Source organism: Ambystoma mexicanum, chromosome 2p (genome assembly GCF_040938575.1).
Source record: "Ambystoma mexicanum isolate Mex_15411 chromosome 2p, UKY_AmexF1_1, whole genome shotgun sequence".
Classification (NCBI taxonomy): domain Eukaryota; kingdom Metazoa; phylum Chordata; class Amphibia; order Caudata; family Ambystomatidae; genus Ambystoma; species Ambystoma mexicanum.
This window is the reverse complement of record NC_090923.1, coordinates 705,145,341-705,289,519: the sequence shown is the minus strand read 5'-3', so window position 1 is coordinate 705,289,519 and position 144,179 is coordinate 705,145,341.

Sequence of the window (144,179 nt, the reverse complement as noted above, 5' to 3'; positions counted from 1 at the left end):
CCTCCCGGACAGAACGACCTGAAAGAGGAAGATAGAGGCAACATTAAAGAAAGCAGTAGAGGCATTTACAAATTACGAACTGCTCAAAAGGCTTACCTGGCTGGTCGCGTCTCTGCTGGCACCACTCCGGACATTCCACTCATGCTGAAGAACACCGTGACCCACAAGGAAGGAAAACACAGGTTAGCAAAGGCAAGACTTCGCAGCGCTGCGCATAGCGCTTACTCACCGCATCAGAGCGCTCTTAATGCGCCATCATTTACCAGCGGGGCTCAACCAAGCCAGTTCGCCGTGCTGAAGCTCCGCATACCTAAGGGAGAAAAAAGAGACATTTTAAACAAAGAAAGGCATGCAGGATAGCAACAAAACTAAAGAACAGCAATAAGAACTACCTGAACAATATAAAACGGGCCGGCGTCAGTGAAGTAACTGGACCGCACTCGCCCATGAAAGATAACGCGCCTCTGCAAAGAAGGCAGGACGGAGAGCACGCCTAATTCTGCCACAAGGCAGAACCTTCCCCACAGACCACATCAGGGCAAAGCTGAGAGGCATACCAGCGAGTAACCCGGCTGGGTGGCATCCCTGTGGATACCAGGTGAGCGTAACACCCCCCTCCGGTATCTATGGCAGTTCGCACATGTGACCGTGCCCTCCCAAGGGGGCTGGCAGGGTGGGAACGTCCAAGATGCCAAAAACCATGTATACTTCAAAGGCATCTTCCACACCGCGGCCATTGTACACATGGCCTCCCTAGACCCCATGTCTCCTGGCTCCCCTGAAGCAGACCACGCCCCTGCAATCCACATAAATGTGTCTCCATTCAGCAGTGTTCCTGGACATTTCTGCACACCTCTTGCCCCTCCACCCCCCCTCCAGTATCAATGGCAGGTTGCACCTGTGGCCGTACCCTCCCAAGGCGGCTGGCAGGGTGGGAATGGCCAAGGTGCCAAACACCATGTACACTTCAAAGGCATTGTACACGCAGGGGCCATTGTCCACATGGCCTAGGCAGACCAAGTGTTTCCAGGCAGGCTCCCCTGAAGCAGACAATGCCAGAAACATGTCACTCATTTGCATACACACAGACTTTTCGAATTCATTATAAACCCCTTGATATTTATCCTGAGAACATCTGTGAGCACTGCCAGTCAACTCGTGATCGTGATACCTGTGAACATCTGTGAGCACTGGAAGTCAACTCTTGATCGCGCTACCTGTTTTCCTGCTACTAACTACCCTTGCTTGCTGAATCTAATTGTTTGTTAATAAAGGTAAGGGCAGGTCACCTAATCATTTCTTTCTGATCTCAAAATGTCTATTTGTTTCGAACAAATGTACCCAGTAGTGTAATGTTCATTCATCGCAATGACTTTACCATTGTTTACTGTTTAAAGTGTTGTGATCTGGATATATAGCACATTTCATCAGTGTCAATTGTGATAGAATTGCATCTTTCTCAGACCATGTCTATAAGCATGTTTCCTTTTGGTGCATGAAAGTACATTCAATGGACGTGGAACACGTTACGATTTCCGTCACATCAATCAATTCTGTATGAATGTTATCCTGGTGTATATTCAACTACGCTACACAGGGTTTTGGTTCTTTGACCAAAACAAACATTGCATAGAAAACTTTGAAATAATTCCATCAATCTCACACATTCAGTAGAATTTTATTGTAATTATGTGTACTTTTTTGTATACAGATTTTTCAAGAATGACTGCTTGTATGGTTTTCGGTTGTAGTTCTAAGAGCCATGACAAAAGTAAGGGCACAATAATGCATACATTCCCGAGAGATATTGATTTAATAAGAGAATAGATCCGACATTGTGGATTTGTGGTGGACGAGCTTGAAAGGAGAGCTTAGGATGTCTAGGGATACTTGAGGGCCAATTGATTCTGCATCTGCAGCTTGCAGTTTGTCCCGGATATGTACGGTCAATCGCAGTACACAAAAAAGCATCGACTCACAACGTTGTGTAAATTGCTTCCAAATGCAATTCCAACTCTATTCATGCACATGCTGCCTTGGGTGAGTCCCGGATGATGAATTAGCTGTGGGCGGTGGGGCTCTGAACGGATTGGTGCTTTCGGTGTAAATGTGTCATCCTAAAGTTTACATATTTACCAGATTGTATTACTTTTAAACTATACCACATTTTACTACACATCTGTCCCTGGTTTATGGAGCATCATAGAAAGTAAGTATTACCATAGAAAACAATGCCAGCATGCCCTTCAAAAGAAGCATAATCTTTTGGTAATCGGTTGCTTGACATGTCAATTTTTTAGGAGAGCGTAGACCCTTGCATGGGATGACACCACCAACATTTCCAGTATACCAATGGTGAGCCCTACAGACTTGCAGAAGTACATATTATTGAGAGTTGGATCTTTCCACATAACTAATGTAAATCTAATTTTCCCTTTTACCACTTTGTGACAATGAACTGAAAATGAAGGAGCAAGATTCTGCATCGATTTCTTTTCCGGAGTCAACAACAACTTTGAGCGCCTACCAGGTAATTCTATTTCATTTTTCAGTTACAAGAATTTCTTATGTTAAATAATATGAAATTGTTTATGTATCATGTCAGTTTTTTACAATATGTATCATTTATGGGTTTCTCTTTATATGTAGTATTGTCTGCATGCTATTGTATGTGTCCCATTTCGCTGTTTTCATCCATACTAAAACAAGTACTCTGTTACAGGGGGATGCTGGTACTTCGACTACAATTACATCATCCTTTGGAGATGGTCCAGAGTATGAGGCATGCGTACTGACAATCCCCTTGTATGAAAGAAAGTAAATCCTACATAGCATACTATTAGACAGTGACATTCATATAAACGAGTAGTGTTTCAAACTTTTATCATTACAGTTCTAACGTTACAATTTCTACCCTAATGCAGAATACATTGCAAAATGTTTGTGGACAAAATTACAATCAGTATGTTTTGCACGTTGATCTCTGATCGAGTACATTTGAATCAATCTGGTGAAATTCAAAATGTATATTTTGACTAAATGACATACATTGTTTACGAGGGTATATATGTAAGCAATGTGTGCGATGAAAGATCTTAATTTAAAATATGTTTACAAGATCGGGAATTAGAAGAGGAGGCACATGGATCAGGGGTGGTGGACCAGCTTGCTGGTGCGGTCGTTACAGAGAAGACCACGGTTTCACAGAAAATCAGGAAAACAACGGTAACTAAAAATCAATTTTGTTTACTAAAAGTGTTTTGGGCTGGTGTTGTCTTCATAACATGTTTTTTTTTAAATCTAAAGTGCTATCTACTTTATGTTAGATTTACATTGAACATGTTTTTAAAACCCATTTCCTAGAGACCCAGAAGGAAAGGAAGTATAAAGACACAGACAACAAATGAAACCAAAGATGCTGCTTGCCAAACAGATTTCACCATGGATCAACTACTATTTGAGGTGCAGCATGGTCCAGTCAATAAGCAGACTCAAAATGCTTATGCCCAATGGCCAGAAAATGAATTGAATGTGACCTGCGAATCAAGCAAAGTGTTTTTGGACCATTGCTACAATGTGAGAACTAGACAAGATGAAGATGAAATGGAATATAATGAAGGTGCTTTTAAATTGCTCCTTGACCACTTGACACAATCTACACCCGTAAAAAATGGTCCAACCAATAAACAATCAACGTTGATGGTTTCTCCAATTTGTGTGCAAATAACACAAGCTGAACTAACAGAGACTGAAGCCTCAATGCAATTGACCGAGGAGCTTGCCAAAGATCTCGACTACAGTTTTTTTACTTCAGGCGATTTCTCCACCACAGTTGAGTCACAAACCACAATCATGCAGGACAATTGGCTAATAAAGGAGCATAAATACATTTTATTCGACAGCTGCCTCAAAGAGATTATACTGATGCTGAAAAGTGTCCATCCAGTGAAGGGGAAAATGTGCGGGGAGCCATTGGTGATTGTGACTCGTCTATTACAAGACACTAACTTGTAAATACAAGCCACCTGTGCCCACCTCCATGATACATATTTATGGTCCGCTCAACCAATGCCGGGCAAAGTGCCACCTGGAAATCTACTGTGTTCAGGATTTACTCTTCAGTGGTTCGACTTTTAGTAAGTTGTCCAGTTTCTGTCAATTTGTGGGATTTCAGTTCCTTGCTAAAACGCAGTATTATAAATATCAAAGATAATTCTTATTCCCTGCTATTAGTCAATCCTGGAAAATTGAACAAATGACAAGTGAAAGGACATTCTCTGGCAAACGGTTCAGGCTAGCTGGCAATGGACAGTGTGACAGCCCTGGATTTTCAACAAAGTACTGCACATACCACTTTCAGGACATGAAAACTAAAGAAATTGTGAGTTCGGAAGTTGTGCAGGTGTCCCAAAGTAAATCCTCTGTGACCATAGAGAAACTTGATTTCATAAAATCCCTTGAACATCTTCAATTGATGGGAATGCAAACAGACCTCATAGCCACTGTAAGACATGTTTCAATAGCCAAGGTCATTCGAGAGCAGTTTCCAAACATTCGCCATCAATTTGATGTATGGCACGTTGCCAAATCAATCAATAAAAAAATCACAGCTGCTGGTAAAAAAAAGGGTTTTGAAAATATTTTACAGTGGTCCCAGTCTTTCAGCAACCATCTTTGGTGGAGCTCCAAAACCTGTGATGGGTCTACTGGAACAATGGCTCTCATTGATGCACCACTGTTCCAACGACCACACATTGACAGACAACCAACATTTTCACCAATGTGCACATGGACCTTTATCGGAGGATCAGGAATGCAAGAAGAAGTGGTTGGTTCCATCTTCACCTCCACACAAAGCTCTCTAGAAGATCGTGTTTGACAAAACTCTTTCAAGAGACCTGAAGGGGCTCACAGAGTTATGTCACAACAGAGATTTGGAGGTGTTCCACAATATGTGCCTAAAGTACAGGCCCAAGAGGTTGCATTTCGGCATTGACGGTATGCAACATCGTACATTACTAGCCGTATTAGCGCATAACGAGAATTTAGGCAGAGAACAATCGAGAACTGCAGGAAACTTTGGAATGCTTTGTTACACAATGGCCTTTTCCAAACGAAGCAAAAAATGGGTTGCCAAGCCGATATACCAGGAAATGGAATTCAATTTTGGGAAAGATCTCACTTTGACTGTGTTGGCCATGCATACTCATGGAATCAATCCTGATTTTGTTCCTAGTGCACATACATTGCCACAAAACATTCCAAGCGAGCCCTGCCCACCAAGAGCGGACCTCGTGGAACATTTGACTTCCCGGTTTTAAATGATTAGCAGCAGTGTGTATGTTCCACAATGTTTGTACATTGTACATGACCAATGGAAATCTATTTAAATTGAATTTCAAAGCTATTAAAAGTACTAACAAGTACTAAGCGTCCGAATTGTCTTTTCAAATGTATCCTCTTTGTCAATTTATTTTGCAAGAAGTGCCGGTTGGCGCTTGCCATACAGTGTAACTCTGTGTTTTCCCCTTCCTGCTTTCGGCCAGCTCTTGTGGGTCCTTCACTGATCAGGGTGCGGGAGGGTCCGAAGGATATCCGCATGAATGCAACTGCAGGGTCTGCTGTTGCCTTAGCATGCAAGTGTCCAAATGGACAGAATAAATATGAGTCCCACTAGGGAATGAGACATAAGCTAAATAACAAACTTGGCATGCAAGAACTAGTGACTATAAGCAAAACACTGCATGAAAAGGGGCTGTTGGTGAGAAATAGGTGCATTCTGACCTTTATTTTTATGGGGGAATGTGTTAGATGTTGTTCCTTTTGGGTGCATTAACAGAAGGGAAGATCTTTGATTTGCGGCCTTTGGAGTCTAACGATTTCAAACACAGTTTTGATAGGTGTTAGTATTACCAGAATGAATAACCACTCGAGATTAGGTATATTGTAGGTTAATTGGAGGTGGTGCGCGGGTAGGGTCTGGTGACCAGATGCGTCAATAGGGAATAGGGGGAATGGGTTCAGCGGACCATGGCCTGGCAGGGAGGGGGTGCAGATGGCATGAGTCGGTCAACAGAGATGGATGGGGCACTAACATTGGAGCCTTGGTCTCACATTCATGGATGAGCACATTTTATCAGGGCTCGATCCTGGCTACTTGCAAAAATGAATAGCTGCATTTCCGTGAGAACAGGAGACGTGCTGATCTGACAGAGGACAAAGATGGTGGGGGCTGGCTGTCCGCAGTGCTGGAAGAGGGAGAGTGAACATTTTCACAAGATGGGCAGAGGGCTTAGAAAATAGTTGGCGTTTGGAAGGACCCAAACAGAGTTCAAAGTATACACATTAGCACAGTGTTAATACACTTATATGAAACATGAGTGATGCAAATAGGTACAGGAGGGGTGGAGATGTCTCCTTCCTTAGCTTCAATGTCATTTGCGCTGTACGGGAAAGGTGCAGGGGGCGGCATATACCGCCTCTCCCACAACATTGGTTAGTGCACGGAAAGTTCAGTGGAGATGGAGGGTCACTCAGATTTATGACTTGTCTCACGTTATCCGCAGAGCACATTCCTCCACGAAAACAGGACGCACGCAGATGTGACAATGGGGAAGACTCTAACTGGAACTGTTGCCCTAAAATAACTAAATCAGTATCAATATAGAGGAGCAAAAAGTATTCACGATAGCGCTGCATTGGTGGATGTCAGCAAACAATGTTTTTATTTTTTCATCATATTTTGAATGCCACGTTGGACAGCAGGGCTAATAGCTCCCATGGAGTGAAGGTCACTCACTGCGTTTGATGTTGCTTGTGGGCTGTTCAGACCGAGGCTTCCTGTACGGTATGTTTTTGATTTGTGACTTTCATTCACCAAAACGAAACTTAGCATACGCTCTCCTAAGAAGGCTCAATTGTTGTTCGTCCTTGGAAGAAAGGGAGGATTTGCTATGGATTGAGGGACGGGAGGTGTGTAATATCCGGAAACATGATAAGGTTCACCCTTTTAAAAGTAGACAAAGGAAATGTAATTTCATTACATGAAAACCGTTGAACTGAGCAGACACTTTGCGTTAAGCCAAGAGAATCGAAATACCAAATATAATATAAGTGTTAATGAAGTTGGGGCATATTGGTTGGGGCATATTGTGACAACAAGTAAACACAACCTGTATGTATTTGTCTTTGTCCAGGGCATATGAGCAGTCCAGCAATGTAATGCATAGAGTCCACGTATGACATAGCTCTCAACCATTCATTGCCCTTGGGTGGGTGAAAACACCCAATTTTGTATTTGGCGGCTGAACGCACATTGGTTCCTATCGCGTGTAGGGAACTTGGCAGGTGAGAGAGCTGCCAAACTGACGGGTGACACCCACCAAAAGCGTGTGAGTTGAGAGGTATGCGTATGGGTTCCCCCAGGTTCCACCAACGCCACGTTTGTTGCTAATATTCCTTTATAATGCAGTTTATGTTTCTGGTTTGTGTTCATTATTAGGTTTCACCCGGTGCTGAATTAAAGGGAACATGGATACATTTGAATAAAGAACGGCTACTGAAATATATTTCCGTTATGTTTTCTACTCAGTTACATCCTCCCTTTCTGCGAATGTCATCGTTTCCAGATACCCAGTGACGGGTTCTTCAACAGGCAGTGACAGCTAAACCTAAATGGCTGGATCGCAATGACTCTTTTGTGGGACAATCGCCCGGGACCGATATGCCCTTTGGCGGTACCAGCAACTAGGAGCAACCTGACATCGTTTACGGTGGTCTAACAAGAAGCTGATGCAGAAGCATTGCAATTCAAGCGTGTTCAATGCACTTCTTCTACCTAAAGGAACACCGTGTGCCTCATGATAAAGATGTGATGTTTGAACAGAACGAAATTAAGAATTTGGTTGAAATGGAAATTGGCGGATGTTCTCAGAGTGTTTAATGTGAAATAAAAGTACATTATAAATTGCAGTATTGGTGTTTCCTTTCAAAATAGTGTTTTCTGTTCCGATTTGGGACGTGCAGTGCTGTGAGAGGATGTGTGTGTTGATATTCCGGGTTCTGCGTCAACTAACGTAAAGACGTAGGTGATGACTGGGCGCCTTTGGCTATGCTACACCGTAATATCATGAAAATAGGTGGAGAATATCGCTAGGAATAGTGATGTCAGCTTCAGGGGCGGGGGATATGATTTAGTGCCGCGAGAGCAGTTCACCTTAGGGCGATGCAGCAACGGAAAAGATGAGCACAAGATGGCTGAGCCCCGCTGCCTGATTTTGCATGTGTAAAAGTGAGGAAAACAAAGGTAAAATGCATAGGAACGACTTGCCCGATCGATCGGGACAATAACATTTCTGAGCGCACTATACCTTTAAAGACTGCCAAGTAAGGGCACAATAAACATGTATATGTATTAAGCAATAAGCTTTAGACATATCTGAACATCCCAGTTACACTTTAAGTTGTTTTATGGTGTATATTTATTGACATTTTCTTTTTGATCATTATTGAAAAAGTCTGGAAATTAATTGGTTTTGTTGTCATATTCAAGTATATTTTACTTAATTTTATCAGCCCCACACACTCACAAATGTGGTACAATGTCATTCCCCTTCTACACAGGAGGCCATTTTAAAAGAAAGGCTAATTGCATACACAGGATAGCCAACGTTACCACATATGTCCTGTTTGGAAACATTTGCAAGGCGATATCTAAAAGTGAAAAGTAAAACAAGGCAGTAGAGGCATTGCTGGGGGGGCTATAGGGGCTATAGCCCTGGGTCTTTTGGTTGTAGCCCCAGATGGAAGGTCAGGGGCTACAACAAAAAGGCTACCTAGCCCCGAGTCCCGACAGTCCCAACATTAGTGTAGCCCCGGATCTTTTTCCGACCTAGCAACACCCCTGCAAGGCAGAATCACCTTTACGTTTCACTTTTACGCACTATATTGAAAACAATTCAACACAGGCAGTAAATTATGCTTAGTAGGCAGCGTTACATGAAAATCTGACACAGGCATACAACCAGGTGCACTTCTAAGATGGAAGAGGAAAGCAAAGCAGAGATGCAAACCCCAGTTTGTGCCCCTCCAATGCCTTGGAAGGGGCACAACAATGAGCTGGAGCACACAATTAAAGCAAAAAAGCATCATGCCTTGATTTTATGCATTCATTTTGCACCTCTTTCAGTGGAAAATAACCCTCAAAGTGTTTTTAATTTAGAGCTGTCTTTCCCATTTTTGTGCAATTTTGTCCACACACATCGGCCTGGGGAAATATGTGTGGTGGAGAAGAGAGCACCAATCAGTTGAGTGTCCAGACCTCTCACCCTAGGGCCACAAAGTGGCAACCCTCCTATGTGTGCTAGTGTAAGCAGCGATAGTGTAAAAGTATATTTCACATAATACCGTCTAGAAACGAACATTGGCCTGAGCAAATTTGCATTGCATTGAAAATCGCATTTGAATGAACCTGAATAAGGCTGACTAGACTGCCATTTTAAAGTCATCCACCATTTTGATTAACTGCTGCTTTCTGTCTCATGTTAAACTTTGTGTTTTTGGTTCCAGCAGAGAAAAATGAACTTTGTACTGTGTCAACGTAGATAAACATGTTGAGGCTGCTGAAAGTGGATTGTTTGTCCTGCCCTAAGAAACCTTGGAGCTAAACTAGAGTTGAACGGTAATTTAGATATTGTCTGAATCAATAGCGTCATCCTTGTTCAAACAGTGGAACAGAATGTTGAATAGCTGAAACTGTGTGCCTTTGCAGAAATCTGTGTGTACGTTCCTTGAAACTGGATTAACTTTAAGCTTGAAAACAAATGTTAGCATTGTATCGTATGTGCATAAAAACATGTGTAGTGTTTGAGGAAAACATTGAACAATGTATAGTTATTGAATCTGTATTAGTTATGTGAACTTGCTACGTACCCTAAAATGAATGAATAACACAAAGAGGGGCTGGACAATGTAACCGGGATTGTGGCAAAAAGTATAAAAACCTGTGTCTTTGTAATGTCCAGCACTCTCTCCCCTCACGATGTCTGCTGGTACACACTGCGAGGCGTTGGGAGCCAGATAGCTATCTGACCAATAAACTGTACATGTACTTTTGAACTTGTGACTGGCGTATTTCATTTTTGGTGGTATTAAGCCTTGATATTTCTTTTGATCTTTCAGATGGCACCCGAATAGGGACCCTCAAGATTGATGTCACATCGCTAGACGAAGAAGAGGCTACCGGACTACGATCAGAGATTCACGGGGCCCCTGCAAAGTAATACGGGATTCCTCTGCAGTACTGCATGGCCCGATCCCTGGAGAGATGGATTTAAGTGATAGCACCCCCACTGTACTCCCCACTAATCACCTCTGAAGGGCCCTCTCAGCAATATCACCTTATATTCTTGAAGGATGAGCCCTCCATCCTGCGAAGCACACAGGGGCGCGTTGATGACCAGTTACTTCACTGGCCTGAGGATATTGGAAGAGTTGTAGGTGAATCCTGACTCCAAAGGTCCTGGCGAAGAGCCGTAAGTATATCGTTTTTAAGAGTTCAAAATGTCTGGCGTTCACTCCTGTCCAATTCCTCTTTTATCTTGCAGCTTTGATCCAATAAGAAGATTGACAGCTGAAAGCGCTCCGGTAAAAGTCTGTGTTACCCAACACTGTCCGGTAAATAATGCCAAGGGTTAAACTTGCTGCTTTCTCCTCATCTTGCAGGTGCGGCATAAGAAGATGTGGCGTGCTGATGAATTATACCTCCGGCGGTAAAATCAGGTAAGCATATGGCGGCTAAAGAGATTGTCTCTGTCTGTTCTCTCTGCTCACCTTGTTGTTTCTTGTCCCCTTAGGTGCCGGGATTTGGCGATGTAAAGATGGAGACAGCGCCGGATCGAAGAGATACTGCGTGGAACGGTGAGTGTGGCGCGGTGCTGCTGCTGGCGATGCGATGCTTTTAAAACAAAGTCTTTCCTCTGGTTTGAAGAAGCGATGAATCTGGAATCAGGTAAGAAATCAGGTAATACTCTTGTTCTAACCTTTGCTTCTTTTCTTCTTTCTAGGTGCTCCAGGTTCGAGGCGGGCTTGGCAGAAGGCTGGATGCTGCTGCTGGCATGGTGAACGTTACGGTGCTGGATGCAGAATAACGCGAAGCATGTGCTGCTCTTCGGGCGTGGTTTCAATAGCCTTCAAAGTAGTCCCAGGTAGGTATTCCTCCCCGACCACACCCGAATAACAAAATAGTCCCTAAGGTAAAGTAGTCCCTTCCAGGCCTCATATGGGCTTGGATCTTCTTGCAGCATGGTCTGCATCAGGTAAGTGTGCACTTATGAGCCTGGCCCCTATAGCAGGGGTTGCTGGGTTTTCTCAAGGCAACATGATGCCTGCTCCTAGGGCTGATTGACGTTGTCTGGATGCCCGGGGGTATGCATGACATGCAACTTTGGATTTGCAAATGCAAACAACACCAGTCATCTGATATGCCTGGGAAATTGTATTCCCGTTTCAGGGTATTATTCCACAGAGATAGACAATCTTTGGGACAAGGCCAACCGGCGCCACCCGATATGTTGCCGGCTTATTTCATGTATTGTAAGTACGGCGTAGGAGTTATCGTATTTAATGATATTTTGCACAGACAGACTAGACATGTTTTCGAACTTCACTGGCCAGTTTATGGTAGTTTTGAAATTGCCCGCCTGGAGCATTTAGAATCTGGATTGTTGAGGAAAAAGGCTAGGCCTGCAGCATTTGATGCAGTTAAAGATTGGAAAAAGGAAGCTATGCAGCAACTCAGAAGTAAAGAAAAGCATGCACGTAGACATTTGACAAATGCTGAGAAATCACTTTTGCATGATCAGCATAGACAGTCAGAATCTACTAGGGGTATGGATAGGGCTTTCCAACTTCATGTTCAAAAGATATACCCGTCTCAGGATTTTCATACGTCAGATGAGTTATTTAATAAATTGTTGAATGAAGGAAGAACTGTTTCCACTGCACCACCTCCTTATGTTCCTCCTCCCGTTGTTGTGCCTCCTCCCATTGTAGTTCCTCCTATTCCCGTTGTTGTTCCTCTTCCTGTTTTTGTTCTTCCTCCTGCACATCCACCCTTACCGACAATTGCCATCCCCTTGATTCTGTCTGCACTGCCAGCAGTATTGTCTCTGCTACCCATTGAACAATTGAACAAGATTTGTCTGAACTCTCATTACCAAGTGGTTCTGCTCCACCTGTAGTGGTTGAAGGGGCGGGAGTTGATTCAAGAATAGTGTCTCGTGGTACAGTATCTAAAGCTAGAAAAAGAGAATTATAGATGTGGGCTAAAAAGTACATAGAAGAGGGTGATGAATCGGCTGTTTTAGTTGCGATTTCTGTCCAAGGGGATATTCCTGAATAGACTATTTTGATAGAACGGATGGGAACGCATTTACCTGATATATGGAGTGATTTGACGGACATGAATGTCCCACAGGGTTCGAGGGATTTGAATGTCCTTGCTCGCTCAAGGGACATTGCAGAGAAAGTGCACAAGCATGTAGAGAAGGTTTTTGAGTTTAAGAGGGAGCTAGATCGGTTACAGAAAGGTGAAATGGATGGTAATGGATGGGAAGCTTCATATGTGCAGAAATGATTTCTTTCTCCATTGAAACCAATGAGTGAAGAAACGCGCATTTGCACAAGAGACGCTCTTAGATGGATTTCGGATGTTTCAATTTCTCCCATTGAAGTCCATGACACGTTTAGTCAGTATGCTTTTGCAATGCAAATGAAAGTGATACAGGTGATGGTAGAGTATCTACAAGAATAAGTTATGAAGAGAATGGATTGTTGTCCCACAGATTTGATGCTTATTTATAGGAGAGCATTTTCACCCAATACTGCTTTGACTACTTTGTCACTTGATATAACGCCGTTGTTAACCCTTAACACCTGATTCTGATTTTTACGGCTGCTTCTAGCAGCCGTTAAAATCCATGGCGCTAAACCGCCTTGGTGCTAATTACGCCACCGTAATTTACGGTGGCGTAATTAGCGCCTTCCCCACTCCCATTATGCCCTATGGGGCAAAAATGGGAATGGGGAAGGGTAAAATGGGAAATGGGGATTTACTGCCCCACTCACCTTGGAATGGGGCGGTAAATCCGCCATCCACCATGGTGTAAACATAGTTTACACCATGGTGGTAAAGTTGGCGTACTTACCGCCTGGGTCGTATGCTATTGAAGCATATTATGTCTCACAGATTGTTCATGTCCCATTTTCTAGATAGGAAGTGAATACTATTAGACAAACAATTCCAGATATTAGGAACAATCCAACAGGATTTTATAAAGAAGTTGAATCTGTTTTGCATTCATCAGTTTTTACGCTGGGTGATATAGACTTGTTGTTTCCCGTGATCCTTCCTGTTGATTTATGGAAGCAGATTAGTACTGTAGATGATCAGGCAGGGATGGGTGATACATGGGATCATTTAGTATGAATAGATGGGGAAAGGAATGCTGTTGAGAAACCACCACAAGTGATACTAGTGTTGCCAGAATAGTGACTACATTAAAAACTCTGGTTCCTGAGAAAAGAATCATATGGGATAAACTTACAGCTTGCATTCAATTGAAGTCAAAGGGTGCAACTGAGTATTTATTTATTTTTTTAAATTTGGTTTTATTAGGTTTTACATAGAAGAAAAAGAAACAATTTTCTCGCATTCGAGAGTAAGCAAACAATGGGTTTTCATACATACATATTTGTACATCAAAATATTGTCAGAGACGCAAACAAAGAGGAAGTGAACAACAAAAGAACATTGAAATATTGTACCTGTTGCTACCCTAGCATAGTATCGTACATTCACAGGTCGATCTGTCGACTAATTTTGACAGAGCACAACGAGTTACTTCTCTCTTTCTGGTTTCATCAATTCCCCCCCCCCCCGGGCTGGGTCTATAACTCCTAAATGAGCGTATGTCCGTGCGTATATTCTAATTTTAATGTGTCTACGGGTTCTGTACTTGATATTTTACTCCATTTTATTTGGGATCTCCTTTGTTGGGGGGCGCTCTTCCGTCTTCAGTTCAGTTTCTCTGTATTGCTGGGATTGAAGAGGGTGTCTTTACTCTACCGTGGGGGCGCATAATTCAAACTAAGCTTGGGCGGTGTCTGCCCCATTCACTACCTCAGGTGCGTATTTATCCAGGAAATCTGCCCATAGGGTATCACATTGAGTCGATTTACCATGCAAGGATGCCGTTATTTTCTCGATAGTGCACATATTCATTGCCACATTGACCCATTCTTTTTGGAAGGGGCTCTGGGGGATTTCCATTTTATTGTTAGGAGCGCCCGAGCAGCAAGCAACGGATGCGGGTCCAGGCCCTGTACTTTTCTCCATTCATCCTCATCTTTTTCAAACCCAAAGAGAACTAGGTAAGGGTCTGCAAGTCTCTGGATACCATCTATGGCCCTGATCCATCCAAGGACTTCGTCCCATTAAACCTTAATTCGTGGACATTCCCATCACATGTGCCAATAATCTGCAATTATTCCACATTCACGCCAGCACAAGGGGCTAGTTGTTTGATACATTCTGGATAGCCTGCTTGGATCATTTTGCCACCTGTGTAAGAGCTTAACAGCATGCATTTTATATCAAGGATATCAGGATATCAAGGTTTTGAATGTTCCGCGGCACATCTTATCCTATGTATCCCCATCTATGTCTGCCCTCAGGTCCCTCTCCCATCTTACCCTGAGATGTTCTGTATTTCCTTTTCCCACCTCTATTAATGTCTTGTACATGATGAAAATTAGGCCCTACATGGTTGTTCTGGAATCGAGTAGTTTCTCAAAGGGGGTGAGTTCTCTACTCAATTTCTCCTTCCATTTCTGTTTGGTCAAAACTCTTTTTATCTGTAAATGGTGGAATGTGGAAAATACTCCTATTCCTAGCACTTTTGTTAGCTCCGGCTGTGTTATGAAGGATTCGCTCTGCACCAACTGACCCACCCTCTCCAACCCCGCCTCGTACCAAGTCTGGAATCTCTCAACGTTGGGGATATGATTATTTATGCCCGGGGACCATAAGTGGCTTAGGGGTGATGGACATGTGGTGATCTTTTTCGTCTCTGCGCCTTCTTCCCATATGTCCCAGATAGTTGCCAGTATCGGATGTGCCTTTGATTTAGTCCGTAGTCTCTTTCTTGGGGCCCATAACCACTCTGAGACCGTTGCCGAATGGAAGTAATGGTTATCCATTGCAATCCATTGTGGTTCACTCTGGTTTTGTAAATGGGGGATTAGCACTTGTAACTGGGCTGCCTTATAATATTGCTTGAGGTCCGGGAGGCCTACCCCACCCTTTTCCTTGGGTAGTGTCAAAGTGTTATAAGCTATCCCTGCCTTCTTCCCTTGCCACAGGAATTGTAGGATTGCCCTCTTAACCTCTAGAAAGTAGCTCTCTGGAATGTGAATGGGTAGCATTTGAAAGGGGTATAGGAATCTGGTGAGACAGACCATTTTTATTGCGTTAAGGCACCCCAACCTGGATATTGTTAATTTGTTCCATCTAACGAGGTCCACATTGAAGTTCTCAAGGAGTTTAGGGAAGTTGGCTTTGTATAGGGTTTCTATGCTCTTTGTAATTTGTATCCCTAGATATTTCAACTCATTGTGCTCGATGCATAAGCCAAGAGGGGAATATTTGATTTCATTTTCCTCCACTGACTCTTTCAGAGGGAACAGAATTGATTTAGCTCGGTTAATCTTAAAACCGGAAATGCGCCCATATTCTTCGAAGAGGAACATGGCTCTGGGGACAGACGTGTCCGGGTTGGTCAGATGTAGATGTATGTCGTCAGCATAAAGTGCCACTTTGTACTCTGCCTGTCCTATGTGGATTCCCTCTATCTGTGTGTTGCTTCTCATCTTTTGTGCAAGTGGTTCAAGTGAGAGGGCAAACAGAATAGCTGACAGTGGGCATCCCTGCCTGGTACCTCGCTTTAGTTCGAACCACCTGGAATATTCTCTGTTGATGGATACCGACGCTCTAGGTGTTGTATATACTGCCTGGAGTCCCCTACTAAACCTGGGTCCTATGCCATTCTTGCACAGGAGGTACATTAGAAAGTCCCAGTTGACCCTGTCAAAAGCTTTTTCTGCATCGATGGAGAGCAAGGTTAGGTCTCCCACCATGTTTGCAGAGGCATGTATTAGGTGTAGTGTCTTGCGCATAGTGTCGGCTCCTTGCCGGCCTAGTATGAAGCCTACTTGATCGGGGTGGACAAGATGGGGCATATGTGATTCAATTCTGGCAGCAAGGACTCTTGTGTAGATTTTTGTGTTCATACTTTTAATAAAGATATGGGGCGATACGATCCACATTTTTTGGGGTCCTTTCCCTCCTTCGTGATCACTGTGATAAGGGCCCTAGCAAAGGAGTCAGGTGGTTTGCTTGTTTCCAGGATTTCATTAAATAGCTCGACCAAGAAAGGGGTAAATTGGGCACTAAATGACTTGTAAAAACCAGCCGTATATCCATCCTCTCCTGGGGATTTACCTAGGATCAATCTTTTTATCGCGTTTTGTATTTCTTCCCCCGTTATGGGGGTTTCCAAGCAGGCTGACTCTGCGGAGGTTATTTTGGGCATTGCTATGTTGTTTAAATATGACTCATTGTCGTGCGAGTTCGGGACTGTCTCCGTCCGGGGTGTATAGCGCTTCATAGAAGTCTGCGAATGCTTCAGGGATTGTAGTTTTGCTAACATCCGTGTCGGGCCCCCCGTCCACTATCTCTCGGACTCTGCGTTCTGCTTGTTGTTCCCTCAATCTGGCTGCTAATAATGCATCCGCTTTATCCCCTTTCTCATAGAACCTTTGTTTTAATAGCAGGAATTTGCCGGTGATTTGATCATGCTCTAGAAGGCGGAGCTCCTCTCTTTTCTTCCTTGCCTCATCTATCCTACTCTGGTCTGGGGGGTCCCCCTGTTTCGCTTCTTTATCAAGCCGCTGGATTTTCTCTCTAATTCTGTTTTCAATCAATGTTCTCTCTCTTTTTTTCTGAGCACCCTCTCTGTTTAAGGATACCTCTCCAAGTTGCTTTCCCCACATCCCAAACATCTTGCTTGGAGACCTCACATGTGCTATTAATTCTAAACTATTCGGTAATTTCGGTTTCCAACTCCGTCTGAAAGACAGGGTCTTTCCACAGAGTTTCGTTACACCTCCATTTTCCATTTTTATGCGGTAGATGCTCCCATTGGACATCGATGTTGACCATATCATGGTCAGACCATGTGATTGGGATAATCTCTGAGTGTGTTGAGTGTTTCTCATTGGGGTGCATTTGTCTCCATAAATCAACCATACCATACAGATTCATCATTTCGGCAAAACTAGTGTTTGCCTGTCTGGTAGTGTCTTGTGATGTGGGGTTCGCAGTTTTGCGGTCTAGTGTGGTGTCGGCCCATATATTGAAATCCCCTCCCAAGATGACATGGCCAGAGGATTCTAACATGATTTTGGGGATTCTTTTGGCGAGAAATCTCATCTGGTTCACATTGGGGGCGTAAATTGTGGCAATTGTGATAGGCACGTTTCCAATGGTTCCCGTCACTAGTAAAGCGCGACCCTCCATGTCTGACCAGGTCTTGTCAATATTGAAATCGATTCCTTTGCTAACGAGAATTCCCGCACCCCCTATCTCAATGGGCCTGAGCCCCAGAATTCCATTCCACTTCGTGTTCCCAGTACGGGCCTCTCATCACCTTTCATGTACTTGGTCTCCTGTAAGAGGAGGATGTCAATTTTGGTGCGACGAAATTCTCTATAGACCAGTGATCTCTTGGTCGGTAAGTTAAGACCCTTGACCATGAGCGTTCCCACTCTTATGGAGCCCCTGCTTTGGGATTCAGCGGCGGACATCTTTATATAGTCCGAGATTATGCACATCATTCATTTGTGTCCGCCAACTGTTCTGATTTCAAGTAGCTACGTGACATTTTTGTGCATTCGGTATTCTGCACTAGTCCATTCTTCAGTTTTCCCCTTAGCCTGTTTTCCCCTCCCTGTCGCCCCCCCTCCCTCCATGTGGTGGCATTCGACCGGTTTCAGTTGACGAGACTGTCCCGGCACCAAACCACTAGTGGGGACCGTTACCTCACGGTCCCTGTACAAAAAATAATACAACAAATTACTAATTAAGCCCCATCTTTCCCTCTTTGGTATCATCTTGGAGTTCCAGTTCTAGCATCAGTCATTGAAATCTTACCTCAGACAATGTACATGCTCATCATTATCAAGCGACATATATGTCAAATATTCCATGATTTTTGAAATTCAGTCACCGCCATCTGTTGATACGTTGCCTCTACGATATTTCCTCAAACCTTTCACCCTTTTACGCCTTGGGCATTGGGTATGCCATGCCCTCCCCTTTCTTGCAGTTTCCTGTCGATCTTCTCCATGGTCCTGTGTTCCAAGCAAATCGGATATGCACGTTTTAATGTCTTTTTCTGAGTTCAGTCTGATCCTTGTGCCTTCGTGTTCAAAGGAGAGGGAGAAGGGGTATCCCCATCTGTATCGGGTATCACGTTCTTTCAGCCACTTTGTGAGGGGTCTACACATTTTCCTGAGAGCTAAGGTCAGGGAGGAGAGATCCTGATATATTGTTATTTGTGCTCCCCCTAGGGTGATGGTGCCTCCACTCCTTGCTTTCTCAAGGACTCTGGTCTTATCTTGGTAGCGGTGGAACTGCGCAAGTATTGACCTCGGGCCCCCAGGCGGGCCACCTGCTCAATGGATGCATTCTGTTTTGGGCTCATCAATGTCTTCATCTGTTAGAAGTTTGATGATATTGTGAAGCGTTGTTTTAAGGTCTGCCTCCGTCTCCCCCTCCTTGTCTGGGATTCCGAAAATGCAAAGGTTGTTCCTTCTCTCCCGATTTTCCAAATCGTCCATTTTAAGCTTGATCTCCTCTTCTCTCTCCTCCAGACTCGTTATTCTGTGAGCCAGTTGCGTCTCTAAAGTGTCTATTGAGGCTTGGTTGTTTTCCACTACTTCAACCCAGTCTTCTATTTTATCCAGCCGTTGCGTGAGCTTGTCAATTTTGCCGCCAATACTGGCACTCATATTTTTTATTTCAGTCAGTAGCGCCGCTATGTCCCCTTCAGTGGTGGTAGTTTTGGCACCCGGAGTCGGTGTGGATGCCATCTTGGGGTCGGTGGAATGGGAAGCAGTCGGGTTGTAAGCATAGGTGGCTAGCTTCTGTTTCGCATTCATACTCCTGGTTCAAGAACCGCGATGCCGCTTCTCAAGTTTTGGGTTGAGGTAGCACAACCACGAGGAGAGTATGTGAGGAGGCACACGCCCCAGGTTTGGTGGCCCAACCCTCAGTCCTGGTGAAGTCGTTTGCCTGTGGTCTCGGCTGTTGCCCTCTTGTTGTCCGCCCTGAGATATGTGTCTCTGGGTGAGGAGCGCTGATTACTGGGTCACAGGGAGCGTTCGCACTCTTGGTTTCTCCTAATTTGGTCTCTATCTTTCTTCTGATTTTCCCAAGATCTGAGGGGTGTCGCTCTCTGTGGGTGGATTTAGCGTGGTTCCACGCGTATATGAGTGTATTACGGTCTTTACTTTCGTTCAATGTTCTCTGCGTGCCTCCCCTCTTTTTCCTCCAACAAATACACAGGGTTCACAGAGTGCCTACGGCTTATCTTATGTCTCTTGCCGTATATACCATGCATTTTCGCTTGCAAGGCCTTCGTTATAGTATGCTATCCTTTATGTTGGTTGGGGGTGCTTGTGTGGAATGCGGCCGGAGGGGGTGTCCTCTAGTGGACCTCAGGGTACGCGTTGGCTCCTCACAGAAATCCCCACTTCCGGGTCCGCTCACCCCGCGAGAGAGGGGTCTCTCTCGCTCCGTGCAAGCGGGCGCAGGGCGCGGTCACTCGGCCCTCGCAACCACTCTGGTAGTATTGTTCTCGCCTGGGGTCGAATGCCGATTCTCGCAATGGGCCCGGTTGGATGTGGCTGACTCTCCGCACGGAGCGCCGGGTGTGTTTGAACGGCGCCGCTATGGGATGCGATCTGAGGCTGAGAGTGCTGGGGCCGCGTAGTGTTTCAGTCCGGGTGTGGGTTCAACTCACCACGTAGAGGCGCTGTGCTGTGTTTGATGTTGGTTGCTTATGATCGCCTTTCCAAATCGGTCCTGCTGCTTCCGATCGATGTTCCCTCTCCACAACGTTTCTCAGCTTCCCTCCAGGCCGTTCCTATCTTTGTACAAGTTTCCAGTCGCCTCCGTAGTCTTCTGGAGTTCACGTGCGTTGCACAGTTAAGCCGGCGATCAGGACCTTCAAAGTTTCTCCATGAACACTTGCACGATTTTCACCTGATTTTTTTCATGTCATGGTAGACATCCAATCCCACACCATTCCGTCGAGCGTACTTAAGGGGGGGTCTCAAGTGGGGTCTCAATCCACTTTTCTGGGACCTCGGGACGGAGCTCACACAAAGGAGTTGTTCATCCGTGCGCCCCCTGGTGGCCAACCGCAACTGAGTATTTTAATAGGTTCGAGCAAGTGTTTTCAGATTTTAGTGGTCAAGACTTAAGTACAGATTCAGGATAAAGGTTGTTTGTAGACAAGTTTGTGCATGGATTGTTGCCTGAAATCCAATCACAGATTATGAATTCTGAGAGTGCATGGTAAGCAAAATCACAATCTGAAGTATTACATATGGCTCAGTACTATGAGAATAGGGTTAATAAAGAGAAGGAGAAGGCGGAAAAGAAGAGGGGCGACTTGAAAACTAGAGTATTATTGCAGCAAATAGCTAGAGAAGCTAGAGGTGGGAATACACAGTTTAGAGGCCAGATTACACCACAGGGTAGCACACAACTGGGTCCTGTACACATGAACCAATGTGCATATTGTAGACAGGAAGGTCATTGGTGAGCACAATGCCCGATCCTTCAGCAGAGATCGAATAGCACACATGGTGCCATGGGTAGACGATCCAGAAGCCGTCCTGGCATAGGGCGTCCTGGTAGAAGTCAGTTTGCACAGAATCAACAGGCACCTTCACAAGATAATCAGCAACAAAGTGTTAGCTGTGGGAACATTTTCGATAATCCTTCGACTGTCTATTTTTCTGAGGATCTTACATTTGACAATATAATATTCCGTTACGACAGCCCGAAGCAGAGTTTGGAACCGGTACCTATTCCCATCAGAAAGGGCCCTACATTGAAATGAAGGTGGGGAATAGGGAGCATCTACTTTTGATAGATACAGGAGCACAAAAGTGTGCTATTGGTCATACACGGATTCCAGATATTCGACTGTCAGGGCAGAACAACATTTCTGTAGGGTTCTCTGGTACGCCAGTGGTTAGTCCGGTCTCTCAGCCGGTACCGATTTCACTGGGACCATTGACTGATTCTTGTCCATTTCTTTTGATGAGAAATTGTGGCGAAAATTTGTTGGGATTATATTTTTTAAAGAAATCGGGCCTCATTACACGGAAGGCGGTAAGGGTTAACGGTCACCAGTAATGGTACCGGTGACCGTTAACCCTTTACCGCCTTACTACGAGGTCCCTTTGCGGGTTGGTACTTTAACGCCTGCTTTTTTGCAGGCTTTAAAAACCAACCCGCAAAGGGACCAGGGTGCTAATTACGGTACCGCAATTTGCGGTACCATAATTAGCACCTTCCTCATTCCCATTATGCCCTATGGGGCAAAAATGGGAATGGGGAAGAGCAATGGGGGAAGGGGGAATTACCGCCCCGCCAACCTTGGAATAGGGCGGTAACGCCCCTTTCCTCCAAGGCGGTGCCGGTATTTTACCGGCATGGACGTCCACCGCCTACCGTGTAATGAGGCCCATTGAATGCTTTGATTTACTGTTCTCCGGATGGAGTGCATTTAACGATTTCGCCTCAACAAACTTTAGTTACACAATTTTTGTCTAGGCCTTTACCAACTGAATTGAATAAGGTTCCGACATGTATATGTGCAATTAATGATAAGGACGTTGGCATTTTACAAATTGAACCAGTTAAAATTGTGTTGAAACCACGTGTTAAAATGCTGCATATTCTGCAATATAAGATTTTGGTTGAAGGTGAACAGCCTTTGAAGAGTATTATTTCTGATTTTGTACACATAGGTGTGATTGAGGAAATTGCAGGGAGCGTGTGTAATAGTCTGATTCTACCAGTTTATAAGAAAGGGGATAACGCGATTCCTTTTCATTTCATTAATGACTTGCGCGCCATTAATAAGGTTGTTGCTCCACAGTTTCTGATTGTACCTGATGTTACTACAATATTGACTATGAGTCCAGCCTTGGCTATTTTAGTGTTGTGGATTTGAAAATGCTTTTTTCAGTATTCCTGTACATATTGAAAGCAGATATTTGTTTGCGTTCACTCTAGGGAGACGCTCGTTTACATTCACTCGTGTGCCACAAGGGTACACTGAGAGTCCAATCATCTATATTAGAGAGTTGGAAGAACAGCTTGATATGCTTGAGTAACTTTCTACTTGTACGTTGTTGCAGTACATTGGCGATCTACTTCTAGCTGCTGATTCAGAAGTTACTTGCAAAGAAGGCACTGTTTTGTTGCTTATTCATCTAGCAGACCATGGGCATAATGCTTCATTGAAAAAGTTTCAGTATTGTCAATAGGAGGTTGCCAATTTAGGCTATCTCCTGTCAAAGGAGGGAAGAAGACTGACACCTGAATGGATACAAAGCATCTCTAATATGTCGGTCCCAAATACACAGAAAGATGTCAGAGCTTTAATAGACATGGCTTCATATTGTAGGCAGTGGATCCTGAATTTTTCATTAATAATAAAACCTATGGTGGCATTGACAAAGAAGGGCATTTCTTTGCCTTTATTGTGGAACATGGATTGCCAGAATGCTATTCATCTGCTCAAGGCTGCGTTGTGTTCAGCACCGGTTTCGGGCACACCAAATTACGAAACAGTCTTTGTGTTATATGTGCATGAATGTGATGGATGGGCTCTGGCTATTTTGACACAGGAACATGTGGACAAGAATAGAGTGTGTGGTTATTTTTCCTCCACGTTAGACCCTGTTGCATGCACTTTGCCAATATGTTTGAGAGCTGTAGCTGCTGCCGCTGCATCTGTGAAACAAAGTTAGGGTATGGTTTTAGGTCATTCTTTAACCGTGATGGTACCCCACTCTGTAGACGTTCTATTAAACAGAACGCAAATGCAACATCTCACATCGGCTTGGCTAACAAGGTACAAGCTGAATCTATTAGCTCTGCATATCCAAATTAAGAGATTTTGCTCATTAAATCCGTCTGAACTATTGCCTCTTCCGCAAGAAACAGACTGTAGTGACAAAATGTCACATGATTGCCTCTATACCACAGAACAAGAAACTAGGGCAGAATTGATTTAAGTGATACACCCTTAAAGAATCCACAACGGGAGCTGTTTTGAGATCGCTCCTACTTTAAATTTCCGGATGATACATCCACTGCTGCTTACGCAATCACCACACTAAGCACTATTGTGAAAACCAAACGAATTCCGCATAATTCTGTGCAGGCCGCAGAGATTATTGCGTTAACCAGAGCCTGTGAACTTTCTGAAGGGTTTAGTGTGAATATATACACAGACAGCCAATATGCCTTTGGGGTAGTCCACAACTTTGGATGACTATGAGCTGAGAGAGGTTCTTGACCTCGCATGGAACAAAAGTCCAGCATGGCACTCTAATAGTTTGGCTACTTTCAGCACTTGGGCTTCCTACACAGTTAGCAATAATGAAGTGTGCCGCACACCAGAAAGTGACAGACGAAGTAGGACAAGGAAACTGTTACGCTCACCTGGACCCCACAGGGGTGTCGATCGGACCCGGACAGCTGCGGTCTCCTTCAACGTGATGCGTAATGCAGAGATGACTGTCTGGGCTGCCCGCCTACTCTTGTCTGCTGGACCCGAAGAAGTATTTTCCTTATGTTCGTAAAAGATGAGCTCTCCATCCTGCGTGTCTTGCAGGGGCGCGTAGATACTAGTTACTTCACTGGTTTGAAGGTGTTGGGATAGTTCCGGTAAGTATTGACTCTGAAGTACCTGGCGGGATTGGTAAGTATCAAGTTCAAAGAGTTCAATGTGCATGATGTTCACTCTTGTCCCCTTCCTTCCTTAAATTGCAACTGAGTTCGTGAGAAGAAGGTCTCGTAGCTGCTGCTGGCGTTCAGGTAAGAGTCTGTGTTACCCAACGCTGTCCGGTAACTATTGCATGCGTTAACGTGTTGTTTTTCTCCCTCTTTACAGATGCGGCATATGAAAATGTGGAGAGTTATGGAATAATACCGCCGGTGGTAAGTCTATGGTGGTAAGAGGTTGTATTTTTTGATTCCCTTGGCTCACCTTGTTTTTTCTTGTGTCCCCTAGGTGCCGGATTAGGGCGAAGAAATGATGGAGACAGTGCCAGATCGAAAGATGCTGTGATAACTGGTGAGTATGGCGCCGTGCTGGAGCTGGGGAAGCGACGCGTTCAGGACTGATGTACTTTCCAGGTCCGGAGATGAAATGGTTCCGGAATTAGGTGAAGAATTTGAAATAAGTTTGTTTTCTAACCTTGTCCTTTTCTTCTTCTTTATTCTAGGAGCTCTGGATTCGAGGCGGGCGTGGATGAAGACTGGATGCTGGCTGCAGGCACGCGGGCGTGGCAGAAGACTGAATGCTGGCTGCAAGCACGGTGAGCGTCACGCTGCTGGATGCAGAATAACGCAAAGCATGTGCTGCTGTTCAGTGTGGTTTAAATAGCCTCCAAAGTAGTTCCATGTAAGAAGTTCTCTAGAGCCACGCCCGAGTAAAAAATGGTCCCTGTAACAAAATAGTCCCATCCAGGCCTCATGTAGGCTTGGACTCTTTTGCAGCATGGTCTGCATCAGGTAAGTAAAGTCTATGAGCCTGGCGCCTACGGCGCCAGGACTAATTTCTATGATGAGCCTGGCACCTAAGGCGCCAGGACTGAACCCAGACAGCCCCTAGCCGGGGATGCTGAGGTTTAAACAAATGTCTGGATGCCTGCTCCCAGAGCTGAGGGCCTTGGTCCTGATGCCCGGGGGTAGGCATCATGACAGAAACACCGTTGCTGACAGAATAGCCAAACAGACTGCCACTGATTTTCAATAAAATAAGTATGTGTTAGATCCAACAAAAGGGGCAACTGACAATTTTATGATAGATGAAGGGATTAGCTGTATAAAACAAATTCAGGCTAAAGCTACTCCAGAAGAAATCAAACAATGGGCTGAGGGTCCAGCGGGTCTATTTAAAGAGGGTTGTTGGGTGGATAACAAAAAGCAAAGATGAATATGAAATGACATGATAGGTTATTTATAACACAATTAATACCCAGAGGTTTCTAAGCGCCGACCCGGGGATCGAGCCAGTTTTGCTCTGTGTCGTCTTGTTTCCAAGGCGAGCATGTTGCCCCTGAGCTATCCTCCCAATGATTGGACGCTACCCAATGCCTATGTTACTGCTATGGTGACCATGGCTCATGGTTCAAAACATATATGTGCTAAAATGATTTGCAAACATTTAGATCCTGTTTGGTATAACACTAATATTCAGAAAACTGCTGATCGTTTTGTCCAGAGTTGCATGATATGCTTACAACATAACATTGGGAAAGGAACACTGACACAAAGGGTAGTTTTAGTCCCTCCTCCATGCCCTTTGAGATGATTCATTTTGATTTTATTGATACAACATTGTCAAAACTATAAATATGTTTTAGTCGTCATCTGTGCTTTCAGTAAATGGGTTGAGGCTTTTCCTCTAAAAGATGCCACAGCAATATCAAAGGCAAAGACCATGCTGAAGGAATACTTTCCTAGGTTTGGCTTGCCGAGGGTAATTTGGTCTGAGAATGGTCCACATTTTGTCACTGCTGTCATCTTGCAAGTTTGTGCGGGATTACAGATTGATAAACGGTTCCATTCGGCCAGACACGCTCAGAGTGCTGGTCTTGTGGAACCTCATACGGAATCTTAAAGAACAAACTGGCAAAAGTGTGCGCACATAGTAATTTGAAATGGCCTGACGCTTTGCCAATAGTCTTATTATCAATGTGGACGACCGCTCAATCAAAGATAGGGCTCTCCCCCTATGAGACTGTCATGGGGAGACCAGCCAATATATGGAATGTTCCGAAACCCAGGGAGTTGAAAGAAATCCAGTTGACTCAAAACTTGTATTTGAGTCATCAACAGGTGCGAGCAGCCCTCCCTGTAAAATATGATGGTCCAGGTCATTGACTCTGACCTGGCCAGTGGATCCAACTGAAGAATTTTGAAAGGGGCTCCTGTCTTGCACCTCGTTGGAGGGGACCACATCAAATCCTTTTGGCGACGCAGAACACTGTACGAGTAACTGGGAAGAAGCACTGGATCCACGCGACACATGTAGAGATGATTCCTTTTCTTCTGCCCTACGACAGAGGGGAGGAGAAGGGAATTGGTGATCTTAATGCTCACAACAAGCCTGCTCTAATCGACACTGAGGGTGTCACAGAAATCCTTCCTGAGCCCGTGTGACCTGGGGTGATTGTTGCTTCCTCCTCAAATACTTCTTCACCGTCGATCGATCTTGCTTCAGCTTCCTCATTTTCTTCAGTAGACGACGACGCTTTGTTCACCGACCATTCCGTACCTGGAGTCACAAGGTACAATCTGTGACCATGGAATCAGATTTAGATTTAGAGTTGTTGATATTACATTAATGTAAGTAGGATAGGAAAGTGCAGCTAGGCTGTACCCACAAGAAACCCACAAGAAACCCACAAGAAACCAATGTTGAGCCAGTCCATCGTCATTCCTCTGCTGCATATAATTTAGAGGCAGGGACCTGCAAAGTTACCTTGAATCAACATGGGCCACGTGGTCAGGTGCCACCCAGGGATGAACTAAAAAAGCCTAACAGTGAGGTTTCTTAATGGATGCTGAGAAACTATGCCTATTTACAGGCTTCTCGTACACAAAAAGTTGCTGGTCACTTTTCTGATGATAAATCTGCTCGTCAAGGGTCATGGTCCCCTAGGACAAAATGGACACTGGTCACAATAACATTTTGTTTTATAATTGCAATAACATTTGGATTTTGGTATTTGGAAAATTTCACACCCGCTTGATGTCTTGTTACCTACTGCAAGTATCCCCACTGTGTCTCCACCTTACGTGTATTTGCACACTTGTCATCCTCGAGACCTCCAACACAGAGGGGGCTATTATAATAACATTCTTTTAATGATTATGAATGCAACCCATGCCATTCTAAATAAGAAGAATTGCTGGGTGTGTTTGCATTTGCCACAACATGGGGAAAAGGGACTGGGCTGCTATATGCATCCACTCCCTTTAACTACTGCTTGCTGTGCTTCACTTAGGGCATTATTCTTTGGCCAATGGAACAATAGCATCACTGGAAATTTTGATGGGACTAATCTTAACGAATTTGAAAAGTGAGTTTTAACACCTCTAGGATGTTCTTTGTTTGCAAATAGGAGCAAGCTAAATGTTGCTTCAATTAGGCCTTCTGATAGACTTTCCAGACCTTTTCAATTGTTGATTAGCTTTAAAATGGCTCCTGTAGGTAATAGGGATGCCTTGCCTCCTTCCTATACCATCAACCATAGTCCAAACTCCGTCCCATTTTGCATACAAAGAAAGGGTTCCCAACGAATGGGTACATTTGAGAGAAGTACGAATACTGCCATACTAACCAGTGAGGATAGACCTCTGTATGTAGGAGATCCTGTTTATTTTGTTTGCAGTGATGAGGCATATCCGTGGTTACCCAGAGATTGGGAGGGTACTTGTTATTTGGGTATCTTGGTGCTAGGAGTATATGACACCACCACTGCAGGAGTCTCTAAAAACCGTCCCAGGTTGGAAGAGAATGTTGACACTCCTTCTCAGATTCTGGGATGTTGCAAAATCCTTCGTGCCTTTCTGGGAACAAATAATAAACTCCCAGGTGTTAGAAAAAAACATCTATGAGACCACTGTCATCCTATATAACATGACACTAGAGCAAAAGGCTATTAGGCTATTAGATTAGTATCTCTCCACAATAGGATGGTGCTATACATCATTCTAGCTGAGCATGGTGGGGTATTGAAAATGGTGGGATCTGCGTGTTGGGTCTTTGTACCTGATTCCTCCCCCACCATATTTAAGGCAATTAATTTACATGTCTTAAGTACTGAACTACACGTTCCAGAGGGAAACTGGGATATTAGTACATGGTTCTGAGGCTTGTTGCGATCTTGGGGCTGGAAAATCTTTGCAGTCTTAATGGTAATCCGTACCATTACACTGTTCTGATGTTGTTGCATACAATGTCTGCTTGTCATTTGTTCTGTTATAGGAGGAAGTTGTGCACAGGCAATAGGTACACTAGAACCTAAGACACTTATGCCCGGGAAGATTTCTAATGCCTTAGTACAACAGGATATTACCAAGGAGTTAATGGTGATTAATGTTTTCAAAGAAAGCGATTCAGGATGGTCTGATGATGATACATGGTTTTCGGATAATGTTGATGTTTGAATAAATGCTCTTGGCTTAGGCCAAAGGAGGGTTTGTAAAAGTATATTTCACATAATACCGCCTAGAAACAAACATTGGCCTAAGCACATTCACATCGCATTGAAAATCGCATTTGAATGAACCTAAATAAGGCTGACTATGCCACCCTTTTAAAGGCATCCTTCATTTTGATTAACTCCTGCTTTCTGTCTCATGTTAAACTTTGTGTTTCTGGCTCCAACAGAGAAAAATGAACTTTGTACTGTATCAACGTAGATAAACATGTTGAGGCTGCTGAAAGTGGATTCTTTGTCCTGCACTAAGAAACCTTGGAGCTAAACTAGAGTTGAACTGAACAGTAATTTAGATGTTGTCTGTATCAATAGCGTCATCCTCGTCCAAACAGTGGAACAGAATGTTGAATAGCTGAAACTGTGTGCCTTTGCAGAAATCTGTGTGTACGTTCCTTGAAACTGGATTAACTTTAAGCTTGAAAAAAATGTTACCATTGTATCGTATGTGCAGAAAAACATGGCTAGTGTTTGAGGAAAACATTGAACAATGTATAGTTATTTGAATCTGTATTAGTTATGTGAACTGGCTATGAACCCTAAAATGAATGAATAACACAAAGAGGGGCTGGACAATGTAACCAGGATTGTGGAAAAAAATATAAAAACCTGTGTCTTTGAAATGTGCAGCACTCTCTCCCCTCACGGTGTCTGCTGGTACACACTGTGAGGCATTGGAAGCCAGAAAGCTATCTGACCAATATACTGTACATGTACCTTTGAACTCGTGACTGGCATATTACATTTTTGGTGGTATTAAGTCTCGATATTTCTTTTGATCTTTCAATAGTGTGGCATCACCTTACCGCAATGCTAGGCTCTTGAGGGCCTGCTGCATGCTATCAAGATCGATGTGGTGGTGGTATTCAGCAGAACCTGCATAATTCCTGTCCACATCCCATAGAAGGAACAATTTGGCCACCTAGTATGGTTTAACATGTCAAGTGAATAAGGACTGAGATGGCAATCTTCTGTTTGGCCACCTACTGTGCTCTGAATGATCAAGCCAACTGCTTTATTAAGTGATGAATACTGAACCTACCCGAGGTAGGATGCTAGCACCACCAGGAACAGATCATTTGCTGCAGAAATGTAACGTCCCTGGGGGTCCCTTTAAGTGACCACCATCTTGCAGCTGAAAGCAGGTGCACATTTAGAGGGGGGCTTTTCACCACTATTTTAACCAGTGCCTTTAATAGAAAGGGGTTGTTCATGGCATATGTACAACCCTTGCCAAGTTGAGGGAGTTTCATTTTCTATAACGCTAGTTATTTCTCTGTGCCTATGTTTAAGCACGTGCTGTGTGTGGGCTGGCACGGGGGGTGAAAGCACAATTTGGCTTCGGGTGGGACATCTCTCCAACTCCCTCCACAATAAAAGTGGAAGATTTGGCGGGTGATTCAATTGTAGGATTGCTAAACTCAGTTCACCCGACTAGGCTTCTTGAACATTCCACATTATCTCTCCTAATAAAGAGGTCACAAAGACCTCCCCAATAAAGAAGTCACACATAGAAGAGATCTCCCTAGTGATGAAACAGCAGTAAAGACAAAACACACATGTATGCAAAATTCTCATTAAAAGGGTTAATTATTGTAAAAGTAGACAGAAATCTCTTAATAATTACAGACCCCCTAACCCCGCCCCCTCATGCATAAGGCAACAGATCTCCCTGATAAAAGGGAAAGTAAGCAAAGTGGAAAATAAAAATGGTCCAGGCACCAATTAAAAAAGTGGCCCACATTCACACATTACATCATACATTACAATGTATTACTTTTCAGAACAGACTGTTTCAGTACTATTAAAGGGGTTGTTTTGGTAAAATATATTGCAAATAATGCATTTGAAGGCATAATTGCTTAGTAACATTAATTAAAACGAATGTATTAACTGACGAAACTGGCCCACTCTGCCAAAGGAGTCGCCCATACTAGGATCATCGGATGGCTCGTCCGGCACTGCCCTATAGTCCAGTCCAAGCCTGGAAGTAAGAGGAAGCGCATGCGGGCAGATCGCCTTATAATGAAGCTGCAGAAGCAGACAGCTCTCTCGCACCAAAACCCGGGGAAAGAGAGGCAGACTTGCACTCAGATATGAGAGGAACAGGTATTCCATCTTCCGTTGCCTCGTCTGGCTTCCTGCTCAGGCCCCCATCATTCCTGGCCCTGTCAGATGAATCACCCTGACTGGACCCGGGTGGCTGCCCTGCCCTGCGCACATGCAGAGAGACGTGTGACAGGGCCCTGACTTATGGCTGCGCGGGGATCCTGGAAGTAACTGGAGCAGCACGTCTTGAGAGGCCTTTCCCAGCAGCTTCCGGAGAGATTGAGGTCAGTGATGGGAGGGGTTGGAATCTCCGGGAGCGGAGGGACTCCTTGGGGGAATGGGACAGTGAGGAAGGCGTGCGGCAACAAAGGTGAGCAGCGCCGAGTAGGAATATGCATAAAGTGGATCCCGGCAGAAATGGCCATTGAGGCGTCATTCTCTACCTTCCACTACAGACGCGCAGTGTGGTCAGTGTGCATCCTTTTTTCGGGTCTTGTGCTTCCCTACATTGATTAATGCACACCTGTGATTCTACAGCGCACATTTCTCCCTTCAGTAACACAAATACCTGAAAGTAAGCAATCACTCAAACTCCAATTATATGTCCCCCATCCCCTCTGGCAGGTCATTTCACCAAAATGCCAGGGGTAGCGGAAGTGACATCACATGACCCTTAACATTTGATATGAACCCTCCCCCAAGTGACAGCAAGTGATGGCACACGACCTTTCACCCCTTGACAAAACAGGAATTGGCATCACATAACATTGTTCCTCAGTACACTAAGAAAAATATGGTTATGATATCACTGTGATGTGATATACATTTCATACAAGAATGGATCACCATATGTAGCGTTAATATCAATGTGTATAGGCCCATATTACTACATTTCTGTGAATGTAAGCAGACGTCCAACACAACAACCTGGACTATTGTACATCACTCGGACTAAACAGTACACAGACAGAGCATCTCTCAGAGGCCTAAACCCAAAAGCGCAGACATCCAGTGCCTGCCAAGTGTCTGGCCACAAACTGTACACAGCAACTGACCAACACAAGTCCAAGCAGAAAAACGATGAACTGGAGGGTTGCCCAGAGCTGTTCTAATCGGTTATAAATGATTTGAAACCTTACAGCCATCACCTTTCTGTGTTGCTTATTTGGTAAGTACCACACAGTTTTTGTTGTTAGATGGGAGATAGAAGCAAGGATGTGTTGCCAGTAACAGTTATTACAGGATTTTCTATTTTAAAATGTAAACAGCAGCTCCGAGATATCACCCCTAGAAAAGTCTACTGAGTCCAGAGACCTAGGCTACTCCTCAAACATTACGACCAATGAGGCTGGAAGAGGTCTGGTGACGCTTGTTGTCTCGTGCAAAAGTTTTGTGACCTAGCAGTTCGGGCTGCAAGGCCCCTTTTCAGGTGGGACCAAGCATGGTTTGCATATGGTCTTTCCCCTTCTGTAGTGGCTTGGCAGGCTGAAAAACGGTGGTCTGGAGGGTTGCCCAGAGTTGTGCCAGTGGTTATGATTGATTGGAAACCTTTAGGCAATCACATTTCTGTTTTGCTTACTTGGTAAGTAACCCATAGGGCCTCATTACACGTTATGAGGTCCATGGTGCTATTAGCACCATGGTTGTCGCCGGTACCATACTGGTACCACCATGGAGAAAAGGGGAATTACCACCCCATTCCAAGGTTGGCGGGTCAGTAATTCCCCCTTTCTCCATGGCCCTTCCCCATTCCCATTTTTGCCCCATAGGGCTCAATGGGAATGGGGAAGGAGCTAATTACGGTACCGCAAAATGCGGTACCGTAATTAGCACCAAGGTCACTTTGCGGGTCCCAACTTTAACGGCTGGTCTACAACAGCCGTTAAGGTCGGGTCCCACAAAGGGACCTCGTAGTAAGGCGGTAAGGGTTTACCGGTATCGGTGCCCTTACCGGTTCCGGTGAACCCTTACCGCCTACCGTGTAATGAAGCCCATAGTCTTTTTTGTTAGATGGGAGATAGAGGGGAAGGATGTGTTGCAGCTCACAGTATTGCAGTTTTTTTTTTTTTACTTAAAAATGTAAACCACAGCAGCAGCTCCATGACATCACCTCTGGAAAAGGCTCATTTTATTATTTTATTTGGTCCTTAATATCTTGCGTAATGCCACTCTCCTCCAGCTTCTAATCACTGCCCCTGAGCTATCCCTCCAAATATATATATTTTTTTGCTTGAGCAAGTAACAGATGGTTTATTTCAAAGGCAGAGGAGAACTTCATGTAAATTAATTATCTCAACGTTTTTCTATCTACAGTGTGCCTGTGATGCAGGTCTGGCAGATCTGGGTCAGGTCACACAGTGCACAGGCAGGATTGGTGGCAGAAGCCACTGGGACCCCCTCATCACAGGCGCAGACTCTGCGCCGCAGAGGCTCACTGTATGTTCAAAGCAGACACAGTGAAACACTGATGAGATTTGCGTTCATGGTGTGCTGTCACTGAGTACTGCATCTGCTCTGACCCATTCGCAGCTAGCTAGACCTAGCCCCCATGCTCTTCCTGTTGCTACAGTACTCAGAATGTGCTGCACTGACAGCCCCGCCTCTGAACCCAACCATTCAGGCATTCTTCGCTAATGGACTGCCAACCTGTTAGTAATGGCAGCGTCATGGTTTTTCCAGCATCCCTGTTATTTCCCCAGCTAACAGGATCGAGTTTCCAGGTGAAACAGCTGTGGCACATTTAGCTGCATTTACAACCACCTTTTTCAGGTGCAGCACAGATATCTGCTCTTGGCACTGCCTCTTTGTTCAGGGGCTCAGGGATAGCAAGGAGAGGTCTAGGGGTAACAGAGAGGGAGCCAGGGGTAGCATTTGCTAACCCTGGAAATTCCCTAAATGACATCTGTGTCCACTCTCCCCCTGCTGGGGGCCTGGGTAAATTCCCCAGCTGCCCACCCTCACCCATGTATGAGATGCCCACAAATGATTTGGCTGGGTAAAAGGTGGGTCACAGCTGCTTTATTAGGCAGGAGTTATATCACAGGTGATCCATAACTTTAAAAGAAAATGTACAATACAGTTTTAAAAAAGAAAATCCTTTTCGGAAATAAGACCCTGCCAAATTCAGGAGTGCCTGGGTTGGGTGGACGGGCACGGCATAGGCAGGTTAGCGGCGGGCAGACAAGCTCCTCTGGCTCCACTTATCCACCCACTGGTGCATCGTAATAATGTGGGACATAATGCACTGGCGGTGGGAGGCAGAGCTGGTGGGTGGGTGGTCACCCCGCTTCGCAGGTTTGAGGGGGGGCAGGGATGCCATTGGCCGCTGGGAAATCTGACATTTAAGGGACGGCCGAGGAGGAAGACAGCATCGCCCCTACTTTGTGATTGTGCTGGGCCTCGTCTCAATGGGACTTCGGAATTTCACTTTTGTTTTCCACCACTGGCCGTTCTGCTCCTCCTCTTCGACGGCCCCTCACTGCCTCTGTGGTCTCAGTGTTTGGTTACCCAGACCGGGAACAAAGGAGATCCAAATTGTTTGGACTCTGGGTCCCTACTCAGGGATCCTGATCAGGTGGGTACCGTTTGCAGTTTTTTTGTATCATAGGGAACAGTGTGGGGGCTGAGGGGAAACACAACTAAGGAACTCTTGTGGCTTTGGCGAAGGGAGGCAGAGCACCACATTGGTTGCATATGTGCCCTTTGGCAAACTCTGCATTACCTCAGTGCTCGAGTGTGCCCTGTCTTGAACAAGGAACTTTCTGTTGGTTCCATATGGTACTGTCACCTGGAAAAGTCTCCAGGTGTACAACTTTGTTTTCCTGATGCTTAAAATATTTTCCCCAATTATTATAGCAGGGTATATTTTTATATAATAAACTCCAATCCTAGAATATTTGGGGAAAGTGTTAGATTTGACAGCGAGTGCAATTTTTGGTAAATGCTTCACCCTGGCAGCCATTTTACAGGTGACTTTATCACTGAACATCAATTTTATTTCTAAGTGCAGGAACTTTACTCTATCTCTGTCCCTGACGGACAGGGTTAAATGTGGATCGGGGTACCAAATAGTTGTGGTGTTGCTCCCTGAACTGGGGGTATGATTTTGTTGTTTGTATGACAACAAAGGAAGTAATGGACACGGCCCAATTGGTTACTTTGTTCTCCCTTGTGCATGAGAGGGGCTGTCAACCCTGCTCTCCCTGGATCCCCAGGGCGAGCAAGGTTGACAGCCCCTCCTGGGGAGAGCTAATTGGTGGCAGAGTTCCTAGGGGGCCTCACGCCGGACAGCCAGGATGGACTGGCCCAACTTGGTCTGGCATTACACAAGGGGGCCCAGGGATGGGTGGTCAGGGATACTGGACGCCACTCCCATGTGTGGATCAGTAGGGAAAGTTCTCACCTCAAATGTCTTTGTCAGGCTCTTCATGGGCAATGGAGCAGTAGATTATGTCCATGGCTGGACATAGCGGGTAAGGCAGCACATCCAAGGCAGGGACCATACCATTGCGACACAGTCCAGGAGTGCTGGTCCTGCCAGGTGGGGTGCAGGTACCGAGGGTCAAAAGTAAGTGGAACAGCAAAGGGGCCACTGGCATCTCCTTTAAGCCATACTGTGGTTTCAGTGTCGGGTGACACAAAGGCTGGACTTGCTTCTGTACCCGTCAGGGCAGGTATATTAACATGGCATATAGCTCCAGAAGTAAAGGAAAACATGTAGAAGGACACTTATATTGACCTCTTTTCATTTCTAGAAAATCCTGTGTCAGACAACAATATATAGACTAAAGGGAACAATAAGGACAATAAACCTCCCATTAAGAACTCTATTCCTAATTGCAACTTGGGTTTTTCCGTTTTTTCAGCTGTCATGTTAGGAAGATTCTGCGAGCTACACCCTAATCATTTTCTTATTAAATCTTATTGTGTCTATGTATCGGGAGCACCTGTGCTCATTCTGCGACCTCAGTGGTCACTCCGAGGTACACTGTCACAGACAGGCAAAAGAGAAAGATCAGAAGGGATTTAAGGCAGAAGAGGTCTCAAGGTGTGGGGTAGGCCCGGGACAATAAGTGAGGTTGGGTCATTAATTCCTGGTCCATACTTCATTGCCTCTTTAGGTAGAAAGCAGAGAGGCAGATTGAGATCCCTGTTAGCAGTTTAATCGATAATTAAAGAGATAGCTAAGTGCGTAAGTACTGTTGTAAAGTAATCAGATGTAATAGCGCCATGTCACTCACTATGTTCAGATTATTGATTAATTGACCTCTAGCAACTACTAATGAGTTGCTTCTGTTTCTGTTTGTGTTTTTGTTCACATTGCAGAATACCACGAATCAGCTGAGAGTAAGTTACACGTCTTCTAATATCGGTGGCTGTATAGAAATCCATTTGAACCGACCCCTGATGAATTTCCCTAACTGTTTTTATTTTTATTGACATAGTTGAATTAAACATCAACTTTTCAATTTCTATACAATATTTAAAAATAAATAAAAACATTATCATTTTTACAAAGCTTCGTATTAACATTCTAGCTGCAACACACTCGTATCGGTATTCAAAAATATCACTGGTAGTAAAAATACAAAGAGAACTCAAACAGACAAAAGAAACAGCAAAGTAAATTACTTCCAAAAAGGAAAAATGAGCGATGAATCCATTAAAACAACATTTATGCAGCTTGAGTAATATTCAATTAAAGTAAAAATTGAATAATTGCAATTCTGTTTGTTAATTGAGTGGAACAAAACATGAGTTGCCACAACATTTCTGAATCTAAAACTTTGAGATGTATAAAATGTTTTTTCAGACAAACACTTTATTTGTCAATCAATTTGGAGCACGCAGTTAACAAATGTTTTAAGGATTCAGATTGTCCTGTCACCTTGCAGAATCGATATATATTGTCAGACTATGCGATGATTTTTCGTTTAGCCCACACCTCATTTGTGGTCCACAGGTCTGAAATTAAAATAATCATGCCAATGAAAGGGTGCAGGAAGCTTCACTAGATAGGACACCGGAATTCGGAATTTCTTATGTGTCAGGGTATTGTTTTTAAAGTCTTTTTGAGTATGACATGCCTGTTGAGTGTTGATCCCATCTTGCTGCCAGATCTTTTCTTTGGCTCGAACTGTATTGGATAGTAAAAGTTCAATAGAAATGCCTGCTGAATCCAATATGGTCCTTATTTCATTCTTCCAGGACGATTATGAATTTATGACATGAGGTCTGTACATACTGCGATAGTATGTGTAACAGGGAGTCTGCTTTGGCAAACAATAAGCATTTCCTATATAACGAACACAATTTCCATACATAGGATCCATAGAGAGACAGTAACCCTAATTCATACCGAATTATGGCATTCAGTTGACTTGATGTTAATGAAAGCGCACGCTTCCAGAATCGATCTTCTATCTTGAGCCAGAAGGATACAGCTTTCCAGAAATTATTCTTTGCACCATAAAGTATTATAGGAACTACCTTTTGTTAATAGAAGGTAAGTATCGGAATACTAGAAAACGTGCCATATTTGGCGTTTATGATGCGTGCTTGAGATATGGCTGTTGTTATCTTGGATTTAACTTAATTAATATATGGAAGATCTAAATTGTGATTGTTAATATTAACTCCCAGGTAGCGATACTCATGAATCACTTCAAGTTTCATTCTATTCAGCGAACAATGATTAGAGCTTCGATCTATCTTTGCTTTTTCCACACCATAGGACCTTGGTCTTATCAAGATTGATAGTTAATTGATTTTCTGCCACATATTCGTTTAGAGCGTTTAATAGGTCCTGCAGACATTTAGTTGTCTTGGCCAGGAGAACCACATCGTCAGCATATAAGAGCCATGGAACGGCCTGAGAACCCAGTTTAGGAGAATATGATCTAATATCGACAAATGTATCTTTCACATGCAAAATAAAAAGATTGAACAGGGCCAAAGCAAGAATACAGCCCTGTTTCAGTCCTCTAAATGTGGGTATCGATGAAGACATATAACTGTCTAGTGTTATTCAAATTTGTATAGACATATTAGTGTGCAGGAGTTCTATCAGGGTGCTAATCGATTCAGGACATTTTGCCTTGCGTAATTTTTTATTAACAGATCTTGTGAAACAGAATTGAACGTTGATCTGAAGTCAATGATGGCCATATTCACTTGTTGGTGCATGAGTTGGAAATGGGCCTTTAAGGGTGCTAATTGAGAACAGGTTGACAGCTGTACCCATTCCAGGTATGAAGCCTGTTTGAACTGGATCACAGCAATTATGGTCAATAGCCCAGTTGTTAAAATCACGCAGAATCAGATGGGTAAATATTTTATCTGGGGCATCAAGCAGGCTAATCGGCCTGTAGTTGACTGGAGATTGCTGATTGCTCTTATTAAAAATAGGGACAATTATTGACTGCAGCCAGGAAGATGGTAACACTTTCCAATTGAGCGCCTGCTCGAAGATGGTGGCAAGGATGTTGGCCCACAGCTCAGGATGTTCTTTGAACATAAAGTTATGCAGACCGTCCGGCCCAGGGGCTCCAGAGGAGCTTGATCTATGAATATGATGTATAATGTCCTCTTCAGTGACGTTCGTATATAAAGCTCTCTGCATAGAGGAGATCGGAGGGAGGATGGACATGAGTAAAGCATAAAAGCCAGTAAAGTGTTCTATCCATTGTTGTTTTGTCACTGCATTAATTTGTAAAGGAACCTCAGAGATACAGTTAGCATGGTTAAGAAGCTTCCATATCTGTGCTGAATTCTTAGTAGCAATCATGGTAGCATGTATTCTCTATCTTGTTGGATTAATAAGGCTTGTCTGGCTTTGAGCCAATTTTTGTATTGGCACTTCAATTGTTTAAGAGCAAGAAATCTTGCACCCAGAGATAAATACCAAGTTTCACGCTTTGCTCTATGCAAGGCTGTTTTTTTGGCATGTAATTCTGAGTCATAAACATGCTTGTGCTGGTAAATCCTTTTGTTAGTCATAGAGCTATGTTCTTAAAAATGTGCAGAGCGGCCATGTAGCTACCTCCAAAGGGGAGTCATAGCAGTATTTATGTCACTTGCTGTGTCTTTGATACAGTTGTTTAGTTGTCCCAAAGATTTGGCTGACAACCAAAATCGGTTGCGGCCACCAGAGACTACTAACTGGGTCTCATAACTGCTCTCTACGATTTGGGTTTTCTGCACGTGCCATGACCATGTCAGGGACAGTACTTCATGGTCGCTATGTTGCTATGGTTTTATCACAAAAGTATCTGCTGCAGCAAATAGATTATGATCTAGATAGATATAATCAATGATGGCCTTTTTCTGGCCTCTTCGCCACGTGCTCTGAGGGGGAACATCTCATGGAAGAGTTCCATACACCATCACCAGTTGTCTATCATCAGTGCTTGCCACTGTTGTGTGACAGTACCCTAAGCTGAGTTTTTATCTGTGAAACAATGAAGATTTAAATCTACCGTCAGGGCCATAACAAGATCTAATACCAGGATCAGATCCTTGAGGAACTTGTTTGAATCAGTTCCCTCATGATACCAGTAAATGTTGATGACAGCTACAATTTTGGCTGTCCACTTCAGTTTAACTAATTGAATGTATAGATTTGGGGCTGCCCAAGCTTGTAAAGTAATCCTGGATGATGTTTTGACAGCAATTAGAAGGCCAGAGATAGGTCTGCCTTTTGGAAGTAACTTAGCTGGAACTAGTGATACCATGTGGCCCATCCAGACAGGAGTCTCAGTTAGCCATGTCTCCTGCAAGGCCACTATGTCGTATCCATCTAGATCATTGAAGGCAAGATTTAGAAGGTGCATGAATTCCCGGGTATTTCGGCTAGCGAGGGTTCGTGTACATTTGGTCGCTGTCTGTTGCTGTTATGCATGGGGGGCATAACACAGGTCTTGCTGGCTTAAAAAAGATTCTGATTGTTGTGTCACATTATGATCTGGCATAAAGCGAGTAATTTTTAATGAAGGGTTTGTTTGTATTAGACGTAAAGGAATACCAAGGGTTTTAGAGTCCATAAAACTCTCGGTGAAGGTATCTTGAAATCTTATATTTAATAGTGGCTGATTGGGAATGACAAATGTTGGGTGATGAGGAGCTATATTTAGTATATCTTATGAATTTGAGCATTTAAAGCTTGTTGAATTATTACTTAAAGGTGTTATTGTTTTTTATATTTTCTGATAATGGTATAACACAATGTATGTATTTATACCCTTTATGTCCAGATGCCATTATAGGTGTCATTGCACATGATTGCGAAGTACGTTTTTACCCATATCTTAACATATGAAGTTTAAATAAAATGCATGATATTTATATAAGATTAAGGGCTAATTAAATTATTTTTCCCTTACACTTGATCTGTTTCGTATTTCTCTGCAACATTAGTGAACTTTGGCATCCGGTCCATGTGTTAAGTCTCTTGAGAGGGCTGTTGTGTTGGGATCTCTAACCTGATGGTTTCAAGGAACCGGCGTTCAGCTCTTAAAAGGCCAGACGTTGTAAGAGCAATGGTCAAAAGCAGAGATCAATGGGAGGGGTCAAGCCCCCCTGCAGGAGTTTGTCTGCTCTCTGTTGGGCGTTGTACCAAAGAAAGAAGGGAGTACATTTCGGCTGATACATAATCTGTCTTTTTCAAAAGGGGCCACTGTTAATGACGCCATTGATGAGAGTCTGGGTGCAGATTGGTGTGCTTATTTAGAAATGGCCTTTACCCAAATGCAGCAGCTGGGAAAGGGGGCTCTGTTGGAGAAGGCAGACATTGATTCTGCCTTTCAGCTCCTGTTGGTTGATCTAGACGATTATCACTTGCTATGTTGTCACATGGATGGGCTGTTTTACTGTGACAAGTGCATGCAGTATGTTTTTGTAATCCGCTACAGTGCTGGATGCCAAGGGGGGCATGGGTGCTCCACTACCTGGATGATTTGTTGTTTTTGGTGCAGCCAGGGGAACACCATTGTGAGATAGCACTCCCTGATTTTCAGGGGTTAGCAGGAAGGTTGGGGTACCGTTAGCCACTGAGAAAACAGAAGGGCCTGTGACTTCCTTGACCTTTCTTGGGATTGAAATTGGCTGTGAAATTTAGTGCAGAAGTTTCGTGAGCCAGTTGAGTTTTGCATGCTCGCTTAGAACGTGAGCCTCGGACAGCTTCAGAGGTTGGTAGGACAGTAAAACTTTGCACTGCATATTATCCAATGGGTAGACCATTCTCCAGATCATTGCTGGGGGAATAAGATGTCTGAGAAATAAGCATCATCACAAAAGATTGCCACAAGAAGTCAGGGAGGATTTGAAGATGTGGGTGACATTCATGTCAGAATTTAATGGGTCTAGGATATGTCCCCAAAGGCGAAGTGGACAGAAGGTGTCAGTCTGCAATGGAGCAGAGTGCTGGACTGTTTGTCTTGTGTCCCTCGATTCAGGTTTTGAGCTGCTTTTGTTTATTTTGCTGTGCCGTGCAATCCAGGTGTTGTTGCTTTAAGCCTTGGGCAGGGGACATTGTGTCAGAGCGGAGGAGCTCCACCCCCCTGTGCACCTTTAAAAAATCACAGGACCATGAAGCGGCCACGTAGTGGACGGAAAGTGGCAGTCTGCTGTCCGCAGACAGCAACAGCCACAAGCCACGCACTGAGTCTACCAGAAAGAGGAAGATCTGGGACTGTGAGTACATTTATATTTCTATGTGCAGCTCGTATGTAAACAGTGACTGCTTTTTCTGATTGGCCGACCCAGGAGTGCAGCCGTCTGTGATTCCTGCAAACTATGAGCAGCCGCTCAGAGACTGCGGGGGGAGTCCCTTTTGACCCGAGCGGCCGGAAAAGCTTCTGGTTGTTTAAAGTTCAGGTCCCATTTATCTTGCATGCCGGTTGGTGCCGGGTGTGTTCTAAAGTTTGATCAAACAATCTCCCATAACAAGGAGGAACTGACTCAGCCCCACCTTCAAAGCACTTGATTCGCCTCTCCTAGGCTGAAAGGCAAGATTATGTCGGCGCCCCAGTTGCAGCACAACGAGGATCTGGAGTGGAGTCCAAGTCGGGCTCAACAGGGTTTCCCCTTGGGCCAATATGTTTTTGGAAAAGGAGCAACAACTCTATATAGACCAAGAAGGAGAAGAGGAGGGTCCTCTCAGAGACCGACCCGTCGAAGGGCCCCACTTAGCCTTAGGACTAATGGGGGAGGCACATTTTACGTTGAGTCCCTGCCCTATAGAGATTAGGGTTGAAATTGGTGCCAAAACGACCTCCTCATTGAACATTCTAGAAAATTAGGTGATGGGCAATAAAACAGATCCAGGCACCCCCCCTCACTCAAAAAGGAACAACCTCTTTAAGATGCAGGAAGGTGTCCAGAAGGTAAATCAGGCCACTATGGCCCCTGGAAATTCAGATGTCCAATTATCGGTATTTACAACTCAGGCTGCCGAGAACCAACTATGGATGTCTACAGGCTTCGGAAAGCTAACCAGACGGTCAATAAAACAAAACTTGCCCAACACTGTTTGAAGACTTATTGGAAGCCTAGAGGTCTGGTTACAGAAAATCTTCTATCTAAGCAGCGATTCTTCTACCGGAAGGTGGATGAACCTGCTCTGAGATGTGAACAAACCCCTGAGGGGCAGGATGTTCAAATTAAAGAGGCCACCCGCCCCAATATACATCTTAATAAGGGTGCACTGGTGATAGGTCCAGCTTTGATTGACTCTCCTTTCTACAGGGACCCTTCTGCCCCTGTGGACCATGATCCCTTTAAGGGAAAACTTGTAGCTGGTAGTTTGGCTTTTCTTAATAATCAAAAAAGAATAATTGAAGATCTGGAACCAGGATATCCTTACACGTTAGACAGAAGAAAAGCTAAAACAACCATGGACAGGGGGCAACAGTCTGACCCGGTAGCAGGGTTGCTGAGATCCCCACAAAGGGCCCTAACATCCATTGACATGAAAGGTGGAATTCAAAGTGAGGCCCAAATGAAGAAAAAAAAAGTTTGCTGAGGATTTCCCCTCTGATGAAGATCTTCTGCTTAAGATGGCGGCTGCACAAGTCGAAAATCAGACCCCGTCTAGGCCTTCAATAGGTGCTGGCCAAATAGCGGCCCTTACATTAACTCTGGCACCATTTGTGAAACTCCATAAAACTTTGAGCGATCAAATATGAGACCAAACAACGATGATGGCCATGGTCCCCTCAAAGCTCCTCTTTGTACAAGGATTCGTAACAGGAATTCAAGGTAATCTACATAAAAACAAAGAGGACTTTACTAACATCCTTCGGAGTACTATTGAACCAATCATCAAATATAAAACAAAAGGCGTTCCGATTGGGCGCAATCACAACAATGGGCAAAAGTAAAGGGGCTAATACATTATCATCTTTCAGCCCGCTAATGGCAGAGAATACATCTGGGGACCTAGATGCCACAGAGAGGATAAGGACCCCAAATTCAAAACAGGGGCAGGAAAGACCTCCCTATGGCATGGCAGTGATGAGCAAGGAAAACATTCCTGATGCCCAGTCGGTTTCCATCGAAAGCCCGAAAACCACTGAAGGTGCCCAAAGAAAAAGTATTCAAGCAATAACAGCCTAGAAGGCCTGAGAACAGGCCGACTAGTGCTCCAAAGAAAAAGTTTGAGATCTTCGCTAAATTGACAGAGAGGAGTAGGGAGATTATTAATTAGTCTAATTCATCAAGAAGTAAGAGGGATGCATTAAAAACAAAAATAGCTAAAGAGAGGGGTCAATTGGTCTCTGAGAAACATATTGGCCAAACCCCAAACAAGGTGATCTTGGAGTCAATCAGCCCATAAGAAACTTGATCCTCCCTAGATCCATACATCCTACTCTAAATGTGGAAAAAGAGAAAATGTATGTGCTTCAGAATCCGGGCCAAAAGACTCTAGCCAACATGACTAGGTGCGAGAGCATGGACAATCCAGTTTGGCAAATTGAGGAAGAGCTCGAGTATCAAACCCTGACAGATCTTATCAATCTCTCGACTTATACCATACAGGATGAAGAAGAAGCAGGTCAGATGCTGATGGGGAGGACCTCCCACGTCTCTCCGGTAAACATATATCGCAAGTTGATACTAGTGTCGTGAGCAACATTAACACGGATGTAGACACTGAGGAGGAGCTACCCCTGAAAAAAATTGTCATATGCTCTAAAAAGCCAAAAATAATTCCTGGGAGAAAGGACCCAAGAAGTCTGGTAAGGAGGAGAGATCGACATTTTGTAGAAGAGCGGGACTCGGAGGAGCTCCTTTCAACGAACCATCAGAGGAAGGTGAAGTGCTGTGATAGGAATGAAAGCAATGCAGCTTTAAAAACACTAGAGCAAAGAACATCACAGTGCCAGAAAAGTGAGATAGAGATTGCAGTTTTGAATATTTAAAGAAGCTAAAAAATCATGATCAAGATAGAAGGCCTCCCCCAAAATATAAGTCAAACATAAGGGATCTTGCAATAGCAAAAGAAATCAAGCGAGTGCTAAAGAGACATTCAGGCTATTACTAGAAAGAATTCTGGTTATCAAGGATGATCTGATCCTAAATAGAGCAAACATATTACACCTTATTCACAGCCAGCCAGCTTTAAACCCAATTCACTCTAGTGATTTGTACCTGATTGAATTTCTGGAGGAAGATCGCCTGGACAAACTAGTGGGTCTATTTGTCTTCTTATAAGTTGAAAGCTTTACTCCTCAAGGAGAGTGGGAGTCTTTTAACCTTGGGCTTTGCCTTATCCGATTATGACACAAAAGTGACTTCTCCACCAAGAGGAGCAAACGGACGGCCCAATAATGATTGGGTTAGCGCTCGACAGTCAAAAGCTCTACAGGAGCTAGACCAAGGGCAACAATAGCAAAGGAACCACAAAAGTTCACCAACTATCATGGAAGCTTCACCAGCGAACAACAGAACAATATACACAGTCGTTGACTCCATCCGTACACGCAAAAAGAACAGATACCATGAAGTTGTGTACAGGAAAGAAATGGAAGACGAAAGCTGGGACTGGTTGGCTGTGGCATTGGCTGCTGGTAGCCTGCGAGCATAGCTCTGGCGCACAAAGGCGGAACTAGCGAAGGATCACTATTGAGGTAACACTATTTTACTAAGTTTGCTCACCAACCAACTTTAGGTTCTTACCGTAGTGGGCCCACGTATGGGTGTCTTGCCGAAAGATAGCCTCTGTCGTATCTGTAGGTGTAACGCTCACCTGATTCCCGTAGAGGCGCCGGTCTTGACTGGGCGTATACCGTATCTTCAAAGGTGATGTGTAACACACGGCTGGCTCTTTGGGCTGGACCTCTGTGCACTGTATGTCTGGCTTGAAGGGTAAGATGTCTGCAGATAGAAAATGTGGGATTAATGAACTGGGTTATTGAATGTCTCTCTCTTCTTCCCTTTCTCTTCTCCTGTAGAACCCCAAAGGTTAACGCTCTCACCTTAGGTAAGTGAACGCCGTGCTCTCCATCTGCCTCGAGGCAGGGTGCTGTAACCAGTTTCTTCACTGGATAAGGGGAGCAGGCCTCTTGACTTCAGAGGACTGCTGTCCGTCGTTTACTGCACGAACAGTAAGTTTCGAGTAATTCTAATGTCTTTAAAGTCTTTAGTAATGATGTCTCTTGTTTTGCAGGGTTCCGGCGATGGCGGATGGCGGGCTGAAGTGAGTTGAAGATGGAGCCCGTGTGATGAATAGTAGCGCCTGGAAGCACGTAAGTAAGCGCTTGTTGCCTGCTTCACGATGCGCTCTAACTGTCTTTTTATTTTGCAGGTACAAGTTCGGGGCGGCTGCAGGGTGCCGGAATACCCACTGGGTTAGATGTGGAAAGGAGTAATGGCACGTGAGTATTAAAGTTCCCCAATGTCTTTAAACGCACCTTGTTTTGTCTTTCAGATGCGGGATGCAGCGCCGAAGGCCTCCGGAGCGTGCGAAGAGTTGGTAAGCTTTTGTCTTTCAGATGCCGGAATGCAGTGTGAAGACCTCCGGAGCGCACGAAGAGTAGGTAAGCCTTTGTCTTTCAGATGCCGGAATGCAGCGCGAGGCGTTGGTGACAGCCGATGGACCAGGTAAGTGAAGAGCTGTCACTGAAGACCGTAATGCTAACCTGTTCTTTCTTGTCTTTATAGGTGTTGCTGAAGACTGGATTCAGAATGGTAAGCCTTTTTCCTTAGGCCCAGGATCAGATGCAGAAGACACGATGAGCGTTCTGCTGCTGAGGATGCAGAATAACGCAAAGCAAGATTCATCCATCGGGTGTGGTTTAAATAGCCTCCTGTAGTGCTTAGGTGTCTCCTTCCACAGCCACGCCTAAGAAAAGAGTTCCTGCTTTCCAAAGAGTTCCAGTGTTCTGAATCTAGGGAGTGGCTCCTGCCCCACCCAACAGGAAAAGTAGTTCCAAACAGAAGAGGATCAGAGACTCAACTGGCAGGCAAGTAAGCAGCATGGTCTGCTGCAGGTAAGTCCACCCAAGCAGTATGAGCCCGGCGCTTCCAGCGCTGGGACTGGGCATATTTATGAGCCTGGTGCCACTGGCGCCAGGACTGGGTCCAACAGGTCCCAATTGGGACTGGTTGGCACTCGGAACCTGGGTTATGGATCTGCTTCCAAGGGAGTTGGGAAAACCCTGACCTTTTGGAAGCAGAGATCATGACAGTAGGATAGTGGGCAATTTGGAGACAACCAGACATGTTCTAACAGAATGCCCTAGACTGGGCCCACTGTGTATGAGCATGTTGTGTAGGTAGGTGCACAGTTACAAATCCATTATTGGAGAGTCCTCTTGGGATTATTGTCTTAATTCAGAAACTATTGGAACCAGGTTGGCACTATTCATGGTATGGTCTCATGTCAGAAAAGTATTACCGAAGTAGTCACCTTTTTAGAGCTGAGCTTTGCCTCAGACTAGGGGTGGTAAGCTAAGTGTTTTGGGACTGGCATTGGGGCCTGGGCTGGCCCTTTTGGTATCATGAATTTAGAGAAAGGACATAGGTGATTTCCATCTGTCCCTTGTTTATATAGCGTGTGGATGGCTGGGATATTATGTATCGTTTATTGCCTTTTTACTTTTCTACTGAGTAACTAGAGAATTTTTATTACTGACATAGAGGGCATATGTATCTGGAGGGATTAAGACGACTGTACTTTGTCATTGTCTTGATATAGATAGCACATTTTTAGTATTTTTAGTATTTCAAGTATTATCTGTATTTATCTGTATGATTTTCTTCTTTTAGGTAATGTGTTAATTTTATTAATTTAATGGTGTGAATGTATTTATCAAGTTGGTTGACTGATAGATATGATTTAACTGTGTAAAGTTCAGATTATGGACTAATTCACAATAATATTATTATTATAATTGTAACATCATGAATCTAAGTAGCTGGAACACCAGATGCTTTGTTCACCTATTTGGAGAGGGCACCCTAAACTTTAAGGACTTGATATAGTCTGCCTACAAGAGACGTGGCTCCAAACACCACACCTCATGGAAGGTTATTGCATTCATTTCAATCCGGTGGAGAAAGGTGTAGCTAGAAGACCGATGGCAGGCTTGCTGATAGCCATGAAGAACAAATGGTGCTTTAAAGTGATCTCTGAAAGCAATTCCTACCCATTTATACAGGCGCTAATAATCAGAACAGGCTCTCACCTAAGAAAGCCGGCAAAGACCATTTTGATAGTAAACCTGTATTGGAATTTCACCTCACCGGGTGGAAAGGGCTTTGTAGACCGAGTGCTCACACTCATTGATGACGAAATGGGAAATTGGCCTAACTTGGAAATTATCCTATGTGGCGATTTGAATATCCACTCTTTCAGCGGCAATTCCAATTTGATTGAAGACTATACACAACCTAGCAAGCCCAAAAGTGCAGCGAGGTCTACAATGGAGGAGTGAATTAGCCTTGAGAAGCATCTGTATGGCTAATGGCCACACCAAGGGGGACCAACCGGCAAAGCCAACGTGGAAGAGAAAAGGATATTGGATTACATCTTTGTCTCCAATAATCTACAAGATCAATTGTTTAGTTTGGAGGTGCACGAAACGGCCCAAAGTGACCATAACAGCCTTAAAGTATCATTTACTGCATGGACGATGGATCAACCTACTAAATCAACATCGCAAGTTAAAGTTGGGATGGGTAGAAATAGGCTGAGTATACAGCAAGTCTCCATTCATGATTTGTCAATACCACTGGGAGAAAGTGGGGCCCCAAAGAAAACTTCATACTTTGAAACATATGTTGGCGCCAGATCTACTTCCAATAAACCTGTTTTTTGTCCTCGACATAAATTTGATGCTGAGGTGGCAAAAACAAAGAAGCGTCTGAATAAAGAAGTGAGAGCAAACCGGTGCAGAAAAACCTCAGAGACACTTGAAATTTCGAGGCATTTGTAGCAAAAAGGCCATCGCCTAATCATATCTCAAAAGGACGCAGACATTTTTTTGAGTACAGTGTCCTCCAAAAATGCAGCAGAGATGTGGAGCTTGATGACCTCTCTACATGCACCCCAGGCTTCTTTGCTTTCGAATACTAGACCATCTGAAGCCTTGCGGGAGCATTTTACAGCCTTGTTTTCACGGCCTGAAAAGGGTGATCTATGCATAAGGGAATTAACGACAGGACTTTGGTCCTTTTCGACACTAAAGTGTGACATCTTGAACCTAATCCATAAGGCCAGTAAATCCAGGGCCGCTGGCCCCGATGGCATTACTAACATTGTACAAAAGCAAGATCTGGAGAAATGGGCTGACATTTTGTCTGTTTGGTTCAGCAAAATCAAGAGGACAATGAACATCCCAGATTCGTGGCCCGGCTCTATAATCGCACCAATCTTTAAAAAGGACGGCAGATTACTCCCAACCAACTATAGGCCAATCGCCTTGTTTGATGTGACAGGCACGATTTTTGGATCACTTATCTTAGATGCCCTTAAGAAATTGGAGTAAAGCCTCAAAGCGTTAAGACCAATGGCTAGTGGGGTTTGTTAAGGGCACAGTACTGCACTGAACCTTTTCCTGCTAAACATCTTAAAGGCTACAGCAAAAAAAAAACAATGGGTGCAAACTCCATCTAGCATCAATAGATCTAGCCTAGGCATTCAATACAATCGATAAGCATCTGCTCTGGGAGAAACTAAAATCCTGGGGGTGCCCAGATGCTATAAGAGAAGCCCTGAGGCTGCTCCACGAAGATACATCTCTACGAGTGAGGCTAGAAGGCAGTGGAAATCTGACAGCGCCCATGTATACCTTTAATGGACTTAAACAAGGCTGCCCACTGGCGCCAGCTCCATTTAACCTGTTTATCTCAGATGTAAATAAAGCCCTTGACTCCGTCAGAGGATTTACACCCAGCCTGGTGGGAGTGGAGGTTAGTCGTCTCCTTTATGCCAATTTGATCCTTCTGGAACAAACCCGGGTGAGTCTTCAAAGACAATTGGACGCTCTGCAACATTATGTGGCAATAAATGGCTTAAAAATAAACACGCAGACATCCCGAATCCTCATCTTTGGCCACAAGAAGGGCAAAAAAGGGGGCAAAACAAAAGTCTGGTATATAAATGGGGAACAACTCTTGAAAGTAACATCTTTGACATACCTAGGCATGTGCCTTAACAAGAGCGCTGTTGATGCCCACAGGGAAATTCTACTGCGAAGCAAAGCACAGAATTTGTCAGCCCAGGCAAGGCTCATCAAAGCCTGGTACTGCAAATTCTCTTTGATGCCAATAATTGAGTTTTATCGCTCGACGTTCTCGTCTATTTCAACCAATGGGACTGAGGCCTCTTTCACTCTGCCAGCGGAGGTCTGGCAAAATTAGAGGGCATTTTCTGGAGGAAAGTCTTGAATATACCTAATTGTGTACCAATACACGTAATAAGGGCAGAACTAGGTTTAATCACACTGTACGTTATAAAAGTATGGAAAACATTGTCATTGTTCTGAAAATGTTGCAGGAAGAACACCGAAGGAAAGCAATGACTGGAACCGCGGATCGGCTATTAAAGGCTTGGAGGGAGGCATGTATCAGCATACTTAAGGACCTGAATGAAACAACAGAAAACTTGTTGTGGAATCCAGCTAAAGTTAAAAGGAAACTGTATGATCTAGATTGGATTAAGACATTGGACCATAGGGGACAGTGCAAACTTTTCAGAAACAACTTCACCGATATAAGGGCCAGAGGCACAGTCCCGATCTTCTTGACCAGGTTCCATTGCCAGTATCAGCGGGTTCAGTTCATGTGCTTCCCCATTAACTTGTTTCCAATGAATGACATTCTGGAAGTAAGAAAGAAGAAGGAACAGCACGATTTTAAATGCAGATTGTGTAACTGTAAAAAAGAAACGTTATACCACCTGACATTAATAAGCTGGGTCTGAGACATTTAAGGACAAAATGGCTGGGAAAATTTGTCAAGATATTCTCAAACTTTACGGCCAAGGATTGGTGGGTTAAACTGATGAAAGTTAGTCAAAGGGGTCTTGGATCTGTTGCACTGTTGTTGTATTCGATTTTATCTCTCCTGCGTACTCTTAAGAGTACCCAAACATTGTGTAAGAGGGGGACTGTTCTTGGTTAAATACTGTGGCCACATACTAAAGCAATATTTTTCTTCTCTGGAGGTTTGATGTCTGGTTTCATTTTTCTGTTTTTTCATTGCATTTCCTTTTAGCTTCTTTTTCTCTCTCCGTTGTTATAAGGAAGAATTTTGATTTCTGAATTCTATCTATTTTTGGTTGTTTTCTTTCTTGTTTGCCTGGTTTGCTGTTTCTTTTTTCTCTTCTTTAAATGTTTACTTTTCTGTTCATAAGGAGTTTTTTTTACATTGGTATATGGCTTTTGGTGTTTTGATATTCAGATTTAAACAAAAAGGTTTGTTTTTTAAACCAAATGCTAATAAAAAATCAAATTAAAAAAAACCAAATGGTGAGCTAGGTTTATATACATATGAAGTGGGCAGCTTGGGTTTCTGGGCAATCCTGGGCCTCAAGTGGTATGGGGCAAAGTGGCCTCCGGAGTTGGTGGAGTGTGAAATCTGATTTTTTTGGAACTGTTTCCCATTGTGGTGGTTTTGATGATCTAGGATGGGAATTTGTGAGACAAGAATGCTATGTTTTGGTCTGACAGCATGCCAGTGGTCCAGGCTATCCACAATCAGCATGCAGCATGACCCATGGCACTTACATTTTTAAAGAGACGGATCTTGGTATGCTTGGTGTCCAAAATAAGTTTTCATGCAGGACCAGGTGTTAACAATAATGTGGCTGATGCTTTGTTTCATTTCTAGATGCACAATTTCTGGATATAGCAGCCAACGTTGAAAGATCAGATTAGAAGCTTAGGGCCCAGCACTCTCCCCATTGAACACTGGGTTGTTGGCAGCAAAAATTCAGCGTTTGCGGGGGGCTTTAAAAAGTGTCAAGCTTTCTGTCATGAGCAGGGTTATGGGTCCTTGTTTAACAGGGCCTTCTTGGTATATTATCTTGAGTGCCTACACGATCGGGGGGCATCCAGTACTCTCGCATAGAGATATTTGGCTGCTGTACAGTTCTTTTCAGGTTTCCAGGGGGCGGGGGTCCAATCCCACAGCAGATTTCGCTGTGCACAAGGTTTTAAGGGGATGGGGTGAAGAAGGATACCAGGAGACCTTTGATCTGGGTAAATTATTGGGTGTTGTAAGGGCATTCAAGGAGATTGACCACAACAGATATGAATATTTGCTCTTCAGGGCAGCATTTGTAACTACTTTTTAATATGAGGCTTTTCGTATTGGGGAATTGGTCACATCATCCACTTACAACAGGTAACATGGTGGTGCGCCTGTGAGTCAGGCGGTCCACAACTGATCAGGAGGGTAAGGGGGCTAGGGATTCTTGGTTACATACAAGGAAGACTTTGTGTGTGTGTCCTCTAGGGGACATGTCTCAGCTTTTGGCGGCACACAGAGATTTTTGTTAGGGGTCATTTTCTATGCATCAGGACAGGTTCAGCTTGTCTCTTTTTCAATTCCAGAGGGTCTTCCAAAAGGCTTTCGAGGGGGTAGGACTCAGGGGGTTTAGGATTTGCTCCACATTCTTTCAGGATAGGAGCAGCCACCTCGGCAGATAGTGCTGGCTTCGGACCGGGGCAAATTGTGAAACTGGGTAGATGAAAATGTAATGTATTCAAAGGCTACATTCGGCAGTTATGTTAACAGATGAGGGTCAGAATTGGTGAGGTTGCTGTTGGTGAGTGCTGGGTACCATTGCTCTGTCTCTTACATCTCCTATTTTCTCACTACTTTAGAGGTTGACATAGAAGCGCATGGTTTGGATCATCTGTCACTCATTCATCATGAAGATGAAACGATTGGTCCAGGAGAAGGGGGAGCATGATCTCAAGACGGACTCAGACATCTAGATTTGGTGGATTGGCATCAGGGGACTCTGTATCAGTTTAGGCATGTTGTGGTAAAGGAAAGGGTCAGAGGGGAATTCCTGACCCACATTTGGTCATACTGCACTTCAGGGGCAACAATCTGGTCGCCCTTGGTAAGAGGCAGTTAAGAGAAGAACTGGTGTCAATATTTTCATGGATGAGGTTTTGCTCTCAGACGATTATCGCTTGGTCACAGATCACCCCACGGACGTCATGGGGGCCAAGTGTGCAGGCACATTCCATGAACATTTCTGTCCACAAACAGAACAATGGACTGGCCTGCTGTCATCCAGCCATGAGTTCTTCAGGATCATGACCAGTGGTCCGTTTAAAGTCCCTCACAATTTCCATCATGGTGATTTGCACCTGTCGAGGCAAGGGATGGAGATGTTGTTCTGGAATTTTCTGTCTTTTATCAGTGATGTTTGGGATGGAGGAGTGCCCTAGACCGGTAGGTACTGGTCCCGGTGGCAGGTGATGTTATGCTCACCTGATATCCCAGGGGGCGTCTGGAAGGCTCTGAGATCTGGAACCCTGGATGCGTAGTTGCTCAGTGCTGACTAATGAATCTTAGTTATTTGTAGGGTGAGCTATCCGTCCTGCGTTTCTTGTGCAGGGGTGCTTGACGTTTGTGCTAATAGCGCCATGGTTACCGCCTACCGTGTAATGAGGCCCATTGTCTCCTTCTTTTCAGGTGCAAAGGTCTTGATGCTGGCGTCCCGGATGGAGAGGCACGTTTCTAGGTAAGAGAAAGAACAAAGCGCTGCGCCTTTATTGTCTTTTAAAACTAACCTGTGTTTTCTTCTTCTTCTTTTCACAGGCCGCTGTGGTGCTGCGAGTGGATGAGAGGGCGATGAAAAACAGACCCCCGGAATCCATTAAGGTAAGTACGGCGCTGTGCGGTTGTTTCATATTGAAAGCAAACCTGAATATGTCTCTTTTCCTTTGCAGATGTTGCTGTGGTGCTCCGGATGGCAGCATGGCATAGTGCGATGGAATTCAGGTAAGACTGTTGGAATTCGACGTTTTGGAAGCACGCGTTCCAATATTGTTGTTCCCTCTCTCGTTATTGCAGGTCGCAATGTTCGAACAGCAGCTGTGGTAGCGGTTCGCCAGAAGTCCTTCAGCTAGTACTCACAGGTGAGTGATGTTCTTCTTCTCTCGATTTCCAGAGATTGCAGCCCAGTTGAAATGCTGAGTGCTGGATCGTGTTTTCTCAGGTAAAACAGAATAATCTTGTTCTTGTTCTTGCAGGATTACAGGAAGATGCTGAAGACCAGGAGTGGGACACAGTGAGTGTCACACTGCTGGTTGCAGAATAACACAAAGCATGTCAGAGTATGGTTTATATAGCCCAGGTAAAGTAGTACCAGGGAAAGTAGTTCCAGGCCTACCACACCCAAAACTAGACCATATGGCTTGATTCTTAGAACTAGACTGTATGGATGCTTCCATGTTGGATATAAAGTACCATGTACATAAATGGGACCTAATTTGAACAGCCTTCCTTTCTACATATGAGCCTGGTGCCAAAGGTGCCAGGACTGGCTCCAGGAGCCCTTTTGCAGTGGTTTTAAAGCCCTCAGGGTTCTGGTGGGAGCCTGCTTGTGGCATAATGCGTGCCCCCTCACAGTGGTCATGACAGCACTCCCCCTTAAGGCCCCTCTCATGGTATCCTTCCTTTCCGGTCCGAGTTTGGTGTGGTTATCCAGGTGAAACCTCTTAATCAGACGTGGTGCGTGAATATGTTCACTTGGTTCCCAAGTTCTGTCTTGAGGCCCGTACCCTTTCCAGTCCACTAAATAGTATAGCTTAGATCTGGTATGTTTCGAATCCAGGATGTTTTTAACTTCAAATTCAGGCTCTCCATCAACTAGCACAGGTTTTGGTGGTATTAAGACTCGGGTTCCTTGTTTTACATGTTTTACAAGTGACACATGGAACACCGGATGAATTTGCATGCTTAGTGGTAAGGCTAACTTGACGGCCACTGGATTTATCACTGATTTGATGCTATACGGTCCTAGATATCTTGGACGAAAGGTGGGGGTACCTTTTATGGGCACATGTTTTGATGCCAACAAGACTTTGTCTCCAACTTGGTAATCAGGAGCTTTCTTTCGATGCCGGTCCTAGAATTATTTTTGTCTGTCTTTGGCTTGCAGTAAATGTTCATTTGCCCTTTTGAAGGCTTGGGTTATGCTTGTGTGTAGAGTCTTTACTGCTGGCATTTCCAAGGTCGTGGAGGAGTCTAGTTCAGAGGTATGTGGATGTCTTCCTATATTGTGTGGAACGGGCTTTGTCCCGTGCTGGTGTGTATGGAGTTATTGTATGCGTATTCCGCTATCCAGACAAGTCTTTCCAATTCTCTTCCACTTGATGCAGCATGCAACATAGATACTGTTCTAATGTCTGGTTTGTTCTTTCTGTTTGTCCATCCGTTTGGGGGAGATGGCTAGTGGATAATCGATTTGTGCCATGGTACAGCATTTCCTTCAGAAGTTGGATACAAATTGGCTTCCACGATCTGAGATTAGGACTGAGGGGAAACCATGCAGTTTTATAATCTGTTCAAGAAATGCTTTTGCCAGACTGGTAGCATTAGGATCCTTTGAATGGAATGAAATGTGCCGTTTTAAAGAACAGGTCTACAACGACCAGAATGGTATTAAAACCTTGACAGGGAGGTAAGTCTGTAATAAAATCAAGAGAAAGAGTATGCCAGGGAGCCTGTAGAATATCCAGTGGTTGTAGGAGGCCAGTTGGTTTCTGTTTTTGTGATTTATTCTGTGCACATATCCCACAGGATAGAACAAATCAAGCAATGTACTTACACCTGGTTGGCCACCAATAATTCCTTTTAACCTTGGCTAGAGTCTTAGTAATTCTGGGATGGCCTTCGATCAGGGAATCGTGATAACTAGACATGACCAATTCTTGCAGATCTTTATGTGGTATATGTAGTCGTTCCCTGAAGTAGGGTAATCCATCCAGACCCATGTGGTGTTCATTGTGGGAATTCCATTTCTGCAAGATCTCAGGGTTCATTAAGGTTCGAATCTTATCTTTAAGTTCATTCAGAGTCAATGTGGTGGTGAGTCACAGTAGTTTATCACTTGGAATGATGGCAACAGAGTCCAGGGTACTGTTTTTTTTCTCTTCAACTGCCATACGAGACAAGGCATCGACTTTCCCATTCCGAACTCACGATCGGTATGTTATTACGTAATTGTCAAACTTATATGGAGTAGGGATCTCGATCCCCTCCTCCGAACCACAGAAGCCAAATAGATTGACCCCTCCCACCGTGGTTGGCACGGGCGCCTGAACGTATATCACAGGGAGCCACGTGGCAGCCAATGGGGGGAAGATGGAGTTAGGGAAAGGGGATGGAGTGACAAAGGAAAGGAGGGGAACATAACAAACCAATACATACAACAGCAAATCCTCCTGTACCTGAAACCGTAATTCTAAATCACCTAGCCTAATCTCTTATTCCTGAAGTAAACCTGTTAAATTATAACCATGGTGGCTTTACAAGTCTTCACTTTGCATATCACAAACATAACCTAGAACACAGACCTTGAACGTAACATGTTACTGGGGACAGTAATGTATGAAAACACCTAAAATGGTTTAGACGCAAATGGCACAAACAAGGGTTGTCCCTTTCATGAAGATACAAGACACATGGCCCGTTGGGCACAATGAAACCACAAACAGAGTCTTAGGACCAAACATAACACATAACAGGCCCTTGTGATAAGTGGACTCCAAAGACTTATTCCAATTACATACACATTAGGATAATCTGCCCCTTGGGCACTGTTTTATCAGTCCTGAGTTCTTATAACATGTTTCCTCTCACATGGCGTGTATCAAGCGGGACGTGTATCCTAGAGCGTGTTACCTCACACACTCACTGCATAATGGATAATAAATCAATACATGAACATCAACGTATTATAACCCCAGTATGTAAGCACCGAGGTCCAAAAACACTTAACTGATGGCCCGGATGCCTCACGAGGACATCCGGACCCTGAAGAGCGATGCCTAACACCGGGTTGTAAGAACCGCTTCACCGCCGCAGCCCGCGACAGACTTTCTTGTGTTCTTCAGCGTTACCGTCGAGGCCCGGGGAGAAGGGAAGCTCAATAAGTCCTTCGGCGTCGGATATGCTCCCACATGCCTGCTCCAACACTGCTGCCGCCCATGCTGATAATCAGTTATTACCTGCACCGAGGCACGGGCGGCGGCGGGTTTTAACAGTTGCTGCTAATGAGCAGCTGGTGCCGCGCGCGATAGAGGAGAACTACACTCTTCCTAAAGCCTAATGGGAAATGTAGTTTATCTCCTCCTGCCAAGCACCAAGCGCCGTCCTCGGCCTTTCCACAGATTCCTGACAGTAATCTTATTCTGCAAAGAATAGAGCCCACCGCAACCGTCATGACGATTGGGCTTTTGCTGACTTTGGGTATTGAAGGTTTCGGTGATCTGTGATTACTGTGATGTTATGTCTGGCACCTAATAGATACTGCCGCCAGGCTTTGAAGGCTTATTTTATTGCCAACAAATTTTTGTCTGTAAATGCATAGTTAAGTTCTGGTGGTGAGAATTTACATGACCAAAAGGCCACAGAGTGTAATTGACCTGTCTCTGGATCTCTTTGAGAGAGAACTGCTCCCATAACTACGCTTGAAGCATCAGTTTCCACTACATAGGGGAGATCAGGGCGAGGATGTTGTAAAATTGGCGCAAAGGTGAATCTTTTCTTGAGTTCTTGAAAGGCCTTTCCGCCTCTTCAGTCCATTGGAATTTTTGATTGTTTTTTCTCAGCAATAATGTGATTGGGTGGACTATCAGTGAGAAATCTAGAATAAATCAGCGATAAAAATTTGCAAAGCCGAGCATGCTTTGAGTTCCTTTAAGTGAAGAAGTTGATGGCCAATTAAGGATGGCATCTACTTTGTGTAAATCCATCTTGACTCCCTTTGGCGAGAGAACAAAACAGAAGAACTCAACTTCGGTGGCATGGAAGGAGCTTTTCTCGAGTTTAGCGTACAGTTTGTGCTGGCAAAGTTTTGCAAGGACTGAGCGAACATGTTCCACATGATCTCTTTCAGAGGGAGAATACATCAGGATGTCGTCAATATAGACCAGGGCACAGACATCGATTAATTCCCCTAATACATCATTCATGAAGTATTGGAATGCTGCGGGAGTGTTGCACAGCCCGAAAGGCATTACCTGATATTCGTACAGGCCATACTTGGTGTGAACCACGGTTTTCCATTCATCCCCTTTCTTAACACATACTGGGTGGTGTGCTCCTCTGAGGTCTAATTTGGTGTAGATTCGGGCATACTTGACTTGGTCCAACAGTTCCCGGATAAGGGGCAAAGGGTAGCATTTTTTTTTACTGTGATTTGATTAAGTGCGCGGTAATCCATGCAAGTCCTCAAATCTCCTTCCTTCTTGGGTATGAAGAATAAGGGAGAGGCTGCCCGTGACTTTGATGGGCGGATAAACCCATTAGCCAGGTATTGATCCAGATAGGACTTCAAGTGGAGATTTTCAGTTTCCGTAAGCGCATAAATTTGACTACAAGGAACCTGTGCGCCAGGTATCAGTTTGATCTGACAGTCATAGGGCCTATGTGGCGATAATGTGTTAGCCTGTTCCTTCTGAAAAACATCTTGATAATCCGTATATTCTTTTGGTAAGGTATCCATTGGTTCCGCGATCCCCGATGCTCTTCCTTGAACAGATTTCAGGTTTGGCTGTGGTATAGATTTCGGGTAGCAAGCGTGGGCCCATTCATCAGAAAAGGTGGTCAGTCTCTTTGAACACCAGTCTATGTGGGGATTGTGAGTTACTAACCATGGCATCCTTAAAATCAACCGGAACTGAGGAGTTTTGATGAGGTCAAACGTGATTGCTTCTTGATGTCCATCCTGACACAGAAGGGTTAATTCTGTTGTGCATTGGGTAACTGGTCCCGAAGCAATTTCAGTACCGTCAACAGTAGTTACCTTTTCAGTTGTTGGTTTTGTGCATAAGGGAAGTCCCATTTCTGTTGCCAGATCTCAATCTATGTAATTACCAACTGCTCCGCTGTCTACATATGCCTCTATGCATGCATCCGTGACGGTCATTGGTGATTGATCAAGGTTGCCGGTAGGGCGAATTGTGAGGTCTGTGACTCATCCTTCTCACTCGACAAGCGTACCTCTACGCTTTCCGGGCCTGGTAGTTTTCCGATTCCTTTCCATCATCTTTTTTCTCTATAGCACCTACCATCTTCCTTGGAGGTTTCACTGAGCATTCTTTGAGGTAGTGACCCGATTTACTGCAGTATAGGCATAACTATAGCTGTCTCCTCTTGCCTCTTTCAACCTTGGTTAAAGGGGGTCATACTCCTCCAATCTGCATGGGTTTTGTGGCATTTTCTGATGGATGTTGAACATTATCATTTGAACGTATGTACATGGCACGATTTTCGAGTCTCCTCCAGTCTGTTCTTCGATCCAGTAATCTGTGGTCCAACTGAACAACCAGTTTGATAAACTCTGCACAGTCTTTAGGTGGGTCTACCACTTGAGCAAGGACATCCTTCAGGTCTCCTCGTAGGCCCCAATGAAACAACGCAGTTCTTTTATCTTCTGGCCATCCCGCTTGTACAGGACTTCCGGCGAACCGCTACCACAGCTGCTGTTCCAACATTGCGACCTGCAATAAGGAGAAAAGGAAAAACAATATTAGAATGTGCGCTTCCAAAACATCGAATTCCATCAGTCTTATCTGAATTCCACCGCGCTACGCCACGCTTCCATCTGGAGCACCACAGCAACATCTACAAAGGAAAAGAGGCATAGTCAGGTTCGTTTCAATATTAAACAACTGCACAGCGCTGTACTTGCCTTAACGGATTCCGGGGGCCTGTTTTTCATTGCACTCCCATCCACTCGCAGCACCACAGCGGCTTGTGAAGAGAAGAAGAAGAAAACACAGGTTAGTTTTAAAAGACAATAAAGGCGCAGCGCTTTGTTCTTTCTCTTACCTAGAAACGTGCCTCTCCATCCGGGACGCCAGCATCAAGACCTTTGCACCTGAAAAGAAGGAGACAATGGGCCTCATTACACGGTAGGCGGTAACCATGGCGCTATTAGCGCCATGGTTGCCGCCGGTACCGTACCGAGTCCGCCTTGGTGGATGACGGAATTACCGCCCTACTCCAAGGTGAGCGGGGGCGGTAATTCCCCAATCCCCATTTACCCTTCCCCATTCCCATTTTTGCCCTATAGGGCATAATGGGAATGGGGAAGGTGCTAATTACGGTACCGCAAATTGCGGTACCGTAATTAGCTCTGAGGTCCCTTTGCGGGAACCGTCCTTAATGCCTGGAAAAACCAGGCGTTAAGGGAGGACCCGCAAAGGGACCTCGTAGTAAGGCGGTAAGGGTTTACCGGTACCGGTGCCCTTACCGGTACCGGTAAACCCTTACCGCCTACCGTGTAATGAGGCCCAAAGACATTAACGCATTCCCAACATAAACAGAACAAAGACTTACAATTAACAAACCTACCTGCCTACCAGCAGATTTGGGGTCACAGCAGGCTTGGGCCCAAGGAAGGTGTACTGCACCAGTGAAGCAACTCGGGAAGCTCGCCAACAAACGTCAAGCGCCCCTGCACAAGAAACGCAGGACGGATAGCTCCCCCAACAAATAACTAAGATTCATTATTCAGCACTGGGCAACTACACATCCAGGGTTCCAGATCTCAGAGCATTCCAGATGCCCCCCGGGATATCAGGTGAGCGTAACAGAACACTAAGCCTTTAAACCTTATCCACCTGGGCGTCATGGAGACATCTGAAACTGATCAGTTAGCCCAGCTTTTGGGACAATTACGCGCCGAGGTACACGCAACCCACCAGGAAAACAATGCCTTACGACGAGAGTTAATATTCAGAAAAGACCATACTGATGAACTAAGCAAACAGCTACTGCAAACACAGGTGGGGCAGGCTCCATTACCCGGAGTGGAGCATCAGAGAGCTCGAAAGGAAAAGTGGGCAGATGTTTGAAGCAGTCACACACTCACACACTTGTCGTTGAAATATCTGAGCGGGTGGTGGGTGTCTGGTAACAAAATTGACACATTTAGAGGGATGTACAATTTGATTGCTTGTGAGCATGTCTTGAAGAATTGTGAGGACAAGAATATTACAGACCTTAGGGTCCAGAAAATGGCTCAGGCGAGCACACCAAACCAGAAGAGAAAACTTCAGACTGAAAAATGTACAAGGATAGGCAGGACAAAGGTCCAACCCACTCCTCTTCAAAGTCAGGTCCCCAAAAGAATGAAGGGAAAGCCCCAAACTTTAGTTCAGCCATAAATACCAAAAAGAAGAGCATATGCACCCCTAACACTGGGACACCCACTTTCTCACCACCCACCCAAGGGTTGTTTCGTGTGTAAGGAGCTGCGACATAGGAAAGGCGATCCTGCTTGCAAGGGCTTACCAAAGCAGGCCATAGTGAATGTTGGACGTATGGAGGAGGCCATCGTTAGTGTGAGCCTCCTAGAGGAGGACTTCTTGCTAGACCATGGAGTGGCTGAATGTGGATTGGTTGCACTGAGTGGGAACGGTACCGGCTCTCCAGAATTGATCCCACTTCACAATAATACTCAACTGTTGATCGAACATGTGCATATCAATGAACACATAACCCCTCTGGTCAGAGACACTGCAGCTAGTATCACTGCTGCACCCGGCTGTGGGTACAGCCAGGCCTGTATATTGATGGGCCTGATTGTAGCGCCAGTGGGTTTGACAGAATGAGTAAGTGCCTCTTGGTGATAGTAGAGTTCAGTTGGTGAGATGACACGACTCAGCGCTTTGTAGCAGTGAAATAATCTAACACTGTCCCATGTCTGTTGGTTAATGAACTTTGTGACCCCAAAATATTTGCGGCAGCTAACAGCTGGAGGGCCAAAGAGGTCACCAGATTGAAGGCTCCAGATGGCTTGTTTGAGGGACCGGCATCGCCGGTAGCCCCTGGTCCAGTTCCACAGACTACTTAGCCGCCTATACCTGTGGGAGAGGGGCCAGTAGCCACTGAGGACCCTACTTTGGTAGTAGGAGCCTTCAGTCTAGAATGACAAAGTACATGGAACAGTCAACGAAAAAGCTAAAGGCCAGTCAGGAGCTGCTGAAGCACTGGCACAACCAGAAGGCCACTGTGACAGTTTATTATCCAGGCCAGTGGGCATGGATTTTAGAACCTGACAAACCCAGTGCCCTTTAGGACAAGTGGACTGGGTCTTGTTGTGTGCTGGAAAGAGTCAGTTAGGTAAATTATCTCATTGACATGAAAATGCCTAAACAGATGAGCAGGGTCTTTCATGCCAACTGGCTAAAACCCCATTATAGCCAGGATGACTTGGTCATGACATTAGTGACAGATGGAGATCTCCTACCAGACCTCCAGGACACTGAAGCCACAGATGGGTCAGTTGAAGGTGTCAACCTTGCAACAGATGTGTCAGAACAGCAACTGACAGACTGTTTCTGTTTACTGGGACAGTTTTCCAGTCTGTTTTCGTGGACTCCAGGTCACGCACATTGGTGTACCGATGATGTGGACACTGGAAATAATAAGCTGGTATGATATGATATGATAAGTCATTTATAACACACCTGTATACAAGTGTTTCTATGCGAGAGAGAAGGATTCACCGGATGTCTGATAAGGTCAGGGACAACATCAATGAGGTAGTTTCCAAGATGCTGTCCCTAGGAGTGATAGAGCCATCCCATAGTAGTTGGAAGACTGAAGACTGATTTTGTGTGGACTACAGTGGACTCAATTCTGTCAAGAAGACAGATGCTAGCCCCATTCCTCGGGCAGACACACTGATTGACAAGCTTGGCACTGCCATGTACTTGAGTACCTTTGACCTCATTGCTGGGGTACATGCAGGTCGGCTTGACAGACAGAGCGAGAGAGAGATCAGCCTTCTCAACCCCAAAAGGACATTATCAGTTCACTGTGATGCCCTCTGACTGAAGAATGCCACTGCACTTTTCAGAGGATCTTTAACCATGTTTTGTCTGGACTGGAAAACATCAGTGTCGCCTATTTAGAAGACAATTATGTGTTCAGCCACACCTGGTAATATCACTTATCCCACCTGAAACAAGTGCTTCAGTCGCTGCAGAACGCATGTCTGACTATCAAGACCATGAAGTGCCAGGGCACAGTGACTTACCTGGTTGGTGGAGGTAAAAAACAACCTCTCGAAGCAAAGGTACAGGCTGGGAAGGATTGGGACATCTGCACCACATAGATACAGATGAGAGCCTTTCTAGGTCTCACTGGGTTCCACTGGTCATTCATCAAGGGGTATGGGACCATTGCCATGCCCCTGAATGATACAGCTTTGAAGCAAATTCGAAAGAAGGTAACTTGAACCCCCGCCTGTCAAACCTCCTTTCCGGATTTAAAGGATAAATTGTGCAGGGGCTCCATTTCCGAACGTGCCAGATTATGGTCAGGAGATCATTATCCAGACAGATGGCTTTGATTTTGTGATTGGAGCAGTCTAAGTGCAGCTGAACTCTGAAGGGGTAGAGCAATCCGTCGCCTACATAAGCAGGTGACTGAAAAAAAGGGAACGAACTAGGCCATCATTGAGAAAGAGGCTAATTCAGTCATGTGGGTAGGAAACAAGCTGCAACCCTACATTCTTGGGTCTGACTTTACTAGCCAAACAGACAACTGGGCTCTTTGATGGTTAATGGCTATGCAGGGGCAGAACCCAAAGCTTTTGCGTTGGACCATATTAAGGATTAGATATGAACATCTGGTACAAGCCAGGCTCCCAACATGGAAATGCAGATGGCCTCAACCGGTACTTTCGCTTAGATGACGAACGAGACCCTCAGTAGAGTGGTGGTTCACATATTGAGACTGGGAAACATGTGAGGAATTCGGCCATCTGGACGGTGAGTGTGCACCTGCCTGGGCTTTTTTGAAATCTTTAATTAATGGAATGATGGTAGACCAACCTCATAAAAATGTGTGGGGCTAATCCACACACATTTTCATATGCTCTCACCATGGCAATCGCATAGACCTTTGTACTCTGGATGGACACAGCCTAGAGACACAGTCTGCCCTTTCATATTTAGTTGGGATATGACAGGAAGGAGTAATCTCCAGAAAGGGGATCACCAACCATCCTCCTGCCATGGCCATGCTGATTAACTAACAAAGGCTCTATGGATCTGCCCTGCTCTTTTGTTCGGCCCTGCAGCTAGATACAATGTTTAACATAATAATAGAGTGTACTTCCAACATGCCTAAATGGGGCCCGCCTGTAGAGGCTAAAAAAAGGATACAGGAAACCCCAACAACCTTTCATATGTAACTGTGTCAAGCTGAAGCCAGCACCCGCTCTCATGACATGACAGTGAGCTGTCATGTCTGGGACTGCGGACTGTGTGTTTACAGTAGACCACCACAGTAGGGGGGGCTCCATTCATAAGGTACGAGTATGTGGTTTGCAGGAGCCAGAGAGTATGGTCTCGCCGCAGCTTCAAGGGAGACCTGCCGCTTTAATCAGGTACAACAGAGAGATCCATTAACCAGATCGGCTCTTTGATCAACAACAGACATGAAGGTGGGTTGGACTTAGTATCAGTTGCACCCCTTTAACTTTCCTATTGCAAAGCACTCCGGTTATAACCTCATGCATACAGCAGATTGTTGGTAGGAACCCCAGGATTAGTTCAATAAGGTAGGCTTAGCCTACACCAATCACTGTGGCCCACTTGACTTTAAAAGAGGGCTTAGCCCCTCTTTTGGCAGATCATCCGAAGACTTTGCAGGGAGTAGCAAGAGGAACTTGTCATTGGACCTTGACTGAAGGTACAGTATGCCTTACATCTTCCACCAGTGAAGCAAGACAAGGACCTCCAGTGAGGGAAGCAAGAGCCCCCCCTAAACATCTCCCAGGGAACAGAGGGAGATACGAAAGCCAGAGGAACAACTAGCTGCTCCAGAACTGGTACCCAGCCAGCACACAGCGTGCCCTGCTAAGCTCTGCAAAAAGTTCCCAGGGTTGGAAGTGCGAGAAGGTCTCTGAACCCGAAACCAAGGACAATGTATCTGCCTGCAACACACTACTCAGCTTTGGGCCGTCCGCTTTATCAATGCCACAAGCCCATTGAAGAAGCTGGGTGAAGTGCCTTGTCGAGTATCTACTGACCTCAGCCTTAAAGGAAATTTTTCGAGCCAGTCGAGTTCCTCGATCTGCAATCGATGGCAACGCTGACCTTTGTCAAGCTGCCGTCGCTTAAAGACACCCAAGACGTCTCGAGCTGTGCTTCAGAACTGCCAATCACCAATGAGACAACAATTTCTGACCCCAAGCCTCCATGTAGGCCAGCCTGCAGCCGTTCATGCAGCTTCCCTCGCTGAACCGTCTTGCTGCCTGATATCTGCAGCTGACTCCCATCTTGTTCTCTGTCCCAGAAGCCTGCAAAGTGCCCTGAAGCTGACTCAACCCTGTCGAGCACCAAGAACACCTACAGCCCAAGGTGTATTGTGGTTCTGTCCCCCTGGTCCTTCCTAGAATGCCGCTATAGACACATTAAGTCGCATTCCTCCCTTTGTGCTGAGGCCAAGTAACCTTATACTGTTGTGGTTATCAGCTGTTCCGACTACCCTCCTGTCAGTATCAAGAAAGCATCCCTTTTCCTTCTTTAAAACTGTCTGTCATCTGCATTCCTTTACAGGGTCAGTTGTATTTCATACTGGTGCTAGAACTGTCTTTTGTGTATAAATAAAGTAGATATTTTTGGTACAACCCTGACCTGTCCCTTTTATCATTGGGTAATTGTATTTTTTCTGTGTTGCAACTAACCAATGTTCCACGACCTTTCGAAAATAAGCCTGCCCTTCCATCCATGTTACCAAAATTGCACAAGTAGGTTTAAGATTTTCGTGTTATTCCAATCTGTTCAGAACCCTTTTTGGTGTACTAGAGCTGTGGGGTTGAGTGATGGTTTAGAAACCTATATTTACCCATGGACCACCTGTGACCCAGAAGTTGATTTGTTACAGCCATAGTGTATCAATAATCCTGTATCTATGTTCAGACCTCTAATTTTTAGCTTGATCATCTTCAAGTACTTGAGCTCCCATGTTCTTCTGTGTCTTGTGTTCAAGAGGCCACCTTTAAACACCATCACTAACAAATCATGTTGTATGCTCCTTCTGTGTGAAGAGGTGGCACACTTCTGTTTCTATTTTGTGGTTTTGGACGGGATATCTATGTAGGCCCATTCTTTCCCATAGTTCCTAGAAAGTCACAAGAGATATACAACTGGATGATTCCAATTGTATGTCCCTTGAAATTCTATTATGCAGATTGGTGCGGTTGTTGCAGCAGATTTGGTGCAGATGCGTTCACATGTTTTGCATCCCTTAACATTGAATATGTATGCTCAAGTGTTAAATATCCTTTTTCTAGTGGAAATCACTTCTGGTCAGGAACTGTGCTAGATTTCTTGGATGCTTGAAGGCAACTGTGGGAGTTTTCTTGAAAATACCTTTCAGCTCATCATGCCTGATAATATTGGTTGTAAATATGTTGTGTTGTTACTGTGTGATAAGTGACTTCTAAGGGTATTTGTTCTGTTGCTCCTCTGTCTCTGTATGGTAGCAGGATGTATTTATGTACTTTAAATACACAATAAAATACTCAGCACATTTTGTAGACTGAATAACACTCTTGTAAGAAGGATGTTCATCTTCTTGTTGAAACATTAAGGTTGATACCAGGTGGCCAGACCATTTTGTGTGACTTGGATGGAAACCTGCCATGTGCTGGTATTTGTTCCTGTCTGTGGGTCTCTTTTATGCAGCATTTTCCAGTTGCCCATTCCTTCCATTGGAAATATCGATATCAAGGAATTATATGCTCACCTTTGTGTATTCCATGTGGAATTTAATGCAGTGAGGGAAGCCCTTGGATAACTCATAGTACTGCTTAAATGAATCCTCCCCTTCTGTGCCAGTGTAGAAAATTTTATCAATTTATTGCAGGTATGTTGCTGGTTTCTGGCATTGGTGCAGTAGGTACTCTTATCTTAGGTAGGTTAATAAAAGATTAGCATAAACAGTCTCTTTTGCGCCCATCAGCATTCCAGTCTTTGTAGAAAGTAAGAAAGAGTGAGGCAGTTTGTGGAAAACATTACGCTCCTTGGATATATCTATGCGTTTGTCTGGGATGAAATATATGTGTTTTTCTCGAGGCTTGAGCAATGTGGTTCTACTGAGTTTAACCTTGCATCTAAATAAAGGCAGCTAAGTAACACCTTGGACACACTTTGGTTTGCATTAGAATAGATAGTGTCAATACCATGCTCTGGATAGTTGGAAATTGTATAGTTAGGGGGTATTCAAGGAATACCAACCGTGTAGATTAGTGTAGTACATAACCATCAATAGGGGCTAGGTAGAGTTAGGGAATTAGAGTAAAATTGTGCAGGCGGTATGGGGCACATGATTTGATGGTGAAGTGGAATTACAGCAAACCAAGATAACACCTAAACAGTGAGAGTCCCAGGTGCAGTTTTTAGGTGCCATAATATGCAGACACAGCCTTAGGCACATGTGGAATTTGTATGTAGAGGAGTGTTCCATTTTCGTAGACTAAATACACCAAATCATTCTTATACACAGGTGAATTTTGTATGTGTGCGAGTATGCCAGCGCATTCTTAGGCACAGGGAAGTTTTACAGGCAGGGAGTATGTCAAAGTAGTGTTTGGCACACATTAATTTGTATGTGGTGGAGTTCACCAAAGCAGTATTTGGTTGTCTGTTTATTGTGGGGGTTTTACAGAATAAAATTAACATGTCTGAATCTACTGGAGTACTCAAACGTGTTTGAGGTTGATTTTATGTGTGCATTTCTTACCTGCTACAGCAGTGGATGTTTGTGTGTGAGAAGTCAAGATAAGATGTGGGTCTGAACACCAGCCACAGGGATCAATCGATAGCCACAGATCTCTTTCTCTGCCCAAGTGAAACTGGTGCCTAGGGAAGATGTTGCATCTCTGTAGAGCATGCATCATGTGACAGAGGATGACGTTCGGGATGTGGAGGAGGAAGGTGATCCCCAAACATCTCAGGCACAACAGTGTGAAGAGATGAAATAACCTCAGCAACAAAGAGAGCAATTCACGAATGATGAGAAAGGGGCGATTACTGTATATTCCCCACCAGTAACTTACTTTAAAACAGGTGACAGTAAAGAACATGACAAAGAGTGTACTCTGATACCTGTAAAAATGAGATAATTCCAGGAATCTACGCCAGTGGATAATTGTCACTGTTGCTTTAATAGATCACCAAAAATTATACAGTTAGCCCTCTTCTTTGACATGTGTTTCGGCTTTCTATGAGCCTTTTTCAAAACTGGGCCATTGTTGAAATGGTACAGTCCATAAGAATGTTGTCAGTATGCCAAATAACTGGGACCAATCCCCACAATTCAATATTGCTGTTAGTTCATGTTAACATCGCGTCAGCAGTGTAGATACATTCCCAAACCTGTTTGAAAAAGAAACATGTGCTGCTGGTAGTACAATTTTACACTCAATGAAATCAATATCATCAGCTCCCTAAATAAAAGCACCAATACAGAATCCACTGCAAAGTTGGCCAAGCAAACCAAAAGATGGGGGGAGAGGTTAAGGTCTCAGCCTTCAAACAAAATTGGCTGTGTCGAGTTATTTGGCAAGAGAAAAGCAACAATCACATCTCGCCTCCTGCCACATATACAAAGAAAAGTGTCTCACAAGGGAATCTGGGATCCTGGTGCGGCACATCTCAGCGGTGTGGAGCCATGAGGTAGCAACATCCATATGCTTGACAAAAGGAGCAGTGGACAGATCAGCCTCCCGCCCATCAAATGGTAAGAGGCACATTTGCACCATCAAACTGCACCGTTACACCAGGGAGTCTTGCTTCTTCACAGGTTTCCACACACCCTGTCAGCACATCATCTTTGTCCGTAGATGCTGAGGCATGCAGACACTCATTTCCCTCTCAGTGGAACTGCTAAACATTACTGAGGATTTTGTGTATGCAACACAATATTACAAAATGTGCAAACACCCTAAGTCTATCCTATAACAACCTTGGTGTAATGTTAGAAGGATAAAAATAGACATACTGCTTCCTTTGTTCAACTGTGGCTCCAGACAGCTAATTTGTTTTTGTTTTGTTTTGTAAAACTACAGTTCAATACATGTATCAAACCTTTGTTACATTACAGTGTCACAAAATGTGACTTTATGCTCCAGTGAGAGTCAAATGGTGATGCTCAACTCCCTGCTGTTTATCAGCAGTGTTCCTTCCCGTATTTTCGAGCATAGTAAGATCTTGATTACTACTTTAGGTTTGGTCTGTGTCCAATATCGCATACAAGAAGTTGATTATGCTGCATGTAAGCATGATGTTACTCCCAGCCGAAATAATTTCCCACCATTCGTCTGCATCATAGAGTATGGTTTTGAAGGTGCGAAGGTGTAACTCTCGGGGAATATTAAGCTGAGAACATGCGTTTATGAGATATTTTAATGACTCAACTTCTCCTGTGTTGCAGAACCTACATTTATCCGAGGCGATCATTTTAGATCGGCGTCGCCATAATGTTTCTCTGGTGTTCAGGGCATTCAGTCTGAATTTCAGAAATTGGTTCCTATGGTGACGTGAGGGGCAAGTTGTTACGTACTTCGATTGAGAGTGTAATTTGAACATACTCATCGAACCCAGGGGTGTGGATTTGAGAGATGCTCGAAGCTTGTAAGTTGATATCCAATCCCAATTTTCTAGTTTTCTTTTTGCGTATTGGGGTCGATCAATCAGCTCGTCGGTAGATATATTGGCAGCTTCCATGATGGTTTTTTATTTCAGACTTCCATGTTTGGAGTAAAATCGATTGTGAGCGTTCATTGTCATTAGCAAAGATTTCATATGCCGGAATTTGTGAACCAAGTAGCATTTTCCTCACGGACAATAAGGATTTCCATAATATTGTCATATAGAGCGAGTTCAAGGTCAGTTCATATCTCAGGGCCATGATTGAGATGTATTTGGGAAGCCCTAATGCTCTTTTCCAGAACTTGCCTTCGAGCTGCTGCCAGAGGCGATGATCGAGATTCCATCCAGTCCCCCCACCAAAGGTTATGGTGGGTATGAACTTCTGCAGGTAGAATGTTATTAATGGAGCAATTGAGAATTTTCCGTAATCTTTATTGTTTTTGCTCCTTGTAGACCAAGTTTATTTGCTCTTTCCAATAGGTCATTTGTCCATGCAGATTCGCAAAGAGAGTTATTGACCATGATACCTAAGTATTGTATAGATGTCACGATACTTAGAGGAGCATTTTTAATTGTCCATTTAAAGTTTTTATCTTTCCTCGATACACTTTTTCCAGTGCACATGATCTTCGTTTTTTCTGTATTTAATTGCAGGTCATTGGCCTTTAGATACTCGTTCAAGCTGAGCAATAGGTGTTGCAGGCATATCTGAGTTAGATCGATCAGCACGATGTCATCTGCATATACGAGGCAATTGATGGAAGTTCCGTTTATCTTTGGAGAAAAACTGTGAGCAGATTCCAGCCAGTTGGGTAGATCAGAGATGAATAATTTGAACAATTTGGCTGCTAATGGGCACCCTTGCTTTACTCCTTTATGCGTTGGGATTGGCCCTGTCAAGACGCCTTGAGAATTTACTATTACTTGGATTGTGGTGTTGGTGTGTAGAGCTATGAGGGGGTCAAGAATCTGAGCTGGACAGTTCCACCCTCGTAATTTGGACCAGAGTTTTCCACGATTTATTGCATCGAACGCTTGTCTGAGATCAACAAAAGCGAAAAATATTTTGTTCTTCGCTCTTAGGGCTTCAAGTTTTAAGATGGTTAATATGGTGAGATTTACATCAACACCTACTTGTTCTGTGAAGCCTGTTTGTCGACAATCTATTTGTTTTTCCTTGGATGCCCATGCCGTCAACCTCAGTCGCAGAAACGATCCGAATATTTTTCCCATAGTGTACAGAAGGCCAATGGGATGATAGTTTGAAGGCTCGTCGCGACTACCCTTCTTATATATTGGTACCACTATGGTCCACGAGTCAGGCGTTTTCCTTGAAGTAGAAATTTGATGAAACAAACATTCCATGAATTTAGCCCAGTGATGCTTGTGTTTTTTTAGCGTGAGATTGGATATTTGATCTGGTCCAGCTGCTCTCGAATTCTTTAGTTTTTGAATTCCGAATTCTAGATCTTTATGCAATGGTGTTATATCCCAGACTTTTGAGGGGTTAGAAGGAAGAACTTGTAGATCTTGGTGTGGCTGTTCATATGCCTTTGTGAAGTACTCCACCCATTTAGAGCTTGGAATTTCATTTATCATAGTTGGAGTTGTTTTTGTGGTTCCTTTATTTAGGATTGCCCAAATTTCATGCATGTTCTTAGTGATTATTAGCTTTAACAATATTTCAGCTCTGTTTTGTTCAATTATCACAGAGTGAGATTTGATCCAATTTCTGTAAGCCTGGCGTCGATCTTTTATGTTCTTTTGTATGACTTCTTGAGCGCTTTGGGACTTTCTTATCAGTCGTAGATTTTTCCTTAGTGATTTTTTAGCCAAGGCTATTTCATTACTGAAAAGATGTTTCGGGGTATGGCCGTATAGTCTTGAATTAGAATATTTTGGCATGAAGGCGGCCAACATCGGAGCGTATTCGACATCATTTGAATCTGCGAGACTCGAAACTAGTTTCTGGATTTGCCGGCTGTTGGTTTTTAGCCAATTTCCTGCCGCATTTGTTGACAATGGTACTTTGTATTTTTCCGGTTGTGAAAAGATTTTGGGTTTTAGTGATAGACATAGCATGGTTGTCTTGCAGGATTGGTCACCCTTCGTATTACCATTGACCATCTGACAGTTTCGTGAGGCAAGGGCTTGTGACCAGAGTTGACCTTGTTCAGATAATTCGGATTCAGGTATCTGGTTGTTTTTCATCGTTTGATGATTGAATTGAAACTAGCTGCAGTTCAAATCGCCACATATAATCACTGATAAGTCGGTATAATTGAGGAAGGCATCATTAGGGTTGTTACAGTAGCGATGAAGTCCGTGGTTGAAATCATTGCTGGGTTCCAGTATCCGTTGATTACAAGTAGATAGCTGTATTTCTTAGAATTTGTCGACTCAATTCGAAGGATCGTTCCCTGCACAAAAGGATTCGAGTTTACCGCTACTAGGGGGGTCATCCAATTATGTATTTTCACTAGAGTTATTAGTCCTGAATAAGGGCGACCTTTGGATTTCTTTTTTGCTGGGTTCAGAAAGATAGTGAATCCGTCTCGGCTGGGAACGTCACAAGCCAAGTTTCTTGGAGGCAGATTACAAAGACCTCGTTTAGAGGTTCTGTAAAGTTATTAAACAGATGAGTAAATCCACGTGTGTTCCAGGAAAGCAGCCTTAGCTTCGTCCGTATTACTCGTTGTTATTGATTCTGATCGTTGCTTGCACAAGATTCGAGTCTTATTCCTTTGCTTCTAGCTTTGCGATCCAAGTCATTTCGTGGTCTGTGCGAGAACGATAAAGATTTCCATAAGGACATCCGAGAGGCAATACTTTGAGATTTGTTTATGTTTGTTTTGCCGTTCGGAATGCCTTTTTGACTTATCGAGTCGGTTTCCAGAGTGATGTCAAATCCGAAAACGAGCAACTCTTCAACTGCTTGTAGTAAGATAATTTTCACGGCACAAGATGTTATATATAGCAACACCTGGTCTGTGGTTTTTTTCCGTTGCAAACTCAACAATTTTTATGTCATCCATCGTTATTATCCGAAGTTGAGGAACACAGGCAAATAGTTTTAAAACATTTGCTCTGTTCAGATTTACCTTGTGTTCATCAGATTGAATATTCTGGAGACGAAGTTTCCACAAGCTTGTTGCAAGTTTTGAGGTAGTATCATCTTGTACTCTAGAGCAGAAATGTAAGCCATGTTTCCTCTGGTTCTTTGTTTGCTTCGGATTTAGTTTAGAGCTAACAGGTGATAACGAGACCTTTGTGGCGTTGGAACTTTCCTTTTTTGAAGCTTCACGAATATATCGTTTGGTCGAGTTATCTTTCGGAAGGATTTTCTTCCCTGCCGGTTTGTCAAAGACATTTGATGCAGGGGCCTCAGAAGAGGAATCATTGTTTGTTTCGCTTCTAATTGAATATGTAGATAGATTACATAAGTCAACGGAGCTTTCCACAGCCGAGCTGTCTATACTTAAGGTGTACAAGTCTATACGTCGGCGTTTTGCCGTTTGCTTGGACAGGTCTTTGTTGTGTCCGTTTCCTTGAGCAGGCACTTGAGATTCTAGGAACGCTGCTTGTGGATGGCCATGTTTTCACTCAAACAGACTGTTTTTTTGTTGGTGTTGTCAGAATTCTTATTATTTTTTTTACGTTTTGACGTGTGCTTTTTTGTTGTGTATCTTTTTGTCCACTTTCACTGATTTTCCTTTGCTCGAGCTTTGGTCTCTTCTTATTTATTTTGGTTGTGGCTATGGTTTTTGTGGGGCCACTGAAAATATTGAAAGAGGTTGGTTGAAATATTGCTGGGCCAAAGGGTTCCTCATGGGTCGCTGTAGCGCCCATCAGGAGAGAGACAACATTTCCTGATGGATCAGCGTTGTTCAAGGAGTTTGATACTTCGCTGGATAGCTCAGATTCAGTTTGAGCAAATTGGGTTAATGATGAGACAGGAGTGTCGAGTTTTGGAGGAGACGCATCGCTGTTTGCAACAGGATTTATCGCAATTAACAGTTGTGCATCACCGTTTGAGACAGCTGAGTTAAATAGTGTGATTGATGGCGCTGCATACTTTTATTTGTTTTGATTAACATTTTTCCTCATCCATTTCATGGCGTCTAGCAGGCCTTCTGTTAATGTGTCATTTTGACAGTGATGTCTTGCGGCCAGGTCGCCAAGACGCTCTTGCCATCTAGTCGACAGGTCAGTATTTTTTTCTTGTTGTGTACGAAGAAAAGCTGTAAAAAGATCTATTTTTTCTGTTTTTTGAGCCAGGTTTTGAATCACCGCTCCTTGATCATTTATCTGACCTTGTAGGGCTTTGTATAGTTTGGTAAACGGCGCAAGCACGACTGCGGTTGCCGCAAGAACGTTATTATGGATTTGCGTTAAAGCTTCAGTTGAAATGCTTGCATGCAGAGCTTTTACAGGAATTGCATCTTGTTCAGTTGAGGATGAATTTGAGCAGTCCAGATAGAACTTTGAATTGATGGGAGAAAGAATTCTTGTTAAATTGGATGGTTGAGATTCATTGTGGGAGGTTTTATTCAAAGGATGAGGAGTGCTTGCTTGCGCAGCTTGCTGGCCTTGGACGTTTGGAAGATGATGAAGATTTGACTTTAGTTCCGCAATTCGTTGTAGGCGTTGCTCCCTTGCAATAGAGCTTAATTCCAAGTCTGATGGTTTTTGTGTTAATGATGGCATGGGCAAGTCGGAAGGACGTCCATTCAATGTTCTGGGAGAAGCTCCCAATTCCTCCGGCACGTGACAAGCATAGCTGCTGCGATTTCCTTGGACCGAGGGATCGGGCGTAAGATGCAACTTATGTTGGCCCTCCCTATTCTTAGCAGTCCATCCTCCTGATAGCAGTGAGATCTCATTAATTTTTTCAAGGGATTGTTCCCTTTGCAGGCATGACTGTTCTCGGCTTATTGGAGGCTCTGCGGCCGTAGATGACAGGTTGTGCGACGGCCTACAAGTTACATGACTGGGCACTGGTCTTGTAGAGATCGAGCTTTGGCTCATGCTTTTTGACGGAGCCACTTCAGGTAAGTTCAACTGAGCAGATGGTCCTGTTGTATTCACAAAATGTGCACAATTTGAAATAACTTGAGCTGCCTCGTCATTTGGCAGGTTTAGCAATTCGTCATCACTCACCATGAAGGGAGAGGAGACGAAATTGGTGAATACACAAAAGTTGAAGGGGATATGATGCCGATACCTCAGGCTCCACGGGATCTGAGTGATTTAAGAGATCACACATCACCACCGGACCCGGACCCAGTTGCGTTGCAATTGTAGCCTCACTCATCGCGTGGAATACAGACACAGCAGGAGGAGCAGGAAGAGGAGGGCTGACGATCTGAACTGCCGGCTCTTCGTTGAAGTTACCAGTCAGGTTAAGTGGCAGTGAAATAACAGAAGAGACATAATCGAGTCCCGCAGTCACAAGGTCGCCTGGAGCTGCACCATTAGAAACATCTTGTCGCTCTAGGGTCTAGGATGGCGTTGATTTCCTGAATTTACCTTGATGGATTTGATTTACGAGGAGATTTACTGCCGTGTCTGTGGCTATGTTTGTGTGCGGCTGGCAGTCATTCGAACAGAAGCTGGTGAATGATTGATCTTCGCTTGCACGTTCACAGCTCAGAGCTTCGTGACGAGGATAGGATGTTTGATAAGTGGACGACTGCACTAGTTGGATCTAGCGGAGCTAGCGGTAGTGATGCAGGTAAGGTAAGTGTTTCGAGCAGAGCTCGGCTTGCAGTTTTGCTTACCTTTTTTCCAGCTGAAGCTTTCATCGTAGTCCATGGATCGAGCATACGCCAATGTTGTAGTTTTTTTTTAATGAGTTTGAGGACCCTCTAGTGTCAGTGTCATCGTGGCTGCTTTGGAACAGAGTCTCGGGTGCGCCCAGGGGCGGACTGGGGCAGACTCGACTCTGCACCGGACTCTGCACCGGACTCTGCGTCGGACCCTGCGGCGGACTCAGCGCCGGACTCCGCGCCGCGCTCCGCACGCCAAAAAAGGCTTTTGAAGGTAGTCAGTAGGAGTAGAATAGGAGTATAAAGGGGACTGAGACACGTAGTGCAGCTCCTCTCACAGTGACCAAAACAGTAGAAACTGGGGCAGACTGGACTCTGCACCGGACTTGTTTTGTTGATACCAATGGAAAATTCTGAGTCAGTTCTACTTCACTACAAAACCACACCTCTCTGCCCATCTTTTGGTAGCAGTGAGACTGGCACTGAATCACAGTGCGGGTACCAGTGCACACGATTTGGATTTCATTACCCCCACCCAAACCACTTATCAGCAAAGCTCAGGACAGCAGCCACAAAGTGCCAGTCAGGCTACCTTTTGTATGGACGGGTTTGAAAGAAAGTCCCATAGGGGAGTTGATCTCTTTGACAAAATAAAGGAGGTTGTGGCACATTGGCTTACTCGCTTCAGTTTACAAGTGTGCTTTGTGGCAGCTGACAATGTGTCTAAGGTAGCTGCTGTGAGGATAGAGAAAAACCGAACACATGCCTGAAATATGCCACCACATGTCTTACAACCAGCTGAAACCCATAATGCCAACTTTGTGGAACTCAAACCTACATATGCTGTGTCATCTATGAGAACAGTGCAATGCCTTGTCAGACTACTGAATTACTCAGACCCGGTAATGGAATGGTGGTCTACTTAAAACCTACACAGTAGCAAATGTAATACAATATTTGTTCATTACTCCACTGGCTTTTGAAGAGGCTTTGCGGTTGTTTAGTCTGTATGCCACTTCACTTAGTGGTGTGCTGCCACTTGTGTATCTGTTGAACTAGATCTATCCAACATAATACATGAGCGTGAAAAGTCTCATTATACAGAGGCAAGGCAACTGGCCATTAAATGGCACTCACCCTTCTGACAGGATTCACATGTTGTTGTGATGAAGGTGAATATTCCGAACCTTCTGGCATCTTTTCTTGCCCCATTGTTCCAACTTTCAAAAAGCATGTGGGCGAGGATAAGGAAACAAAGGGGGTTATCACAGGAAAGAGGACATCCCATCCATGATTAAGAATGCATGAGCGAAATGTTTAAAATCCTGTAGGAGCAATAAGGGAGAGCCAACGTTCAGAGATCATCAAACCAGTCTTGGACTCCACTGCTGAAAAAAAGGGTCTCAGACTGTGCACACTCATTCTCCTAAAATCCTGAAATAAGTTCATGGGGCACCACCCAGAACTTTCATACAGTGGATATAATATATGGGGCTGTGAGACAGAATCTACCACAGCCTGCCTTGTTGTATGAACGAGGCCTCCATGAAAATGCCACTGCTCCCATGCAGATCAGGCTGATGACTGTATTATGTACATATTATAAACCAACTGGGTAGTGATGACAATCTGCTGAAATCATGGTTTGGCAATGACAACCAGTTAACATGTCCGCCTCTTCTCGTTCCATTAGCTTCGGAAAGCCTAATCTGCCCCCTAACAAGTGTATATTATGAAAGTGTCTTTGCACAGCTGCATCTTTTTAATGACCAAGGGAGATGCCTCAATGACACACACATGTAAGAGATGCAAGAGATTAGATGAATACAACTTATCAAGCAGTATATCATAAAATACTATGGAGGGAGAAAATACAAGGCCCATTACCTGGAAGACCATACACAAGATTCTTCAGGGGATGACGTTTTGCGTCTAAGAGAGATATGCAGGTTGGGGCCACTGGGAAATGTGGTGGTGGCTTCAACTCTTGACAGTAGTGGCTGACATGCAACCCTCATTCTTGCCAGATAGCTTGGATCACTTAAGTGACCAGCACCAGTAAAGGTATGTTTTTACCATCATCCTTCATCCTCGTTCTTTGAAGCTCTGCCAAGTTCCAACCACTGGAGCCATTGTCTACGTCTTAGTATTATGCTCACAAACTGGAGTCCTTACCTGTATCTATCTGTCTCTACTTAAAGATTAAACATGTATATCTAGACATGGGACATGCAGCGTAAAACAACGTTGGGCGTTGTGATGATCAATGTTCTCATTTTTAGAATAATATTTGACCAGCAAGGTTTATTTATTTTGGCGGTAGAACCAGTAGAGCCCCTGTCTATGTTCTATAAGACCACACACACAAAGTAGACATTCTTCCCCAATCTATTTGGCTCTGTCAGCCAGTGGAGCCACTGTCCATATTCTAGTACTCGGATCCTAGTACTCTGCTCCCAAACTGGAGGTTCTCCTTGAAACACTTGTGTATAGGCGCGTTATAAATGCCATATCATATCATATCATAATGTATTTGTCTCTACCTAACAATTAAAACAGTTTCATCTAGACAGGTGGCCGTATAAGACAATTGTGAACAGAATGATGATCAATATTCTGAAGTCAAAGACAATTTATGTAGCAATACCTACACAGAAACAGAACTAGTGTCTGCATCCAAGTAGTGCACTACTAACCTGGAGGCTTTGCCTCAGCTTATTTGGCTCTACCTGGAAGAGCTTACAACTATAATGGGTGTACACATCCCACAGGGTACATGCGAGGCAGGTTGAAGGGATCATTTTTGGACGCTGATTCGGGTTTATGTGAAAATATCACCTGCAAAATGCCACCAGTGAGCTCACTCCCAAAAAAGCATTCCCAACATATTCTAGGACTGGTGTTATTTTATTACTTTAAACTCCAGTCCTAAAATATCTGAAGAACGTGCTTTCTTGCAGTCAGGGTGCATATTTGAGTAAATACCGCCCCCTTGCAACATTTTCAGTGGGTACTTCATCTGAAACATTTTCTCTGGGAACATCATCACTGGATACCGCCTGATTCATGACCACTGACTAAGCCCTAGTATTGCACTCATAAACTGGAGCTTTCTTCAACAATCTATTTGGCTCTTCCAGCCACGGAGCCACTATGTCCTAGTACCACATTCACATACCGATGGGTTTGACTCAATTCATTTGGCTCTCCTGCATTGTTTTTTACTCTCCCAGGTTTCGATGACTCCCCTTTTACTAACCTTTTTTTCCCAGTCACATACATGAGTGTCAGGTGGTTCTGGAGCATGTGCTTTGCATTGCAAATGCCAGTACCATGGGATCCGACACCCCCTGACTGACAGAAGACAGGCAATGCTGGTAGTACATTCCTGCATTCTTCATTGCTTTATCTCACTTCTCCTGCCCAAGTGGCCAGGAGAAGAGAGACAGCACCACAACAGGGACGGCACTGTTAGTACTGGTAAAGAAGCCATGCCAGTTGACGGTGCCACTCAGTCAAGCTGCACTTGGCTAGGCACAGGGGTTAATTTAATTTAATTTTGTTTTATTCCACACCGAAAACCAGACAGCATAAACACTGAAGACATAACATAAAGCATGGCCAAAAAGCTGATTCTTGGACAGCCATGGAGTAGGTTGTGATATATCTATTCAAATAAGTGAGTTTTCAAACTCTTTTAAAATGACAGAACATTACTTTCCAAATGCAAGTTTGGTAGTAGAGCATTCCAGGCAATACATGCAGTAAAGGGGAAAGATTTGCATTTGCTTTCAACCTCTTTGGGCATGGGCAATTTAATAGCATATCATTGCTTGGGCACAGCATTTTGGTAGGCTGACAGATGTTTATTCTTCTTTTTAGGTATTTCAGAGCTGCGCCATAGACTGCTTTATGCATAAAAAGAGCAATTTTAAATTGCATTCTGGCTCTGATAGGGAGCCAGTGAAGGGATTTTCGATGTGCTGTGATGTGACAACCCCGTGGCACTTGTTTTATAATGTGAATCACATCCTTTTGGACCACTTGAAGTGCATGCAGGTTTTTCTTGGATGCGCCGTCCAATAGGGCATTGCAATAATCTACTCTTGACGGGATGGTAGCCCTGGCCAACGTTTCACAATTTGAATCCGAGATCAGCTGTCTAATTTTCCTTAAGAGCTTCAGGTGGTAGTGTGCATTGTGTACAATGCTGTTACATGGGCTTCAAAGCTGACTGTACAGTCCAGAAAAGTACCTGGGGTTTTGGTCTTTGCTTCTATTTTGATGACACATCCATCCAGAAAGAACTGTTCATATCTGTAATCTAGTTTAGATCTCCTATATGGTAAGCCACAAAGTAACAGTTCTGATTTTGCATCGTTTAGGCACATCCAGTTTGTTGTCACCCATTGTTTCACTATTTTGAACGTGTCATTTAGTCGATAGTGTCATGTTCATAGTTGCCCTCGAATCTCAGCAGAAGCGGAGTATCGTCAGCATAGTTGCTGAAATGGATATTCATATCCTCCAGTAGTTCGCATTGGGGTTTCTCATAAAGGTTGAATAATGCACGAGCTAGGCATGCTCCCTGCGGAACTCCCAAGGTTACAGGGGTATATTCAGACAAGCTGAAGCCCTATCTGACAAGAAGGAGTGGACCCACTTAACAGGATTGGGTGAGCATTTACCCACTTTTTCCAGTGCCTCCAAAAGAATTTCGTGGTGCATCAAGTCAAAAACTGCTGATGAGTCCAAGAGGAGCAGCTTGCCACATCCACCTTAGTCAACAATGTCCAGCATATCAGATTGCAGGTCCATCAGTGCACTTTCTGTCCTGTGATATGGTCTGAAACCTGACTGTTTTGGGTGGAGGACATTTTTGTGTTCTAGGAAATCCTGAAATTGTTTTGTGGCCACTTGGTCTAAAACCTTTAGAAGAAATGGAGTATTGGTGATTGGTCTCAGGTTATATATATAATTGGGATCTTTGTGGGCTTTTTTTAATGAAGCGGGTGACAATAACTCTCTAGATATTTCTTGGCACCTCCTCATGCTTAAAAGAGTAGTTTATAAAGCAAGTTAGAAAGGGGCCAACAGTGTTTCCATTAGCCAGAGCAATCTTGGAAGGAAAGACATCTCTAAGAAGTAGGGTCCACACTCCTCATTGCTTCCATGAGTTTCACAATATTTACATTTCAAAAGGCAAAGCCAGCTCTTTATCCTCAGTGTTTCCAGTTGGATCACTTATCAGATTACATTCCCTCAGAGATGCAAGGTTATCGCAGGGGTCATCCAAGATAAAGGTCTTGATCTTGTCTTGGGCCCATAAGACTTTATTGTCAGAGGCTTTTTGGACTCTAATACAGTTGTCTTTAGGTGGTGTAAAATGTGGCTATTGTCTAGGATTTTCAGTCTTCTTTAGTATATTACAGAGTTGCTTAAATCCATTGTTAGAGTTCGCTATTTGATTTTCAAAAAAGTATTTCTTGGCCTCATATGTAGCACTCTTATACATTTTCATGAGTTCCTTCTAGGCTGTTTTATGTATGTCAGATTTATTTTTCATCCAAAGACATTCAGCTTGTCTTTTGCTTTTCTTTAGCTCCTTCAGTTCCTTAGTAACCCAGTATTTATGATGGGTTTTATCTCTCACAACCGAGGTTCTTAATGGTGAAACCTGGTCTAGCATTTTGGTCATAAGTGATTCAAAGGTTTTAACTAAAATCTCAGCTTTATCATTTCAAAAAAGGTAACAGGTGCTCCTCTCCAGAATGAACATGGCATGATAACCTGTTCTGAGATGAGTGTGTGCACACGCTTTACTAGGAGAATCCAGACGTGGACCCCTTGCTCACTATTCTTAGAGAGGCACAGCTCCTCCCTACTGATGAGGTCCAACCAGACCGAAACACGTATCTGGTGATGCTGTTGGTACACTTGTTCAGAGGAGAATTGCCTAGCATTTCAATGCTGGACTGCCCCAGGGCAGGAAAAAGACTGATATGTTTGGGATATTTCTTCTCTGTGAAAGATAATGAGCTAAAGACTCTGGGTAAGTCTCTTGTAACCAGGACTAATGTCTGGCAGATGGACTCCCAGGACCCCCTTGTCAATTAGCATATTTAAGTAACTTTGGGTCTCACCCTAAGTTACTAGGAGAATCCAGACGTGGACCCCTTGCTCACTATTCTTAGAGAGGCACAGCTCCTCCCTAGTGATGAGGTCCAATCAGACCGAAACACGTGTCTGGGGATGCTGTTGGCACTCTTGTTCAGAGGAGAATTGCCTAGCATTTCGTTGCTGGACTGCCCCAGGGCAGGACAAAGACTGACATGTTTGGGATATTTCTTCTCTGTGAAAGATAGTGAGCTAAAGACTCTGGGTAAGTCTCTCATACCCTTCTTGCACTAACACAGAGTCCAGAGTTCTGTTTGTTCTCTGCGTATAGTAACGTATGGAGTATCACAGAAGATTACAAAGATCCCTTTTGGATTTTTCATCAAAAGGTAACTCCTCGGCCACTTTTCCAGTGGTCTTGTCAATTCCTTTGTCTTTGCCCGAGGGAAGGCCTACCGGTTTCAGTGGTGAATAACAACGTAAACCACTTTCTTCAGGGCGAGAAAATTGAGAAGCAGGTAAATCTTTAGAGGCTGCTCCAATGTGGACTGAAAGTAGGCTGCTTAGGATAGTTTAAGTGCCCCACCAATACTATGGTCCAACCCGCTTCATGACAAACTTGTAGAAAGGGGCAACTTTGCCTGAAAAAGGGTGTGTTTTCCTTCTCAGATAGGTACCAGCCTTTCTTAACTAATGGTTACCTCTGAGACAATTACTCTGTAACGGTTACCTTCTCAACTTTCTGACCACTGAAACCGGTAGGCCTTGCCTTGGCCAAAGACAAAGGAATTGACAAGAACACTGGAAAAGTGGCCAAGGAGTTACCTTTTGATGAAAACTCCAAAAGGGATCTTTGTAATCTTCTGTGATACTCCATACGTTACTATACGCAGAGAACAAAAAGAACTCTGGACTCTGTGTTAGTACAAGAAGGGGTTCCTAAAGAACCGAGACAGCTCGGTCATTTGCCGGTGACGCCCCTGATTAGGTACAGGAAGCACCTCCAGCACTTTTTTTTACCATTTATACTATATGACATAGGATAAAATAAATGTGATACTCTCCACTTGTCATTACAGTATACACATGCTGCAATAATTACAACATGTGTTTTTAAATCTATTTTGTCCTGCATCAATGGGAAAAAAAAACCCTAGTGCAAGGGCAACCTCCTCTCTACAGCACACTACCCCTGTGTGCACGACACATCAACATACCACTGGGTACAGGTAGCCACGAGGACCCAAAAAGAACTCAACTAAGGGCAAAATAATTAAAAAACAATTTTTGTTCATATTTCTTGCTGTTTGATTGCATTTCCTGTGCTATAAACTGAGCCAACCAGCTGCCTTCTACAGAGTAGATCCAGAACATTCAGCCTCGCTACTAAATGATGGGTTCGGGTAAACCCCTTGTTAAGAGTTGGCTATATTAGGACATCAGGGAGCTTTAAGAGGACCATCTTTGGGCCATCTCAAATCTCCTTTGGGCTTACATACAAACTCCCGATCACAGAGTGTTACTGCTCAAGAGGATATAAAAAGCCAAATATGACATTCATGTCCTTAATAATTCCTGTAGAGTGAGCCCCCAAACGCCTCATCTGTAGTAAACTCAAAATCTTGTCACGTTTTACCCCATATATGTTCTTGAATCTTTATTACACAAGAAGCAATGACATTTAAGAACAGCAGTTTTATTTTGGAAACGTCATGTTCAGGCGCCTGGTGGTTCTTCTATCCTTCTTGTTTATGCATTTATTATATTCATTTCATTTCCATACCTTTTTTTCGCCAAGGCACACAGATAAAAACGTTACAGTGCAAATGAATGTATATAGTGCTATTTATGATGACGAACGAGAATGAACATATCTTTTCAGGAGGGAGAGGAAGAGATGAGAGTTATCTGTTCAGAAGACAAAGTTTGTTCAATTGTTTTGGAACAAGAAGAGACATCCAATGGGAACAAGAATGAGCAAAAGGAAGGGGAAATTTGATAGAAAAAACAACCTTTTAGATCTTAACGAGAGAGAAGGAGAAAAGAAAGAGAGAAGAGCCGACAGATAGGGGGAGACAGACCGTGAATGGATTTAAAAACAAATGTATAGAAAATAAAATATCTGAACGGATTAAACGGAAAGTGAACCAAGCCGAGAGAGCAGAAGCAGAAGTAATGGATACGCAAGGAGTATCAAAGAGAAACGGATAGAGGAGATATGAATAGAACATAGAGGAGCAAAAGGATAGGCGGCAGGCCAAGAAGGATGGAGGAGCAGTAGTCAAGTCTAGAAAAAACAAGACCAGAGGCCAGGAGCTTAGCAGCATGGAAAGAAAAGTTGAGCTTTTCGAATATAAAAAAGGTGATGATCTTGGCTTGAACATTTGGCTTCATTGATGTCACTGTGCTGCTTCTTATAGAAAAATGCCCAAGAAAAAGACACTTTGCTGGGGGAAAATGCATCATGCAGAAGAATATCTCAATTAGAAAATGTTATCCACAAAGGAATCACCCTTCAGCTCACACATTTTTTTGTTGATAGGGTCAGACCTTTCCTACAAGCCGACGGCTCCCGGATTTCGACCCAGACTTTAAAGAGTTATTTTTCAGACTTGTAATGACTCCGCTTTGCCGAATGATCATTGTTTTGTATTGATACAGGCAGCGTTTATAATCCCCTTTTGCTTACCTGTGATCATGTTTCCTTATATGGGAAGGACCCCCTGCAAGGGTAGTGAAGATTGAGAGTGCAACTTCCAGTATCCACGAACAACAATACTACCCTCCCTTTGAGCGAAGTAATGCCGGGGTCCCACTGGATCCGTAAATAGGTAGCTGAGATCTACCTGCGGCCATCCCCCACCATCCGATCCCTGTATGTTGTGTGCACAGTATGTTTGGTAGATTGTGTATGAGTGAATAGGAAAAAGAGAAAAATAGAGGGTAGAGAAACTGAGAAAGGGTGCGGTTATTGCCCTTAACTGTATGCTGTAGTCTTTTTGCAAACTAAACAAACAGTTTGAGAAGTGGGTATATTTTACTGTGTGACATGAAATCAATTTAACACACACAGAATATCTCACACGTAAAGGGTATGGCTCGTAAGGAGGCCAAAACACCTTGCACCCGCCCTGTCCCCACGTGTCCACAAGAGCTGTGAATCAGTGGCATTGCTTGGGTGGGGCCAGGGGGAGCCTGGGCACCCCTCAGATACCCTGTGCCACCCTTTGGGCCCCACCTATAGTAGCGTACCGAGCAGGAAGGGCAAGCTGCCCCCGTAGAGGCTCTTTTGTCAGTGGGACACCTCTCCCGTTAGGCACCTCAATGAGAGTGCACAACGGGAGAGGTGTCCCGCTGCCAGGACAATGTCCCAAGGAGCTCCGGGGAGCAGAGGGGCTCTCACGTGTCTCTGTGTCAACAGAGCATTTCAATGGGCTGGGGGGACTATAGGCAGGGGCTTTTGTCCCTTTAGCAATGTGAATGGGGGTGATCAGAAGTGTGAAGGGTTATAATGCTGCATGCTTTATGAAATAATGACTCTGGGCCTCATTACGAGTTTGGAGGTAGCTATGCTGTTTTTAGTGGCATGGCTACCCCCAAACACGGGTCCGGGTCCCGAAGAATGGGATTTACCAGGCCATTCCATCATTTGCAGGCCTGGTAAATCCCATTTGCGGGACCCGGAACGTTCCCATTCCCATTTGAGCCCTCATAGGGCTCAATGGGAATGGGGAGGATGCTAATAACAGACCCGTTAATTACGGGTCTGTTAGCATCCTGTTTTGCTAGCGGGTGCCGCTCTGCACGTCCGCTCTGGCCAGGCGTACAGAGCGGGACCCGCTGCAGAACTCGGAATGTGGCGGCAAGTTATGAACAGTGCCGCTCCCTTACCGGCACCGTTCATACCGTGGCCACCACAGTCGTAATGAGGCCCTGAGGCTTTCAATCCCAAGGGGGATTTGTTAGGCTCACATTAATCTACATGATGCTTTTGTGACTTGCATGCAGTATGGGGAGAATAAAACTAAAGCCATACTCTTATTGGAGAAAGAAAGGGGCTGGGTCTTAGATGTCAGCACTCAGCCCTGTTAGTTATCAGAGAAACAAGTTATAATGATTAGTTGAATATGGTTCATCATCCAATTAAATATGGTTAGCAGCAAAGTAAAATCTTTCAGAAGTATTTTAATTGTTCCATTGGCACAGTTTGTACAGGATCGTACCCGTTGGTACTTTGTTTTCCATACTCGTATTGCTCAGCATATTTCTATGTCAATGTATATAGTGTATAGTTAGTTTACTATGAAAGGATAGTTTATTGTGTAATGTTGTTTGCTTCCATGGCATTGCTATAAATAAAGTATTATTTAAACACATGAAATGTAACGCAAAACCTTAATAATGATCTAAATCAACTAAACCTGGGAAGATGTACTCAACTGATTAAATTGTCCACATCCCGGTTTCACCATTTAACCAAAGTGTGTGATCCTGGGCAAATCATTTAATCACAGTGTGTCTTATCTGCAACTCTGTAAGTGATTCACTTCATGGCTTATGTTAATATATCATTATATTATTTTTAATAAAACGAATGACAATAGAGTTGCTCTAGATATAATAATAGTGCAATTTAGGTGTTTTGCACCACAAATGTATTTACAACTTGGCTTACTTATGGCAACTTATTCTAAAGTCACTGTCATGGTGCCTCCAAGTATCAAAGACTGATGATGCACCCTGCGATGTCCTTTTCTGTGAAGTCATTTCTGTTGGGGCAATCCATATGCAAATTAGGAGGTTTGCATGTATTTTGCCAAAGAGTGCCTGGACACAGCTCTAATAAATGAGCTTCCTGCATCTGTAATGAGTTTTATTTTTTGTTGTTGTGTTAAAATGCCATCTGCCACTAATGTTACCAAAGAAGTAGATTGGGGCAGGGCTGGGCGGTTTGGGGGCGCTAAGGAGACAGTATGAAATTGTGCACACTGCATTCAGGAGGAACGGTAGCAGGACCTATTTCGTGGCTGGCCCCCCGGCTTTTGCAATGCTGGATACTCTCATGGCCCCCTACATGGGCTACTCTCTCTGCAGTGCTGGTGTCTGCCCACATCGCACACACACAGATCCGCAATACGCAGGGCTGCAATGCTGCCACTGGGGCCGGCTACGGGCAAAGCAAATGAAGAACTCACCATAAAGGTGCACACAGGACAGCGGCACAGGGGTGAGGGTCAGTAGTCAGGGTCCAGGGCAGATAGGTGAAAAGGCAAGCCCTGCCTGAGGGAGTGAGGCACAGTGAAAAAATACCCCAATTTGAATTTCAACAATCAGGCCAGCCCGGCCGCCGATCGCTGAAATTCAAATTGGGGTCTTGGCATGTAGCTGGCCCCTGACAAGGGTTCCCGGCCGAGCCCCCAGCTTCGCTGAGGGAAGCAAGGGGCTTGGTGATCTAATCTGCTGTGCTCCTTTCCCCAGCGGTCACTTGCGCGTTCGCAGCCTTTTGCTCAGCCTGTTTCCTTTCTTCTGGCCTAAAAGGGACTCACTGCCCTCGAGACATCACAGTGGCTCCTTCTCTGAAGAAGACCCTGCTTTAAAGGATCATTTCTTGTCACTGGTTGACCGCTGTTGTAGCGCACAGACTGGCACACACTGTGCTCCTCTAGTTCACTTGCCCACTCTGGATATTCTCAATGCTCTTGCAAACTTTGCACTATGAAATGTCCACACAAAGACACTGCTGAGAAAGGCACCCGCAGCCCCAATTGCGATCTGCACAGACCTTCCAGAAAAGCACCCGCAGCCAGATTCACAAAAAGGCATTGCGAACCGTGGGTATTAATGGCACACTTGTGAGAGGCCACCTACAGCAGATGCAATCGGGACAATATGGACACTGTATCATTTCAAAGTGCATAAAGTGGCAGGTGTCCATTACTAGCCAATGACAACAGGCAACATCTGAACAAATTGCCCATGAAGGCCTGAAACCCGGGAGTGAACTTATCTGGTGCTGTGTGTGTGCTGGGCGATATATCGAGTTTTGCAGATATACCAATATACATTTTCAATATCGATACAGGATCAGACAATATCGTTAACAACAACATATACATATATATACAACAGAATTGCTTGTTGTATAAATGCATGATTTTTACCTCCCCCAGGCCACTTTGGACTACTTTGCCTGTGTCCATTTTGGAAAAGCATACACATTGCCCTTTTATAAGCGGCCCCCCTACTTACATTTGCTTCCTGGAGACGCCACTGGTGAGAATGTGACATCCTAGAGACATTTGCTTAATGCCAGAGTCACATACGCACTGGGAGACCTGCTGAACTCGCAATTCTGCTCTCCAACACCTCCAGCTCAGCAGAATAAGATGTGATTTCACTGTATATTTGCTGACCACCCCACACCTTGTGCTAGCCGCACGTGCTCATTAGCCAGGGCTCTCCTTTGCCCTCCAGGGATCCGACTCGGACTAATTCAAAACTATATGCATATTTTTTACAAGAATTCACCGAGTCAGGAGGTATGCGTGAAAAATCCATAGCATTTTGCAAGAGCTTAACATCGGCAAACCTCGTGTTCTTGAAAGGAGCATTGCAGCAGGACTGCTGTGGGGTCTGGTGTATCAAAGAGGAGGGGGCGCCAGTGGGCGGACTTCAACCCCTCTCCCGGAATGCTGGGCCTTTTCTGCAGGAGCAGGGCAAATGCTCAGGATGAAATGGTAAACAGCAGCTGAGGCCAACCGCTTAAAATGGCGTTTTTTTAGCACATTTCTTTTTCTATCCGCAGCAGTTTTCTTGACTTGTAATTGACACCGAGATTGACGATTTCTATCTAAAAGACCCCACACAGCACCAGTTGTCTCCCAAATCTGTATGCTTCCAAGATGATTACAGTGATTAAAATAAAAAAGGTATCTTATAAAATATTAATTTATATTCATGTATTTATGTATATTTTATATACACGAGGAACAATGCTCTTTGGATCACAAAAGAACGTACAATAGATACGAAATCAGATTTAACAGGAAGCAGTGAGCTTCTTACAATGGGATGAGTTCTGGGGACATGCTGATCAGGTTGTGGAGGGGAGTAAATGCAACAGTTAATAGGGATAATACATAAGTGGAAATACATAGATTAAGGACAACCAACATTGGACATTTTTAAGTGCAGGTAGAAGGTATGGCCAACTGTGCTTTGGACGTGACCATGATGGTTGAAGTGCTAAAATGGAGGCAGAGTAAGTGAGAGACAAAGGCAGGTTAGAGGAGCGGAAAAAAAATGTTAACTAGCAGGAAGATGGGACGTAGGTTAAGAGGGTAACTCAGAGGCGAGAAGGTAGGATTTTAGCTTGGTTTTGAACAAATCTGTGTGGACTGTTTCTCGGATATCCAGGGGAAGAAAATTCCATGCAAGTGGAGCAAGAAGAGAGAAAGAGCAGAGAAAGAGCGGAAGCGAGAGGTAGCACAGGGAGGGCGAGGAGGCACAAGAGTAGTCGTGGAGGCAGAGCAGTGATTACAAGAAGGCTTATAGAATTGGATAGGAGGAGGATAGATACAGCTGTGCCTTACCATGGATAGATTAGTGGACCATGATATCTACTAGCATGACAAGCAAAAGAAGTGTTTGCTTTTATGTGGATATTTGGCATTTTCTTAACATCATGCAGAAAAGCAAACGAGAAGTTTATGACTAACATTCTCCATGGCATTTAACTTTATAACATAACACATTTTAGTATGTTTCTTAATGTGCTAAAAGTATAGTGGTGTAAAAAAATATTTTTTATGCATTATTTTGCATTCTGGGACTTGTAGTTTCCCATGTCGGATGTGGACAGTTAACTACCATGACATTCCTTTGTCTTAAAATGTTTCTATAAGGATTTCCATGTTGTTAGGGTGCTTGAACATGTGATTTGTGCATTTTGCAAGTAAACTCTATAAAACATTATTATTGCAGTCCTCAAAATCAAAAACTTAAATATTTATACCAAGGAGAGATCAGATGGTATGTGGTCAAATGCCTTAATTTCAGGGATGCTTAAAATCCAGCTTTACTGCTTAACCAAAGCGTCTAATCCTGGGAAAATAATGCAACACCACTCTTACTTGCCTGCAGAAATTGAAGTCCTTAAAATGAACTAGGTTTGCACTATTTGAAAAAAGCCTCCATTACAATGGAGCAGATTTCAAGATTTTTGGGACAAGATGGTTTTCCAGATTGACCTCTATTTTTGGCCTCCAATTCCGTCACCTAGTACTGTGTTATTGTTGCAATGGCCTCCACTTAGTCCAATCATCCGACAGGCAGATATGCAGTCACATGACCCAACCAGTGTGCCAGAGATTCTGTTATAGAAGCATGGCTGCAGCAGAAATAACATTTATTTTCTCTCCTGTTGCTGTCAGTTACTGAAGTTCCTTGGGCTGCCCAGAGAACTTCCCCACAGGAGAATTAGGGAAGGTCGTTGCGATAAAGTAGTTTCAAAGTTTATTTGAGCTTCAAGTGAAAGGGTAGGGTGTATGAGCATTGCAAAGTTGCTTTGTTGCAATGTTGATGTGTGTATATCTGAAATGATCGTGCTGTCCGTGGTGTAGCTGTCACTTTCAGATATTTTGTTAGTTGTTTAGAGTAGTGGTTAATGTACACCCAGTGGCTAACATACATTGTATTGTATTGTTTATTTATATAGCACCTATACACAGGACAGTGTTTCAAATGGTTGCTTATGTCTATGAACTCCTATCAAAATGGTGTTTAAGGAGCATCGAGAGTTGTGATGGTTCCTCTGTGGTGGGTTAGTGTGTTGTTTAGGGAAATGTAGTGTTGACATGCAGCATTGGGTGTTGTACATTCATTGCACTGTGTAATTTGTGTGTTGAGATACCTTGTTGGCTAGGGTGGGAAATAGAAGGGTTTTAAAGATGCTGCTGTCACCATACCTTGATCAAGACGACCAAGAGACTGGCGGCAACGTATTTTTTACTTTGGAAACATCAAAGTTGGTTATGTTTATTTGCTTATAGTCATGCAAAAAATTATTTCTCAAGGCCTTTTGCTAGGCTAAGCAATGATATGTCAGCTGACACTAGGCCATGGCACAACTTTGAGGCTCTGAAAAACAGCCCATCTGTAGCAACACACAGTCTTCCATGGAATTATGCTACTGAACCCGTAGGCCCTTTAAGCGAGGTAGCACTCTATGGGATGGATGGGGGTGCAGATTGTACTCTTACACCAATAATAAGACCGACTCAGGAAGTTGGCAAAAACATAACTGTTTTTAATTGCAATTGTCTAAAATAGGGAATCAACTGGCATTTACAGACATCCCACAGCATAAGTCTCAACACATTTCATAAAAAAACATAACTTTTGTAGCATAAACTCATCATATGTGATGTCATACTGCCTGGCAAAATAAGAAAACCTACTTGAGGTTGTGATAAGCTTAAGGGGAACATCTAGGTATACTTTCTATTGGGGATAGGATTATGATTGGATCTCTAAGGTCAGGTGGACAGCTATGCCCAACCCTAGTGCAAGTCATCTTGGCTGTCATAAAATACACAACATTTCATTGGCTTTCAAACTATGGGGCTCTTTACTATGTGGCCCTCTATAATTGGCTGACACGCTTGTACCCTTCTGGAATATTCCACCCACTAGCAGCACGCAAGCTGGTACCCAGGTGCTGGAGTGTTGGACATGACCATGCCTCCCCACGCAATTAGCCCATCATCCATCATCACTCCTGATGTCTGCCATTTGAATTAATCTTTGAACTCGGCCTTTGAAGGTAGTGTGAGCATGGTCTTATCTTCAAGTCTTGGTGTAGCTTGCCTAAAGTCTATTTTCATCTTGACCATGTGACAGGAGACCGTGTTTTGAGCTCCTTTTTCGCATTTAACACCATTAAATGAACAAAACCTGACACTTCTAGTGTTTTTCCATTACACCTCAGCAGGAGCTTGCCTTGCTTCTCACGTTAATTGTATCTTCTCTAACAGATAACCAGTTTCCTGGCTGCCCCAACTTTTGACACTGGGCCAGACAACCTTTCTCGAATCTTCTCTCATCGGCAGCTGGTTTCTTCTACTTCACCACACTTTCAGCCCTTCTGTTCATGGGGTCCTAGTTTGCTAAAACAGGTTGTGGACTATCCAGATTCTATACACACAGATATATATTGGCAGCAACACCTGCAGTCTATTCACTACGTATACCAGCCTTATGATTACTTAGTCTACTTGCGTTGCGGCATTTGTACAATTATAAAACGACTTTGCATTTTATTCAGTGCTCTTCGCACGTGCAATCTTTATTCCGCACATGAAATATTGTTCAATTCTTTGCTTCGCCATCAGATTCTATAAAGTCTATATACTCTCGTCATTGCCATCTCTTATGGGTGAGTCATTTCTGCTTCATGTGACGTCACCAGTCTAGTCTTTCATTCATCTTCACACTTCTTCGAGAACCTCCTTTAAAAATCCTGTCATTTCTCTGTGGGTACATCATATAGGGTTTTCTCAATGGATACCTTGTTTTGAGGACTCTTTGCAGTATAGGGACCATTATTGGCATTGTGCATGTTGCAATTTCCAGCTTCCAACATATAGGCATAATGGGGGTGGGACTTCCGGTAGGGGCACTTGGCTCCTCCTCTACACTAAAACGCAGCTGGACATGTACCATGAACTAACATCTGACATAGCCAACCACACACCACATCAGAGGCACAGCAATACCATGATGGCAGGTACCATTACAATTGTGAATGTGTTTCTTTAAATCCTATTATGTTTTTGAGCAATGTCACTAGCCTAATATGCTTTAATGTGCACCCTTTGCTGCTAAATGTATATTAGTTCCACAAACATTTCTTTGGAAGAACAGAAAGGGGGCCCCATCCAAATAAGTTGCCCCACCCACACAATTCTCTCAAAGTTGCCCCTCCCTTACCATTTAAAGTGTTAGCCTCTCTGTGAAGCTTTCAGTCTAGTTGCATCCCTGACCCTGTCAGATTTTATATGATAGGTTACTTATAACGCTCTTAATACCCAGAGGGGTATACATGACTCAACACGCCAATGAACGCCAATCTCTACCCCATGAGACCAGCTATGAGTAAAGTGATAAGAATCATACAACTATATTCAACAAATAATTTAGGGTCAGTTAAAAGGATAAGGCATTGTCGTAGAGAAGTGAATCAAAAAGAGCAATAGTGCTTAATTATTGAACTAGTTGGTACAGTCCTTGATCCCTTTGATGTGATTGACTAGAAAATGACCACATTTAAATTCAATAGTGTTATCATTTCCAAAGAAAAATGACCAGACTGGTTAAATGTAAAGTTTTCAATTATTATTATATTTTTTTCTTGCTCGTACTTGAATTATTGATGACGGTGATTATTATGCACAGAAAACTTGTAATGTAGCAGATCTCTAACTAAAAAATATGTTTGGCTGTCTTTTTGAACTAGATTGAAAATCAGAATGTATCAAACAGTCCCTGAAGAAGAGAGTACATCTCGAAACGCGTTGGGCAACCTTCCCATTGATAAATACATTTTATGAAAAAGAATGAACAGTTTCTTATTGAATTGTGATTTATGAACCCATATTTACACATGTCTCGTTCCTTTTTGGATGTTACACATGGTAACTATGATGATAACTTTTCATACGAATTTTGAACTACATCAACACTATTACTAAAATTACTTGGCTTGTTTTGCCTTTGACAGTGTGCAGGGAACAGGAGTTCACTATACAACCCATATGCAGGGTTGTTGATGTTCTCGCCCGCCCCTTGAACAACTTTAAAATCTATCAGTTAATTCCTTATTAACAACATAAATTTAATTTTATAAAATCAGGTGTGCAAGTGGGTGATCTTCTTTTGGCATTAACCGATTTAAACTAGCTCCTCTTCCACTTTGAGGATTGCTTTTTGTTTCACTGTAGCAGTGTTAGGCAGAATCCTGTGCAGTTCCCTTAGGGAGCACTACACAAGATTAGGACTACAGGTGAGAGCAATAAATCCACTTTGGTATCAGTCTGTAACGCAAAGATTTAGATGGTAGCTGTGGCTGAGCAGTCAGACTTATCTCAAGAGGGAGATGAGCAGTATTCAGGGTTTACACAATAGGCCTACAGTACTATGGCACAAGGAAACACTGACCAAAGCTCTGTATTAAAAAAGGAGTTATATATTTATTTTATACACTTCTAATAAAACACATGTATCACAGTCATCAAGCAAGTTAAATTAAGTCAAAGGAAAAATATACACACTCCCAAGTTAAATTGTAGACCAAGTGAACCAGAGTGAAAACTGAGCAAAACGACACAATGACAACTACACACAAGGGATCCTCTAACAATTCCTCACAAGGGGGAGGATGGGGAGCACAAGTTATATAAAAATAGGTTCTCACACACCCTAGCAACACTTCCCATAAGTTTGTGGACCAGTTTAAGCAAGACAATGCATCAGTATAGGCAATACGTAAATGAAAACTGAGCAAAATGGCATTTCACAAGGTTTAAAAAATGGGAAGGAAAAGTTAGTTAAAAGAAATAGGTGCACCACACAGTTCTAGCTGAAAATCAATCTAAAGAAGGCAGATCTAACAAATGTGACGAGAGCCAGTAGGCCTGTGCCAAAGTCACTGGTACAGGGCAAGGGCCCAGGAGCAAAATGTTCTCGTAGCTGCAGTCAAGTCTTTGGTTAACGAAGTGGAAAAGGTGGATGCAGATGTTGAAAAGACAATGTTAAGAGGGGCGGCCAACCCAACAGGTAGGTAAAGGATTTAAAACACCTTTAGTGCTACCGTGAAGAAAGGGCGGCCTGGCGGAACAATGTACCTTTAAATGAAGAAGTGTCTCCTGCGGTGGCGGTTGTTCCTGGTAGTTCCGGCAGTTCAGGTGATCCAGCAGAGGAAGAGAGGCTCTCGTCGTGGACGAAGGTTCGAGTTACTGCACTACGCAGGGATGAAACCAGCCGTGGTGCTGCCCGACGAATAAAAGGTACGCTCCTTTAAATCGCGGTCCGGGTGGACTGGTGCCTGGCTATCCGACCTCCGAGTACAGGGCACGGGAGATTCAACCAAGGCAGGTCCGGGAAGGCGATAGGCAAACTAGTTGGCCCACCAGCTCAAGGGAAGAAGGCTCTTGCAGATGAAGATCTTCTCTCGTCGTGTGGAAAAAGTGGTGAGACGCTGCAGCAGGGCTTCACCGGTGGTTCAGTCGCTGCAGATGTCTTTGGCTTCTCTCCTCTTCGGCTTCTTAGTTCCAGTAGCGACGTCTTGCTCTTGCATTCCTCAGGACCCTGCTTTTATGCAAAAAGATCCTCATTCATACAGCCTAGCTGTCACTCACACAGTGGAGTGGTCATCTTGGCGGGAGACCCTCCAGCCTTTCAGGATAGAGTGTGACATGGGTTGCTGAGACAACCCTGTCCAGGGGTCCTACTCCCCCTCCCACACAATGGACCCACTCCAGACTCAGTGGCGCTGAAAGGAGGGATTCTCGGTAGAAGCCCGCCAAAAGGATGAACAAAGGATCGCCGACCTGGGATAGGAGTTTAGAGGAAGACACGTGAAAGAAGTTATATTAAAGTTCTGGCAATAAAAACCTACCGGAGTAAAGTTAATATTAAAATACACTGGCGGTATGTTAGAGGCTGTCAGAAAAAGTGGTAACCTCGAACAATGGGAAAATCCCATAGCGAAATATTCGCGGTCGAATATTTATGGTAGTAACCACTGCCACCAGCCAGAAACATTTGAGAGCGGGACTGTACGGTACCCTCTCGAAAATGAACTTAGGGGAACAACTATTATCCCCTTCCAGTACCTCCATAGTAAGATGGGTTGTACTGGTTTAGTTCATAGGATTTGACTGGTGAAGTCAATGGGGACTTTACATGCCCTGGGAGACAGTAGTCAGTCCCAGGGTATGGAGTCTATGGTTGGGGGTCGCTACAACACCCCTGTGCCACTGCACTGAGGGTGCTGTGTAACACATGTGAATAAAGATGGTTCCTATGGGGTTGAGAAAGATCCCATAGGCATTAAACATACAAATAGCCTAGAACACACGTAGCAAAAATGCCTAAGAGTGGGAAAAAGAGTCTCACTCTTAGCAGTTAAAAGGAAACAAACCCTTCAAATCCATAGAAGGAGAATTCTCCCTAACAAGCAGCACCATAGATTAAGGACAGTCTACAACCTACAGAGCATGGTAACTTCTTTATTGGCCATGCTAGGAAATCAGCTGTGACCCGTGTTGCATTACTCAGGCTATTCCGAGTAGAGGGCGATTTATATTCTGAATACATATCGGTTTGAGGCAGACAACTCTGGTAGCCGCAGCGCTGAGCTGAGGTAGAAATGAGGAACAGTGCTCCAAAACAGTTCTATCGACATAATGAATCGGATTGCCTCTTATACTCTCGAAGAATAGAGTTTATTGGACTTGGGGCCGAATTTCACAAACGTTTTAATGATCAGGTGAACGTTCAGCTCCTCAATCTGAGTAAAACTTCAAGATGCATGACAGGTTAGGTTTGTTTTATGGGGCACAGCCCAAGATTAGATAAATGTATTAAGAACAGTGGAACAATTGGGACAAAGGGACATTTGGCAGATACACGAGCATGGATCTCCACTGGATAGACGAATTAGGAGACGCAGACAGAAAGTACCTTATAATTGCCAGATGGGCGTGTGTCTGGTATCTCAGGGACCATCCCATATTTTAAAGACTAAAACAAGTCAGCCTTATTATGAGTTGGTCGGTGCGGCTCAAAATGGCAGCAATGCAGTGGTAACTGAGTTACCACCACATTATCGCAGCATTATCGCACAACCCAACTATGGTTTTGACTGTGGGGTGGAGGAAAAACCCACAATCCAGCAATTTTGGCAGAACTACCAATGGCAGTTATTTCGTTGAAATCTCCTTGAAATCCTATGGACGTCATCAATGGGAACTTACATTGCAATACCACTACTTGTAATCTGGTGGTAATTTCCGCTGGAGCAAGTGGTATTAATGGTAACTTTGTTTGGTGGTATCTCAGCAGATTTACTCCCAAGATACCACAAATCTCATAATGAATCATTATTCCATAATATGTCCTACTTGTCTAAAAATTTCAGAGGTGAGGAGAGGCTTAAACTGGTGTCAGAAATGGTCTGCAGACATAACCACTATAGCATGCTGTTCAGATGCCTAAATGTGTGCTGGACTGGTCAGCTGGTGGTGCCTAATTACGTAATTACAGCCACATCAACCAGTGAAACACAGCTGGTGGCCGCACCGACCAGTATATTGAATATGAGGGTCCCACCGGCTGCGCCATACTCAGACACTATACTGCATCCAGATCCAGTAAAAGGCCACAATATAGCGTTAAGCAGCAAGTTTGAGGATGGACAGGGTTGGAAGTGGCCAACCAGCCGATGCACGGGCCGAGGCAGGTGCTCAGGACATAACTGCTCCTGTCTATGCATGCACAAGGCACTTATCACTTTTAGCATCCTGGTCAATCTTAGAGGGTGATGATATATTTTGTTAATGGACATTTTAGTTGGATGTACATGATATGCCCAATGTATAAACCCAAATGTCTACTGTGGAAAATATGAGTGGGAGTAAGTTACTTCACTATTTCCATGGCAGCCATGTTGGGTGAGCATTACAACTGGAAGAGAGATAGTTAGTGGACCATGGGAAAATATGTGGGGCTGATAGGGGCTTGGATGAGGTACCCAGAATGTGCCTTTGGGCTACAAGGTGGGACACTGGCACTAGGGCCAAGGACAAAATGGCAGATTTGGGAGAGACACCAAAGGCCAGGGAGGAACATGAGCAATTACTCGCAGATTCAACCAGCTTTTTGACCACCTGATTGGCTGATGCCTCTCTCAATATTGAATGCATTTTCAAATGGAAAAGTATCCATGTTATGTCCTCCTTTGTACAGACTATTTTTTGGATTGCTTTGATTCATTGAGTAGATAGGAGAAGGGGCAGGCATTTAGAATATGCCAAGCATACACTCAGGGTAGCCAGTTTTGAAATGTAAGTGTATTAGAAAATGTATAAGGTGGCTCATGGAAGGGGGCTCCTGTTAGTATGGATTTCTAAACTCTGCTCTGGTGAACAAAGGTTTAGGAGGCCACCCTTGTTAGTGAACCAGGGACACTTTTGGGAAGATTGCCAGACCAATTCAAGGTAGCTTGGATAGCTGTCAAGACTAGGTCTCAGGAGGAGTGAGGGTGATTAGAGGTCTGAGAACATACAGCAAAACACCAAGAACTGCCATTCAACAGAAGTATACAAAATATACTATTTGGGGCCCAAGAATCAACACATATGAATAATGAAAAGCAATAGTAAAATACAACACAAGAAACACACTATGTAAAATATATACTATCACTGGTGTCAATGCAATAAAGTAAATAACTCCACTAATATCTGTAAGAGAGAAAGGAGGGTTATCTTCCGAACTTAGGCAAACTTCAGAAGTCACAATCCTAACTTTAGAATTCCAGCCCTACAATGAATGGAGCCGTGTGCTCAATGTTAGATATGCATGTAAAAGCATGCAGTCACGTGTAAAAGTCACACAGCACCTTCTTAGGAAGCTGGAAAAAGTTAGGGTACAAATTCTGAAGGGGTGAAAGGAGTTCCAAGAGTCATCAGTGGGTCTGCAGCGATGAACAAAGCTATTTCCAACTTTCAGAGGGCTTTAGGAAGCGGAGGCCACCAAAGCCAAAGAGAAGACCACAAAGGATCTTCCGTGCATAAAAGTGTATGTATGAACAAAGGGCTAGCGGTAAGTAACAGCAGTATTCACTGCCCTTAGCTCGGTTTTGGCAGCTCTGGAAGGTGTCGTCGGAGGTTCAATTTTCCACCCTTGGTTCGGCTTCAAAACCACAGGCACAGCGGGTGCAGATGCATGTCCAGTATGGGACAGGAGCTGTAACTCTTGATGTGGGTGATGCAGAAAGAAAACCCCAATTCAGCTGGTCTAATGGCACAAGAAGGAACGCTGGAAAACTGCCTTCACTGATCGTCACTGTCGCACAATGACGCAGGGACTTCCAACTCTTGCGATCTGATGCAACCTTCTATCTCGTGGCTCAAGGTGAAGGGTGTTTTTTCAGTGCAAGCTAGGATTCCTCCAAGTCTCAAGTCAAAACTCGATGCAGTGATGCTCCTGCATGGGTGCCAAGTTATGAGCTGGACAGTTCACTGGATGGCCGAGGAACATTTCAGAACAAGCTCTTTTGCAAGGCCAAACAGAGGCATTGAAAGTTATTGGATCAACCACTCCAAAGGTTTGAAGCTCCATCTGAGGTCATGTTAGATCAAGCGCCAACAGGGATCCACCGGGACACAAGTGGACTTCAGAAACCGACCATTGTCTGCGGGTCTCAGGATTGTCCTTTGTTCTGCTCAGCTCTTCTGGATACTTGGTTCCATCCACATGTTGATTCAGACCTCTTGCTGATCTGCAAGTCTGCATTCATGACCCCTCCTCATTTCCACAAGACCAGCAAGTGCTCCCACTCGGCCCGGCCAATGAGAAGATCTGCCCCACTCATACATGCCAGCAGTGGTCCAATGAGGGACAACTTGTCACGACCACAGCCCCTGGTCCTGGCATTCGGGCCCTCAGGACCACATCGCAGTATTCCTGCGGGGCCCCAAGGGCCCAATCATGCTCTCAAAGACTCTCTTGGAGTCAGGCCTGGCATTTTTGGCGCCAGGCTCATGTTATTGATAGAGAGGCCATAATATACAATGCCAATAGCACAACAAGGACGCCTCCACATGGTTCAGTTCTAGAACTGAACCATGCGGTCTAGCTCTTTGGGTGTGGTCAGGCCTGAAGACACCTGGGATACTTACAGACTACAAAATCCACGCCCGAGCTGCAGAACACGCTTCGTGTTCCTCTGAACTCGCAGCGTGATGTTCACCGAGCTCTGATCTCTGCATTCCGGGCCTGCATCTGTGGAAAGAAGAAGCAGAACAGCATTATTGATCCTACCTGCGAGAATCCAGCGGCTGTTGTTCACTCCAGTGTCCTGCACCTCCGGCATCACGGCAGACGCTCCCTCTGGAATGAACCTGAAGGAAGGAAAGGAAACGAAAGACGACATTAGTAAGCGTTTGCATTTGCATCTAAACCATCATTCACAAAAATGCTTACCTGAGTGGAAGTCGCGGTTGGCTTATTCTCATCGTGGCCTTCCACCAATCTGCCGCAGACTTACTCGATGGTGAATCCGGATATCTTCCTCTCACCGCTCCGAATCCTTTTGCGAGCCTTCACCCGGAACATCACAGAGACCTGTGAAGAAGAAGAACAGGTTAGCATATCACATAGCGCCGTGCTCTGCACAGTCACCTACCATCTCAGGCACAGCTCCAGCCTGCTCGGCGCCTCCGCCATTCCTCCCGCACCTAGGGAGATAAAAGACATTAACAGGGGCAATAACAATTAAGGACACATGAACAAAGCAAAAGACTTACCTGAAGAACTGAGTTGCAGCAGGACTGGACTCGCGGGCCCGCGCCAGTGAAGTAACTCGGCGGTGAAGCGCCCCAACCACAATGCACCCCTGCACAGAATTGCAGAACGGAGAGCGCACCATATCCAAACCCAAGGTGAGGAAGGCTCTACGGGGAATCTGAGGGCTCACAAGGGAGGTGGGCCCAGACAGGAGGAGACTGTGGGCTAATCCAAACTCCTGTATTCCAGATCCGATCCTTGGCAGAGTGGGAACCCAGGGAAGAAGGATCCGGGTCAAAGGCAGTCCAACCAGATCGGGTGGCGTCCGTGTGGATACCAGGTGAGCGTTACAGAACGCGAAGCCTCAATAATCATGAGCCACCCGGACACCAGTATGGAAACCTCGGACACTGACCAGTTAGCCCAGTTGCTGGGGCAGTTACGCACTGAAGTGCATTCAGCCAGACAAGAGACCAATGCATTGCAGGGAGAACTAATAATGGCCAAGGAACGCATGGATGATCTAAGTAGACAACTCCTTCAGGCCGGACAAGCTCCATTGCCTGGGGCCATTCCATCTATACCAGCACCACCATTTAAACCGGTACAGATCATCCTTCCTGGAGCAATTCCTTTAGCCCCGTCGGAGCGTTTCTCGGGGGAAACTAGGAAGTACACAACTTTTATGAATCAGTGTCACCTACATTTCCTTTGCAGACCCGGGGCATTTCCTAATGACCAGTCACAAGTGGCCTTTGTACTGTTTTATCTGACTGGTAGTGATGCAGATTGGTCTGTGCCTTTTGTTAGTCGGGATGACCCCCTGCTACGCGATTTTGGGGGTTTCCAGCAGGAGATGGAAAATCTCTTCGCCCGCTGTTCGCATGGGCAAGCTTTAGACAATGAAATTCTTGTCCCTCCGTCAGGGAAGCCAAGACCTATTGACTTATATAGCGACCTTCAATAGGTTAGTGGTCAAAGCAGAGTGGCCAGAGGACAAAAGGACCACGTTATTCCATCGGGGCTTAAAGGGGAGCTAAAAGATGTTCTTGCCCAGATAGTGGATCCACCCAAAGACTGTGCCGAGTTTATCAACCTGGTAGTGCAACTTGATGATAGGTTACAAGATCGAAGAGTAGATCGAAGCAGACCAGATGTGCGTCCCATGTTCATGCGCTCCAAGGACCATGTTCAGCGAGGAACGGATAGCTCCACGGAACCGATACAACTGGGGGAGTCCGACCCCTTTTAACCAAAGCTGAAAGGGACAAGAGGAGAGCACTGCAGTTATGCTTATACTGTGGAAAAGCAGGTCATTTCCTCAAAGAATGCCCAGTAAAACCACCAAGAAGGTACGTAGGAGCCACGGATAAGGAGAAAACAAGTGTGGAGTCGGAAAACTACCAGCCCCGGCAAATGTAGGGGTCTGTGATCCTGATCAGCCACCAACAGCCGGCAAGAATGCATTCAGTTGAGGCATACATTGACAGCGGAGCCGTGGGAAATTACATGGACCACGATCTTGTAGCAAAGATGGGGCTTCCACTCTACCCTAAGTCAAACACAGAGACTGTAAGCACCGTAGACGGTACCGAAATTGCCTCCGGCCCAGTATCTGAATGTACCACTGATTTAATCCTCTTGCGTCAGGACGGTCACCGGGAATCAATCACTTTTGATCTCATCAAGGCAAACCAGTTCCGGTTGATCTTAGGACTGCCATGGCTGGTCGCACACAATCCACAAATCGACTGGCGCACAAGGGAATTGACCTTTCCCGAAGATTGTACACGCACCTGCTATTACAACGGAAGGAAAACAACGAACACAGGCATGGCTGTCCAGGAAGGGGCAGTAAGTACCTTAGGTGTGGTTGTTACCCTACCAAGCCAATATCAGGACTTTCAAGACGTGTTTCAAAAGGAACAGGCTAATACCTTGCCTCCCCACAGACCCTACGATTGCCAGATCGACCTGATACCCGGTTCACAAATCCCTTGTGGTCGAATCTATGCACTTACAGAAACAGAGAATCAACATCTGAAGTCCTACCTCGAACAATATCTGGCCAACGGTTTCATCCGCCCCTCGAAGTCACCTGCAGCGTCTCTCCTGTTCTTCGTACCCAAGAAGGAAGGTGATTTGAGAACCTGTATTGACTATCGCGCACTGAATGAAGTCACTGTTAAAAACCGCTACCCTTTGCCCCTTATCCCGGAATTGTTAGACCAAGTCAAAGAAGCCCAAATCTACACAAAACTGGACCTTAGAGGGGCATATCATCTTGTTCGAATTAAAAATGGGGACGAGTGTAAGACAGCGTTTCGTACCAAATACGGTTTATATGAATACCAAGTGATGACCTTTGGCCTTTGCAATGCCCCCGCTACATTTCAGTATTTCATGAACGATGTCTTAAGAGAACTGATTGACGTCTGTGCCCTCGTCTATATAGACGATATCCTAGTATATTTGGCCTCCGAACAGAACCATGTCAAACATGTTCATTCCGTTCTTACCAAGCTTCGCCAACATCACCTTTATGCCAAACTCGAAAAATGTTCATTTCACGTTACAGAGGTAGAGTTCCTTGGGTTTATCCTCACTCCAAAGGGAATTTGAATGGACGTGCACAAGGTAGATGCCATCCTAAATTGGCCAGCTCCAAATTTGTTCAAAGGAGTCCAGAGCATGTTGGGCTTTGCAAACATTTACTGCTGATTCATCCCCGGATTCTCCCAAATAGTACACCCAATCACGTCGTTATTGAGAAAGTGCAACAAGAAATTCCAGTGGACAGAAGAAGCTGAAAAGGCTTTTCAGGAACTCAAGGCAAGATTTACTTCCGCTCCAATTCTGCGACACCCCCGTCCAGATCTTCCGTATGTTGTAGAGACGGATGCCTCTAGTATGGCTATGGGCGCAGTTCTGTCGCAAAGGGACCCACACACCGGCCAGTTACACCCAGTAGCCTTCTGGTTGCATACGTTTTCACCACCTGAGCTCAATTATGCCATCACAGACAAAGAGCTTCTGGCCATTAAATCAGCCTTCAAGGCCTGGCGACATTATCTACTAGGGGCTATGTACACAATCACTGTGATAACAGACCATCGAAATCTACAATACCTAAAGAGTGCAAAAGCTCAATCCTCACGACAACTACGGTGGGCCCTCTTCTTTGCGGCGTATGACTATGTAATCACGTTTCGACCTGGGGTCAAGAATGGCAAAGCCGATGCCCTTTGATCAGTTATACACGACCCCTGAACCTGTGGCCATCATCCCTGGCAACAAACTCTTAGGCATTACATGCTCATGCTCCCAAAGACTCTCTTGGAGTCAGGCCTGGCGCTTTTGGTGCCAGGCTCATGTTATTGTTAGAGAGGCCATAATCTCCAATGGCAATAGCACAACATGGATGCCTCCACATGGTTCAGTTCTAAAACTGAACCATGCGATCTAGCTCTTTGGGTGTGGTTAGGCACGAAGACACCTGGGATACTTACAGACTATAAAAGCCACGCCCAAGCTGCAAAACACACTTCGCATTGCTCTGCACTCGCAGCGTGACATTCACCGAGGTCTGATCTCTGCATTCCGGCCTGCATCTATGGAAAGAAGAAGCAGAACAGCATTATTCATCCTTACCTGTGAGAATCCAGTGTCTGTTGTTCACTCCAGTGTCCTGCACCTCCGGCATCACGGCAGACGCTCCCTCTGGAATCAACCTGAAGGAAATAAAGGAAACGAAAGACGACATTAGTAAGCGTCCGCATTTGCATCTAAACCATCATTCACAAAAATGCTTACCTGAGTGGAAGTCGCGGTTGGCTTATTCTCATCGTGGCCTTCCATCAATCTGCTGCATACTTACTCGACGGTGAATCCAGACATTTTCCTCTCACCGCTCCGCATCCTTTCGCCAGCCTTCATCAGGAACATCACAGTGACCTGTGAAGAAGAAGAACAGGTTAGCACATCATAAAAGCGCACATAGCGCCGCGATCTGCGCAGTCACCTACCATCTCAGGCACAGCTCCAGCCTGCTTGGCGCCTCTGCCATTCCTCCTGCACCTAGGGAGATAAAAGACATTAACAGGGGCAAAAACAATTAAGGACAAATAAACAAAGCAAAAGACTTACCTGAAGAACTGAGTCGCAGCAGGACTGGACTTGCTGGCCCGTGCCAGTTAAGCAACTCGGTGGCGAAGTGCCCCAACCACAACGCACCCCTGCACAGAATTGCAGGATGGAGAGCGCACCATATCCAAACCCAAGGTGAGGAAGGCTCTATGGGGAATCTGAGGGTTCACGAGGGCGGTGGGCCCAGACAGGAGGAGACTGTGGGCTAATCCAAACTCCTGTATTCCAGATCCGATCCTTGGCAGAATGGGAACCCACAGAAGAAGGATCCGGGTCAAAGGCAGTCCAACCAGATCGGGTGGTGTCCCTGTGGATACCAGGTGAGCATTACACCAATGCAGCTCTCATGTCCTCATGCACACCAGATATCCTGGCACCAGTAGTGTGGATTGGGACCAGACAGTCCCAACCCACTTCCTGGGTACACACACACATGACCTGCAGGAGTCCGTGAAAGACCCGACTTTCTGGTCAACTACATGCCCAAATAAGGAAGTCCCAGGTCAAGAAGACCAGGCGGAAGGCCAAAGGAGAAAATGGCCAAAGGAACAGACAGGGACCTTGTGGCTTGGACATGACAGACACTAACCACAGTCATGAGCCAAACGCATTAAGCGTGGTATGGCTCAGTAAAAAGTTGGAAAAATACAAGAAAAAGCTTCCGGTGCTACCAGTCAGTTCCTAGTGTAAGGAAGGCATGGTATCAAACAGTGAAAACAGACAGCAGTGATCTCAGTTAAAGGGTATTTACTGAATTTCAATGGGGTGGTTAAACACTTAAGTCTAAGGATGGGAGCAAGCTACGACCATCAAATAATAATAACGCAGTCCTAGTGAGTCTCTGTCAAAATAAAAAGGCCTATACTAATAAACCTACTGGCAATCCTTACTCCTAAATATAAAAGGGTGTGGGACAATAATGTATGCAACAAAGAAGTGTTCAAGAAATAATATGTCAGAATGGTTGAGCAGTTGTCTTCCCTTCCCCACGTTTTCAGCATGGGGCAAGCGGGTACGTTCGAGCTTCGCACACAATATGGCTTCTCTGCTACGAGGACACATTTCAAAGCATAGACATCAGGGCCTTCTGTCAAAGTCTCTTATCCAATAACAGTGTCTTACTACAGAGGGCCTGTTGTAACAAACAAATATCAAAGTTGCATTTCTATTAGGATCTTCACATGCACAGATTCTCATTTCCAGTATTTATCATGGGTGTCCCTCCTTCAGGCTCAAACCTCTTTGTACCACAATGTTTACTCTTGGTCCCCCTCATTTAGGCTCAGACCATGGATCTCCCTCGTTCAGGCTCAGATCCTCTTTGTACCACAATGTTTACTCTTAGTTTCCCTCGTTCGGGCTCAAACCATGGATCTCCTTCGTTTGGGCTGGGATCCTCTTGATATCAATGTCGAAGACTTTCGAATGTGTGATGGGTTTTGCTTAAACCGTCACAGGACCACTTCGATTGACTTCATACAATATTCTCATCAATCTTTTGGCTTTTGATTCTCTTGGCGGGACACCTTACCAAGACCTTCTATTGAGCACAGTCACGGTGCCGGACTACTCTGTCAATGGTATTGTGTCTTTCCTTCTCAAGTTCAAATATTCATGAGCAGTTTAGCTTTACTTGTTTCTTTCATCACACGCGTTTAACAATGTTCATTCCAGCGCTCATTGTACAATGCTGCTGCTTGCAACCTTGACTTCAACAAAGACCTGTCTTGCATCGGCCTCCCCAACTCACCAGCTGTGTTGATCTCTCTAATGCTTCTTTGATCTTGGAGCCAAGGACGAGACCCCGCCGGCTGCCGCTCCTCATCACCTTGGTTGGTTACGAGGGAGGGCCTTAGTTATCTCCGACACACAATGCGGGAGTCTTCAGTCAGGTTTCCCAGCTTTATGTTTTCTGCTTCGAAGGTTTCTGAAAAGTAACAGTTTCTTGCCAAAAAGATCAATGGTATTTCCCTCCTTGCAAACCCTTGTCAGTTTCCTGTCTTTCTCCCCTCGTTCAGCTGCCAACTCGAATCTACTCTTCCTTCCGGTGCTTTGCCTCCCTCAGAGTGTGCTCTTGGGCTCCGCCTTTTGTCCATGTGGGGACAAAATGGAATGCAGGTGTGAGTGATTGTCAGTAATTGCCTGACTTCACCTGACCATATTAGCGGGACATGTCAGGTACACTGCACAGGTGTGAGTCTGTTTTCTCCCAGAGAGGGCTGTGCATGTGAAAGTGTTGGAGAGGGAAATGGGGGCGGGGGTTAAAAGGTCCCACATATACTACCTGGTAGGATGGGGTAAAGGTGTTTCTGACTCCCACCAGCCCTAGCCAGAATTGGCACTGCTGAGAGATCAACAGCATTGCAGTCCAACACATTGTGAGAGCTTCATGTTATACACTGCAATACAAAAGTCAAAACTAGATTCGTCAGTGTTTGTTTTATTTGTTTTTTTATTAGTGAAAATGGAAACAGACAATGAAACAGGCACGCTTTGACTGTCAATGAGCATTGTTTGCTGTGGGACACTGCAGTGTTATTGTCACTTTGTAATAGACTGCCTTATGTCATATGGGGGTGGCCTGATGCTCTTCTACATCTCTCCTGGATTAATCTCCATTATATTCGTAATGCAGTGGTGAGAATGTGCACCTCTGATGACAGGAAGCCATTGGAACTGTGCTCATCTCCCAATCTGGAGGAGATGTTAACCGTCTGCTGAGTTTTTCATATCACCTCTGCTTCTACCTTGCACCTTTTCATATGGGACACAGTAAATGTCAAATGTTAACTGCTATGGGAGGGGAGACAATGAAGGGAAAGGCAGCTTGAGCACTTACATATATTTAAAATGTGTTTCCTTACATTGGCATGGCTCATAAAATGTCTGTTCCTATTTTCTACTTGTTCCATAATAAGCTTACATTTTTCCTGAAGCAAATTACGTTTTAAAAGTCTAATTAAATTGGCATTGGATGGCAGGGGATCAAAACTTCATGATTAACATAAATGAGTACCGGGCGGGCGCGTGGCTTTGTCCTCCCAGCCAATTGGGAGGCCCCAAACGGTAACATGCGGTAATCCTGCCGCTCTGATCTTCCTCATGGCTGGAGGCTGCCATCTCCCTCACTGGGGAACTCGGTAAGTGCCCCCCTCCCTCCCACACCCCTCTTTGCCTTAGATTTCCCTCCCACCTCACTTACCTTCTCATTCTGGTCGTGATCGGGAGCAGATGTGCCAGGGACACTCCCGATCTGCGACCTGCTGCTATGGAATGGGAGAAGGGACTACCTCTAGTCCCTTCTCCCATTCCATGGCGGCCAGCTTCTTTGTTTACTTTTTTCAACTTTTTTAAATGGGTACCATGAAAAAGGAGAACAGACTTTGTTTCCCGATTCTTGGTAGCCATTTTAAATTTTTTTGTTTGCGAACCGCTGGAGCGTCTTGCAAGCAAAAAAGCAAACTATTAGTACCACAGTTTGAAGGGCTGGGTTACTCATAGCAACAAGTCACACAACGGGGGGCATTCAAATTATTTATGTAATTTTTTTTTATAACACGCTTAATACCTGTGTTCGGTTTGTAAGCGCGGATCCGGGATTCTAACCTCTGTTGCTCTGCATGGTCTTGCTTCCAAGACCCGCATGTTGACCCTGTGCTATCCTCTGTTCATTTTATTTTAATTTTTTTTCATAACGCGCTTATGCTTTGGGGGCTTCGTTAAGGCCTGAGCGAATGGGCCCTGAGGCATCACAGACAACATGAAGATTTTTTTTTACACTGGCATATATTGTGTGCATTATACAAATTATTTGGAAAATGATCTGTGCGCTGTTGGTGAGTTGCATTCATTGGAGGTTTTGATATGCTACCCTACGAAACCAAATGTAAACTGTATGGCTTTTTTACACAATTTTGACAGAAAGTATGCACCATTTTAACTTATTCTTATTAAAATTTTATTGGGGTGAGAAGCATCTGAACCCCTCTTGGTTGGTTCGGGCTACCTCGCTATCATTGTTTGCTTATGCATTATCCTGGGAACGATTTATACCACTCCAATTAAAAAGTCACCAGCCACCACTGCAGCTTTCTGCTGACCCATATCGAAGAGGAAGTATTAGGAGGGTGGCAATCAATGTTAAAAATGGCTTATTCAGATGCAGCTGCCCAAGAGATGCACAATGAAGTCAGCCCTTAATCCTACCCAAAGAAATCTCCATGATATATCAGAGGATACCGCTGACACCACCCCAAGGTGTACTGCAGGCAGTAAGGCAGTAGTGAATTTCCCCAACCTGGTCTCACTGGGTCTTTTGATTATGGTTAGAAATATCTCAGGATTCATAATATGGTATGCCTGATTGCTAATCTGCCAGAGGGTAATTTGCCATACGCCTTCTTATATAGTCAAGTATTCCACAGAAAGACCTGCACAGGAAGTGCCATCTGGGAGATGTGGGGGAGGTGGTGGAGCAATTCCTGGTCACCTGGCGGTTACACATGTGTTTTGTGACAGCTCCTAATGATTAAAAAGTGATTTGGTCCCAATAATTGGCATGATTCGCACGTGTCCTTCATATTGCTTTGCTACACGTCATCGAGCATTGTCCGCGAGCACATAAGATGCTTGCTGTGGTGGAACTCATAATAATAATAATTAATACTAATAATAATAATAATAATAATAATAATCATCATCATCATCTGGCATTTCAGCAACACTTGGAGTGCATACAACGCTTTGCAAGCAGTGTAGGTGGGCCGAAACATGGCATTTCAAACAGATGAAGTAGCTGGTGCCCACCCACTAGCAATTCCCTTTCGACGGGATGAGCCGCCTACGAGCGCAACATAACACCATAAGTGTCTATATTGACAGCCACAGCAGAGCCTTGAAGAGAGGATTTGTTTCGAAGCTAATCAGAAATCTCTTTTGAAGATGGTAAAGGCTTGGTTAAAACTGCTTTTTCTTATTAAATATTACAAATGTGTAGTTTACTCCCACGCATTGTAAAATGCAATTAAGAGGACTGCATCGGGCTGAAATCAATGTTTTGTCCTTGGCTGCTTTTGCAAAATATGCATTTTCTTTTGCACACCATGAATTGCAGATCTATCTTCTTTGAATAGGTTTGCATGGTCGGCTCCCCTCTGGTGCAGTGTTCTGTGAGCGATGGGGCCATTTGTGGAGCAGAGAAGTTAAAAGACAGGAGAGCAAGGGAGTTCACCTCCTTACTGCATTTCTTCCTTTTACAACATGATCAGAAAATGCAGATGACAGGCCTGTGAACAGGCAGCCCACTGTTCTGTAGTCAGCATCTCAAACCCATGGCAAAACTAGCATATTTACTATGAAATCTACACTAAAAAGAGTACTGAAAGTAGTCTGCTATGAACAATAGCAGTTAACTAACCTTGCCACTAAATCTCATAGTGGTACTTATTGCCAAGAACCCATAAATAGATGTTCCCCGCCGGCCTATATTAATGCTTATCCAAATCCGCACACTGTCCGGTTATAACTACTACTGAAATTTACCATATCTGAGGCACTTGAAACAAAAGGTGCCCAATTAGGATTACTGTGTGCTGAGCGAATGTGTCGTCTGTGTGGTAATGAAACCACTGAGACGCTGTACCATCTATTGATTGAGTGTGATAGCTTGTATGCACTCCGCTATAAGCATATGAAGTCATACAAGAATCAATTCGAGCTTGTCAAAATGGAAGCATTATGGTCACATTTTCATGAGCGGCAATGAAATAAATTTGATATATTTTATGGTTGCTTTTTATAAAAGGATTGTACTAATCTTACTTTGTATTGACTGATTTTATCATGCGATGTATTGTACTTTATGTAATACAATTAGATGAGAGATGTGATTGGTTTTAATTTGGTTTTAATATTGGTGATGTAATTGTATTAATTGTGTTATACAAAGCATTTGTTTTTCTATATGTATACAAATAAACTTGAAATACATGCTGCCTCCAGGTTTGTACATGGCACCTACCTAGAGAAGACACACAAATGTTACTGGGGAGGAATATTAATGTTAATTTGGGTCTTGCTTAAAATGAGCTCCACTATTTTGTGTGTCATAATTGATAAGCATTCTTTCTAGTCTGTTTTACTTTGGGTATTGGCTGTGATTATCAAAAACGAAAAACAGGAATCACAAAACAGGAATCTATCAAGTCTGTTGAGAAGCGCATTCCCTACCCAATGTCCAGCCTGTAACCCAGGCCTGTGTGCGGACCAGCCTTTTTCACACACAAGCCATGTCCAATGTCAAGCCCTTCATTGAGTCCAGGGCTGTCCAAAGCGCAGTTCTGCCATGAAATGCAGTTTCTTCCTAACTTCAGCCTAGTAACCAGTCTAGTCCAGAGCATAGGCCGAAGTATGTCCAACCAAACTAAACATAGATTGCAACAGATTGCTTAGACTGTAACACAGTACAGAACCCTCCCCAGTAAGAAGCCTGGTTGGAATCCCAGCTTTGACCAGATCCCTGCCTGCACATTCTGGAGATGCCATCTTTGTGCATACCCCAATGCCAGTACCATTCTCAAGCACAGATGGATCCATGCCCAGAGCCTCGCTCAACCAAGAATTGGCTAGATGTGTCTTCCAGCCCAGAGCCAAAACTGACCAAAGCACAGCCTAGTGCTGACACATTTGTGTCCTAATAACCCACCTAAGGACCTTCCCACACCTTTCAAGAGTCTAATACAGGTCAGACCAAAACCCTGCTCATATTCCTTTCTGGAGCGCAAGCCTGCCCAGAATAGAGCATTGCATTGTGCCAGAGTCCAGCCTGACCAAGCGTCTAGACCAGTCCAGAGTTGAGTACAGCCTAGAGACCATTCACAGAACACAGCATAACCAGACGCCCTATCTGAAGCTCTCCCCAAAGCCTAGTGCAGCTCAAACCAGAGTGTAGTCTAACCCAGGGTCCAGCTAAGCAAGGGGCCCTGATACCATCTTCGCCTACAGCACACTCCGACTGAGCGTAGAGCCTAGAGCCCTGACTATAGCCTAGCTATCTTCACATGACGGCCAAACCAGGTAGCAAGAAAGCCTTGCATTGGGTCCAACCTGTCAAGAGACAGTAATAATAAGTTCCTAGCCCACACTACCTCTCGTCCATAAAGCCCAGTCCAGCCTGGAAACAACCCCATGATGGATGGGTTCCTGACAGTCCCATACTGAATCTCGTCCTACATTTGCATCCAGTCCAGTCCAACCTGAAACTATGCCCACATCCATAACCCAGCCAATATCCATCGTAGTTCCTAGCAGCATTCATCCATGGGAAACGAACAAGAGGTCAAGCAAGCTTAGAGCATAGATCAGCAGAGAGCACAGCTGAGCTAAGCCCAAGGGACCAGCTGTCATCCACGCCTCCATAGAAACACAAACATAGATTATTGGATATACCATAACACATGCATGATGAGCAGCGTATCGCAGAGAAATCATCTAGGTGAGATCGAAGGCTGAACTCATTTTGAGTCTGTGTTTTGCAAGGGAAAAAAGTGCTGAGTAGGCTGTTTAAATTGAGGGCAGCATCCCGGCAGAGGAGGCTTTCTAGGTTCTAGGCTCTGTGATAATATGCTGGTCTCAAGCGAGCTCGAGTGAAACTGTTTTTTTCAATTATGAAAAGAACTCATAATGAGTCTGGGTAGTATGAGAAGTATAAATGTTAGTGAAGTTGGGTATTAAATGAACCAAAACTATGATTCTGGATACTGCCAGGAGAAACGCTTTTAGGCTCTAGGTAGTGTCAAAAGTAGATCTCTGTATAAACCGATATCATCACTAGCAGTGATATAAGTGAGTATTTATAGTGACGACGGAATGCTTTGCGTGCACGTGGGCATTTATAGGAGCAGAGCCCTGAGTGCGCCTGTGTTTTATCCAGTGGTGACTCGAGAATTTTGAAAATGGAGAGGAGCACACATTCCCCAAGATAATGCACAAGCAGTTGAGATCAGTGAGGTACCCCCAACCAACTGGCATTCGAGGGGGTGCTTTTCATAGAATATTTTGTAGATAATGGGTTGTGACAGTACATTATACAGCACACTTCCTGTGAAATATTCTGTAAAAAAACACACCGTTTGTAATAAGTTTGTTAGGGTAACACATGAAAAAATCCTACAGATGACTTTTCATCAACAATAAAGAGAAACCATGCACACCATGTGAGCTGAGAAAAATGCAGGCAAAGTTTGTATCTCTTCTTAGATACACGGTTAGGGAGAATGTTCAGTTCAGTGCTAGTTCAGTGCTAAATTCCTCCCACCTTAGAGACCCGCAGCTCTTTTGCTGACATTTGGGACTTTGTACTTTCAATTCTATGTGTGTACTGTGTTTCTTTTTGGTTTGGAGTCTGACAAACTCCATAAGCATCATCGTTGCATTGTGACCCAGAGCGCCTTCAGTGCAGTGGCACAGGGACGTCTCTTAGACTTCCCAAAGGTTTAAATACCTTCTCTTGGTGAAACTACTATTTCCAAAAGCAGTAAAGTGAAATTGACTTTACTTACATTTTGTACGTTTTTAGACCCAGCACACACTATCTTACCATAGGGTGCTGGAGGGGTTACTTAGTATCCCCTTCGTCTAGTTTCTCATGTAACATTTTTGTGTTACCCTTTCTACAACTGGTGGCAGTTGTTTACTTTTGACTACCATTGTGTGTTTTTGTCGAAATGGCCCTTGTCTTTGTTTGCCATTTCTTGTTGGAAAGGTCCTTCTTGAGATTTACTCCGTGCACCAAATCAGGTTTGGTCCCTTTGTTCGTTTATTCTTTTGTGGGGTTCACAAGTGAAGCCCGCCTCTGGTTTCAGTATGTCTGGCAGGGGCAGGAAGTGAGGGAGGTGCCCAAAACTCGCTGTGCTTAATCCCCTTGGTTACAGGAATGCACCCAAAGGTGATTGGCTGGCTGGCTGTCTGACAAGGCTGTGTGATTGACAGCTAGGGTGGAATGAATGGGATAAACTTGCATAAAAGGTGAGTCTTTTTTCTTGGAAGGCAGAGTCGAGCACTGGACGAAGGAATCTGAAGAAGATCTTGGAAGAGACACCTGCTGCAACTCCTGAACCGTTGGTTTTGCCAGTGAAGCCCTGCTGCTGTGCTGAAGCTCTGAATTCACCTCTACTAGAGAAGCCCTGCAAGGACGAATTCTCCCCTTGAGTTGGTGGGACCAATCAACTCCAAAGTGAACTTGTTAGGACATCCTCTCAAAGCTGGCTGTACTTCCACTGTTGCTGCTGCTGGAACCGCAGTGTCAGGGAGACGAACGCCAAATCGAGTGGATCGCTTTTAAGTGGGACCCGAGCACTAGGAAGATCCTCCGGACTTCCCTGATGCAGGACTGACCAAGCCTGAGCCACCTCAACAGAGTGCTGGACCCTAGAAGCAAGGAAAGTTTGAAGTGGTATCCGAGAACCGCAGGTTTCTATTCAGATGAGAGGAGCTGAAATGCTGAAGTGCCATTAAATTGAAGTTTGCCTTTTGCTGTCGCCAACCGTCCCGCTGTGTTGCAGGAGTCCTCAGAAGTCCTCCCTCTTTTCTCCACGACTGAGGCACCGGAACAAAAGGATCTGCAGAGCCACACAGGAACAAATTACGGTACCGTAATTAGCACTAAGGTCCCTTTGCGGGTTCGTTTTTTAACGCCTTCTAAAAGCAGGCGTTAAAGTACCAACCCGCAAAGGGACCTCGTAATAAGGCGGTAAGTCTTTGAACATTTGTGGAGCAAAAGGGTCAATAGAAGCACAGATCAGTTGGCATAGTGAGGGATGGGCACTAATTCAAGAGGTGAGGTAGGGGAGAAGTAGTTATGAGTAGGAGAGGTAGGGAGAAAGGTGGGGGAGAAAGAGTTGGGAAGGGAGAGAGAGGAGGGCTGTGAAAGTGTCACACATTTTAGTGGTTTTTGAGGATAAGTAGTGAAAAAAGTAATTTACAGAGTGGGAGGAGGTGATACATATTTACCTCAGAGGTGCAGATGAAAGTTTTCTGGGGTGATTGCAAAGGGAGGATATTAGGTTAGTGAAGTAGGATGATTTGGCAGAGTTCATTGCAGAGGTTAAGGCAGCAAGGTAATTTTTGTAGGCTAGGCGTAGGGTTGGCATGTCCTTGAGACTCACTGTGTTTGCTGATGGCCCCCAAGCACATTAGATAAATATTGTTAAACATAGTTGAATATTGAATAGTGCTGTACACATGCAAACACTACTGCAATAATTAATGTTCACTGCCCCGACAGTATGTGAAATAGCTTTGACCCCTTCTTGCTGCACTGATATACAGTACGTTACTCTGCGCATGTACTGCTTAAAATTCAAAGGAGTTATTCAAAATATTAAGAGAGCTTGAGAAGCTGAATATTAAACCGAGGATTCTGTTGATAAGTATCAGTTTTGGTGTGCTAACATACAGCAGGATCCCTTTGGCAAGGTGTCCTTTCCTAAAATAGCTATCTCCCTTAAATAGGCACATGTGGCGGCTCCTGTGGTTATTCTATCACCCACATCACCCTCTTTGTCACTGATTTTTTTTTTGGGGGGTGACTGTGTCAGAAGTTGTGACAGTGTTACCATCTTTAAAACCAACTGTCCTGGGGATCCTTGTCCTTCTAAGGTGGTAAAGTCTTGTATAATAGTACTTGCTCTTGTGATTTTGAAATTGTTAATGCTTCCTTTATGTCTGCTTCCGTCCCATGTGTATATTAAACAGGAATGGATTACTGCTCTGATAATAAAAATGTCACTTGATCCTAATATTCCCACAACCTTCCAACCTATTACAAGCGTGCCCTTTCTTTTGAAGATTTTAGATCCTCTGGCTTACCTACAGATACGGGCTCATTTGGTTGAGCGTGATCTTCTGAGTTGCAGACAATCTGGCTTTAGAGCCTTTCATGGCATAGAATCTGCTCTCCTGGATCCTAAGGTGAGCAGGTCCCAAATCATGGATAATGGCCAGGTATCTCATCTTGCTTTATTAGTCAGCTGCCTTGGATTGGGTTGATTTTATCATTTTATTCAACAGTGCCCAGACTACTGCTCTCTTTTTGAAGTTAGCAACGGACTGGGTTTGGTCATTTTTATCTGGTATATCAGCAAGAGATCTTTGTATTCCTTTATGGCCTCTCCTGCTGAGCCTTTGTGTGGGGTTCTGCAGGGGTCTTGTTTGACTCCAATGCTTGTTAATGTATTCACTAAACCATTATTTCACTTACTGGAAGGTAAGGTTATCTTGTGCACCAACTATGCAGATGATACCCAAACTGCTTCAACTTTCAGGAGATTATCATGTAGATTCTGCGAGATTTAATGTTATATTTGATGTAATTCAGAGTTGGATGACACACAATGGTCTAGCTCTTAATGATGCCAAGACAGAACTACCCTTGGTGGGTACTAAACAAAGACTCGCCAAGTTACCTGATACTATTGTGGATTATGTTATCTCTGTTGCCCCAAAGGTCAAAACATTGGGTGCCTATTTAGATTCTGCTCATTCTCTGAAAGATCAGATTAATGATGTGATTTCTTCATCCGTATGTTATGTAAAGTTGCTTTGTCACATTAGGCCCTTTATTTCTGATGACAATTGTGCTACGCTGACTCGCAAAATGATCGGTGCAAAAATCGATTATTGTGGCTGCCTTCTTGTGGGCAAAACTCAGAGAAACATTGCTAAACTTCAAGTGTGGCAGAATAGTGTCATAAGGATTGTTGCCCACCTTAATCGATGAGCATATATTACCTTTGCTCGTAGAGCGTTGCATTGGTTAACGATTATAGGCCCTCATTCCGAGTTTGGAGGTAATCATGGCGCTATTTGCGCCACGACTACCTCCAATACCGGTACTGAGTCCGCACTGGTTCAATGGGGACTTACCGGTCTATTCCGACCTTTGCGGGACCGCTAAGTCCCCATTGAAAAAGCCATTCCTCATTCCCATTTCAGCCCCCATAGGGCTCAATGGGAAGGGGGAAGGCGCTAATAAAGGTACCGCAAATTGCGGTACCGTTATTAGCTCTGACGTCCCTCAACGGGCCCCGTCCATAACGCCTGGTAAAACCAGGCATTAACGAAGGGACCCGCTTCGGGACCTCGGAATAGGGCGCAGAGGGATTACCGGCACCGATGTCCTTAACGGTGCCCGGTATCCCTTTGCACCCAACTCGTAATGAGGGCCATAGAGTGCTTGAATTTCTACATCCTTACTATGACGCATAAATGCATATTTGATAAAAGTCCAGCATATCTCATACGAAGGCTGCAGGTTAAACAATACACACACTCGTTGAGATCTAGCCAGGATCATTTTCTTATTGTGCCCCGCATAAAGTTAGAGAGAGCTGGTAAATGCTCTATTAATTGTATTGCCCCCTCCCTTTTAAATGAATTACCCCCCTTTATAAAATTGGACTCCTCTCTCTTACCATTCCAGAAACCCCGTAAGACCTTTTATTTTACCTGAATTCTTTTTAGCGTTTCTGATTGACCTTTTATCCCACTGATGTTTTTCTGATTGTGCTATTAACTTATTTGGTATTTCTTCATGCATTTCTAACCAGTTTTTTACTCTATCCTTTATCTAATTTTAATCTGCTTTTTTCTGTTTTTCATATCTCTTAGACCTTGCCTTCTAGTTTATTCTACTTTTACTCATTGCATTGTGTTTTTTGTTTGTTATGTGTGCGCCCGTTTGCCCAGGGGCCTAATACATTCACATATACATGCTCTCTTAGGTGTTATGAATGTTCACCCAAAGCTGGTGCTTTAATTGTTTAATTAGCAGCATATTCTGGTGATATCTTATTTTCTATCCATCCACCTATTATCTATCTAACACTGTATCTGCCTGCCTCTCTAGCTATTTCCCTGTATATCTCTTTGCCTTCACATCTATTTATGTATCGATCTATCTATAGTTGTGTCTGCCTATCCACCCAGCCATCCAGTAACACCTCCACCAGCACTCACTTCCATCTGTCTCCCTACCTACCTGCTTCATTCAAAGAAGGGCTCTAGAACTATGTATTATACAACACATCTTTGCCCTCAGTCCAAATTGGCGGTACTTGGAGGAAATATACAGACGTTCTAGAAGTGCTATGTACAGGTATACTATAGCCCCTACCCCAACACTCTTTCTCCCTGCATCTCCTGTGTTATGGTGTCTCCAAAAATGTCCTTTGACTCCCATGCTGTCAATGTAATAATGGCTTGCCTCTCTTTACATCTCTCTGTAGCTGCATCTCCTTTCTCAGGCTGTTTCTGTCATGCTGTCCGTCCTTTAAGGTAGTCTGTCTCGGACTGCCCATACACTAAGGTTCATTTCAACTTATTCCAGACTATCTCTCTCTATTTGCCACTTCTCTTTCACACATTGTCTCATTACCCGTCCCTCCTCTTTCAATGTGTATCTCTAACATTCTACTATTTCAAGCTGCCTCTTCATTTTCATCATCTCACATGGTGTGTCTGTATCTGTGCCTCCAATCCAAGTACCTCTCTCTCACTGTGTTTCCAATTTCAGGCTCTCTCCCACTCTAACAGACCCTGTTAAATGCTCCCCATTTGTACCACTGCCTGTTTTCTCTCTGTCTCCTTCTGTAACATAGTCCTCTAAAGCTGCTGCTGTGCCTGTCCCACCACACTCACGCTATCTAAGAGTTCCTTCTTCCACTCTCGTGCTCTCGAGCTTTCCATTCTCTCAGGCTATTTTACTTGCTCTCTCTCCTCTCTAATGTCATCTCAAACTGTTCTTTTTCTTATCAGTTCTCTCTCTAAAGATCCCCTTTCTCGAGCAGTCTCCTTCACTGTCCCTCACTTGCCATGCTGCCTCTAAACTATGAACGGCATGCCCTTTCCTGGTGATGTGTCTGTAGCTGCCCCTGCGGTCTCTCAGAATGTCTCTGGCTGTGTTCTCTTGTCAGCAAATGTGGTGATGGTCACTTTGGACATCTAAGTGATTCTTTGCCTATTATAGGTTGGTTATCCAAGGTGGATGCAACCGACATTCACGTGGGAATGTTGTTTCTCGATCACTATGTCCGTCAACGCCAAAGTGTTGAGTTATTGTAGCCACAGGGAATAACAGATGGAGGTTTCCCGGGCAGAATTGAAGATAAAAGAAATAAAGAGTGACTCAGCCAGAGTGTGGAAGGTGTCAGTCATTGATAGCAAAAAGTGGCTGGTGCCAAGGCGTGATGGCGCCATGAAGAGGGTGATAATGACTGATGTCATGGGAGCCTTAAACTGGGGCATAATGGTGCAGTGGAGGCTTGCCAATGTACTGGGAGATGTTGCGTAGTAACACGAGCATCGGTAAGTGGAGAGCTATAATTTGTAAGTCAGTAGTATTCATAATGGAGTAATAGCCGCTGTTAACGCTGCGGGATAAGAAGGACAAGGCTTAAGAAGCCTGTGAGGGTTATAAAACACAGAACACCCAGTCAAAGCACGCAAACTGGCGGGCTGAAGGATGAACTTACCTAGTATTGGTGGCGAGGCACGTACTCTGGCACGGTTCCGATCAGTGATTCTGTGAAGCCTTAGTAGTGGAGTCTGGGAACTCCATCAGGTATGTTAGTTCTAAGGTGTGCCAAAAAATAGACACGCACATCATGTGACCTGTGTGATTCTATGAAACGGTGGAAGGTAGCCCAGGTGGCCATTTTGGATTGGGAAAGTCTAGCCATTGTTTCAGCAGTCTAACTGGCAGATATGGTAAATTTGCCAAGCAGATGAACGCAGCATGGCAAATGATCCCCATTTGTAAGTTTCCAAATACTGGTGTATTTATCCTATTTTTCATGTATCCCTCAATCAGCCTGCTTATCCTGCACGTCAGCACACTAACTCTTCCAGCATTGCTATTTCTTACTTTGCTGCTCTTGGGAATCTGTCTGTTCTTGATTCCTGCATCTAGGTGAGGGTGCAAGATCGAATATCTATTACGCTGGAAATACCTGGCCCTGCAAGCCTCCGTCCCTTGACAGATTTACTACCCTATTTACCCCTGGCTAAGGGGGAAAGAGTGTGTCCCTCGGCGGGCCACGTCACTTTTGTGAGAAATGGGTCAGGCTTTACTACATTATCATTTGAAAGTCCCTGCCCATTTCTACAAATAATCTACTTGAAAGATACCCTCCTCGAAGGGGCTTCTAAAGGCCTACTTATCAACATTTACTGGAACCCGGCTGCCCTATCTACAGACCATCTTTTAGAACTGTTGGCATCCTCCGTCGACCACTGGACTATTCTATTTGACCTAGACTTTACCATCGTAGGTGGTCACCTAAACTGTCGATGCATGAGTAAAACAACGGGTCTTCCTCCCCCACAATGGGATCTCAGAATTCAAGGATAGGCGATAGCTTCCGAGTGGTGGGACGTGATGACAAGCTTTGACCTGCATATCCTCAATGGCCAGACAACTATTGATCAACCGGCTAAACCAACGTGGACGAATGTATCCCGGTCTAGTATAATAGACTATGTATGGTCCTCATTACAAGTATGGAAGTAGCCGTACTGCTTTTTGCGGCATGGCTACCCCCATACTGGGTACCGGGTCCGGGTTCCTTGAATGGGAAATACCAGGCCATTTCGGCCTTGGAGGGCCCGGTATTTCCCCATTTAAGGAACCCGGACCCGGTACATCCCCATTCCCATTTGAGCCCCCATAGGGCTCAATGGGAATGGGGAGGATGCTAACAACGGGGCCGTTAATGACGGGTCCATCATTAGCATCCTAGTCTGCTCGCGGGTGCTGCTAAGGACGCCTGGTTTTACCAGGCGTCCTTAGAGGATCCCGCGAGCAGACCTCGTAATGAGGCGGTAGAGGGTTAACGGGGGCGGCAGCTCTACCGGCGCCGTTAACCCTCTACCACCTACCTCGTAATGAGGCCCTATGTCTTTGTTTCCAGTCAACTAATCCAGAGCATCGTAGCACTGGAAGTAATCAAGAAAACTACCAGTGACCATGCTTTACTGAAATGTACATGGATTGGGGGGACCAGTCACAGGATGGAAACTTACAATGTGGAACTCGAGCCATGCTCCGGGACAAATCGCCTCCATATGAGTGAGCATGATATTGTTTGGTTCTCAAAGAAAAGCTATTCATTTGCTGCTGTATGATCAGGGAATAAACTATGTTCCTCTCCTCCAGGGATTTCAACGGCCCTTGAAAGCAACACTCTCACTGGAAATACCTCACAATTGCTCTCGAGAAAAAACTCCTAAACAGAAATGTCAAGCAGATGGCGAAGAAACCTGAGTTTCCATACTTAATTCAAATAACAAAAAGGAAGCTGAGCTGACCCAATTGGACACCCTCATTAACAAAGACGCCAGATCAATTTGGCGATTATTAAATGGACGGCAGTTGTGAGGAGGAGACCCCTGTCCCATATAGTCTCTGAAAAAGATTGGATCGACTTTGATGAACAGCTACTCAAACCAAAAGACAGCTCCCCCTAAATGCCAACAGAGAAACCGGGTTGGAGCTGGGCATTGCAACTTGATTATTTAGACGTGGAACTTCAATCAAGAGCCCCGGAACCAGACGGGATTTCGAATTCAATGATAAAAGAAGCCCTGCAATCTTGGATTCCCTTTATATACACATTGTTTAATCAAATTCTGAAGTAGGGTATGATTCCGGATTCCCAGCGCTCTGCGATAATAGTGACAATTTACAAACAGGGACCTAGCTCCGACCCTTCTAATTATCACCAAATAGCTCTTTTTGATTCAATGGGCAAGCTATTTGCCGCCTTCCTCTTAAAACGTCTTCAACGCTGGACGAAGGAATCCAATAAAGACGGCCGTAGACAGACAGGATTTGTGAAAGGGGTCGGCAGAGAACTAATCTCTTTGTGATCAATTTATTAAAAGCCAAAGCCTTTAATGAGAAAGTAAAAAAAATCTATGTAGCATTCATAGGCCCTCATTACGACCCAGGCGGTAAGTTACCGCCTGGGCCGTGACTTTACCACCATGGCGTAAACTACGTTTACGCCATGGTGGTTGGCGGACTTACCGCCCCATTCCGACCTTGGCGGGGCGGTAAGTCCCCAATCCCCATTTACCCTTCCCCATTCCCATTTTTGCCCCATAGGGCATAATGGGAGTGGGGAAGGCGTTAATTACGCCACCATAAATTACGGTGGCGTAATTAACTCCATGGTCCCTTAGCGCCATGGATTTTAACACCTGCTAAAAGCAGGTGTTAAATCCGCCATGGCGCTAAGGTACCTCGTACTCAGGCGGTAAGGGTCGGCGCTGTTTACGGCGCCGTAAACCCCTTACCGCCTGAGTTGTTATGAGGGCCATAGACATTAAAAAGGCTTTTGACAGTGTTAACCAGCAACTTCTCTGGGCAAGGCGTGGCAATATCCGACTGACTTAAAGGAAGCTATCAAATCCCTCTACAACCAAACTAATGTCAGGATTCGCCTCAGGGCGCGAGGCAGATTGTCCCGTGCAATTCGTACATCTGCGGGCCTGAAACAGGGCTGCCCTCTGGCTCCTTCCTTATTTGGCTTGTTCCTTTCAGATCTTAAAGAAGTATGGCCAAAAGCAAGACTGCATCCCCCCAAGCTGGCCACTGAACCAGTGACAAATCTACTTTACGCCGACAACATCGTTCTGTTTGATCTTACCCCTATTGGCCTAGAAAGGAGTAGAAAGGCCATGGATGCTTACCTAATGGAAAACAGGCTCGATTTGAAACAAGCAAAGACAACTATTATGATTATGGGCGATCATAGCCGTGGCCCGAGAAGGGTGCCAAAGTAGTTCTTCAGAAAAAGCCCTTTAACAATAGCTGATCAAGTTACATACCATGGCTTGCTAATTAACAACAGTAAAATTGATTTTCCATGCCAGAAGGGCTTGCATGCACAACTAAATCCCCTGATCACTCAAGGGAGATTTGCTACACAGAAAATTTAGGAAATTTTCCTTGAATCCCATCTTGACCTTCTTTAAGGCAAATGTCACACCTGCTCTTATTTGCCGGGCTTAAGGGTTCCCCTAACCTCTTGGCGACCATGGTCTTTCTTGGAAGGCGTTTTTTTGGCAGAAAATCCTCCAACTTCCTAATCTGATCCCGATGTCGGTGATACGCTTTGAGCTGGGTTTGATTTCACTAAATGCAAAGGTCACCTGGAAGGCTCTTTTTCTTTAAATAAAATGCAGGTTACCTGACATGCCAGAACCTCACCAAATCCTACTAGAAAGAGCGATGAACTCCATTATTGGAATGGAAAAACTGCTGTCAAACCTTGCTCAACCATTTGGAAGTTAAACTAGAGGATCTGATCTCCAGCCCGGCAAGGGTCAAATGGAAATTGTGGCAAGACGACTAAGACAACCAAAGAAAAATCCCATACATAGTGGAGATTGCTATGAAAGATGCACACAAGACGTGTATCCAAACAGTTGGTATAGGAAGCAATACATGTGATTCATGATGAACATACTGCCCACTCATCAAATTCTGGCACTTTACAATGCCCATGGAACCCCGGAAGTTTGCTGATTCTGCCATCTGGAGGGGACACACGAAACATTAAAACACCACACACTTTTTTGTATGGGCTTGACAGAGAAGATAACTCTACTCCTTGGACCACTACTGATAGGAAGACAATCAGATGTGGCTGAAGATCTGTGGAACACTTTCTAGTCTGGAGTTTGTTTTCCTGCGATATTTGCCCTTATATAGTTCCTAAAGCAGGTCCTTTTGATGTCTGACTCACTAACTAACCTGAAAGCATCACAGCATATGAGATAAATATGAATTACACAACACACTTGGACCTCTTAATATTAAAAGGACAATAAGAAGCACTGATTCGTGAAATTGGAACTTGGGTTTCTGGCACAATAAGAGACATGACAAAAGGTTTGAAATAAACCACATGTTTACTTAATAGAAAAAAGGTCTATGCCTTGAATAACACTCTTGGCAAACTGCCCTTCTGCTGTTGCTTTCAGCCAAGTTAATTTCAGTGCACTCCAGCTCCTGACTTTCTTCCCGGTTCTTTCTGAACCAATAATGTTACTTGCCTGACTTTCCACCTTTCATTAGTCTAGAGTCTGCAAAAGGCCTGAGAATCTGGGTAGAAGGGGACTCTAGGCAAGCACATGTACTAATTGTTCCTTTTCTCTCCTCAGCCCCACTGGTGATCCGCTGTGCAGAGCCTGTGGATGCCCTTCATGTCACTAAGCATCGCACTTGACCAAAGAATCCTGCTTCTTTTATTCCCAGAAAGTCCCGCCTTCTCATCTTTCTGTCTCCACTCCTGGGGTGCGGGGGGAGAGGGGGTTAGGTGGGTTTGGAAGTTGAGCGGTTCATGCCAGCTCACATCCGTTCCTGTCAAATATTTGTAAGTCAAAATCGAAGAAATCGCAGCAAAGTGGGTTTAGAAATACACAAGGGAGGATGCCTTTAATTGAATTTTTAAACAATTTGGGGTGGCACAAAGTATTAAAAAAGGAGAAAGGAGAAACAATACTTTTTGGTGCTTTTTTTAAACTTGGATGGGGTAAATAAAATAGCACATATGACAAAAGGGGGGCTAATAAACACACAGACATACTAAAGGGTAAAAGTAGGGATTTACATGCAATAAAATCTAACACAATGCCGAAGTGATCACAAAACTCTTCCAGAATCAATCAAAACTCGATTAGAACATAAACGGTCAGTTTAACCTGTACAACGCTGCTCTTATAGTCTATCAAAAACTCACAATGAGTAAGGAATCATGTTCTGGTCTTTTTATTGGTCCCCAAAATCCCACAAAGCACACTGAATATATCCGGGATAGTCTATGACTGATTGGCCTGAAACAATGAATCATGTCCTCTCTGACCCCGGGGATAGATTTGGGTGCTGCTATTGGCTACCAGAAAGTTGCATAGGTCCTTTGAATTCAGAGGGCTGGGTTTGCTCTGAGCTGAGTAAGGCTTTGCAGATGTATGCCCAACCTTAGTCTCCATTGGCTATAATCAAAAGATCACATTATGTGTGGCACGCGTGGAAGCAGAGGTTGATTAGCCCCAGCACCCCTGCTCACTATTGGTGATATTTGATCCTACCAACATCTCAAAATCTCTCCTTAACACTATTTTTGAGACCCATTTCCTCCTTACTGCACACTTCTGCTGTTTTCTGTTCCTATTGATAATGCAACTTGCCTCCTGCACCCCATGAAGCCTCCTGCAGAAGCAGTAGGTTACTAGAGTAGTTGAAGGTTTATGCTTTATTTGAGGGGGAGGTAGATCATGAATAGGATTGAGTTCAGTGACTCGAGGCAACTGAGAACATTGGAACAGGCTTTATTGAGGGACAGATAGAAAATTAAAATAGGATTTAGTTGAGATATGCTTCAAAAATGAAAATAGGGCTTAGTCGAGTAATAGGTAGGGCATTCGGGAAATAAATTATAACAGATGAGGTCATCTTTTTGTCACTACCACTGACTACAACAAAGAACACAAATGAGCAAGGTCATAAAGGTCTCAATGCTGACAATAGAGTAACTAAATCCTGGACTAGTCTCAACAAAATTGGTGGACACAGAATTATGGAGAAATCTGTCTACTGCAGTTCAGATTTAATTCATATGCAGTAAGTGTCTGAATTTATATAGAGCACAGGATATTCAATGTTAAACATACAAGGTCTAGTACCAAAGTTACATTGATCAAATGACAAATATTTGACATATTAGATTTTTTCGCTTGTACATTCTCTATGGATTCCTTGGGAAGGAAACTAGAGAACTTAGTGAAGTAATAGTCAGGTGATCAGCACAATGGTGTGGGAACAATCTAGAGTTGAAACAACATAAACAAACAAGTCAACACAACAGTGTTTCAGCCATTTCCAAGATTAGCTTGATGTGCTATGGTGGTGTAGGCCTTCATCAGGACGGGAGATTCATATGGAAGAAGTATCCTATGTGGTCGGATCCAGGGAGCACAGTGGCTCAAAACATCTTAGTGTCTGTGTACACTGAGGGAGATAGTAGAATTCATCTTCAGAGGAGCCATTATTCCTATAGTAACCGTGTTGGTAGTGAAGAGTTCTTACAGGAGGCAGCATATTTAATACGGACGTAGCTCCATGAGAAGCCAATTGGGATGGTCTCCACGGAGGGAGTTCTACGGTGCACTGCTCAGATGGAGCAACCAGCGGTCTGTGTGCCTTCTCCAGCGCGGCTTGTGATGTTTACTACCACTGGCTACTACAGCCCAGTGACAATCTTGCCAGGCATAAACTCACATGACTTTCTTGTCAGTATAAAGAGAAGAACACTACACAACTGTTTGGGGTGGGCAGGAGGTAAGATTATTTTCAGTAGCTGTAAATCAGTGTGCTATCTTTTAGTCACCTGGCCAAATATTAGTTGCTTATGAATAACAAATATTTAAATTATTTTGAGGCAAACAAGTGCATTTAGTGTATTGTCTTTTAGATGTTACCAAATACCTTTTGCAGAGAAAATGTGTGATATTTCTTCGTAGGCAAAAAGAGATCCTGCTCAGTGGTTTTCATTTACTGCAATAAGTTTTAGTGACCGGCCAAAATACTTGTGGATTGCAAAGTTGCAAACAAACATAATAGAACTCTCTGAGGCAAAGGGCAGTCAGTGCACGTTACTGAGTGTGCCATATTTAACGATGAGACAAAATACCTAGTTGCATAGAAAATGTCTTATGCTTTTTGGTAACAGGAGAATATTATATTCAGTGTCTGTAACTGTCTCTTTTTAATGGCCAGATCAAACACTAGTTACAGAGGAAAAAATATTAAATTTCTTTGTAGGTAGGAGAATGTTATATTCAGTAGCTGTGACTGAGACATAATTTATTGGTGAGACCAAATTTGTGTTGCTTGTGAAGTTGCAAATTAAAAATCTTAGAATTCCTTCGAGTCAAGAGAATAAGTTCCGTGGATGTAACTGAATATGTAAATTGCCATCTTATTTTGGCTGTGGAACAGTCACCCTTTTAGTACCAACATGTCTGGAACACCTATCGGTGCCAGACTGAGAGGGATGCATGCGGAAAAGGTTCATTCCTCAGTTTCCGGGACTGAAGTGGGATCAGGTTTACGGTTGGCAATTTTTTATGTCTACCCAAATGGTGTAGCCACGAGTTGAGGCGTTTTACAATGCAACTTCGCTTCAATATCTTGCAGACTAAAGAATTTGTTAGTCATTGGAAAAATGCTAGTATGCAAGACGACCTATGTAGGTGGTGTAATTTGGAGCCAGAGACCTGTCGACATATACTGACTTCTTGTCCGGCATTAAGGCATTATTATAATAGGGGGTACAGAAGATTTGTTGGCACTTTGGAAAAATGCAAAGGGGAATCAATTTTGGGCTACACTGCTGGAGGCGCAATCAGTGGTGATAAATACAGCAGCTTTCAATATTTGGAAAATAGTCTTGAATTTAACAATAGATGAATAAGCACATGACGTATTTTAGTCGCTCTTTAAAGATGATGAAATGTTAAAATTTAATTTTTGATTGAATTAGAGTGATTATGAGCTTTTATATTTCTGCATATTTTAACAAGAAGGTGTTTTGATCTTATGGTGAATTGTGAAGGTATCTGTTTTTATTGATGTGTTTTATACTCTGATGTTTCTTTTGTATTGTGAGAATTGTGATGATTTTAAATGTGCTTAAAGTTTGTAATGAAACTAATGCACAATAAAAAGAATTTCAAAAATCTTTTTTTTTTATGTGCCAGGTGAAACAAGTGCAGAGATGCAGGATGTGGGATGCTTCTCGTCTTCTCATCCATCACCCACATCAACTGATGCCGTTTCTGATTATTCTGTTGATGATGATAAAAACCCAGATACAGGTGGTGTCCATCTAAATCCAGGCACATGCCACACATGGTTTTGGAAATCAGTTATACAGAGGAAGAGAAGCAGGCCAATGTCACAGTTAAAGAGATAAGGGGAAGGCCAAAGCTACCTCTTCACCTTTGTACAGGGGCTTTCAAAGACAACCTTTATGATCTGAAAGTGCACAGCTCCAGGTGTGTGGCAGTCAGTGCACCAACACCAGCAGTTTTGTGTCAAGAAGAGCATGGTGGAGCATAGAGCAAGAAAGGCCAAAGCATGAAGGTTCTTCATACTGCAGGAGAAAGAATTACATCATCTCACCACCTGCTTCCCATCCATAAAACTGTGTTTCAGAGAAGGTTTGGAACCAATTTGGGAACCACATCCTTGCAGTGTCATATGTGAGACGCCATGTGCAGGACTGGGATGAGCCCAGAAAAACCTCTACTGCAGTCCTCTCAACACCAGTAGCCAGTTACCATGCTACCCCCAATCCGTAAATGTTTTGCTATTGCACCATAGCTCAAGTGACAAGCTGCATTTTGACTGACTTATAGATATCAGCTGCTATTTTACAATCATTGTAATGCACAGAGAGTCACCTTCCAAAAGCATACACAATATAACCCAATGCACAGTCATCAGTTCTCCCTGTGAAAAAAGAGCTGCAGAAATTAGCATCTTTTGCTTACTACAGTCATGAGAGCACAATTACTGATAACATATGATGTGAGTTTCAACTGAAAACATGTTCTGTGGTGCATTTTAATGTTCTATAAACTTAATTAACCCCTTTCTTGTCCTTTATTTAAAATTACAAACATCTAGACAGTTGCCTTAGATTGCACACCATCACCACTAGGCCATTGATGACATGACAAGGCGATGACACATTCATAGAAGTAACTAAGCATGATATTGAAGCAGTTTTGTCATGCTGTATAGTTTATTGTGTATAAAAGCCCCCCACACTCTTCAAAGTCTTACATTTGTGGCTTCTACTTCATTTATCCCAGATAATATTATTAATATTGAATTCAGCAGTAGCTTGATATGTTTGCCATACCTCACCACCTTATCATAAGGCCTTTCACAGCTGGCAGACTTTTGCAGATGAAAAAGGCACATAATTACAATAAGTGCAGGCATAACATGAGCCATTGGATTGTTGTCATCTCAGGATTTTATGACAGTGTACCACCAACTTACATTCATTAAATGCCATTATTTGATGCAAAATGTGGTCCAATTGTTAAAATGGATTTCTAAACTCTGACCTGATGGGCAGAGGTTTAGGAGGCCACCCTAGTTTAGTGGAACAGGGGAACTTTCTGGACAAACCATACCAACCTACGGTAGCTTGGCAGGTGGTCAAGACTAAGAGCCTCATCACGTCTTTGGCGGTAACCCTTAACTCCGGTCGCGCTATTACTGCCGGATTTAAGGGTCCGCCAAATCAGGACTTCGGCGGTAAGAGCACAAATTTTCCCCATTGAGCCCAATGGGGAATGGGGCATTCCCGAATGGGCTCAATGGGGAATGAGGAATTACATTACCACCGATCTCGTGATCTGGCGCTATTAGCGCCGGGGAGTTCGGCGGTACGGCTAATACCGTTACCGCCAAAGTCGTGATCAGGGCCTAAATCTCAGGAGGGGTGAGAGTGATCGGAAGCACATAATGAGCACACACAGTAAAGCTCCAAAGAATACTCTTAGACATGTGTATATCAAAAATACATGTATTACAGGCCTTTATAACTAAACACAAATAAAACACAGTAATAATGAACAGTTACCACACACACCTTACTCTATGTAACATATATACAAAATGAGTTTTGCCTAATGCGGATACGGGGGAAACACAACCATAACCTGTAACAGAAGAGTAAACACAGTATCACATTAGGCAGTTCTTCAAAAGTCGATCCCTAGCTTATGTAGTCCAGCCCTACAAAGTGGCGAGCCTTGTGCTCAAAAGTACAGGAGTGCTTTAACAACTCGCTGTCGTGCCTAGGAGCAAAAGTGTGTCCTCTTCAGGGAACTGTAGTAGTTCAGGAAGAGGGATGAGGTGATGAAGAATAAAGCCCTATCATGCGAGGAGGCTCTACCCTTGCGGATAGAGTGACGTTTGGATTTTGGGAGCAGCTGGGGAGCACGGGCTGACCCAACTAAGGTGAGTATATTTTCAGGGATTCTTTTGCTTAAAAATAAATGGCTGTGCCAGGGGGCCACCGGTAAGTGATGCAAGTACTCACCAACCCTCGACACAGTCTTTGCCAAAATTTGCCAGTCTAGTCCAGTTCACATGTAAATGTAATCCCTGCAGTTACACGTTTCTCCCGCTCTCGGTAGCTGTGGGCTGGGCCTATCATCCATGGCGGGACAGTAGCCTTTTCTCTGCAATCGAAGAAGAAAGGAAGACAGTTTCAATGGAGCACGTCTCAGAGCACAGGGGGGCAGGTCTGCAAGGCACCTATCTTGACCGTCACCACAGCGGGGTGACACAGGGACCGCAAATGCTTGCGGTGGGGCGCACTCTCATAAATCGTGACCGAGAGGAGCTAAAACAACGAGTTTTGCCAAAAGAGAGCCCAGGACCACAAGTAAGCGACTCCCAAAGTCTTGAGTCTTGAATCGGGATGGCAGCGCTCCTATACGATACCATGTGTTTGAGCTGGTGAGTTCGATGGATGGCACAGGAACAGTTCCACATAGGCTTTTTGCAAGGGTAAGCAGGAGGTGCCGAGCATAGTTGTCCCACTACTCCAAAGTGTCGAAGCGCTCTTGCAGGCCTTCTCAGTTTGATGCAAAAACAGGGGTCTGACAGGACAACAGCAGGGTCAGGGTTCCAAACCTTTCACCACGTCTCTGGCGGCTCCACAGGTCTGCTCTTTCATTTCAGGATACTTGGCTCCTTCTGTAATTCGGTGTGAACTTCAGTTGAACAACCTGGAATGGATGCAGCACCCGTTCTTTTATACAAGATTCATTTTGTGCTCAAATCTGGGATAGCAAGTGGAAGATCTGCTCTCTTGCATTCACGCCAGGCGTGGTCCAATCATGCCCACAGTGATTCCAGTCATTCAGGCATACAAGACATAATGGCACCAGTAGTGTGGATTGGGACGAGACAGTCCCAAACCTCTTCCTGGGCACTAGCACACATGGCATGCAGGTGCCCGCAAAAGATGCGGTTTTCACATGAGGCTGCCTGCCCATATAAGGAATACCTGGGTCTCTCGACCTGGAGGAAGGCAAAGGGACAAAAATGCCAAAGGACAGAACATAAAACTTCATTGCATGGCCATCTTCGGCACTGGCTACAGTCTTGGGCCAAACGCGATATGGTCCAAAAAACAAAGTAAAAATACTTTAAAAGTAAACTGCTGCAACCAGTTCATCCTAATATACAAAAAATAGGGTTGTCCCTTCTTGCTAATGTGGATTCGGGGACAGTAGGCAATAGTTAAACAACAGAAAAAAGGAAATCCACATATATAAACCGATGGGGTTGTAAAATAAATATACTTGTTCTGATGCTCAAATGAGTCATCAAGGAAGGAAAAGAAAAGAATACTGAACCGTCTCCAAATGATCAATATTTATTGTGAAAACTAAGTGTTTTTTTTAATCATTATTGTGAAAATAAAAGAGTAAAGTACTGACAAATTAACAAATTATGTACAAAGAAAACATGTTGAAATTAACAGAAAAGGTAAAATTGGTGCAAGAAATCAAAATGGTTATGCGTTAACATCCAGAGGTTGTATTCACCAACAGGGAAAACACATTGAATAATTTAATCATCATGTGTGTACCCAGTAGTAGACCTAGCTCTTACTAGGCTGGAGTGTCAGAGACCTAATTTTGGAAATCCTGACTTGTTGGTTATATGAATGTGATGGTCTTGTTTATGTTCATGATCAAGGCTTGATCATGTCTGGTTTTGTTGGAATGCCAATCTGCCAACGTGTTTACCAGTGTCACTTAAAACTCATATGTACAGTGCTTCATGAATCAGTGAACAACAGTTCATTCATTGAAGAAAGGGAAAGCGGGAACACTATATCACGTTTCGGCTTGCTGGAATTGGCAGCGTCAGTGTTCAGCCTTCCTCAGGGCGGGAGAACCACAGGGAGGCAGAGGTAAAGATACACGTATGTATCAATTATGCGTGGGAGACACAACGGTAATTTCTTAACCCAAAAGAACAATCTGGACTACTGCTAAAAGAACCATTAAAACCAATAGGTCCACTCATACACTTACCCTGTGATTCAGACAGGGGTATATGGAGCGAGTTACTTTGAATCCCCAGTCTCAAGAGTTCAACATGCCAGGTTTGAGCACCAACGGTGGCAGAGTTCTTAGTGTCAGGGGAGATGTTTTAGTGTTTGAGCCATATGGGTATATGTAACATAAATACCCCAGGGTAAGTTGGAGTGTTACCTGCTGCGTCTTGCATGGGATTCCTAGGGTATCTTGCTGGGTCCCTCGGAATGTTCATGTGCAGAGTGGCAGACAAATGGTAGATTCGACCACCTAGAATATGAAAGGGGGGATGCGTAAGGCTAAAGTGGCACATGATTAAAGCAAAGCTTGAGCGTGAAGAACCACAGTGATACCAAAATCTTAGAAATGTGCAAGCTTGCTTGTGCACAGTTGAGTAGGGCATAGCTGGGAGTATACTGCAAGGGGCATCTGATGTCAAGAGGTAATTGTACTGTACTGCTATCTAATAAATGCCTACCTGAAGGTAGAACAGTCTCTGTATGGGGGTGGCTCTCATTCATTGTAGTCAGAGTCCACAGGTTCAAGTCGTTTGAATAGAGATCAGCGTGGATGGGTGCTTTGTGAAGAAGCCATAATGCAGGTGTCACCTGGGTGTTGAAAAAGTAAAAAGCCAGGCGAAGCTGTTAAAAGAACACTGAAACCGTTCAGGTTAGAAGCCTGCGGTATGTATACCAGGGGCAGAGGGGTTGCTAGGAGATTTTGTAAAACTTACTTAAAATCAGGACTGCAATGACTAAGTAGTCATGTATGCAAGGGTGCAGACAGCTTGTTGCTCCGTGCGTTTTCGCGAACGTGAAATTAAATGAAAGGCACTCGCAGGCCTGTGCATGAGCAGACCAAGGCCAGTCTCTAAAGGCTCGTCCCGTTTTCTACGCAACCACAACGCAGGTTGCTGAAGCATGGAAGTTGCCTCCGGCGCTGGGCTTGTTAAAAGGAGACTTCTCAGTACGGCGAGGCCGGTTGTGACAAAGCCGTACTGGGATTTAATAATGACATGATCATAGTGAAGAGAGTTGAGAAAGTGGAGAAAGTCACCGGGTCTCTTGAGGGACGGATGAATCTGTGCGTGGCAAATGGAATTGGTGTTGGAAAACTGTATGCATGGGTGTAGCATTCTGGTAGTTGTGGTTCTTCCCACGGATCAGGAGGCAGAGGGATGGGCGCTAGAATAGTGCAATTATGTGTGTGGCTCTGATAGTGAATGATCACATCTCAGGGTAAATCTATGTGCGGTAGTGCACAGCAAAGTTTCTTGTTGATAGCTAATTGTGAGCATAGGCACAACTCCAGTCGTTGGCCCATGATGACAGAGTCCAAAGTGGCTCTGAGGAAAGGGCTGGGAGTAGTATCTATAACTCCGGGGAGCAGAGTGCTCAAATTCCAGGGTATGGTTGCATCTTATGGCAAATTTGGATGGAAAAGTGAGTAAAGGGAAAGGCAACTAGCTGCCAAGAGTCACATACATGGTGCTAGCACCAAATATAGTAAGTGTGCTAAGATGAATGAAGTCCAAAGGCCATGTTCGGACAGTGGTTGACTCTGTGGCCTGTGAAGGAACTAAGTGGGGTGTATCTGCAGCATGGATTTGATGTGAAGGTCCATCCTCAGGTAATGTTGGTTGTGCTTCAAGGGGAGGACAATCTACAGATAGTGATGGTTGTGCTGATATCAGAGTGTGTATCCCTCGTTGTTGGGAAGGACCACCAGCCAGAACCATCAGACGGGGGAGCAGGCGCGGAGGCAGTTATACAGGGAGGAGAAATTCCTCATTGAGTCCATTGTGAAAAGTGTCTAACCTGTGAATCCATCTAGCTTCTTTTATAAGAAGACTCCTGGTAGTGCTGAGTTGTTTACTGTGTCTACTATCAACCAAAGTATCTCATCTGCTGGTGGGTTGTGCCTCTATGTATATGATTAACCAGTGGTGCACCTAGGTTTTTACACCTGATTCTTGATCTGTGTTCACATATTCTCACATGTATTGGTCTGAGTGTTTGGCCCACATACTGCATACCATAAGGGCATTCTATTATGTAGATGGCTTGCTTAGTTTTGCAATTCGTGAGATTGCGTAGTGTCCATACACGATCACCAATATTGAATTCTTTATTTTTTTTGGTGAATTTGCACGCAGTACAGTTCCCGCATGGGAAGTGTCCCACTGTGGTTCTTAAATTCCACAGTCCTAGTCTTGGGGTGGTCCTACAAACTTAGAGTGCACTAGATGGTCCCTGAGGTTCTTTGCCCATTTACAGGCAAAACGTGGCAATGGTTCGCCCGGTATACTTAGGCTAGTCAGTGCCCAATGTTTGGATATCAATTTGCAAATTTGAGGAGCATGTAGACCACGTGTAATGACACATGTTGTTCTTGTTTCTTGTCCTCTCATATTAACCTGTTCTTTACCAGATAGCAGGGCTTCTCGATTGTAAAATCTTGCCCGCTTTTTGGAGTGTGAAATAATCCAACGGGGTTAACCCCTTTCAGATAGCCTGACGTCCAAGTCAGAGGCGTGTTCATAAAAGTCACCTAGCTCTGAGCAGTTTCTCCTAATATGAAGGTATTGACCATAGGGGAGATTTTCCCGTAAATGTTTGAGGTGGTCGCTCATGAAGTATAGAAGGGTATTTCTATCACTGGGCTTTCTGAATAGATTGCATTTCAAGGTTCCGTTTTTGTGTTGAATTTTGAGGTCTAAGAAGTTGACCTCTGAGTTGCTGCTTTGCATGGTGAACTGGATGTTCAAATTCCTGGTGTTCAACCATTGTAGGAATGTCCTCAGTTCAGTTTCGGGACCTTCCCAGATAAAAAGAATGTTGTTGATGTAGCACTTCCATTCTTTTATCCGGTCTCTATAGGGGGTTGTCCCAGATAGTACATTGGTCTCCTCAAAGTCTGCCATATATATTACTGCAAGGCTCGGTGCAAAAGTAGCCCCCATTTCAGTCCCTTTTGTCTGGAAGTAGAATTGTCCATCAAATTTAAAGTAGTTATTTGAAAGAACTAGGGTCAAAAGCTTGATTATGAAGTGTTCAGGAACTGTTCTTTGCAAATTAGATTGAATCAAGTATTTGCACATACACTCAATGGCTTCTGACTGTGGAATGCTTGTGTATAGTGAACATATGTCCATTGTAACAAGTAGATGTGTATTTTTATGAAATTGTAGTCCCTCAAAGACCTGAATGGTCTGAGTGGTATCACGCAGATACGTGGGTGTTTCTATGCTTATGGGTTTGAGGAATGAGTCAATGAATTGGCAGATGGGTTCTAGGGCTGATCCACTTCCTGAACCAATAGGGCATCCTGGCGGGTTCTCCAAATTTTTATGGATCTTGGGGAGTACATAGATGGTGGGTATCCTCCCTTGGTTTGTGGTCAGAAAGTAAAATTCTTTAACAGAGATCCAATCACGTTCTCGGGCATAGCTTGCCATCTCAGTGATTTCTAATGAGATTGTTTTTGTGGGATCTTGTTTTGTTTTTTGTACCTAGCCCCATCTGTAAGAAGCGTGTTCACCATAGCTTTGTATTGCGTTGAGGACGATACCAACACCATTGTCTGCAGGTTTAATAACTAAAGACTTGTTATTGGCCAATTCAAGTATTGTTTGTTCATCCTAAGCACACTTGTACAAACACCAAAACATCCTTAAAGCGTGGCTAGGGCCATAAAACAAACAGAGACCCATATGCATGTTCTGTAAGGTACTTAGCACATAGATAAAAAGTTACCAAGAAATAGCAACATAGTCAAAGACGAATGGAAACATAGATTCCCAGTACTGACAGCCCGAAGGACGTGTCAATTTCCCCATAACAAATGAATGAAAGCCCAGAGGAGTGCATCTGAAGGCTGTGCTCAACTAGAAATAGTCAGGTTAGGCAAGCCAAACAAAATCAAAAAGTTTGGGGGGTCCATAAATGGAGGGAAAATTGCACCTTTCCTAACACCTATAATACGATTCCAATCTGGATTAGCTTCTTTTATCTCCTATCTCCAAATTATGGAAGGAAGATTGGATCAACACTACTGAAGAGTGTAATAATTATGTTTTGTTCTAGCATGTATTTAAAGATGTGAACACTCTAAATACGATTCCAAATTATTTCAGGAAACTCCCTAATGAGAGGATGAGAGCGCTATTCCTCTGGTTTCATCTCAACCTATCCCCTACCAATGAGATTTGGGGTGTTCACTCTGGGCTCGCCACAAATCTAAGAACACGTTGGTTTTGCAGTCCACTTTCCCACCTTCCCATATTGAAACATTGAAACATGGAGTGGTGGAGTGTTCTGGGTTGTCTAAGCTCAGGCATCTACATGTTGAATGATTTTTTAAGGCATACAGAACTCTGTCAAGTGATGAGTGGTGGCACAATGTCCAACTGGGGAGACACATTTCCATGTCACTAGCGTTTATTGGTTTTCTTAATGCTGTCTTTCCTTCGAATCTTGTTTCCTAGGGCATACATGAAATGTATTCTCAGACCCACTGTTTATTTGTTTTAAGTTTTTTCGTGACAAGTCAGTATTGATTATGTAGGGAAGAATACAACCAAAGGTCAATTGAATGATAATCTAGTAGTCTTTTTCTTAGAATAAGATCATTTTTTTAAATTGTTCGAAAATAATTATTGTTGATATACATTTTGCAATTTTTGTATGTAAAGGGCTAATTAAAAGTTTGCAGTTGTATTGTTTTTAGAATAAAATAGCATATCTTATATTTGGTATGGGAAAATTATTGTTGATATGCATTTTTTTAATTTTAGCTCATCTTATTTTTTTTTAGAAAAGTACAAAACATGATGCAGTTTTAAAGACTCATGTGGATTTATGATATTGTTATTGATTACGTTGTATCTTCCTTTCTATTTGTAAATGTAAAGTTGTGTCTCTTTTTTGGGAAAGGTTCTGCTTTTGAGCGCAGCACAAATAAAAACAAACTGGCTGTCACATTTCTATACTTCCTTTTCAACACTACAGACAGTGGTGCAATTAAGCAGCAAATATTGCCCTTTCTGTCAGTGCATTTTTGCACAAGAGCAAAGTATGCCCTAGTGCTAATACAGAGATGCATTAGAAAACATGCATTGAAGGGGTGTGCTTTTGCACTGGGGCTGGGGTACAAAGGAAAGTACAAAACATGATGCAGTTTTAAGAACTCATGTGGATTTATGATATTGTTACTGATTACGTTGTATCTTCCTTTCTGTTTGTAAATGTAAAGCTCTGTCTCTTTTTTGGGAAAGGTTCTGCTTTTGAGCGCAGCACAAATAAAAACAAACTGGCTGTCACATTTCTATACTTCCTTTTCAACACTAAAGACAGTGGTGCAATTAAGCAGCAAATATTGCCCTTTCTTTCAGTGCATTTTTGCACCAGAACAATGTATGCTTTAGTGCTAATACAGAGATGCATTAGCAAACATGCATTGAAGGGATGTGCTTTTGCACTGGGGCTGGGGTCTGCAACCTGCGGCTCTCCATATGTTTTAGACAACAAATAACTCCCTTTGATCTGCACCATTGGCTTTAATGGCATGGGCTGATGGAAACTGTAGTCCAAAACATCTGGGGAGCCAAAAGTTGCACACCCCTGCACTAGGACAATCCTTGCAAAATTCAACAAAGTTCAGCATTACACCTACACTGATGCAAAGGTTTTATAATGAGGCCCCAGACTTTCACAGGAAGAGGAGGCCCTCTGAGACATTACCATTTCTGTTCACTTTGGGGTATCTTTAGCCTGTTTTAGGGTCAATGTAAGGTTACTGCAACCCTTCCATTTTTAAATGTTGAATAATGTAAAGCTTTGTGTAGTTTTCTGGGGTGCATTAATGATGCTAAAGCATGAAGGAGAGCCGTTCTGCAGGGGAGACTGAGCCCTTTGTTTCTTCTGCGACTGGTGTGCTATATTTCCAGTCCTGGGACTTCTAATTGCCTGGGAGCACTGCCGGATCAGCATCGGTTCTCTACTGCAAGTGCGTACCTGGGAACATCCAGCTGAAAATAGGGTCCCTGGAATGTCCCTCGTCTCCCCTATGCACATGTCAGCCCGAAGGATGAGAAACAAGAGATACAACTCACTTTTCAGCCAACCATCAGGCGCACCAGTGTATTCTACATGCAAAGAGATATTCTCACTATGACCGTTCACATCCTATCCAGTCGACAGCTTTGAAGAGACGGGTGTCTCATCACTGAATGAAGTTGACTGATAATAAAATCCAACCGTGCTGATGTCACTTGTGATAACACAACATAGCTGCATTAGTAGAAGTCCATTTTCACTCCTGCATGAAGTTACGCAGACACACATGCACACACAAAGAACATGCTTAAACCATTCTATAGATAGGGGACAGATACATACATGTACTATCAAAAGATTTTCATTTCCACCAGCCAAATGCAGAAACACAAGAAAGCTAAGCACACATGGACCGAACTTGCACTCGCTTCATCGCAACTGACCATAAGGAGCTACGGGACATATAAGGTACCTATAAGGGCTCGATCAATACTGATCTCTAAAAGGGAAGTATTAGAACATATAGGGAAACCGTAGAAGGACTGTAGGGAAGTCACATGAAGCTGTAGGGCTCAAAATATGGAGGAAGAGATGCAGGCTCTGCAGCGCTGAGCACAGATACAGTGTTCACAGACAAGGACATGGGTGGGTGGAAAATTCCTGATTTCCGAGGCAGTGACCGTCCCGTGAAATACAGAATACAATCCTCAATAATTGCAGAACGAAAGGCTCAGTTTCATGGTCCTCGCCCACGTGACCAAGATAAGCCGAACAAAGGCTATTTACTCATAGTGGGAAGAGGAGTTGTTCCCATCAAAGCAGACAAGATTGATACATGCGTTGTCCACCGAACATTGCAACCTGCTGGCACTCTCTATGGTTAGGTGGCTATATCAGTGGCAACAATGTGGACACACAGTCTTTCCCATTGCCTTGAAAAAGTACAATGAGCGCCTTGAACAGAACACGGTCCCAGGCCTGGGGAGACCTGCTACAGCCAATACAGATGCTGAACCCCAGGGGTGGTCTATAAGGTTTCAGAGGCCAATGGTCATCGTTTGAGCCTGAAACACAGTAAAGGATCATTTTTGGGGAAGTCTCAGGCGAACCGACCTGACATGGGAAGACCAATGGAATAACATAGGGGATATCTCTAGGTGGTATCACCCAAGCTACCCAATGGAGATGGCCCTTAAATTTCTGGCATGGGTTGGTGATTGTGACACCACTAAGAGATAAAACCAGGACAAACTAGCGGGGCTGCCTGGGGTCAGGGTAGAAGTCAGTGGGGGTAGTTTGAGGGAACAAACTAGCGGGGCTGCCTGGAGTCATGGCAGAGGTCAGTGGGAGTAGTAAGGGGAGGGCAGACCTGAGGGGGCTGCCTGTGGTCAGGGGTTTTGGGCAGTGGAGTAATGGGAGGAGGGTGAACTAGCAGGGGCTTACAGTGGTTGTGGAAGAGGTCACTGAGGGCAGTGGGAGAAGGGCACACTTGAGGGGGAAGTCTGGACCTGGGGGTTGGGGCAGTGGAGTTAGGGGGTGGAGGGCAGACCAGCAGGGGCTGCCTGGGCTTGGGTCGTAAGTCAATGAGGCTAGTGGGTGGAGGGTGGACTAGCAAGGGCTATCTGGGGTCATTGCAGAAGTCAGTGGGGAAAGTGGGAGGAGGGCAGACTAGAGGGGACTACCTGGGTTTGGGGGGTTTGGGCAGTGGGGATAGTGGGATTCGGGTGGACATGAGGGGGCTGCATGAGTTTGGGGGGTTGAGCATTTGTGGTGATGGGATAAGGGGAGAATAGCAGAGGCGACCTGTGTTCAGAGCGAAATCAGTGAGGCTAGTGGGAGGAGGATGGACTACCGAGGGATGTCTGGGTCGTGGCGGAAGTCAGTGGGGATAGTGGGAGAAGGGCAGAAATGAGTGGACTGCCTGGCATCAGGGGGTTGGGGCAGTGAGGGTAGTGGGAGGAGGACATACTAGATGGGTCTATCTGGGGTTGTGTCAGAGTTTAGTGGTGATAGTGGGATGAGGGCAGACTAGTGGGGGCTGTCTGAGGTTTGGGGCGGAACTTAGTGGGGATAGTGGGCACACTGTAGACCCGTGGGGGCTGTCTGGGGTCATGGTGGAGGTCATTGGGGGTAGTGGGAGGAGGGCAGACCAGCAGAGGCTGCCTGTGGTTGAGGTTTGGGCACACTTGAGGGGACAGCCTGGAGTCAGGGGGTTGGGGCAGTGGCGGTAGTGGGAGGAGCACATAGTAGCGGGGACTGCCTGCGGTCAGGCCAGAAGTCAGTGGAGCTAGTGAGAGGAGGGCAAACTAGCAGGAGCTGTCTGCGGGCATTGCGGAGGTCATTGGGGGTAGTGGGTGAAGCGCAGACTAGCAGGGGCTGCCTGGGGTCAGGGGGTTGGGGTAGACGGGGTAGTGGGAGGAGGTTGGACTAGCGAGGGCTATGTGGAGTCATAGCAGAAGTCAGTGGGGGAAATGGGAGTATGGCAGAATTGAGGGGGGTGCCTGGGATCAGGGTCTTGGGCAGTGGGATTAGGGGGTGGAGGGCAGACTAGCAGGGGCTGCCTGGGGTTGGGTCGTAAGTAAATGAGGCTAGTGGGAGGAGGGTGGACTAGCAAGGGCTGTCTGGTGTCGGGGCAGAAGTCAGTGGGGGTGGTGGGAGGAGGGCAAACTAGCGGGGGCTGTCTGGGTTTGTAGCAGAGGTATGGGGGTAGTGGAAGGAGGGTAGACTAGCGGGGGCTGCCTGAGGTACTGGTGGAGGTCAGGGTTGTAGTTGGAGGAGGATGGCCTAGCAAGGGCTGTCTGGTGTCATGGCAGTAGTCAGTGGGGGTAGTGGGAGGAGGGCAGACATGAAGGGGATGACTGGGGTTAGGGTAGTGGGATTAGAGAGAGGAGGGAAAGCTAGCAGGGACTGTCTGGGGTTCTGGCCGAGGTCATTGGGGGTAGTGGAAGGAGGGAGGACTAGCGGTGGCTGTCTGGGGGTTATGGAAGTAGTCAGTGGGGGTAGTAGGATGAGGGCAAACTAGCAGAGTCTGCCTGGGTTTGGGGCAGAAGTCAGCGGGGTTGTAGGAGTAAGGCAGATTAGAGTGGGCTGTCTGGGGTCATAGCAGAGGTCAGTGGGGGTAGTGGGAGGAGGGCGGACTTGGGTCGTTTGCCTGGGGTGAGGAGGGTAGGTGCAGTGGGAGTAGTAGGAAGAGGATGGACTAGCAGAGCCTGTCTCGGGTCATGGCAGAGGTCAATGGGGGTAGTCGGAGGAGGAACGACTTGAGGTGGCTACCTAAGGTTGGATGCAATGGCACAGTGTGTGTAATGGGAGGAGGGCGGACTTGCGGGGGGCTGCCTGGGGTTGGGGTTTGGGGTAGTGGAGGTAGTGGGATTAGGCCAGACTAACAGGGGCCATATGGGGTCGGGGGCTGGTGGCAGTGGAAGTACCGGGAGGAGGGAAGACTAGTGGAGTCTGCCTGGAATTGGGGCAGAAGTCACTGTGGGTAGTGCAAGGAGGGCAGACTAGCAATGGCTGCCTGGGGTCATGGTGGAAACTAGTGGGCGTAGTTGGAGGCAGGCAAACTTCAGGGGACTGAGTGGGGTTGGGGGTTGGGGTAGTGGAGGAGCGCAGACTACAGAGGGCTATCTGGCATTGGTAGTGAGAGGAGTGCCAACTTGAGGGGGCTGACTGGGGTCAGGGTTTTCATACAGTAGGGTAGTGGGAGGAGTGCAGAGTTGTGGGGGCTGTCGGTGGTTGTGGCAGAGGTCAATGTGGGTAGTGGGAGAAAGGCAGACCTGAGGGGGCTAGCTGGGGTCAGGTGGTTGGGTTACTGGGTGTAAAGCAGACTAGAGTGGGCTGTCTGGAGTTGTGGCAGAGGTCAGTGGGGGTACTGGCAGGAAGGGGGACTTGTGAGGGTTGCCTGGGGTGACGAGGGTAGGGGCAGTGGGAGTAGTAGGAATAGGATGGACGAGCAGGGCCTGTCTCGGTAATGGCAGAAGTCAGTGGGGGTAGTCGTAGAAGGGCCGACATGAGGTGGCTACCTGGGGTTGGGTGCATTGGGACTGTGGGTGTAATGGGAGGAGGGCGGACTAGCGGGGGCTGCCTAGGGTCAGGGTTTGGGGTACTAGAGGTAGTGGGATGAGGACGGAATAACAGGGGCCACATGGGGTTAGGGACGTGGGGCAGTGGGGGTATTGGGAGGAGGGAAGACTAGTGGAGTCTGCCTGAGATTGGGGCAGAGGTCAGTGAGGGTAGTGGGTAGTGGGAGAAGGGCAGACTAGCAATGTCTGTCTGGGGTCATGATGGAAGTCAGTGGGGGTAGTGGGAGGTGGGCTTATTAGAGGGAGCTGTCTGGCAGTGTTGCAAAGGTGAGTGGGGTAGTGGAGGAGGGCAGACTAGTGGGGGATGTCAGTGGTTGTGGCAGAGGTCAGTGTGGGTATTAGGTGACGGGCAGACATGAGGGGGCAGTCTGGAGTCGGGGGGGTTGGGGTAAGTGGGGGCAGTGGGATGAGTGTGGACTAGCGGGGGCTGCCTGGGGTCACAGCAGAAGTCAATGGGTGCAGTGGGAGATGGGATGACTTGATGGGGCTGGCTGAGGTGAGGGGGTTGGTTGAGTAGGGGTAGTGGAAGGAGGACAGACTAGGGGGTGCTGGCTGGGATCAAGGCAGAAGTTGGGGTAGTGGGAGTAAGGCAGACACAAGGGGACATTTTGGGATCGTGACAGAGGTCAGAGGGTGTAGTGGGAGGAGGGCAGACTTGAGTGGGCTGCATGGGGGTGGGAGGGTAGGGGAAGTGGGAGTAGTAGGAAAAGGGTGGACTAGCAGGGGCTGTCTTGGTTGTAGTGGAGGTCAGTGGGGGTAGTCTGAGGAGAGCGCACGTGAGGTGTCTACCTGGGTTTGGGACAGTGGGGGTAGTGGGAGGAGGGCAGATTATTGCAGGGCTGCCTTGGGTCAGGGGCAGGGATAGTGGAGGAAGTGGAGGTAGGAGGAGAGGCCAGACTAGTGGGGGCTGGCTGGGGTCAGGGGCTTGGTGCAGTGGGCATAGTGAGTGGAGGGCGGGTTGGGGCAGAGGTCAGTTGGGGTAGTGGGAGAAGAGCAGACTTGGGGGGCTACCTGGGGTCAGGGATTTCGGGCAGTTGGGTAGAGGTAGGAGGGAGGACTAGCAGGGCTGTCTGTGGTTATGGCAGAGGTCAGTGGGGGTTGTGGGAGAAGGGTGGATTTGAAAGGACAGCCTGGAGTCAGCGGATTGGGGCAGTGGTGGTAGTGGGAGAGCGCAGACTAGCGGGGGCTGCCTGGGGTCAGGCAGAGGTCAGTGGGGGTAGTCAGAAGAGGGCAGTCTAGCAGGAGCTCTCTGGGGTTGTGGCAGAGGTCATTTATTTGTTTATTATTTATTTATTTATTTATAAAGCGCTCCGGACCCGGGAGTGAATGGGCGCTGGTACAGGTTACAAAGCACAATGCATGGTAATTAACAGTAATAATTTTAGCAAGGGTTATATACATAGAGTACAGTCAAAGGCAATGAAAACAGACATAAATGATACATGTACAGTATATACAGAAAGTAAATTGTGTCTAACGTACTGATTGACTTTGTGCCAATAGCCACCGAATGGCAAGTTTCCTAAAGGACTGGAAGGAATTGGCCGACTTAATGTTTAGTGGCAGGGCGTTCCAGCATTGGGAGGCGAGGACAGTGAAGCTAGATCCTCTGGCTCTTTTGGAGATAAATCTGGGCACCATGAGACAGAGGGTGTTGGATGATCTAGTGGTTCTAATGGATTGCTTCCAGGTGAATTTGTTCGTAAGGTAGGGGGGGGCTAGGAGATTGAGGGCTTTGTATGTGAGGCAGAGAGTTTTTAGGTCATTTTTTTGTTTGATGGTAAGCCATTTGCATGTGATTCTGGTGTCAGAGATATGCTCACGCCTAGGAATGTTTAGTGCTGCTCGTAGCGCATTGTTTTGAATGACTTGGAGTTTACTAGTTATAGCTTGGTTGGCACCTTGGTAGAGGCTGTTGCAGTAGTCTAACTTAGACTTTATGAGGGCTCTCGCTAGTGTAAGGCAGCTATTGGTAGAGAGAAAAGGTCTACAGGCCCGAATTAGTTATCCTGTGTAGGCGGTGGAGGAGGCAATTGCATTGACTTGCTTAGTAAGGTTGATATTGGAATCAAGATAGAAGCCAAGAGTTTTCGCATTTTTGGCGACAGGGATGGTGTTGCCATCAATGATGATTTTGGAATAGTTAGGGCTCAGTTTTTGTAGGATGTTGGGTGAACCAACAATAAGCAGTTCGGTCTTCTCGTCATTCAGGCAGAGGCCATGTGTGGCCATCCATGCCTGAATGACAGAGAAGATTTCATTGATCCTGGTGACATCAGTGTTATAATTGCCAGATATGGTGAAAAGTATCTGGGTGTCATCCGCATAGTTTGTGTAAATGACACCCAGACGATCCAATTTATCAAAGAGAGGCTTTGTAAAGATATTATATAGGGTGGGGGAAACGCATGAGCCTTGTGGGACACCACAGGTGATGGGGATGGGGTCTGCTGCTGCCACAGGGGAAAAGACCCTCATGGTTCTGTTGGCCAGTAAGGACTGTATCCACGTGACAGCAGAAGGGGAGAAATGGGCGGCAGAAGAGAGGTGGTTGCAAAGTATTTTATGGTCGACTAGGTCGAAGGCTGCTGAGAGGTCTAGGAGGAGTAGGATAGCAGCCTTGCCCTTGTCTTTAATGTCGTCAATCTGACTTTTGAGATCAACAAGGGCAGTTTATGTTCCATGCTGAGGTCGAAAGCCAGATTGACGCAGTCCCAGTAATTGATGGGACTCTAAATAATTCTGGATTTGCAAGTAAGCAACTCTATCCAGGATTTTTAGCAGGAAGGGAACGGTCGTGATAGGCCTGTAATTAGTAGGAAAGGCTGGCTCCAGGGTCTGTTTTTTTAGAAGAGGGAGGACCCATGACTGTTTCAAATTGTTAGGTACTGCGTTAGTCGAGAAAGATATGTTTATAAGTTTAGAAATAAATGGGGAGAGGTCTCTCGCTGCATCTTTTATAATTTGTGCGGGACACCTGTCCCCTTTACACTTTGACGGTTTGAGGGAGGTAATAATATTTTGCACTTCTAGTGTGGTTACCTTTTTGAAGGTGAAGCCACAGTTGGTATTGGACGTGGTGGGTGAGCTAGGGGTGGGTAGGTTACTATTGGACAGCTGTAGTCTTTTATTTTCGCAAGGGCATTTTGGATGCTAGTGCAC